The sequence below is a fragment of the Tamandua tetradactyla genome, chromosome 14 (genome assembly GCF_023851605.1).
Source record: "Tamandua tetradactyla isolate mTamTet1 chromosome 14, mTamTet1.pri, whole genome shotgun sequence".
Classification (NCBI taxonomy): Eukaryota; Metazoa; Chordata; class Mammalia; order Pilosa; family Myrmecophagidae; genus Tamandua; species Tamandua tetradactyla.
The window spans coordinates 59,063,318-59,205,738 of record NC_135340.1 but is presented as its reverse complement, the minus strand read 5'-3'; the positions used below and the strand labels follow the sequence as shown (position 1 = coordinate 59,205,738).

The window sequence follows — 142,421 nt, the reverse complement described above, 5'->3', positions numbered from 1 at the left end:
TGGATAAATATCACCAGGCTCAGTATAAAGACCTGTTTTCCAAATTTTCTAGATCACATGGACTGGGGAATGGCCTTTAGAGCAATCCTATTCAGCAGAAGTATATTGCAAGTCTAGAGTATAATTTTAAATTTTCTAGCAGCTACTTTTAAAAGTTAAAAGAAACAGGTGAAAGAATTTCAAAAATATATTTAATTCAATATGCCCCAAATATTATTAGTTTAATATGTGATCAATTTAATAATTATTCTTTTCTTTTTGGTAGTAAGTCTTCACAATCCATTGTGTATTTTGCACTTATACACATCTTAGTTTAGACAAGTCACAGTTCAAGTGCTCAATAGCCATATCTGACTTGCAGCTACTATATTGGACAACACAGGTTCAGAGTTACTTTACTTGCATCCTCCTTCTCATCCAACCTCTCACTCCCATCAGGTGCAGAGACAGTGTCAGGGACTTGAGGGGTGGGCCAGAAAAGTTCAGGGGCCTTGCTGTTGTCAAGAAGGCTCCATGAGCCCACCAGGAAAAGTAAAATTACTTTTCTTCTGAACCATCCTCATCTATTCCAGTATCCCTCTTTTCTCATGTCCTGGAATCAAGGAGAAGTGCTCTCAGACAATTTGGCTTATACTTGATTATAGCCTCTAGTCCACTTTGCCTTACAGTCAGTTGTTTTAAACTCCCCACCTAGATTACAAGTGCTTTGATGGCAGGTCCAACTTCTTGTCATCTCTCTGTCCTTCCTGCTCAGGAAAAAAAAAAGTACTGAGCTTAGCATTTATTTATCAATAGATGTTTGTTGAATGAATGAGCAAATGACTGAGACTCTTACAGGGTTGATGAATGTGCATTATGGAAGGCTTTTTTGCATCTCTGTGCAACTAGCAGGTCCATACAACTTGCCTCTTCATAATCAGTGGACCAGTCAGGGTACACTGCGGTCCCATCCTGGAAACTGAGGGAAACATTTGTCTTTCTGCTTCGGGAAATTTTCAGTGATAATTTCCTCCATTAGTTTTTCTCCTCCTTTTTCCTTCTCTTCTCCTTCTGGGACACCCACAACACATATATTCATGTGATTCATGTTGCCATTCAATTCCCTGAATCCCTGCTCATATTTTTCCATTCTTTTCCCTATATTTTCTTTTGCTTGTCAGATTTCAGATGTCCCATCCTCCAGTTCACTAATCCTATCCTCTGCCTCTTGAAATCTGATACTGTAGGTTTCCATTGTTTTTTCATCTCTTCTATTGTGCCTTTCATTCCCACAAGTTTTGTGATTTGTTTTTTCAGACTTTCGAGTTCTTATTTTTGTTCATTCCTTGCCTTCTTTATATCCTCCCTCAATTCATTGATTTGATTTTTGATGAGTTTTCTATGTCTGTTCAAACATTCTCAATTAATTGTTTCAACTCCTGTATCTCATTTGAATTGTTGGTTTGTTCATTTGACTGGGCCATTTCTTCCATTTTCCTAGTATGATTCATTATTTTTTGCTGGCATCTAGGCATTTAATTACCTTAATTAGTTTATTCTGGAGACTGTTTTCACTTTTTTTCCCCCTAGGATTTTCTTGCTGGATGACTTTGTTGTCTGTTCTTTGACATTCAGTTCAGCTTATTCTAGTCCTCTAGCTTGGGTTTTGTTTAATAGATCAGAATGTTTCAGTTCTTGTTTTTCTGTTTCTTGCCCTGCCTGTATGGTTCCTTTCCCTCACCCCTTAGGATTGTCTACTTAGGTATTATAGACCCCAGTCAGACTTTCCCAGACCAAACTGGTCTCCTGTCAGGAGGAAAGAGTCACCCACATCAGTTTTCCCTGAGGGTGAGACCCAGCAGATTAAAAGACTTTCTTGTGAAATCTCTGGACTTTGTGTTTTTACTATCCTGCCCAGTATGTGGCACTTTTCTGCCTGCAGGTCCCACCAGCATAAGGTGATGTGGTATCTTTAACTCCAGCTGATTCTCCCTGCTGGGGGCTGGTGGAGACAGAAGAGAGGTTGTAGGCTGGCTTTAATCCTTCCCTTTTCAGACCCTGAGGTCTGAATTCCTTGAGGGAGGGATTCCACCTGAGCTGGGCCCCACCCCTCTCCTGGGGAAGGCACAGGCTCCAGACAAGCTCAATTCTGCCTATGCCTGGGGCAGTGGAGCCCAAGAAGCCTTGCAGATGTACCCAGAAAGTAATCAAGCTGTAGAAACACAGCCACAAAAGAGAAAAAGAAAAATCGTTTTCAGAGCAGGACCCTGTTCCTCGGGTTTGCCAATCAAGAGCTTAAGTTGGTACGTTGCTCTGTGTATCTCCAGATCCTATGTGCCCCCTCCTTTCTTGCAGGGCCCAGACCTTTTTAGATCCAAAAACCTGCTTTTTTTTTCTTTTTTCTTTTTCTGTCAGCCCTGCCCTCTCTGTGCTGGGGCAAAAAACAGTGACCTCCGCTTTTACTCAAGTTTCAGCTGAGCTGAGGGCCTATTTTTAGTAGTCAGAATTTGTTAATTAATTCCACAATTGGCGTTTGGTTGTGCTCAGCCCCTGCTGCTGGTAAAGTCTCTTTCCTTCCCCCTCTGGGAAGCAGCCTGTGGGGGAGGTGCACCAGCTGCTGCGGCTTGGGGAATACACGGTTCTCGGGGGGGCTCGCAGCTGGTCCAACTGGTCCAGACTGGGGTACACTGTGTGTCTGATCACTGACGTGGCCCCAGGAGCTGTTCTGTACTGTTCCTGGCTATTTACCAGCTGTTCTGGAGGACGACTCTGGCTCTCCCCTGTCTTTATCCTTTGGGTTTTCCTGTCTGTGAAATCCATTCAAATAGTGGTTCTCAAATAACTCCCATATTCCTGGCACCATGCTGAGTGTTGTGGGAGCTTCAAAGAGCAATAAGAATCTTTGCACTCAAGTCACTTACACTTTGGTGGGGGTCTTTTACAGGCATAGGTAAATAATTATAATTTTAGGTTGAGTAGCTTAAATGTTATAAATGGAATAAAGAATCCTGCAGGAAAACGTGCAAGAGGGTGGAGTCACAGAAGAGTAATCTTTTGAGATGAAGCTTGAAGGAAGGACAAGATTTGGAGAATGGAGGAGGGAAAGAAATAGCTCAAAAAAATCTGACAAATGAGGAAGAAACACAATACAGAGGAGGTGTGGTGAAGAGACTAATCTGAACAAGGAAATGAAACAGACTCCCAAAACAAGAGCAGGGTGGAAGAAATCACGACAGGGCAGCAAGGGTGAAGGTAGGGGGCCACAGGGGAGACCTTGTCTAAGTCAGCAATGCCACCGAAAAGAACTTGCCAGAACGAAGCTGAAAATTCCAGGAGGAGGTGAAGTATGTTTGTGTTATATGCTCATTGAAGAAACCTGTTATCAGGAAGGGAGACTTTCCTAAAGAATGTGACACACATAGATTTAAGCAAAGCTCCAGAGTGATAGAAAAAGGATGTGAAGAGATCAGATAAGCCTGAAAGAATCTTTCGAGATACGCAAGAAATGGGCATATTCTGGGCAGTGAGTGCTGTATCATGGGATTGCGGGAGAGTCAAAAACAAGAAATCAAGCACCAGCCTGGGAAATCACCCCAGGGTGGGGAGATGGAAGAAGGAAGATGGAGACAGTGATTGGGTTGGAGTGTAAACTACAAGGCGTGATAGCATATCCAAGCCACTTAGAAAGGGATCTATGTCTGGAGGTGTGTGGGAGTTTGTGTACTCATCAAACAAGTTACACCCAAAATAGCAGGAAAATGGTCAAGACTGGCATGGGGCAGGTGTGTGAAAGGAAAGCAGAGAGAATCTGATTTAAAGAGTAGACTAATTTAATTATATTTTTAAATGCCAGGGGCACCTATTGCCCCCGAGCACTTTAACTGCAAAGAAAAGGCAGAGAAGGTCCTTTTACCTTCCACAGTACACATGCATGGGTACCTAAAGAGCATGGTTGCACTCAATGATACAAACCCAGAGCTGTAAAGGGGACCAAAGATGGCTAGTATGCATTGAGCATGTGACATGTGCTAGGCCCCACAAAGCTCTTTTACATATGTTATTTCATTTAATCCTCATAATATTACTCTCAACATTATATTACTATCTTCATTTCTCAGATGGGGAAACAGATTACATAGCTGGATTCAAATAGCAAGGCTGAGATTTGAATCCAGGTTAGCCTGACTTAGAGTCTGTACTCTCAAACACTGTGTGATGCTGACCTTGAGATTGACATCAGGGGGCAGTACAGGATCTTGGGGGAAAGAACCTCTTCGATCAGGAGACTTGGTGAGGAGGGAGAACACCCCCGGCGTGCTACAATCTGATCAGGGTTTCTACTTATTTGAAGTGAAGAGACTGGGCACTCTGGAGTGGAGGAGGTGAAGAAAGGCCTGAGGCATGGAGGGAGAAAATTACCTCATAGGATGAGTTGAGCTGTCTACCAGGCAACAGGTACTTCTATAAGGAAGTGAGGTAAAGTGTCCATGATGGAATCGGGGAGAAAAGGCCATTTGTCTGGGAAGAATGGAGAGAGTAGTGACATTCACACCAGTGAACCTTTCCTGATATTCCAGAGGAGTGCTTAGCTATAGCTCAGCCACTAAGTTATTGCTATGTGGAGGTGGTTTACGTATTGGAGAATACTCAACTAGGGGCTCTGTGCTAGTTGAGAACTGCAGCTGCTCTTCAAGTTACAGCTGAGACTTTGCTTCTGTGAGACTACCCTCTGTTTATTCATTGTCCCCTACCATATAACTACCCCTATGAACTTGATTAAAGGTAGACAACAACAGGGGGAATTTGAAACAGAGTAGGTTTTCAAGCACAGCATTAAAAAAGGAAGGAGATGTGGAAAAACAGATACTGATCTACACTTATGGGACAATCTATGTACCTGATATAGACCCCACACAGAGTGTTTTGGTCTGGGGGAAGTCAAATGAACTGCTGAGTACAAAGAGCACACACCTTGTAAGTGTGCTGATATTAGGATTTTGCTTAGGAGGTGTCAACTGAGCCTTTTCCTTTTCCACAATACTCTTGCCATGCTCCCTTCATCCAAGATTTCAATATCTCTTTCCTTGACTAATACAGCATTCTCCAAAGTAGTCAAACTGCTTCTCATCTTCTTCTCTTCCCATCTTTTCTCACTGATGCCAAATTAATACCTCTTAAATATTCCTATGTATACATTACCAATCTATAAAATCCCCCAGGAACAAAATACAAACTTGGAAACTTGGCATTTATGACACAATTTGATTCCAAACATCTCCCAGATCTGTAGCTCTCTATCTAATCCTCTTCCTCCCAAATTAGTCATCTTCTGGGAATGCCATGCTCTTTTGCATGTCTGGACTTTCCCTTCTCACTTTTGCTATCCTAATTAGATCTTCGGTACCATGCTCTCTGCTTTCTCTTCCCTCAAATTCATCCTACATATGACTACCGGTCAACCCTCTTAAACACTGATTGTGTCATTTCCTTGCCAAAAAATTAATTGTGACCATTGCCTGGAAAAAATAGGGAGAAAGAAAGAAAGAAAAAAAAAGGACTCTGTGATTTAGCCCTTGCTTACCTTTCCAGCCTTCCTTTATTCACCATAATCATACAAAGTCTAATACCCTCTATGCTCTTGCCAAGCTAGACCCTTGGTTATTCCTTGAGTCTGCCCTTGCCTTCCCATGTTCATTTCTTTGCTCATGATGTTCTTTCCCTTGAATTAAAATGACATTCAAGGCTGCAAGGCTTATTTCTAATGCCAACTTCCTTGAAACTTCCTTTGATACTCCAACCAGGTGTTATCTTCCTTCTCTTAATTTCCATAATAATACAATTATAAAAATGTGCTTTCATCAATTATAACAAACACAGCAATATAAGGTGTTAATAATAGCGTGGTATATGAAAACCTGTATTTTATATATGATAGTTCTGTAAACCCACAACTTCTCCAATTTAAGAGAAAAAAAAAGGCCTATGATCTAAGAAGGAGGCTTGTGCGGGGATTGCCTTGCCTTGTTGGCCCCAGACCTGCCTTTCTTGCAGATGATGAACTCTGGGGTCAGCCTCAGTAAACTCAGTTTTAGTTTAGCAGGAACCAAGTCCCGCATACCTGTTAAGAATTCCAAGCATACAGCACTGTCACCGTTTATAACAGCCTCATATAATGAAGCTAGGATTAAATTCTGGGCCTCAAGATAGATTGTTAAGTGAAAAAGAAATGTGGAAAAAAGAGAAAAACAAGGCACAGGACACAGTGAACAGAATTCCACTAACAGTGAAAATAAAAAGTATGCACATGAAAGCATATGAATGCATAGACCAAAAAAAAAAAAAAGTCAAGCATGTTGGCTTGTTTCTGGACCCCCTTTTCAGATCTACTGTCCTATTAAACCTGACATTGAGGCTACAACATATACAGTATGGGAGAGTTTCCAGGCACTTGCCTGGAAAATAAAGAGGATTGTGTTCCAGTCCTAGTTTGGCCACCAATTATTCACCCTCAGAAAGATCCTCTCAAGGTCCTCATTTCCTCAGTAAAAATAATAAATGTGTAAGATTCAAGGTTCTCGAAGTCCCCTTCCACTGCTATGATTCTAAGGTACCTTGAGGATTCATCTCAGATAGCATAACACTCATAAACTGTTTACATTAAATCACTTCTGATACATTTATTATTTGAAACTACCTACACATGAAGTTTGAGTAATTAGAATGTTTTGCCTCTCAAATTTAATACAGAAAAAAATCACTCTATATTTTTAAGTCAGTAATTCAGAAGTCAACTATAGCATTCCAAAATTTACAAAATTGAAATAAGGTGATAAAGATCATAAAACTTAGCATTCACAGCACTGAATCTATAAAGAATATATAATTAGTAGAATGTCAAAACCAAAAGAGCATTTAACAGAAGGAAAGAGGTAGAAAAAGAGAGTGAGAGAGATTTTTTATGAAGCATGTTTCAATAACAAGTACTCCATAAACTGTACATACAGAATTTGTGAATATAATATTACACTAGGGGAAAGTCCACATCAAATGTCAAAACACAGTGCCAAATTTATTCTGAATTTCCTAAAGATGCAGTTTGAGGAAGAAAGAGAATAATTATTTCCCTTTTCCCTATCCACCAGTCTCAAAGGGGAACTTTTTTTTTTCTTTTTTTGGCATGGTCAGGCACCAGGAATCAAACCCAGGTCTCCAGCATGGCAGACGAGAACTTTGCCTGCTGAGCCACCATGGCCCACCCAGGGGAACATTTTATATTATGCACATCTTTGATAATGTTCTATAGAAAACAAGTGCCCAGATATAAGGATAATTTAATTTAATATTTCCTCTTCAAATTGTTTTTTATAGAAGATATGTTAATTTCATTTTGAACATGGTATGCCAAATATCCTGAGCTTCCAGGAATGAAGTCATGTAGCTCCCCAAGGAATTTCTTCATGGCATCAATTGATATATAACCTACAAAATAAAATATATATATTTGAAAGTCTATCACACTATCTGTTTTTCAGTGTCTCTGATTATTAGAGTTCAGTTTCTAAAGAATATTTTTTAAAAAGGAATTAAAAGAAGAAATAATACCAGTGATAAGACATTTTTTTCTCTTTTTTATTAAGCATTACTATCATATTTAAGACAGGGAAAAGAAGTAGATCACAGGTAAACTCCCCTGTACTATGTATCATCCATGAAGCTCAATTAATATCAGGGAATGCCTCCACTCCACCCACCTTTTTACACACAGATATAAGATTAACACTTGAACCATTAGAGTGTGATATCCAGGTTGGGGATGAAACCTGAAAGTGTCTAAACCATAAAGACTAAAAAGTGTGTCTGGCATAGGGTGTAATCACATAGAACTATCTATACAATAAGCTATTAAGAGCACAAACTCATCTTCCCTAGAAGAGTAAACAACACTTTGCTGCACTGCTAACACAGAGATAACATTCTTTAATAAAATACAGAAAATCAATATTACTGTTTAGTCAACAAAGAGCATGAGGAATTTTTAAATCATTAATAACACAAAGTAAATATGAATATCAAAAGGAACACCTAGAATGGGGAGAGTTTAAGGATTTAATAACTTTAAGCAATATTAATTTGATAGCAATTGTTTACTCTTTGAATGATTATATTTTACGTGTAAAGTGTTTGTAGTTTATACTAAAAGTGAAATCTAATTTAAAATAAATACTGTATGAAAGAAATTCTGATAGCACTCAAGGATGATTGAATTTAGAACAAATCTACCATCAAGTTCAACAGGATATCTATGTATATAGTTTGTTTTTAATAATAAATTTGTAGTTAATTAATGTGAATCTAATCATATAAAATTGATTATCTTTAAAGATATTTTAATCATAATCTTAAGAGGATCTTTTTTCTTTAGAGAATCACTATATTCCATATGAGTTCATAATCTTTACTTAATGACTACGTTTCTGGATAAAATAAACTAATATAGAAAAATATTGTTTAGTTAAATGCACATATACATCGGCAGCATGATAGCTACTTAGTTGGAAAGATGCGCAATATAGTCCTCTATATGTAAAATGCTAAGTATGGACTTTGATAGCTAGAAAATATTTATGATAACATCTCCACTCAAGCAGGTTTGATTCAAAGCCCTTGTTGAAATAGCTTGCTGTTGATCTAATCTCAAAAGTTTACAGTCTTTCCCTACTTACATTACCCAGAACTTTTCAGCTTTACTTGCAAGAATGAGATAACATCCTAAAGCAGGATGGAATGGCACCAGAAACACCATATGGACTAATAAATCTGCACCTTCCTGCCTTAAAGGACAAAACTCTGAGCCTAAATGGTCAGCAAAGAGAGGAGGACCTATAAATTAACAGAATTGCCGACCAAACAAGAATAAAGCAGGCAAACATTACTTATTTTTAATGAATCCTGTAATCATTACTCAGTTTTTTTCTTTCATATTTTCTGTTTTCCTCTGGACCCTTGCTATGTATTTGTCTCCTTGTGTTATAAAAGCCCAAGTCCCCTTTCTCATTTTGAACTGGTCTTAGAAAGATTTCCTTCAGTTCCTTGTGTGTGCATTCACAATAAATCTTACCTTCTCACCAACAGACTTGTTTCTTTATTTAGTGTAGGATCATGCAGGCTCAAATATTGGAAACAGTTTGTGTTTGCTCATTTTTTACATTATCAAGAAGTTTCTAAAGATACGTGTGAGGACAGGAATAAAAAAATACCACTACATTAATAAAAATATCCCTACAAGTGAAAGAAGAGTAGGGTATGTGTAGTGTCAGAAATGGGTTAGTGTAGTGATTTTGAAATAGTTATACTTTAGGTTGAAATGGACAGGAATGCAATTTAAACTTGTGTGATATGTACAGCATTTCCTACCTGACCAAGAATTGGCCTGCCCCTCCCTGCCCCCCCGCCAATCAGCAAACCCAAGCTGGAAGTAACTCTCTGGAAGCATGTTGAGTTTTGCCTGCTATAACCTTGAACACTGCTCACCCTGAGTGCACCTTGTTTTGAGAAAAGAGCACATAACAAGATGCTTTTTACACACAAGCCCATGGCATTTTGCCACTTCTGTTTTCCAGGCATATATAACCTGTAGAGTCATAGAGGCAGACATATTCAAGTGAACTTCTTGCCATCTCACTGTCCTTTGTGAAGTAGCTGCAGCATCCTCTGTAAGTAAGTTTCCTTAATAAATGTTTTGTGCTGATCACACTGGTGGTTAATGCCTCTGTTTTGGTTTGCTACAGCCACCAGAATGTAATATACCAGAAATGGGTTGGCCTTTACAATGGGAATGTATTAGCTTACAAATTTACAGTTCTAAGACCATGAAAATGTCCAAATCAAGGCATCAGTAGGACGATACCTTCTCTGAAGAAAGGACTGCCAGCATCCAGGCTACTTCTGTCACATGGGAAAGCACATAGCCAGCACCTGCTGGTCCTTCCCTCCCGGGTTCATTGCTTTCAGTTTCTGGTTTCAGTGGCTTCCTCTCTCAGCTTCTATCTCTCAGTGTATCTGGGATTTTTTCCATGAACTTGTCTCTCAGCTTATCTGGGGATTTTTCCATGAACTTCTCTCACTTTCATCTCTTATAAAGGACTCCAGCAAAAGGATTAGGACCCTCTCTGGGGATCTCCTCAACTGAAATAACCTAATCCAAAGCTTCCACCTACAAAAGGTCTGCACTCACAGGAATGGGTTAAAAGAATACAGCCTTTTCTGGGGATACATAACAGCTTCAGACTACCACAGCCTCTTTCTTTGGAATTGCAACCAGCCCCACTGTAGGGTAGTCTGGGGCAGCCCCATCTGGGTCCTCCTCCTATTTCTTCTTTTGAGCTAGTTCCTGCTGCTGGTTCAGTGTGATGCAACAGAACTAGCTTAAACAAAAGGGGAATTTAATGGAAGAATGTTGCCACATCAACGAAACTGCAAGGAAAGCAGACTTATTGACCATCCTCAGAAGTAACAAGAACTAGCTATCATAGTTCTCTAACTGTTCTCAAGTTCTTCTCTACATGTTAGCTTCATTTTCCACTCTTGAGGCAACTTGGTTCTCTTTTCATGGTAGAAAACATGACCACTGCTGGCTCTCAGGTTTCATATCTTAGAGCTATAGTTACATGTACAAGAACGACTAGACTTATAGGTTCTATGTTTAAAAATCCAGAGAATGAGTTGTGATTAGTCCAGTTCAAATCAGGTATTTATTCCCAGAACAACAATTCCCAGAGGGGGGATGGGAAAGCTCATGCTTTACAAAAGTCTGTTCCAGATGAACTGGAGAGGAAGAACGGGGAGTTCCTAAAAAAGGCATTCCTGGCAGACAATCCCACAGATGTCTGTGGTAGCTCCGTCTCCCAGATGACCCCTAATTGAGTCCTGCCCCGGGTATTCAGACACTCGCGTGTCCCCTCCCATGTCGTACTTGTGTTGGTCTGTATGCCCAACAGTACATGGCAGAGGTGATGGCATGACACTCCTAAAATTAGGATATGAACAAAGACTATAGCTTCTGTTTTGAGCATGCTCTATTTTGGATTTCTAGATCTGGGGAAAACAAGATACTATATTATAAGCAGCTCTTATAGAGAGGCCGACTTAATGAAGAATTGGAGCCTTTTGCCAAAAAAACAGCAAGGAACCAACGCCTGCCAACAACCATATGGATGAGGTTTGAAGTGGATTTTCCAGCCCCAATTGTGTCTTGAAATGACTACAGCCTTGGCTGACCACTTGACAGTAAACTCACAAGATACTTTGAGACAGAACAACCCAGTGAAGATGTTACTGGATTCTGGACCCTGAGAAACTGTGAAATAAAAAATATTTGTTGTTTTATGCTGATAAGTTTTGGAGCATTTTGTTACAAAGCCATAGATAACTAATACAGTTATCTATTATAGGTCCCCCAACTATTTTTAAGTGATTTTATTGATATATATTTGCATACCACACAATCCATCCAAAGTGTACAATCAATGGCTTTTAGTGTATTCACAGTTATGCATTCATTATTGCAATCAATTTTAGAACATTTCATTACTCCAAAAAGAACCCCACCCCCACCCCTTACCAGTCACCCTTCAATTCCTCCATCCTTCTCTAGCCCTACATAACCACTAATCTATTTCTGTCTCTATAGGTTTATTGATATTTACATTTTATATAAATGGAAGTGTACAATAACTAGTACTTTGTGTCTGGTTTCTTTCACTTAGCATTATGGTTTTAAAAAATTAAATTATGATTATTATTTTAATTAGATAAGTTGTAGGTTTATAGAACTTTTCATTACCAGAACGCTTAAGTTTGAACATTTTTGCCTATAAGATATTTACAATTATTTATAATTGTTTTCCTATTTTTATTAGTCACACACATATCTGACAATCAGAACTTCTTCTCACGAGTGATAACCAGCAAATATCATACAGAGATTTAATTCCAGTCAAAAGCAAAAACACAAACTAAAAAAATCTTGATATTTTAAGGGATATTTGGCAATGCCTGGAGCCAATTTTGGATGTGAGAACTGGGGGTGTGCTACCGGCTTCTAGTAGACAGGCCAAAAAATGCTGTTAAACATCCCATAATGCATAGAATTGATCCCCCAACAAAGAAATATCTCGCCCAAATACAAATAGTGTCAAGACTGAGGAACCTAGGGCATAGCTCCAACTTGTATTTACTATAGCCAAAAAACTCAATTAATTGTATTATCAGAAATTTAACAGTTTTTGAGCTTAACCCAACCCATTTTGAGGAAGAGACAGTCAAGTTACAGTCACAAAAATTTGAAACTGCAACTCAAATTAGAACTCTTACTAAATATTTAATTAATAAAAGCTGATTTTTCCCAACAAGAAATTATTCCTGTCTGTACAAGCAGATGCGTGTGGTAAAAGAGAGGTACTTGTCATATCACATCACAATCAAACACAAATGAGGCTTTCTTCCAAAAATATGCTATCAAAATATTTAACGAGGAAGTGTAAGGAAAGAAAATAATATTCTTTTTGAGCAAATGAAAAATCAGAAAGTTTTACTTTCATTCTATCCATAAAATCAGCCATAGGCTAAAATCATACTTAAAAAATTCTGACCAATGATGATTTTTATAATCTTTAGGTTTTTTTATAGATACTGTTATGTCTTTTTGAACAATTTATTTCCTAGCAATAAAACACAGAACTACATTACCGCATGTCCAAATCTAAGCATATTTCTTTATTGTATGGCTGATTTAAAACTTATTGTTGATATTTTTTTAAATGTTATTAAACATGAGATACTTAGAACCTGGCACTGGAGATGTCCAAAGCAAAATCTAATATCACTAATATACCACAACCATGACTTAAGGTACCTATATTTTATTTGAATGTTTTGGCTTAGGGACCTTAGTCAAATAAAAACAAACCTGGGCATCAACCAGTCACTCCCAATCTTAGGACTTAAGTACTTCTACTTAGTTCATTATTTTTTGCAGTCCACAAATGTTCTGAGAATTTCAGGGCTGATTTTTCTATTATTATACTTGTATAGCAGTTTTCTTTGATTTCTCCATGTCTCAGCCCAAAACTACACATGAAAAGTTCTTTTTAAAGTGCTTTTACAGAGGCTATTTTTCATTACTTTTATGAACAACAAGAAAACAATAAAACAAGTGGTTTTAAGAGATAGAAGGTTTAGCAATATGAAAGAAGACATAGGAATTTGTAGACTAATTGCAAAGGGTAGTTTTGACACTGCTAAATGAAGAAACAATGCTATCTACACAAATGATTTTTAAATGAATTTTTAAAAAAAGCAATACTTTAAAAATTGCTATATTTTAAAAACAAGGTTTTAAAAAGTTATATTTCTAACATTGCTACCTTACTGGGTACTACTCAGATCGATGTACGCAAATATCTATTTTGTACAGCACTTTTCAATTGGTTCTTTTGGTTCCAACCCCTCAATGCCAGCCTCAGTTAGCTGTCTTCTCTTCGTGTAGGGCACCACGGTAGGAAACACACCTAGAGTCCATGGATACATGAATGGGCTTCTGAGCATCATGAGCCCCTTTAAATGATATGTAAAGTTTTTGAGTTTTTAAAGTATAATGTGGGGGTGGTGGTGGATGTGAGTACATGCATATTAGGGAAAGGGGCCTGTGCTTCATTAGATTCTTGAAGAAGACTGATTGGGGTTGCCCATATAATTTATATTCCAAATTGGGATACTTGAGAGTAAAAATAGATGCCAGGGCAACAGACATAAACTGGAAACATCTCAGGCAAACAGGGATGCATGTTCATCCTATTTATAGACCATTGATTTTTTCTTTCTTTTTTTTTTTTTGACCATTGTTTTTGTTTTTTTTTTTTTTTTTTGCATGGGCAGGCACCGGGAATCGAACCTGGGTCTTCTTGCCTGCTGAGCCACTGTGGCCCAACCATTGTTTTTATGCAGAAATTATGGAGCTATCTTTAGGTCAATTATGCAGATTAATTTAGTGAACATATAAATGAGTCTCCTCTGTTATCATGTGTAATAGAGGGAGCTCTACTTGTTAGGCATTTGATGTAATATATACCAACAGCTTTATTCTACACTGTATTCCCTAGTTTTTCCCTACTTGAACCTGGTAGTTTGGAGTTAAGTACTCCAGTAAAATATATTCTTAATCTTAATGTATTCTTATGGGTATGAATCTGTCATAAATAGGACCTTTCAATGAGGTTATTTTTAATTAAGGTGTGGCCAACATAATCAGGTTGGGTCTTAATCCTATTACTGGAGACTTGACAGAGAAGGCCACAAAGAGAAAGCCATAGGAGAAGCAAGAAATTGGAAGCAAAAAGAACCTGGAGGACAATGGAGAAGACATTACCACATGTGTTGCCAAGTGACAGAAAAGCCAAGGACCAGGGATCATTGGCACCTGGACGCAGAATGCCACAGTCTTTGGAAAGAAAGCATTGCCTTGCCGAAGCCTTAATTTTGGACTTCTCCCACCCTCAAAACTGAGCTGATAAATTCCCTTGTTTAAGCCAACCCACTGTATGGTATTTGTTTTAGCAACTAGGTAACTCAAACACTGAGTTTACTCTGAATTTTATTTTAAATTACCTGTTACCATGTTGTTCACTGGATAACTTTGAAGAGGTAAATACATCTGTTTTTCTACAACTGGAGTCTTCATAAAATGTTTTTCTGTGCTGTAAAATGAAACATACTGAAAGTTAACATTTATATCTTTTAAAATTATTTTTCTAATATTTTTTTAAATAAACTTGTTTTACAAATGAGAAATTATTTCACACAATATATAATTTAGTTATGTTATTAGGTAATTTAATTGCTATTTGATCAGACTTCTTTTTTTAAAGATTCTGTTTTTTTAATGAGATTCACTATTTTATTCTTTTTTATCTTAGTTTTTAAAATTTTTTATTAATTAAAAAAAATTACCAGAAACACAAACATTCCCAACACATACACTCAGCAATTCACAATATCATCACATAGTTGCATATTCATCATCATGATAATTTCCCAGAACATTAGCATCAATTCAGAAAAAGAAATAAAAAGACAACAGAAAAATATAACAAACAGAAAAAAAAATTTTACATGCCATACCCCTTACTGATCCCTTTCATTGATCACTAGCATTTCAAACTAAATCTATGTTAACACTTGTTCCCCTTATTATTCATTTTTATTCCATATGTTCCTCTCATCTGTTGACAAGGTAGATAAAAAGAGCATCAGACACAAGGTTTTCACAATCACACAGTCACATTGTGAGAGCTATATCATTATACGATCATCATCAAGAAAAATGGCTACTGGAACACAGCTCTACATTTTCAGGCAGTTCCCTCCAGCCTCTCCATTACATCTTGGATAACAAGGTGATATCTACTTAATGCATAAGAATAACCTCCAGGATAACCTCTCAACTCTGTTTGGAATCTCTCAGCCATTGACACTTTGTCTCATTTCACTCTTCCCCCCTTTTGGTCGAGAGGATTTTCTCAATCCCTTGATGCTGGGTCTCAGCTCATTCTAGAGTTTTTCTCAATCCCTTGATGCTGCATCTCAGCTCATTCTGGGATTTCTGTCCCACGCTTCCAGGAAGATCCACACCCCTGGTAGTCATGTCCCACGTAGACGGGGGAGGGTGGTGAGTCTGCTTGCTGTGTTGGCTGGAGAGAGAGGCCACATCTGAGCAACAAAAGAGGTTCTCTTGGGGGTGACTCTTAGGCTTAATTTTAAGTAGACTTGACCTATTCCCTGTGGAGTTAAGTTTCATATGAACAAACCCCAAGATTGGGGGCTCAGCCTATAGCTTTGGTTGTCCACGCTGCTTGTGAGAATATCAAGAATTCAACTTGGGGAAGTTGAGTTTTCCCCCGTTCTCACCATTCCCCGAAGGGGACTTTGCAAATACTTTTCCACTCACTGATCAAATCACTCTGGGATTCATCAGGGCATCACCTGGACAAACCAACAAAATCCCATGTCCTATACAAAGTTCCATGTACTTAAGGTGTTCAATCAACTATCCACATAAGTCATATTAGGAGATGCACTAGTCGAAGTATAGATTTGTACCGAATAAACATTTTTTTGCTTTAGTCTCACACATTAGTTTAAATTTTAAAATATTAAGTACCATCTATTTTCAGCACACTGCAGTAATGACATTCTTTTGTTCTTCCTCATGCAAAAACATTTTTTAAATTTGTACATTTAGTCACTATCATTATACACTCTAGGCATTCCTAGATTACACCATCTCAATCTTTATTGTCTATCTTTCTTTGTGATTTCATTTGTGCCCCAGCCTCCTCCCTCTATCATTCTTGTATGCAGCTTCATTCAGTGTTTTAACATAATTGCATTACAGTTAGGTAATATCGTGCTGTCCATTCCTGAGTTTTTATATTCAGTCCTGTTGCACAATCTGTATCCCTTCAGCTCCAATTACCCAATATCTTACCTTATTTCTATCTCCTGAAGGTCTCTGTTACCAAGGAAATATTCCAAGTTTATTCACTAATGTCAGTTCATATCAGTGAGATCATACAGTATTTGTCCTTTTGTTTCTGGCTAATCACACTCAGCATAATGTCCTTAAGGTCCATTCATGTTGTTACATACTCCATAAGTTTATTCTGTCTTACAGCTGCATAATATTCCACCTTATGTAAATGTCACAGTTTAGCCAACTGTCTGTTGATGGACATTTTGGCTGTTTCCATCTCTTGGTAATTGTTAATAATGCTGCTATAAACATTGGTGTGTAAATGTCCATTTGTGCCCTTGGCCTCATGTCCTTTGAGTAGAGACAGCATATAGATGGGTCCTGTTTTTTAATCCATTCTGCCAGACTATGTCTTTTGATTGGAGAGTTTAATCCATTAACATTCAGTGTTATTACTGCATGGGTAGTACTTTCTTCTACTATTTTGCCTTCTGGATTTTATATGTCATATCTAATTTTCCTTCTTTTTATCTTTACTCATAGTCTTCCTTTCTACACTCTTCTGTCTTTGTATCGGTCTCTAGTGTTCCCTTTAGTATTTCTTGCAGAGCTGGTCTCTTGGTCACAAATTCTCTCAGTGATTTTTTGTCTGAAAATGTTTTAATTCCCCCCTCATTTTTTAATTAATTTTAACTTAAAAAAATATGACAACAGAGGAACACAACTATTCTTAATATATAATCATTCCGTTCTACATATATAATCAGTAATTCTCAATATCATCACATAGTTGCATATTCATCGTCATGATCATTTCTTAGAACATTTGCACCAACAGACATCATTTTAATTGAGGGAAAATGTTAAGTGTGAACTTCTTTTGTGCTTCTAAGTAATACAAGGGCTCATACAGATAATTTTTGTTTTCTTGGCCACTTCACAAAACAAATATTTATTGAGCATATAGGGGCCTGGATCTTTTTCTTAATATCCCTGAAATTACAATAATAGCTTTCATGTATTTATTTATTTGCATGGGCAGGCACCGGAAATTGAACCCGGGTCTCTGGCATGGCAGGCAAGAACTCTGCCACTGAGCCACCGTAGCTCACCCTATTTATTTATTTTTATTAGAGAAGTTGTGGATTTACAAAAAATCATGCATTAACAACAGGGTTACCCTTTATCACCCTATTATTAACACTTTGCATTTGTGTGGTACATTTGTTGCAATTGATGATAGAACATTTTTACAATTGCATTATTAACTATAATCCAAGATTTAACTTGGGATTCATTGTATTGTGCAGTCCAGGGATTTTTAAAAAATTTTAGTACCATTTATACAACCCAAAATTTCCCTTTTAATTTAACCACATTCAAATATATAATTCAAAGCTATGTTCACACTCTCATGCAATAATTTAAAATACTATTTAATTAGTATATATATGTGTGTGTGTGTGTGTGAGTGTACCAAGAGGAGAAATAGTATAATCTATTTTAAATGATCATAGTCTTTTTTGTTATTCAGTGCTCAAACAATTGGAACTCTATTAACTGGTACTGCCATATCTTACCATAGCAAATAATAAATAATGTCTGGAAAAAAACATGAGGCATAATAAGATTCTGAAGTCACTCTGAATTATTAAAAATAGAATAATGCTGAAATTGGTTGTGTAATTTTTTTTTTTTTTTTTTACATGGGCAGGCACCAGGAAGCAAATCCGGGTCCTCTGGCATGGCAGGCAAGCGTTCTTGCCTGCTGAGCCACCGTGACCTGCCCTTGGTTGTGTAATTTAATTGTCATAATTTTTAAGAAGACAAGCAGTTTTCAACTAGAATATCCTATTTTATGACTGTGCAAAGTAACAATTCTACTATATTTAGGCTACATATAACAATAGATAATTGATAGTATATTATAACACAATTGCATGAAAATAAAAACTTCAAAATAAAAAATTGAATTCTTCATGAAATTTATTTTTTTCTCTAAAAGTCTAAAATCATGCTGAATGATAGCAAAGGATTTATTACCAATTTCTAAAAATTAAATTTCATTTAAACTCTTCCAAGAGAAACTACCGCTCATTTAGGGTAAGATCCTACAAGTAAAGCAACATAGTATCCCCATGGATATCAGGGACTAAACAAGGAAAGCTATCATCATGTCATCATCATCATCATCATTATTATTATTATTTTTCATGGTTTTAAGGGTTCTGGCCAAGCAATGAGAGATGAAAAAAAGGGAGGCAATATACATGGAAAAGGAAGAAGCAATATTTTCAATATTTAAAAATGATATGATTAAAACATACAATAAAAAAGGAAGATGGTTAAATAAACAATAAGATAAAATATGATACACACTCATGACAAATCATAATATCAAATAGAGGTTTTCAACCTGGGGACCTGACCATAAAATACTACATGGAAAATCAAGAGCAGCATTATATGTAGTTTCACCCCAACTCTTTTATATGTGCATATTTGTGTAAAACTGGAGAAAAATGTACTAATGTTGACAATGATTAACTCTGAGTGGTGGGTTTCTTGTAATGTTAACTCCATCTTTTTCCTGTATTTTCCATTTTGAAAAATCACATGTATTTATGATAATAAAGTAATTTAAAACAAGAAAAAAATTACGCAATTTTCAGAAGATTTTGGGAATTTACTGGGAAGGGAAAAGAGCATAATGATTATGATTGTGAATGGCAGATCAGCTAGACTTGGGTTAAAGTTCAGCGCCACTACTCAAATAATACTGGGCAAATTCTTTAACTCTCTGGACCTGCTTCCTCAATTGTGAAATGAGGATAATATCTATCAAATAGGGTTTGAGAATCAAATGAAGTACTGGATGTGAAGTACTTAGCCCACAAGTGTCTGATATTTAGCAAGTGTTCAATAACTAGTTCACTACTTAGTAAGTGTTCAATATCACCAGCGCTATCACGTAAAAGTATGCCAACAGAATAAATTCTCGGTTCGGTCCATTTATTTTATCCATGTATGCACTGCACCCTCTGGTGGCTACACAACGAAAAGGTTTTAGGTAGACACCTACCTAAAGGGTCTATTGATACCCTTTGTCCATTTTTGTAAGTGATTGGATTGTAGGTATGTTTACCAGATTTGTAAGACCACTTTTTATATTAAAGAACTTAGATTTTGTTAACCATTTCCAGGTTTATATTTTCTTTTCACCTGATTTACGATTTTTGTGGATTTTTTTTTTGCCACGTACAAGTTTTAAGTATTTCTGGTAGTCACATTTATCCAACTTTTTCTTTATGGTGTCTGTTTTTCAGGGCAACCATTTTTTAAAATATTTTTATTGAGCTATCTTCATGCACCATACAGTCCATCCAAAGTCGTGTGTTCACATGGTTGTGTGTTCATCACTATGATCATTTTTAGAACATATGCATCACTCTAGAAAAAGAAATAAAAAGAAAAAACCCATACATCCCATATCCCTTACCCCTCCCTCTCAATGGCCAGTAGTACTGCAATATACCCAATTTTTCTTACCCCCCCAATTATTTATTTATTTTGTCCTTATTTTTTTACTCATCTGTCCATATCCTAGATAAAGGGAGTGTCAGCCACAAGATTTTCACAATCACACAGTCACATTATAAAAGCTATTTAGTTATACAATCATCTTTAAGAATCAAGGCTACTGGAATACAGTTCAACAGGTTCAGATGCTTCCCTCTAGCCACTCCAATACACTGTAAACTAAAAAGGGATATCTATACAATGCATAGGGATAACCTCCAGGATAACATCTTGACTCTGTTTGAAATCTCTTAACCACTGAAACTTTATTTTGTCTCCTTTCTCTCTTCTCCCTTTTGATCAAGAAGGCTTTCTCAGCTCCATGATGCTGGGTCCTGGCTCATTCCCAGTCATGTCCCATGTTACCAAGCTGACTTACAGCCCTGGGAGTCATGTCCCACACAGGGGAGAGGGCAGTGAGTTCACCTGCCAAGTCAGGGCAACCATTTCCTAAATAATTTACATCTCTGATATCTTTTCTAGCTAAGTGAGTCACTGGAAGTTACTTTTTATTTTCTACACAACAATCTTCTCTCATAAAGTCACTTAGAATAACTATTCTTCTATTAATCTCTTAAGACTATATTCATGATCTTCTTCTATACTCTCCCTACTAGTTTATTATAACAAAAAAAACAAACAATTAAGTTTAAAGGAATGCTATACATGGGGATCCCAAAGAACTAGACTGGATTTTCAAACGTTATCAAGTGGTATCTATAAGTCACAAAACCATGGCTTCTTAAACTTATAATAACTAAATATACAATTTTGTGCTAAATAAGATAACAATATACATCAAATTATAACAAACCATGTGGTATATACCAAAGATATAAATAAAACCCCAAAATTTTTATATTGAAGAAAGACAACTATTTGATTATTTTTATTTCAGCAGCTCAATACCTTGGTCCACACTTTTGAATAGCTAATGTTCCCTATGAACATTTGAAAATCACTGAACTAGGAAATATGGAATTAGGACTAGATAATAAATAAGCCTGCAATGAGAGGCCTCTCATAGATTAGCCCTAACACATAGCAAGTTCATGCTTGTTTTCTTTTTAATGAAAGCAACTACATTATAAACGATTTGGAAAAAAGTGGGAAATGACTCATAACTTTCAATTCTAATAAAATTACAACTAATACTTCATATATTTCATTCCTATTCAATATATATATATATATATTTAAAGTTATGTAACTATAATCATAATAAACCTAAAATTCTTGTTTTCTTTCTCCAAGGATAGTAAGCACACTAGTTAAATGCTTGGGCTCTGGAATTTGACTGACTTCAAATCTTGCTTCTTTTTACTAAAACGTTTACATATAAATTTTTATATGACTTTGGGCAAATTACTTAACCTTTCTAATCCTAGACCTCATTTTTTTCTGTAAAATGAGGATGGTGATAATGACAACAATATCAATTACATAGGAAGATTGAAAAGTAAATGAGATAAATCTATGTAATGCATTTGGCACAATGCCTGGCACATAGCATTCAAATTCTTAGTTATTTTTGTTCTTATCCATTTAACATAAGCAATTTTAATGGCTGAACAATATTTCATCCAGATGTTGTACTATAATCTATTTAGCTGTTTTTACTCATTCATTATTATAAATAATCATTGTAAGGAATACTAATTAGCATCTTTCTTTAGCTTTTTCTTATTTTAAAGATATATCCTTGAGATAGATTTCCAGAAGTTAAATTGAGTAAAAAACACAAAGCTTTTATAGTTTTTATTCTTTTCAAATAGTTGTACCATTTAAAAAATTCAGAGTTCTATGTTCCTCTGATAACTTTGTGTTATCAACCTGCAATCCAATCAAACCTTTAAAATACCTAATAAAAAATGTGAATGGTTAACACCAATGAATTTTTTTTGGCAGTACAGATCCATTGGGATCTTAAATAAATTAACGGTTCTTTTCTTCTTCCATTTAACTTCATACCCTTGTAAATTAAATAACAAATAGTATGAGAATAAAAGCAGCAGCAACATGAATTGGGATGTGTTCTGTATTAGACTCTTGTGGTTGTAAAAGACAGACCTACTCAAGTTAACAGAAGAAACTAATTCAGTGTTTAAGAAAGAATATACATGGACTGGTCTAAGACACAAGGTCTCTCTCTCCTTTTTGATCATGGGTTGCCTGACTTCTGCTTCTCTTTACACATATTTTCCATTCTCTTTTATCAACAAGCTTCCTTTGTTTCCTACATTTTTTCCCTCTTAACTTTAGTTTACATGCAGATTTGATTAACTCTGTCTCTACTCCCAACAGTAACTGAAAATTCTTTTCATGTTTCTTTGTATAACTCTTGAAAGAATTAGTTCAACTCGTCTATTCAAGGCAGATCATCCAAGCTACAGCTCGTGAGACAGCTGACTGGGCAGGTTGCTACTGCTCTGTTACTTCCCTCGGTCCAATGCAGGGCTACTAGGGCAGGGCTGGAAACATATGACCCAAAACACTGCTTGCTGAGTGAAGGATCTATGGATGAGACAATGACTTACAAGAAGGGTTTAAGGATGCATTTCATACGAAGGATTACTTATTCTTTAAAATTATAACTTCAAACTCAATATATTCAAAATTGAATTCACCATCTCCCCATCCCCGCCCCCAGCACATCTGTGTTCTCTACCTCAGTTAGTAATAATACCATTATCTATCTGCTTTTCTAAAGCAGAAAAGAAAGGAGTTATCCTAGACTTTTCTTTTTCTTTCTCTCTGCCTAACCCCCACTAACCAAATGTTATCAATTAAATCTCCTAATCAGTTCTAAAATTCAACTTGTTTTCCCAAATCCCATCAACTCTTTTTCAACTAAATAATCTCAACCAGCACTTCTAGTCTCTACTCCCTCAGGCATTCCCTTAAAATGGCCATGAGAGTTAACTTTATGAAACACAAAGTGTGAATGAACATGCTTGGCTTTCTATCCTATCATATTACATCTTAGAAAAATTGAACTTTTTATTGTTCTAAGAACATTCTTTCACTACTCTATGCTTTTTCTGTCCATGTTTTCTAGTTTGCCTGTAATAGCCACCCCACTCTATATGTGTCTGCCTGGCAAATATCTATGAATTTTTAGACCCCAGCTCAGGCATTATATGCTTTGATACGTTTCCTAATCCCCCAGAAAATGACTATTTAATATCAGTAATCTCTTTACGAAAATCAGGTGGTCCACACAAAAATGCTAACAAGGAGCTTATTACTATTATTATAAATAGAAAAATTATGTTATACATTAATCTCAATCCCTCAACCAATTTCCTAAAATGCAATGAAAACACAGTGAAACACCTGTATATAAGTAACAAACTGTCATGTTACAATGTAAAATGTTGAAAGCATGTCTTTCTGATCACCAAACAGCAGATACAGTTGTTAAAATAGTTGGGTGCACTAGTGCTGTGATTCCTCTCTTAGTACTAGCAATATCCAAAATGCACATTCCCTAAATCGATATTCAGCATGTTTTTCAAAACCTCTGCATATGATTCTGATGTTATGTCACCTGTATTAGGAAGGTAACTCCACTTCTTATCACACAACATTTTGTTCAAATAGTGTATTGAGTTTTTGAACATTGGCCAAAAAGCGTTGTTGTTGTTACACCTTTTTATCAAGTTTGGACATTAAAAACCGGGAGTTCTGTTAGGAAAGTATTAACCAGGGAGACATTCAGACTTTTCCCGTTTCTTCTGTATTTTATACAAATATTCTATTCTGCTACAATGCACATTTTTTTTTGCAATACATATTTACTCATATACAATTGGCAAATGATGTCAGTATAGTATGGACATTATAATCCATATATGATTTTTGCTAGCATAATACTGTGAACAATAGGTATTAGCAGCTAAACTAAAGTATATTAACATGTCTGAATGGAGCAAGCTGTTGTGGAAGAATAGTCTGTATGTGATGCCCGATCACCCAGGTTCTTAACTTGCTTTAGCGTGGCCTCCTGCTGTGTCTTGGAATTACTTATCGTCTGGTTTTCACCACTTAGTGCATTTTGCTTTAGATCTCCATAACTCAATTACCTCAAACTTTCCTTACCCTCTTTCCACCTAGCTACCTCTCACTTTTGCTGTCGTGTATTCTATTTATTGATAATTTTAACATCTTTTAAAATTTTTGTTAGTATTTTTTACAAGAATTGTTATTGCTTTTGTTAATGTTCAGTTTGCAAAGGTGTTTAAGGACTGTAAGGTCTGCCTCTATTTTCCCCATGAGCCCTTTTACTTTTAGGGTTGTTCTAGTTGGTAAGCTGCCAGAATGCAATATAGCATAAACAGAATGGCTTTTAAAAAAAGGGGAATTTATTTGGTTACAAGTTCACAGTCCTAAGGCTGTGAAAATATCCAAATTAAAAGGCAAGGTTATAGAAATGTCCAATTTAAGGCATCCAGGGAAAGATGCCTTGGTTCAAGAAGGCCGATGAAGTTCAAGGTTTCTCTTTCAACTGGAAAGGCACATGGTGAACTGGCAGCATCTGCTAGCTTTCTCTTCAGGCTTCTTGCTTCATGAAGCTCCCCCAGGGGCATTTTTTTCCTACATCTCCAAAGGTCTCTGGTTGCATGGGCTCTCGTGGCTCTAAAACTTTTTCCAGAATGGTTCTCTCTTAAAGGGCTCCAGTAAGCAACTCCACCTTGAATGGATGGAGATGCATCTCCATGGAAACCATCTAATCAATGCATGAATTTTTTTCTGTTTTCTTTTTATTTCTTTTTCTGAATTGATGCAAATGTTCTAAGAAATCATCATGATGATGAATATACAACTATGTGATAATATTGTGAATTACTGATTATATATAATCAGAATGGAATGATCAGGGAGCAAGATGGCAGCTTAGCAAGGTGTGGGATTTAGTTCGTCCTCCAGAGCAGCTGGTAAATAGCCAGGAACAGTACAGAACAACTGCTGGGGCCATGTCAGTGACCAGACACACAGCGTACTGCAGTCTGGACCAGCTGGACTGGCTGAGAGCCCCCCCAGAACCTTGGGTTCCCCAAGCCACGGCAACCAGCACCCCTCCCCCACAGGCTGCTTGCCAGAGGGGAAAGGAAAGGGACTTTACTGGTAGCAGGGGCTGAGCACAACAAAACTCATTGTGGAATTAATTAACAAATTCTGACTACTAAAAATAGGCCCCCAGCTCAGCTGAACCTTGAGCAAAAGCAAAGGTCTCTGATTTTTGCCCCGGCGCAGAGGGGGCAGGGCTGACAGAAAAAGAAAAAAAAACAAAAAACAAAAAACAGGTGTTTTGGAGCTGAAAAGATCTGGGCCCTGCAGGAAAGGAGGGAGCACATAGGACCTGGAGATACACAGAGCAACGTACCAACTTAAGCTCTTGATTGGTAAACCCGAGGAACAGGGTCCTGCTCTGAAAAGGATTTTTCTTTTTCTCTTTCGTGGCTGTGTTTCTACAGCTTGATTACTTTCTGGGTACAGCTGCAAGCCTTCTTGGGCTCCACTGCCCCAGGCATAGGCAGAATTGAGCTTGTCTGGAGCCTGTGCCTTCCCCAGGAGAGGGGTGGGGCCCAGCTCAGGTGGAATCCCTCCCTCAAGGAATTCAGACCACAGGGTCTGAAAAGGGAAGGATTAAAGCCAGCCTACAACCTCTCTTCTGTCTCCACCAGCCCCCAGCAGGGAGAATCAGCTGGAGTTAAAGATACCACATCACCTTATGTTGGTGGGACTTGCAGGCAGAAAAGTGCCACATACTGGGCAGGATAGTAAAAACACAAAGTCCAGAGATTTCACAAGAAAGTCTTTTAATCTGCTGGGTCTCACCCTCAGGGAAAACTGATGTGGGTGACTCTTTCCTCCTGACAGGAGACCAGTTTGGTCTGGGAAAATCTGACCGGGGTCTATAATACCTAAGTAGACCCTCCTAAGGGGTGAGGGAAAGGAACCATACAGGCAGGGCAAGAAACAGAAAAACAGGACTGAAAAATTCTGATCTATTAAACAAAACCCAAGCTAGAGGACTAGGATAAGCTGAATTGAATGTCAAAGAACAGAGAGACAACATAGTCATTCAGCAAGAAAATCCTAGGGAAAAAAAAAGTGAAAACAATCTCTAAAATAAATTAATTAAGGTAATTAAATGCCTAGACGCCAGTAAAAAAATAACGAATCATACTAGGAAAATTGAAGAAATGGCCCAGCCAAAGGAACAAACCAACAATTCAAATGAGATACAGGAGTTGAAACAATTAATTCAGAATGTTTGAACAGACATGGAAAAGCTCATCAAAAATCAAAGCAATGAATTGAGGGAGGATATAAAGAAGGCAAGGAATGAACAAAAAGAAGAAATCAAAAGTCTGAAAAAACAAATCACAGAACTTATAGGAATGCAAGGCACAGTAGAAGAGATGAAGAAAACAATGGAAACCTACAATGTCAGATTTCAAGAGGAAGAAGATTGGATTAGTTAGCTGAAGGATGGGACATCTGAAATCCGACAAGTAAAAGTAAATATAGGGAAAAGAATGGAAAAATATGAGCAGGGATTCAGGGAATTGAATGACAACATGAAGTGCATGAATATACATGTTGTGGGTGTCTGTGCTGGTTTGAAAGGAAGTGTGCCCCCTAAGAAAAGCCATGTTTTAATAGAAGTCCCATTTCATAAGGTAGAATAATCCCTATTCAATACTGTAGATTTGAAACTGTAATGAGATCATCTCCCTGGTTGATGTGACTTAGTTAAGAATGGTTGTTAAACTGGATTAGGGATGACATGTCTCCACCCATTTGAGTGGGTCTTGATTAGTTTCTGAAGTCCTATAAAAGAGGAAACATTTTGGAGAATTAGAGATTCAGAGAGAGCAACACTACAAAGCAGAGAGTCCACCAGCCAGCGACCTTTGGAGATGAAGAAGGAAGATGCCTCCCAGGGAGCTTCATGAAACAGGAAGCCAGGAGAGAAAGCTAGCAGATGATGCCATGTTCGCCATGTGCCCTTTCAGCTGAGAGAGAAGCCCTGACTGTGTTTGTCATGTGCCTTCTCACTTGAGAGAGAAACCCTGAACTTCATCGGCCTTCTTGAACCAAGGTATCTTTCCCTAGATGCCTTTGATTGGACATTTCTTTAGACTTGTTTTAATCAGGACATTTTCTCGGCCTTAGAACTGTAAATTAGCAACTCATTAAATTCCCCTTTTTAAAGCCATTCCGTTTCTGGTATATTGCATTCCAGCAGCTAGCAAACTAGAACAGTGTCCCAGAAGAAGAACAGAAGGGGAAAGGAGAAGGAAAACTAATGGAGGAAATTATCACTGAAATTTCCCAACTCATGAAAGACTTAAAATTACAGATCCAAGAAGTGCAGCGTATCCCAAATAGAACAGATCCAAATAGACGTACTGCAACAAACTTACTAATCAGAATGTCAGATGTCAAAGAGAAACAGAGAATCTTGAAAGCAGCAAGAAGAAAACAATTCATCACATACAAGGGAAGCCCAATAAGGATATGCATAGATTTCTCGGCAGAAACCATGGAGGCGAGAAGACAGTGGGATAATATATTTAAGGTAATAAAAGAGAAAAACTGCAAAGCAAGAATTCTATATCCAGAAAAACTGTCCTTCAAAAATGAGGGGGAAATTAAAACATTTGCAGACAAAAAATCAATGAGAGAATTTGTGACCAAGAGACCACTGTTTAAGAAATTTTTACTAAAGGAAGCATTAGAGATAGATAAGAAAAGACAGGAGAGAGAGGTGTGAGGAACAGTATATTAATGAAGACTATCAGTAAAGGTAAAAAGAAGGAAAATTAGATATGACATATAAAATCCCAAAGTCAAAATGGTAGAAGAAAGCACTGCCCATACAGTAGTAACACTAAATGTTAATGGATTAAACTCATTAATCAAAAGACATAGATTGGCAGAATGGATTGAAAAACAGGACCCATCTATATGCTGTCTACAGGAAATGTATCTTAGACCCAAGGATAAACATAGGTTGAAAGTGAAAGGTTGTGAAAAGATATTTCATGCAAATAATCAGAAAAGAGCAGGAGTAGCTATACTACTATCCAACAAATTAGACTTCAAATGTGAAACAGTTAAAAGAGACAAAGAAGGACACTATGTATTAATAAAAGGAACAATTCAACAGGAAGGCATAACAATCATAAATATTTATGCATCAAGCCAGAATGCTCCAAAATACATGAGGCAAACACTGAAAAGAGAAATACACACATCTACCATAATAGTTGGAGACTTCAATTCCCCACTCTCATCAATGGACAGAACATCTAAACAGAGGATCAATGAAGAAACAGAGAATTTGAATAATACAATAAATGAGCTAGACTTAACAGACATATATAGAACATTACACCCCACAGCAGCAGGATACACATTTTTTCTCAAGTGCTCATGGATCATTCTCAAGGATAGACCATATGCTGGGTCACAAAGCAAGTCTCAACAAATTTAAAAAGATTGAAATCATACAAAACACTTTCTCAGATCATAAAGGAATGAAGCTGGAAATCAGTAACAGGCAGAGTGCCAGAAAATTCAAATATATGGAGGCTCAATTCAAAATCTTAAACAACCGGTGAGTCAAGGAAGAAATTACAAGAGAAATCAGTAAATTTCTTGAGGCAAATGAAATGAAAATGCAACATATCCAAATTTATGGAATGCAGCAAAGGCAGTGCTAAGAGGGAAATTTATTGCCCCAAAATACCTATATCAAAAAAGAAGAAAGAGCAAAAATCGAGGAATTTACTCTCCTCTTGAAGAATTAGAGAAAGAACAGCAAATTAACCCCAAAGCAAGGAAAATGAAAGAAATAATGAAGATCAGAGCAGAAATAAATGAAATTGAGAACATGAAAGCAATCAAGAAAATCAACAAAACCGGAAGTTGGTTCTATGAGAAAATCAGTAAGATTGATGGACCCTTAGCAAGATTGACAAAAAGAAGAATAAATAATATCAGAAATGGAAGAGGAGACATAACCACTGACCCCACAGAAATAAAGGAAGTAATGAGAGGATACTATGAACACCTTATGCTAATAAGCTAGACAACATAGACGAAATGGACAACTTCCTAGAAAGGCATGAACAACCAACTTTGACTCAAAAAGAAATAGACAACCTCAACAAACCAATCACAAGTAAAGAAATTCAATGTCATTAAAAAGCTCCCAAAAAAGAAAAGTCCAGGACCAGATGGCTTTACATGTGAATTCTGCCAAACAAAAAAAAATTGAAGAGGGAAAGCTACCTAATTCATTCTACGAAGCCAACATCACCCTCATACCAAAGCCAAAGATATTACAAGAAAAGAAAACTATAGACCAATCTCTAATGAATATAGATACAAAAATCCTCAACAACATTCTTGCAAATTGAATCCAGCAGCACATTAAAAAAATTACACACGGCTTCTGGGTCAAGATGGCGGCTTAACAACATGCGCATTTTAGTTTGTCCTCCAGAACAACTACTAAATAACCAGAAACAGTACAGAACAGCTCCTGGGACCACGTCAGTGACCAGATACACAGCGTACCCCAGTCTGGACCAGCTGGACCGGCTGTGAGCACCCCCCAGAACTGTGAGTTCCCAAAGCTGCAGCAGCCAGCACCCCTATCCCACAGGCAACTTCCCAGAGGGGAAAGGAAAGGACTTCACCAGCAGCAGGGACTGGGCACAATCAAACGCCAATTGTGGAACTAATTAACAAATTCTGACTACTAAAAATAGGCCCCCAACTTAGGTGAACCTGATCAAGGCAGAGGTTGCTCATTTTTGCCCTGGCGCCAAGGGGGCAGAGCTGACAGAAAAAGGGGGGGGGGGAGAAGGAAACAGAGGTTTTTGTGGCTGTGTATCTACAAAGGCTTGACTGCCTCAGGATACAGTGGCAGGACTTTTCAGGCTGCAACTGCCCCAGGCATAGGCAGAAGTGAGCTTTCTTTGGGGCTTATCTGGAGCCTGTGCCTTCCCCAGGGGTGGGGTGAAGCCTCACCCAGGTGGAATCCCTCCATCAAGGAATTCAGACACCAGGGCTTGGTAATTTGAAGCCATTAAAACCAGCCTACAACCTCTCCTCTGTCTCCACCATGCCCCCAGCAGGGAGAGTCTGCCAAAGATAAAGGTACCACATCATCTTATGCTGGTGGGACCTGCAGTCAGACAAGCGCCACATACTGGGCAGGATAAGAAAAACAGAGTCCAGAGACTTCACAGGAAAGTCTTTCAACCTGCTGGGTTTCACCCTCAGGGAAAACCAACGCAGGTAACTCTCTCCTCCTGATAGTAGGCCAGTTTGGTATGGGAAAATCTGGCTGGGGTATATAATATCTAAGTAGACCCTCCTAAGTGTGTGTGGGGGGAAAGGCACCACACAAGCAGGGCAAGAAACAAGAAAACAAGAACTGAAAAATTCTCCTCTGTTAAACAAAACTTAAGCTAAAGGTCCAGATAAAGCTGAACGGAATGTCAAAGAACAGATAGACAACAAATTCATCCAGCAAGAAAACCCTAGATAAAAGAAGTGAAAGCAATCTCCAGAATAAACTAATTAAGGTAATTAAATGCCTAGACGCCAGCAAAAAATAACAAATCACACTAGGAAAATTGAAGATATGGCCCAGTCAAAGGAACAAACCAACAATTCAAATGACATACAGGAGCTAAAACAATTAATTCAGAATGTACGAACAGACATGGAAAACCTCATCAAAAACCAAATCAATGAATTGAGGGAGGATATAAAGAAGGCAAGGAAAGAACAAAAAAAAGAAACTGAAAGTCTGAAAAAACAAATCACAGAGCTTTTGGGAATGAAAGACACAGAAGAAGAGATGAAAAAAACAATGGAAACCTACAATGGTAGATTTTGAGAGACAGAACATAGGATTTCAAAACTGGAGGATGGAACATCTGAAATCCGACAAGAAACAGAAACTATAGGAAAAACAATGGGAAAATATGAGCAGGGACTCAGGGAATTGAAAGACAATATGAAGTGCATGAATATACGTGTTGTGGGTGTCCCAGAAGGAGAAGAGAAGGGGAAAGGAGGAGAAAAACTAATGGAGAAAATTATCACTGAAAATTTCCCAACTCTTACGAAAGACTTAAAATTACAGATCCAAGAAGTGCAGTATACCCCAAAAAGAATAGATCCAAATAGACATACTCCAAGACATTTAATAATCAGAATGTCAGAGGTCAAAAAGAAAGAGAGGATCGTGAAAGCAGTAAGAGAAAAGCAATCCATCACATACAAGGGAAGCCCAATAAGACTATGCACAGATCTCTCAGCAGAAACCATGGAGGCGAGAAGACAGTGGGATAATATATTTAAATTATTAAGAGAGAAAAACTGCCAACCAAGAATTCTATATCCAGCAAAATCGTCCTTCAAAAATGAGGGAGAAATTAAAATATTTTCAGACAAAAAAAATCACTGAGAGAATCTGTGACCAAGAGACCAGCTCTGCAAGAAATACTAAAGGGAACACTAGAGACAGATATGAAGACAGAAGAGAGAGGTGTGGAGAAGAGTGTAGAAAGGAAGACTATGAGTAAAGGTAAAAAGAAGGAAAATTAGATATGACATATAAAATCCAGAAGGCAAAATAGTAGAAGAAAGTACTACCCATGCAGTAATAACACTGAATGTTAATGGATTAAACTCTCCAATCAAGACATAGTCTGGCAGAATGGATTAAAAAACAGGACCCATCTATATGCTGTCTCTACTCAAAGGACACGAGGCCAAGGGCACAAAGGGACATTTACACACCAATGTTTATAGCAGCATTATTAACAATTACCATGAGATGGAAACAGCCAAAATGTCCATCAACAGACAGTTGGCTAAACTGTGACATTTACATAAGGTGGAATATTATGCAGCTGTAAGACAGAATAAAGTTATGGAGTATGTAACAACATGAATGGACCTTAAGGACATTATGCTGAGTGTGATTAGCCAGAAACAAAAGGACAAATACTGTATGGTATCACCATATATGAGATATGAACTGACATTAGTGAATAAACTTGGAAAATTTCCTTGGTAACAGAGACCATCAGGAGATAGAAATCGAGTAAGATATTGGGTAATTGGAGCTGAAGGGATACAGATTGTGCAACGGGACTGAGTATAAAAACTAAGAAATGGACAGCACAATATTACCTAACTGTAATACAATTATGTTAAAACACTGAATGATGCTGCATACAAGAATGATAGAGGGAGGAGGGCTGGGGCATAAAGGAAATCACAAAGAAAGATAGACGATAAAGATTGAGATGGTATAATCTAGGAATGCCTAGAGTGTATAATGATAGTGACTAAATGTACAAATTTAAAAAATGTTTTTGCATGAGGAAGAACAAAAGAATGTCATTACTGCAGTGTGCTGAAAATAGATGGTACTTAATATTTTAAAATTTAAACTAATGTGTGAGACTAAAGCAAAAAATGTTTATTCGGTACAAATCTATACTTTGACTAGTGCATCTCCTAATATAACTTATGTAGATAGTTGATTGAACACCTTAAGTACACTGAACTTTGTATAGGACATGAGATTTTGTTGGTTTGTCCAGGTGATCCCCTGATGAATCCCAGAGTGATCTGATCAGTGAGTGGGAAAGTATTTGCAAAGTCCCCTTCGGGGAATGGTGAGAACAGGGGAAAACTCAACTTCCCCAAGTTGAATTCTTGATATTCTCACAAGCAGCGTGGACAACCAAAGCTATAGGCTGAGCCCCCAGTCTTGGGGTTTGTTCATATGAAACTTAACCCCACAGGGGATAGATCAAGCCTACTTAAAATTAAGCCTAAGAGTCACCCTCAAGAGAACCTCTTTTGTTGCTCAGATGTGGCCTCTCTCTCCAGCCAACACAGCAAGCAGACTCACCACCCTCCCCCTGTCTATGTGGGACATGACTACCAGGGATGTGGATCTTTCTGGCAGCATGGGACAGAAATCCCAGAATGAGCTGAGATTCAGCATCAAGGGATTGAGAAAAACTCTAGAATGAGCTGAGACCCAGCATCAAGGGATTGAGAAAATCCTCTCCACCAAAAGGGGGGAAGAGTGAAATGAGACAAAGTGTCAATGGCTGAGAGATTCCAAACAGAGTTGAGAGGTTATCCTGGAGGTTATTCTTATGCATTGAGTAGATATCACCTTGTTATCCAAGATGTAATGGAGAGGCTGGAGGGAACTGCCTGAAAATGTAGAGCTGTGTTCTAGTAACCATGTTTCTTGATGATGATTGTATAATGATAAAGCTCTCACAATGTGGCTGTGTGATTGTGAAAACCTTGTGTCTGATGCTCCTTTTATCTACCTTATGAACAGATGAGAGGAACATATGGAATAAAAATAAATAATAAATAATAGGAGGATCAAATGTTAAAATAGATTTAGTTTAAAATGCTAGTGATCAATGAAAGGGATCAGTAAAGGGTATGGCCTGTAAAAATTTTTTTTTCTCTTTGTTATATTTTTCTGTTGTCTTTTTATTTCTTTTTCTGAATTGATGCTAATGTTCTGGGAAATGATCATGATGATGAATATGCAACTATGTGATGATATTGTGAATTGCTGAATGTATGTGTTGGGAATGTTTGTGTTTCTTATAATTTTTTAATTAAAAACAAACAAACAAACAAACAAACAAAATTATACACCGTGATCAAGTATGATTCATCCCAGGTATGCAAGGATGGACAATATAAGAAAATCAATTAATGTAATACACCATACCAACAAATCAAAACAGAAAAATCACATGACCATCTCGATTGATGCAGAAAGGGCATTTGACAAAATTCAACATCCTTTCTTGTTGAAAACACTTCAAAGGATAGGAATAGAAGGGAACTTCTTCAACATAATAAAGGGAATATATGAAAAACCCACAGCTAACATCATCCTCAATGGGGAAAAACTGATAACTTTCCCCCTAAGATCAGGAACAAGACAAGGATGTCCACTACCACCATTGTTATTAAACACCGTGTTGGAGGTTCTAGCCAGAGCAATTAGACAAGAAAAAGAATTACAAGGCATCAATATTGAAAAGGAAGAAGTAAAACTCTCACTGTTTGCAGATGATATGATACTATATGTCGAAAACCCTGAAGAAATCAACAGCAAAACTACTAGAGCTAATAAATGAGTAAAGCAAAGTGGCAGGTTACAAGATCAACACTCAAAAATCTGTAGTGTTTCTATACACTAGTAATGAACAATCCGAGGGGGGAGTCAAGAAAAAAATTCCATTTACAATTGCAACCAAAAGAATAAAATATTTAGGAATAAATTTAACTAAAGTGACAAAAGACCTTTACAAAGCAAACTACAAGAAATTGTCAAAAGGAATCACCAAAGACCTAAATAAATGGCAGGGCATACTGTGTTCATTGATTAGAAGACTAAATATAATTAAGATGTCAATTCTACCTAAATTGATTTACACATTCAATGCAATACCAATTGAAAACTTACTTTTCAGAAATAGAAAAACCATTAACCAAATTTATCTGGAGGGGCAGAGTGCCCCGAATAGCTAAAAATATCCTGAGAAAGAAAACTGAAGTTGGAGACCTCATGCTACCTGACTTTAAGGCATATTATGAAGGTACAGTGGCTTAACAGCATGGTACTGGCATAAAGATAGATATACTGACTAATGGAATCTAATGGAGTGTTCAGATATAGACCCTCTCATCTATGGACAATTGATCTTTGATAAGGCAGTTAAGCCAACCCACCTGAGAACAGTCTCGATATATGGTGCCTAGAGAATGGGATATCCACATGCAAAAGAATGAAAAAGTATCCATATCTCACACCCTACACAAAAATTAACTCCAAATGGATCAAAGACCTAAATATTATATCTAAAACCATAAAACTTCTAGAAGAAAAAGCAGTGAAATATTTTATCAATCTTATAATAGGAGGTGGTTTCCTAGACCTTACACCCAAAGCATGAGCTTTGAAGAAATAAATAAATAAATGGGAACTCCCCCAAATTAAACACTTTCGTGCATCAAAGATCTTTGTCAAGAAAGTAAAAAGACAACCTACCCAATGGGAGACAATATGTGTAAATGATGTATCAGATAAAGGTTTAGTATCCAGCATATATACAGAGATTATTCAACTCAACAACAAAAGACAGACAACCCAATTACAAAATGGGCAAAAGACATGAACAGACACTTCTCAGAAGAAGAAATACAAATGGCCAAAAGGCACATGAAAAGATACTCAATTTCCCTGGCTATTAGGGAAATGCAAATCAAAACCACAATGAGATATTATTTCACACCCACCAGAATGGCCATTATCAATAAAACAGAAAACGACAAGTGATGGAGAGTATGTGGAGAAAGAGGCACACTTATCCACTTTTGCTGGGAATGTCAAATGGTACAACCTCTGTGGAAGGCAGTATGGCTGTTCCTCAGGAAGCTAAGAATAGAATTGCCATATGATCCAGCAATACTATTACTAGGTATCTACTCAGAAGATGTTCTAGTTTGCTAGCTGCCGGAATGCAACACACCAGAGATGGATTGGTTTTTAATAAGAGGGGATTTATTTTGTTAGTTCTTCAGAGGAAAGGCAGCTAACTTTCCACTGAGGTTCTTTCTTACAGGGAAGGCACAGGATGGTCTCTGCTGGCCTTCTCTCTAGGCCCCTGGGTTCCAACAACTTTCCCTGGGTGACTTCTTTCTGCATCTCCAAAGGGCTGTGCTGTGAGTGCTGAGATGAGGAATGCTGAGCTGCTAGGCTGTGCTACCTTGAGCTCTCTTATTTAAGCACCAGCCAATTAAGTCTAACATCATTCATTGCAGCAGGCCCGCCTCCTAGCTGACTGCAGATGTAATTAACAACAGATGAGGTTCACGTACCATTGGCTCAAGTCCACAGCAACAGAACTAGGTGCCTTCACCTGGCCAAGTTGACAACTTAATCTAACTACCACAGAGGACATGAGGGCAAGAACACAAATAGACATTTGCACACCAGTGTTTATAGCACCATTATTTACAATTGCCAAGAGATGGAAACAGCCAAAATATCCATCAACAGACGAGTGGCTAAACAAGCTGTGGTATATACATATGATGGAATATTATGCAACTGTAAGACAGAATAAAGTTATAAAGTATATAAAAACATGGATGGAACTTGAGGACATTATGCTGAGTGAGATTAGCCAGAAACAAAAGGACAAATACTGTATGGTCTCACTGATATGAACTAACATTAATGAATGAATTTGGAGAATTTCACTTAAGAACAGAGGTCATCAGAAGATAGAAACAGGGTAGATTTGGGGTAATTGGAGCTGAAGGGATACAGATTATGCAACAGGACTAATTGCAAAAATTCAGAAATGGGTAGCACAATACTACCTAACTGTAATACAATAATGTTAGAACACTGAATGAAGCTGAATGTGAGAATAATAGAGGGAGGAGGCATGGGGGCACAAGTGAAATCAGAAGGAAAGGAAATCTCATCAAATAAAGATTGAGATGGTATAATCTAGGAATGCCTAGAGTATATAATGATAGTGACTAAATGTGTAAATTTTAAAATGTTTCTGCATGAGGAAGAACAAAGGAATGTAAATAATGTAGGGTGTTGAAAACAGATGGTAATTAATATTTTAAAACTTTAACATATGTGTGAGACAAGCAAAAAATGTTTATTTGGTACGAAATTTATATTTTGACTAGTGTATTTCCCAATATAACTTACGTGGACAGCTTATTCAAACACCATAGCACTTAGAATCTTGCATAGGGCATGAGATTTTGTAGGTTTGTCCAGAGTGATGCCCAGATAAATCCCAGAGTGATTTGAACAGTGAATAGGGAAGTATTTGCAAAGTTCCCTAGGGGGAATGATGAGAAAGGGGGAAAATTCAACTTCCCCAAGTGAAGAATTCTTGATATTCTCACAGGCAGTGGGGACAGCCAAAGCAATAGGCCAAGCCTCCAATCTTGGGGTTTGTTCATATGAAACTTAACCCCACAAAGAATAGGCTAAGCCTACTTAAAATTAGGGCTAGGAGTCACCCCCAAGAGAACCTCTTCTGTTGCTCAGATGTGGCCTCTCTTTCTTAGCCAACACAGCAAGTAAACTCACTGCCCTCCCCCTCTCTATGTGGGACATGACTCCCAGAGGTGTGGACCTTCCTGGCAACGTGGGACAGAAATCCAAGAATGAGCTGGAACTCAGCATCAAGGGATTGAGAAAATCTTCTCGACCAAATGGGGGAAGAGTGAAATGAGAGAAAATACAGTGTCAATGGCTGAGAGATTCCAAACAGAGTCTGAGGTTATCCTGGAGGTTATTCTTACACATCAAGTAGATATCACCTGTTTAGTTAAGATGTAATGGAGAGGCTGGAGGGAACTGCCTGAAAATGTAGAGCTGTGTTCCAGTAGCCATGTTTCTTGAAGATAATTGCATGATGATATGGCTGTCCCAGTGTGACTGTGTGGTCGTGAGAGCCTTGGATCTGATGTTCCTTTTGCCTACCTTATTGACAGACAAGTAAAACATATGGAGTAAAAATAAATAAATAATGGGGGAATAAATGGTAAAATAAATTTAGTAGATTGAAAAGCTGGTGATTGGTGAAGGGGAGGGGTAAGGGGTATGGCATGTATGAATTTTTTTGTTTTCTTTTTTATTGATTTTTCTGAATTGATGCAGATGTTCTAAGAAATGATCATGATGATGAATATACAACTATGTGATGATAGTGTGAGTTATTGATTATATAACAAGAATGGAATGATCATATGATAAGAATGTTTGTGTTTATATGTGGTTATGTATCATAAATAAAAAATAAATTAATTAAAACAAAACAAAACAAAAGAATGGAATGATCATATGGTAAGAATGTTTGTATTTGTATGTTAGTATGCTTAATAAATAAAATAAAATAGGGCGGGCCGCGGTGGCTCAGCGGGCAAGAGTGCTTGCCTGCCATGCCGGAGGACCCCGGTTCGATTCCCGGCCCCAGCCCATGTAAAAAAAAAAAAAAACAAACAAACAAACAAAATATAATAAAACAAGAAAATGTTTCCCTTTCTTCCTCCCTTCCTTCCTTCCATCCTTCCTTCCTTCTCTGTCTTTAAAAAAAAAAAAAATAAAAAAAAAAAATAAAAATAAAATAAAATAAATGAAAAATAAATAATAAAAACTAAAAGACAATGGAAAAAAAAGTTACCACCCACATTTGGGTGGGTCACCTCTCCATGGATAATCAAAAAGCTCCAAACCAGAAATGCTGAATGAGGATTAAAGGAAATGGCTTTTCTGGGGTAAACCAACAGTTTTAAATTGACACAAGGGTGCAATCCTACAGAATACAAGATTTTTCAGGAACTCATATTGTACTACATCAGAACATCTCTTTTTCTATTCTTTGATTTATCACACTACATATGTTTACTTGTCTGTTTCCCCAATAGACTGTGAGTTCCTTGAAAGAACTTTCACGCCTTATTCCTCTTAACACTAGTGCTTAGCACAATGCTAGGAACATCGTCAATGCTCAAAAATCATTTTAAGTGAACTGAATATCAAGGAAGTATAGGAATTCAATACCTTTTGGATAATTCTTTCTTGTGTTCTGTTGCTAGTTCAGTACTTTTCTTAAGGGTCTTTATTTCATTTCGTGTTGCTTCATCATGCTGTGGATAACAAAAGAAATCAGCACACCCATGATCAATTAATAGTATTTAAAAAAAGAGCAAAAAACAAATTGCAATATATATATATATCAAAAATCATAAATATATTTATACACTTAGATCCATTTGATCTACCTTGGTGGAAAAAATTTACAAAATATTACACACACACATATAAATACTATGCATTTTTAGAGGTAAATAAATAAAGACCAGACTTTTAAAAATACAAGTGGTAGTTGTGTTGCATAAATACAACATTGACTGATTTTACACTTTTTCAACTGTTGAAAATTTCACTAATTTAGTCATGTTACTTTTCTAGCCCTAAAAAAATAAGGAAATAAAAAAAGAGGTTAGTAATTAAACTTTCTTAAATATCCTTGACTTATGGACTCCCAGGTTTCCTGTGAGCTATGAATTAAAAATACGAAATAAGTTGAACAAATTATGTTTCCCCTTCAAAATCAAAGTGAAGGATTTAGCTATGTAGTTATGAAAGAGTTAAACATTTATTAAGCTCTTCCAAAAGATTTTGTAAAAGCAACTCAGATACTATACTTACTTAACAGGCTATTAAGAAATTAATATATTTAGGTCACGAATCTACTACAAACAATAATAAAAGTTCCCCAAATCACATTCCAAATTTATACTTGTCATTGTCATTAGATGAAGTACCTTCTACAATATGTTCTATGGTTGCATTATTATAATTGTCTAATTTTCATTATCAGTCAATATTCAAAGGCCTGGCAAAATCCTTCATGTTGTAATCACATAATTTCTAGACTCAGTAGTAGTCAATAAAAGCACATTCTATTAATTTTCTAGTAGAATGAACACTAGACTTCTTTGAGAAAATTTGGTTATATTCTGCTAGTATCTGATTATGTGAACTAAGGTTGTTTAACTCCTCTTTACTTCAGTTTTCTCATTTATAAAATAGAATTACTCAGTTAATGACCTTTAAGGTACTTTTTAGCTTTAAAGTTCTGTTATACTCAATAATGATTGTTAAGTAATAATCACTGCCTCACCACCCATGTCCCTGGAAACACTGTAATAAGTCAAGGATTAAATATTTGGTCCTTAGTACAAATACACTATTGTCTCCTGGCCAAAGATACTAAAAGAACTATACTATTATTTTCAAATGATGACCCTTTGGAAGAAAAAAACGAATTAATAAGAACACAAAAAGTTTAAGTTAATTGCTTGGCAATGGGCATATAAAAATTTTCAATATCATCTAATATATCGTCCTAATTTTAAATTTCCCAATTGTCCTCAAAATGTCTTTGCTAGCTTACTCATGAAAAGCAAACAAAATAGTCAGAATCCAATCAAGGCTTATAAATGACATTTAGTTGTTATGTCTTTTAATCTAGAATAGTTCCCCTGTCTGTCCGTTTCTTCAAGACGTAAACTGTTTTGGAGAGTCCAAGCCAATTAAATTATTTATTTTGTTATTATGTCCCACATTCTAGATTTGTCTGACTGTCTCCTCATAATTAGATTTGGTTAAATTGTTTTCAGCAAGAAATACTACACAGTTAATATTGTACACTTTTTATTGCATCAAACCAGGCTGAACATAATAAGAAGTTTTTTCAGTATTCATGATGATAAATTTGATCAGTTGGGTACAGTAGTGTCGGCCAGATCTCTCCATTGTAAAACTACATTGTTTACCTTTGTAATTACTAAGTAATATGTGGAGTGATAATAATCTGAACTATTATACCGGGGTTGAGAATATTCTATCACCCTTTCTACATTTATTAGCTGTTAATCTTCTGTAAAGGAAAGTTTTCCTTATCCTAGCTTTTCCTTCCTTGTTTTCTTTCTGTCTTGCTTCCTTCTGTGCTCACCTCGCAGTCCCTTTTTTCCCTTTCTTTCTGCTCTTGGAGTATCACTATAGACTCATGGATTCTGTATTACTTAATGTATTAACTTTAATGTATATTGAGAATGCATTTTTGATCGTTCAAATGATGCCAAATTTGTCTATTGCATAGTAAGTCAAAAGCATGAGTAAATTTGAAGCTGGATGCAAAAGATATACAACAGTTTTCAGCACTGTACACATTTATTGAGGAGTATTATTCAGAACATTTGACAAACTGCACAGCACAAGAATTAATAAGTCAGAATCTACACTGGCAGTAAAGAACTGGTAAATATTTACTTATTACTCCCTTAATATTACAGACAGAAACAAATTTTCAAAATTTTTATGAGAATAATTTTATGTTTTTAAAAAACCTTAATTTTACTAATGTTACTACCATAAAAAAATGTGAAAATAGATACTGTTCAATAAAAGTATGCCTTTAAATTCCCTAATGTGGCTCATTGATACTACATCTCACAAGTCAACATTTTAAGGACTGCTTTGTTTTCAAAATTTTTGATAATGCTAATTCTAATAAACTACATTAATTTACTCTTACCTTTTCTGTGAGAAAATGTTGGTCTTGTTCCCAAATAAAATTACCAATTTTTCTTCGTATTTCTGTGGCAAGAAAAACAAATCCAATACTATTTTCTTAAGTAACTTCATAGAATTTTCTGAATTTTGCTTGATGGCTAAAATTTCTAGACCAATATATTTCTACTTGTATAAAAATCATCTAAGATATTTGTTTAAAATGCAGATTCGTATTGAACTATATCATTGAGGAGGAGCTCAGGAATTCTATTTCTTGTGTATGTGTGTATGCATGGGCAGGCACCGGGAATTGAACCCAGGTCTCCAGCATGGCAGGCCAGAACTCTGCCTGCTGAGCACCATGGCCTACCCAGGAATTCTCATTTTTAAAAAACTCCCCTAGAAAATTCTAATGCACTATGAGAATCATAGGCCTACTAGAATATAAATCTTCATCAGATGTCAGTGTCTTTAAGTTAAGCATAAATAACGAAGACAATTGTTCAGCTAAAATAAAAAGTATAAAATTCTTGAATCTGTAGAGCAGAGGTCCTCAATAATTAATTTAGTTCTTTAAAAGATGGTAAATGGGCAACATGTCAATAGGTGGTAGTATAGGAATTCTATAATACCCAGCATGTCAAATGACTATGTCATCACCTTATCTTAATGATCTCAAAAATTTTCATATAGCCCACAGAAGGGCAAAAAGGGTAACATTGCTCTAGTTCTGTGTTGTCCAATATGGTAGCCACTAGCTACATGTGCATATTGAACACTTGAAATGTGGCTAGACTAGATCAAAATGTGCTATATATATATAAACATTGGATTTTTATATCTTTGTGTAAAAAAAAAGAATGTATAACATTGCAATAATTTTTATATTGATTATTTATGGAAGTGATATAAATTGGTTTAAATAAAATATATCGTTAAAATTGATTTAAACTATTTCTTTTCATGTTTTTTAATGTATGTTTTTTTTTCCCACATGGGCAGCACTGGGAATAGAACCCAGATCTCCAGCATGGCAGGCAAGAATTCTGCCACTGAGCCACAATGGCCTGGTTTTTATGCTTTTTAATACAGCTACTAGAATTTAAAATTACCTGTGGCTCACATTTTTATTAGACATGGTTGTTCCAGAGAGATTTTTTAAATGTACACTTTTCAGTTTTAAAAGGAATATATTTTCATTTAAATTAAATTTTTTAAATTTTTATTTTATTTTTTTAATACTAAAAAACACCAAACAAACACAAACATTTCTATTTTGATCATTCCGTTCTACATATATAATCAGTAATTCACAATATCATCACATAGTTGCATATTCATCATCATGATCATTTATTGGAACATTTGCATCTATTCAGAAAAAGAAAAAAAACGAAAACAGATGAAAAAAATTATACATACCATACCCCTTACCCTTCCCTTTCACTGATCACTAGCATTTCAAACTAAATTTATTTTAACATTTATTCCCCCTATTATTTTTTTATTCCATATGTTCTACTCGTCTGTTGACAAGGTAGATAAAAGGAGCATCAGACACAAGGTTTTCACAATCACACAGTCACATTGTGAGAGCTATATCATTATACAACCATCATCAAGAAACATGGCTACTGGAACACAGCTCTACATTTTCAGGCAGTTCCCTCCAGCCTCTCCATTACATCTTGAATAACAAGGTGATATCTACTTAATGGGTAAGAAAAACCTCCAGGATAACCTCTCGGCTCTGTTTGGAATCTCTCAGCCATTGACACTTTGTCCCATTTCACTCTTCCCCCTTTTGGTCCAGAAGGTTTTCTCAATCCTTCTAAAAAAAGCTAACATAGGACAGAAAAGGAGTAATAATTCAAATTAGATTAAATAATGATTCTAAATATAACCTTTCTTTTTTTTTTTTGGTGATTCTGGTGAGCTCCAAACTAAACAAACTTTTTAAGGCAGTGACTCTGCTGTATCTAATGCTTGGCACAAATATTTATTGAATAAATTAATTTTCCCATTCAGTTATTAATGTATTTGCATAACCATTTAGAACAGTTTTATAAGTAGGTCTTGCCAGGGCATTAAGTATGGAAGGAAACCAGTCTTTGGGGTAACTAATATCTCCTCTATAGAAATCTTTTAAAAGTATAGAAAAACTTCTCTGTTCATGGGAATTTACACCCAGCTTTAGTCTGTCTTTCTGAAGATGGACATGCATTTATTGGGTAGCCAATATACACATCAAGAATTAGGTAATTATACAACTGAAAATGGAAAAGTTAAAGTTAGGCCATAAAAGATAGGTAGGATTTGGACAAAGAGCAAGATAAGAAAGTGTGTTCCAAGTAGGGGAAATTAAAGAACGAATCTCAGAAGTTTCCTTACTGACTTATCCTCACTACTTCACAGGGTTGCTAAAATAATTAATGTGAAAATACTTTCCAAACAATAAAGAACAATATAAATATATGAGCTTGTTAGCACAAAAACTTTTTAAATATTAGAATTAAAGAATTTCAGAAAAATAATGAAAAGTTTCAAAACTGGCAAAAACCACATTCATTGAATGCTCACTATGCAGATACCGTAATACGTCATCTCATTTAATCGTCAAAATAATTCAGAAGAGGTTAAATAACTAGTGAAAGGTCAAGAAACTAGTAAGTAATTGCATCTTAGCCTGTAAAATCTGCACTTGTCTTATTTACAATGGAATCTGCAACCCTTGGATTGAAACCTGGCATACCACAGAAGTTCAAAATATGTCTGAATGAACAATAAACAAAAGCCAGGCTAGAAACCCATACCAATCTGACCCAAAGTCCATGCTTTTTCCACTTATATTAAATGATAAAAAACTTTAAAATCTGTGATTGAGAACACAGATCAATAAAGTTAGGGGACATATAGATGGATTTGGTTGCCTAACAGGGATTGGATGAACAATCTTTGCTAACCTTTTTGCAGGCAGGCAGGAGGAAGAACAAAATGACCTAAAGCCACCGAGTTTTTTATTTCAGCATTAGCTACTGCAGAGAGATAGTAGGCATGAAAAACTGTAGCATTGTCTTCTATGTAATCATGGCTCTGAAATATTCTAAGAGAAAGAAAAGGAAATCTTTTAGTTTATGAAACAATGTATTTAACCTTTCAATTCACCTTAAGAAAGAAAGAATAAAGTAGGAGAGAATTACATTAAAGGACACTTTTTTTTTTAATTTTAGCATTTGTTCCCCTGTTATTTTTCTTTATTCCATATGTTCTACTCGTTTGTTGACAAGGTAGATAAAAGGAGCATCAGACACAAGTTTTCACAATCACACAGTCACATTGTGAAAGCTATATCATTTTTCAATCATCCTTAAAGGACACTTTTATGCTGATCCTTTCTTCTGGCAAAGAAGCAAAAATACACAGCTAGAGATATTTATTATTTTTTTGGTCTAAGCCTAGACCAATCTCAGCTTTAGAGATTTGAGTGATCACATGAATTTAGAAACTTGACCTAAAATGGCAATGTTTTCTGAACATCGAAAATAGAGTGAGTGTCAGCAGCATTCGCATCTCATCCATAGCCACTGCTATAAAGAGGGATCAGTTAATTCTCGCGTAGGGAGGGGGCAATGCAGTCAGGAACGCCTTCACATCGAAGGCAACATTTTTCCTAGGCCTTGAAGAAAGGGTGGAGATAAAAGAAGGGCATTGCAAGAAAAATGAAAGGCATGCATGAAGGCACAATAATGACAAAGTGCTGGCCTTGGAAAACAACTGATAATAATTAGGAAATGCAAATTATTCTATAATGTAGTATCATTTCTTGCCTTTCAGAATGGCAAAAATTAAAGACTCAAATGACCAGGTACTGGCAAATCGTCCAAGGAAACAGAGACTCATACTTTACTACGAAGAGTGTAAATGGATGTCAATCTGATGTTGAACAATGTGGTAGCATCTATTAAAATTTAAAATGCAAATACCATAAAACCCAGCAATATAAATACCAAGACTTTTTTCCAGCACTTTTGTAAAAAGGAAAAACTGGAACTCTAAATGTCCATAAATAGAAAAGGACAAAAAAATGTTGTATTCCTGCAATGTAACTGCAGTTAAAAAAGGAAGGAACCAGATCAACCTGCATCACCACCCATACCACTTGAAAACATTGAGTAAAAAGGCAAATTGCAAAACTGTATGTTCAGTATCATTCATTTTGTTCATTAAAAAAATCTCACAAAACACTATTTGTTCTTCAAGAATACCTGTATGTGTATAATAAAAAGTATTTGGAAAAAAAATGAACCAAGTCAAAACAACAGTGCTTGTGGAAAGGGAAGGAATGGGTTCGGGATTGAAAAGAGATTTTGTTAGGTTTGGTTAGGTTTTTTTTGTCTTAAAAAGACATGAAAAGAATTAGGTAAACTGTTAACTAACTATCCTGGATGAATACACAAGTGTTCATTATCTGCTCTTTTCTATTTTAATTATTTCTTTTTAAAAAGTTTTCCAAATCTTAAAAGAAAATAGGAAAGGTAAAAGTAGCCAGTAATCTGGCAGTTCAGCTTTACCTGATTATGGAAACTATGAGTAGAAAAACTGGGAAATAAACAAGTTTAGGCATTAGCCAAAATAAGAACCTTGGTTCTAAATCATCTCTAAGTAAGGAGATTTAGAAGTGGGTTGGCCAGGACTCTGATCAGACCTATAAACAACAATGTGAAGGAAAATCTGGGTGTGTGTGTGGGGGGGGGGGAGATTTGAGACAGAGCAGCCACTTAAGCAGTTACTTTAATAGTCCAGGCAAGAGGTAATTAGGATGTGTACCAAAATACCGGCAGTTCAAAATCACAAGTTCCCACCTCACACACTCACTAGAATGGCTATTAATTTTTTTTAATTTTTATTTATTAATTTAAAAAATTAACAACAAACAAAATCATTAACATATTAAATTTTTTTTTAAGTGGAAAATATGTGCTTAAAGAGGATGCAAAGAAATGGGAAACCTAGTGCATTGTTGGTGGGAATGTTAAATAGTGCGGCTGTTGTGGAAAACAGTTGGGAAGTTCCTCAAAAAGTTAAACATAGAACTACCATATGACCCAGCAATCTCACTTCTAGGTATATACCCAAAAGAACGGAGGGCAGGATTCAAATATTTGAAGACCAGTGTCCACGGGAACATTATTTAGGATAACCCAGAGGTGGAAGCAACCCAAAGGTCCATCAACAGCTGGATGAAGAAATGCGGTATATACATACAATGAACTGTTATTCAGCCATAAAAAGGAGTGGTGTTTTGATACATGCAACAGCATGGATGAACCTTGAAAATATCATGTTGAGTGAAATAAGTCACACACAATGGGGCAGATACTGTATTACACTTTTATGAAATAACTAGAATATGCAAATTCATACATAGTAATGTACAGGTTACCAGGAATGGGGGTTGGGGCAGTTTATGCATAACGGGTGCAGAGTTTCTGTTTAGGGTGCTGGGAAAATTCATATAATGGCTAATGGTGAGATAGCATAACATTGTGAAGGTAACTAATCCTACTGAATTATATGCTTTGGAGAGATTACGATGGGAAATTTTATGTTATGCACGTTTCCACAATTTATAAAAAAAGAAAGATTAAAGAGACACTGACAGTTATATATAATACATGTTCCTGGACTGTATCTAATAATAGAGGAGAAAATGCCCAAAAGGACATTACTGGGACACCTGAAAAAATTGGAATATAGACTGTAAGCTATATATCAATGTTAAATTTCTTGAACTTTGGTAACTGTACTTAAGGTGGTTACATAAGTAAATATCCTTGTTCTTAAATATACATAGAAGTATTAAGTGGTCGAAGAGCATAATGTATACAAATACTCTCAAATGCTTAGAAAACAGATTAACAGATCAATGAATGGGTGGGTGGGTAGATGGATAGCTAGGTAGATTAATACAGAAAATGGGGTAAAATGTTTACAGAAGGTGATCTGGGTATCTGGGTGTTGTTGGGGTATGCTGGAGTTCCTTTTGTGGGGTATTTTTTAATGCAACTGCCCTGTAAGTTTGAAATTATTTGAAAATAAAACATTAAAAAACAAAGAGTGACAGTGAGAATTAATAATAATTACAGCGTTACCATCCATGAAATTTAGCCACTAATGCTTAATGGGGTAAGGAGACGTTAATCAAAAGAAACTAAGTTTTAGATTTGAGAACACAGGTTCTGGTGCAGGTCAAGGGGCTACTAGGGAGATTTGGTTTAAACGTACTGAGTATGAGGGGCGTTCAAGATGCCATGTGGAGTTGTGGGAACTGGACCCACACGCCTGGAATTCAGGACCCGAGAACCAGGAGGTCGAGTCACTGAGCGGAAGGAGAGGACAAAGGTGGGGGTTTTGTTGCTGTTCCCCCACCCCCCCCCATCTAAGAGTGAAAAATTGCTTGTTTCCGGTCTCTTCCTAGCATCGTTTTTTATGAATGGCCTGCCACTTCCATCCCTAACTCTTGGTTCATCAGAACACCAGGGGCACTGCCAGGTGACTTTGGGATACCTCAGCGTGTCCGGGTGTGAAGCATCACAGCTGAAAAGGAAGTCGGCAGCCCTCGGGTCACTGATCGTCCCCCCTTCGGCCACTGCGGAGGCAAGAGCATAAGTTGCCTGGCGGGCACTCTAGGACCAAGGCACCAGAGAGAGCCAGGATGCTCCCCTCACCACCTCAAACCCATCCCTTAAGCCCAGCTTCCTACTCCACAGCTGCCTCAGCTCCTGGCTGACGCTGCCGCAGAACCAACCCCGCCGCCCTTGGAACATGGCGCCGCCTCACACCGAGGGAGGAAGTGGGGATTAGGGCGGGAAGGAAAGACCAGAGCCGAGCTCGCTGATTGGTTCTAGGTCCGGTGTCGAGCTTGCTGATTGGTTCTTAACAGCAGCGGGAGGGAAACTCCTCGTTCCTATCCATTGAGTTGATAGCTCTGGGGAGTGTTGGGTACCAGCTTTCCCCTGACACGGAGGTGGGTTACAGCTTGTGAATTCTTTATTTTTATTTTTTGCATGGGCAAGCACCTGGAATTGAACCCAGGTCTCCAGCATGGCAGGTGAGAACTCTGCCTGTTGAGCCACCGTGGCCCACCCTGCTTGTGAATTTTTAACACTAACTTTAACAGATTGTGCCATGTTGTACAGGTGTGAGCATGGTTTTGTAGCATTGACTGTTATTTTGAAGCAAATCCATATATTTTTTTCCTTAAAGGTTAAGGACGTTTTAGAAAACATAACTAAGATACCATTTCACACGTAAAAGAATAACAATTGACCTTTAGTGTAGTTAAATATCACCAGTGTTTGAACTTCCAATTTTCTCAGAGTTATCACAAATGTTTTTCTTTTAATTTCCCACCCCGCCCCCCTCAGCAATTTAGATGTTATATTTTCTTGTACTGGACTCATTTAATCTAAATTTTAAAGTTATTGATACAAAGTTGTCTATAAAATCTTTTATTCTACTTTTTAATCTCTATAGGCTCTGTAGTGATGGTTCCTTTTTCATTTCTGATATTGCTTTATTTGTGCCTTGTCTGTTTATCTTAGTCTCACAGAAGGTTTACAGTTTTATTAATGTTTTCAACAGTCTTCTGCATTTCTTGATGCTCTCTCGTATATTTCTTTCTATATCATTAATATTTGATCTTTATCATTTCCTTCTACTTTCCAGGGTTTTCACATTTCTTTTTTTTTCTCACTTCTTGAAGATGATTTTTCAGACGTTCTTTTCTTTTCTGGCATGGGCAGGCTCCAGGAATCGAACCCAGGTCTCCAGCATGGCAAGTGAGAATTCTAGACTTTTTTTTTTCTATGTTCATATAAAGCTATAAATTTCCCTCTAATTGGTGTGCTATAAGTTTTTGAGATGTTATTTTATGTTATCATTCAATTAAAATATTCTCAGATTTCTAATATGAGTTTTTTGACCTGTGGATTATTTGAAATGTTTTTAATTTCCAAATACATGTGATTTTCTTGTTGTCTTTTAGAACTGATTTCTGGTTTAAATGCATCAAAGTCAAAGAACAGAGTCTGTGTAATTAAAATCCTTTGAATTGATTGAAATTTTCTTTATGATGCAAATATATGGTCAGTGTTTTGTGGCGGTTTAGAAAGAATGATCTGCAGCTGCTGACATGTTGTGAGGTGTGGGTACAGTGTTCTGTATATGTCCATTGGGTCAAGTTGGTGAATTGTATTGTCTGATTCTTTTATCAGCTACTGAGAGAGGAGTGCTAAAATCTACTTTATTTATGGATTTATCAATTTCTTCTTGTAGGCTGTTAATTTTTGTCTTACATATTTTGAAACTATGTTGTTAGGTACATGCAAATGGATAATTTGTTCTAGCTTGCTAGCTGCTGGAATGCAACACAGCAGAGACGGATTGGCTTTTAATAAAAGGGGATTTATTTTGTTGGTTCTTCAGAGGAAAGGCAGCTAACTTTCCATTGAGGTTCTTTCTTACATGGAAGGTACAGGATGGTCTCTGCTGGTCTTCCCTCCAGGCCCCTGGGTTCCAACAACCTTCCCTGGGGTGACTTCTTTCTGCATCTCCAAAGGCCTGGGCTGAGCTGCAAGTGCTGAGATGAGGAATGCTGAGCTGCTAGGCTGTGCTACATTGCGCTCTCTCATTTAAGCACTAGCCAATTAAGTCAAATGTCACTCATTGCAGCAGACACGCCTCCTAGCTGACTGCAGATGTAATTGGCAACAGATGAGGTTCACGTACAGTTGGCTTATGTCCGTAGCAACAAGATTATGCATGCTCACCTGGCCTAGTTGACAACTGAATCTAACTAACACATAATTGTTAGACTTTCTAGATTATCAGTTAGCACTTAAATATGAAAAGCAAAATTTTAAAATGTATAGAAAAGAATGTAGGAGAAAGCCTTTCTGACCTGCATGTAGGCAAGGATATTGTAACTACAAATATTAATCATGAAAGATAAATTTGAATTAAAGTGACAAACTTCTGTTCATCAAAGGCACTATAATTAGTGTGAAAATACAAGTCACAAAATGGGGGAAGATAACTGCAACACACGAAAAACAAAAGATTGTCCAGAATATATCAGTAATCCTATGTGCCAATAAGAAAGAGATAACCCAATAGAAAACTGGACAAACAACTGAATGGGCATTTCATAGAAGAGGAAGTTCAAATGACCAATAAATTTATGAAAAGATGTTCAGCCACTGTGTAATCAGGGAAATGAAAACTAAAACCACGAAATTCCATTACATACCCACCTTATTGTAAAAATTGAATTGGCAAAGACAGTTTGTAATGGGAGTAACTTCCACTGCTAGCGGAAGTGTAAATCAACATAATCACTTTTACAACAATTCAACCTTTTTTAGTAAGGTTAAAGATGTACATTCTCAGTGATCCAAAATTTATGAGGTATGTACCTACAGAAACTCTTGCCCCCATGCACCATCAGTGGACATATGTAGGAATGTTTATGACAACATTTTTCCTCATTTTTCAAAGAACAACTGGAAACAATCTATCAACAGTAGATTGGAAATTTAAAATGTGTTTCAAAACATAATTTTGAACTTTAAAAAAAGTTGAGATATACAACATGATTCCATTCATTTAAAAGTTCAAAATAGAAAAAATAAAGTATATTTAAGGGAAACATACGTATGTAGTACAGAAAAAAACTAAACAGTACATTTATTGGAGAAACATAAACGTACATATGAATTATTTTTTTAGAGAAAACAGCAAGAATGCAATATGTAAGTGGTGATTTTCAGGACTAGAAGAGGCACACACCCAAGGTCTTCAAATATTTTGTTACTGTTATATATTCAAAGCTAGGTGGTCAATAAATGAATTTTTTTATATTATTGTCTAAACTGTACACACACTACATACAGTTTTCTGTATCTTGCAATTTAACCTTTTTTAACTAATGAGGAAAATATGTTGATTTAAGAATATTTTATTTAAATTAATTACACATACACTTGACCTTGGATAACCCATCTTTAGTAATCTGAAAAATTAATTTACTCAGAGCATCTCTTTCCCTGGAAATATCAGTAATGCAGTTTTACTGTCTTTTTCTTCTGTATCTCAGCTAGGTTTTATAACTGTATAGAATGCAATCACACTGCCAATGTCTTTCTAAAAGTTCATTTTGTTCAAGAAAAGTGCCAGGCATTCTCCTTTTAAGGTTCTCACCTCAGTGAATCCTAACGCATTGACCTGGGCCTCTTTTGCTCTTCATACAAGGATGTTTTTGTTGCTCTCAGCCTCATCGCCTCTTTCCTGAGATACAGCACTATATAAGATAGCCCCACTCCTGATTCTCAGTGAATACCATTAAGGATCTATTTCTAGCAGAAAAGTCCCATATTAATATTTTATAATTCATACCTCTTCCTTTAAGTAATCTGAATTCTAAGTAGAGGGATGTTCACATTATTCAGTACAGAATAACCAGTTATCTCTGATAACTGTTGGAAAATAAATTTGTGTCATGTGAATGCAGATGCTGGACTGCTGAAGGGTTTTTTCAGGAAAAGTATTAAGGTAGACATTTATAGTTAGTGGAAAATGTATGTGTAATCTTGTGAACTATCATTGTCCCCCAAGTGATCTAAATAAAACATCATTTTTTCTTTTCTAAATAACAGTTTTGTTGAAGTATCATTTACTTTCTGTTAAACTCACCATCTTAAGTGTACATTCAGTGATTTCTAGCATATTTATACAATTATGCAACCATCACCACAAAGAATATTCATTTAAAAAAGTGTATGTTCTAATTGAGAGTAGGATTTATAGTCATTCTTATTCATTTTGCACTATCCCCACATAAGCATAGAATTCTTCCTTCCTATTCTGGTGAATAGTGATCTCCCTTTTTCTGAAATCTGTAGCACTTGTTAATCTTTCCCCAAGACAGACTTTAGATACTGTTCTAGTTTGCTAGCTGCTGGAATGCAATATACCAGAAACGGAACGGCTTTTAACAAGGGGAATTTAATAAGTTGCTGGTTTACAGTTCTAAGGCCGAGAAAATGTCCCAATTAAAACAAGTCTATAGAAATGTCCAATTTAAGGCATCTGGAGAAAGATACCTTGGTTCAAGAAGGCCAATGAAGTTCAGGGTTTCTCTCTTAAGTGAGAAGGCACATGGCGAACAGGCTCAGGGTTCCTCTCTCACCTGGAAGGGCACATGGCGAATATGGCATCATCTGCTGGCTTTCTTTTCTGGCTTCTGGTTTCATGAAGCTCGCCGGGAGGCGTTTTCCTTCTTCATCTCCAAACGTCGCTGGTTTGTGGACTATGTATGCTTCGTAGTGCTGCAGCATTCTCTGCTCTCTCTGAGTCTCTCTCTCCAAAATGTTTTCTCTTTTATAGGACTCCAATAAACCCATCAAGACCCACCCAAATGTGTGGAGACATGTCGTCCCTTAATCCAGTTTAACAACCATTCTTGACTAAATCACACCTCATTACAGTTTCAAACATACAGCATTGAATAGGGATTATTCTACCTTTATGAAATGGGATTTATATTAAAACATAGCTTTTCTTAGGGGGCGTATACTTCCTTTCAAACCAGCACAGATACCAATTCTCTAGAATTCTGTGTATAACATAAGAGGTACTAAATAGGCCCTATTCTGTCTCCCAAACCCTTTGTCATACTACTTGAAATTCTTTACCACTGAGCCTAAAACCTCCACCATTAGAAATATTTCCTTATTGAATATGGACTGTATGTTTGTTAATAGTATTGTATCAGTTCAATTTTTTTGAATTTAAGAATTTAATACCATAATTATGTAAGATAAGATCCTGCTTCTTAGGAGATATTTGCTGATATCTTTAGGAATAAGTGACCATCATGCCTGGAATTTACTCTGACATGGTTCAACAAAATAATATTAATAATTGTACATACACATTCATATGGGGTGGGTTTGGGGGAGAGAGAGCAAGCAAATATGACAAAATGTTATAGTTGGTCAATCTAGGTGGAGTATATGTGGGAGTTCATTATACAAATGTTCATCTTTTCTGTAAAATTGAAATTTTTGCAAAACCAAAAGATAGAAATGAAAATATCTACTGTTAGTTCAATGGTTCTCAGGCCTACTTGCACATTAGAATCACCTGAGAGCTTTTAGAGACTATAAATACCTGTGTCCCACCAGAAAAAGATTCTGATTTAATTGGTCTTGGGTAGGGTGAAGACATCTGAATTTTTTAAACCCCCCCCCCAGATGAAACATATGTCCAGCCAGGTTTAAGAACTATTGCACCATAAGAATAAATATTTCACCTATCTCTTCTAAGACATTAGAGTGAATAACTTTTTAGTCAGATTACTTTCTTCGCTATTGGTATGCCTTTTTTTTCTTTTAATGTTTTTTTTATATCCTTCAAAACACCTAGCATGATTCCAGGCACAAAACAGGTCCTCACTAAACTCTGATTGAAATAAATTCATTAAGAAACAAAAATAATATCTTAAATGTAATCATAATCATGCCAAGGCTGTTTACCCAAATCAGCAGCTAAAATGTATGCAGATAGTGTATGTCAAAGCTACATGCATATTATCTGTAGTATATGTGTTCTTTTTCCCATTATGACATATGGGATTAGGGGCTTTTGCCCCGACAAAGAACTCTGCTCATTGTGGATTTTGAGGTCCAATGCGGCAGATCCTGTATACCCCCCAAACCCATCAGATTTAGAAAATGAAGCCCAGTTAGACAGGGACTTCCAAGGAAAGGAAGTAGGGACAGGTGGTCAAGGGTACTGCTAGGATCAAGGATGCTAAGAGCTTTAGATGTAAGAAGAAGGAACAACGCTGAAGTATGATGTATTGGAGAATACAAGATGAAAAATGCTGAGATTTAAATTGTAGGGAGGAATGATTTAAAAAGACATAGCCAAAAGTGGATAGGAATACTTACATATATTTGAATACAGAAGGAAAAGTGTTCTTATTGATAGCTAAAGCAAGAAAAAGAGACTGGGAAAGGAAGAAAGTCAGAGATTTGCTGACAAAAAAGAATCTTGAGAGAATTCAAGGCAAAATTATAACTAGCTCAGACAATCTCCTATTTTTTTACATATAAATCCTGAGAGAAGTTTTTTTTTAATTATAGTATCAAATTCTAGGGGAAAAAAATGAGGTACAAAACTTATATGAAGCAGATAGATGGGAAAAGTACAGTTATGCAAATTCAATTACCAAGAATCATAATGTGGAGACTAACTAGAGCATGATAGAATTTGGGCGCATATTTGAAAAGAGTTCCAAGCATCACAAATTCAAATTACATTTGCTTCAGAAATCATGGCATGATGATCATTTCATGAGAGTTGCTCCTATGTCATTGAAGACTCCAGAGAATTCGAATGACATCTTTAAAGACACTAGTAATGTTCAATTAGAACACTGAGAATTGAATTCAATTTGTGAATCCCTTTTCATTATTCCAGAGTTCCTGTAAATTGGGAAGAGAAACCAGTGACACCGGTAAACTATTTCAATACCTTCTTTAATAATGCTCTGAATGAATACAATAGTATGACCAATTACTGTGGGTGTAAGATGTTCAGTGGTTCTTTATTCTCTCCATCATCATTCAGGCAGGGACAGAAGTAGGGATAAAGTTTCTCAATGAAAATGCTACTGAAGGTGTAAATGTGGGTCATGGTTTTAGCATTGTAGAAGGACACCTGCCCTCCTTCATAATCCAAGTATATGCCCACCTTGTTGAGGTTGCTAGTTAGTTTCAGACTGCAAGAAGGCAAATCCAGTGCCTTTAGGTCAGTTTGATTTCTTAGTCTTAAGAGCCAGAATCCTTGCTCGGGAGTTAGAGGACAGCTGCCTTTCCGGATTATCGATTCTCTGACGACTCCAACTGTCCATTTTGTCTTTTTTGCTACTTCGACTTCCCAGTACCACTTTCCAGATGTGAAGCCTTTGGATCCCAACACAGCCACACTTGAGTCAAATCGCTCTGGATCGTCAGGCATTACCTGCTTAATGTCACCATGCCATACGCTGGTTCGGTTTTTGGAGAGCACCAGATTTGGGTGAGCTGTTTTAGGGTCCAGAGTTAATGGAGATAGGCCTAGGAAAAAAAAATAAGAGAAAGCAGGGCATGGGAGAAAAATAGTGTCTGCAAATTCCCAAAGCCACCGGTTCTCTATCCCTCCACCCCCATCCCATACACATATACTCTTAGTCAAGCAGGCAATTACTTATATATTTTGTATTGTTTAGGGTATACATATATTGCCATATTCTAGACATTTCGATAATTGTGGTGGAAATAAGGCTTTATTCTGAAGCAATTTATGCTTTACTAAAGAAAACAATACAAATAGTGTAAATTTGTACTAATAAATAAAAGACAATGCAATTGGCAAAGAGTAAAGGTTAGATAAGGTTGTCTTAGGAAAGCTTTCTAAGGAAAATAAGGACTTCAGTTATGATATATCATAACATAAACGAGATGTATTAAGTTGCTTTGGGCAAAAAGAGGCAAAAGGGAATGGTTTAAAAACAGTAGCTTATGTGGGAAGGAAGAAAAGGGGTTGGCTGTTAGAGACAGGTGAGACTGAGCTAACTGGTAGAGAGTTTAGAGAACAATAGAGTTTATATATGGGTCAAAATAAACTCTTTTCCCATGCACGTCCCAAACAAACAAAGAAACCAACAAAAAACAAACAAAAACTTCAACAAATGATGCTGCAATAACGGGATACTCACATGGAAAAAAGAATGAAATATGACCCTATCATACAGCATACAATAAAAAGATAATAGGACTTTTAAGAGTGGATAGAAAGATCAAAGATGATGGTGGAGTTATGCAGAGAAGGTAGGATTTAACAAATGAATATTATTGTTGAATCATTAAATTGACGTCTCTTTTAGTCTCCAGAATCTTAGAGCAGCTAGAAGTTAAAACCTAAAATTGTGGAATTGCAACCCATACCAAACTCTGAAATCTGTTCTATAACTAATTGTTGTGCTGTGCTTTGAAGTTTATTGCTTTTTTTGTACATATGTTATCTTTCACAAAAAAGAAAAAAAAAGTCAATTGTAATGATTAAAAAAAATATTTATTCCTTCTAGTCTCCTACTTTCTGGAGCAGCTAGAAGAAAAAATCTGAGATGATGGTATGATAGCCCATGACAAACTCTGGGATCTGTCCTGAACTAATTGTTGAAGAGTGCTTTGAAAACTGTTGCTTTTTTTATTTACTTGCTTTGTATATATGTTATTTCATACAATTAAAAAAGTTAAAAAAGAAGAAGAAGAAGAAGAAGTATTGGCAAAGTCCCCTTGGAGGACTAGGGAGATAGGAGGAAATATTCAACTTCCCCATTTGGAGAATTTCTGATATTCTCACAAGCAGTGGAGACAACCAAATCAATAGGCTGAGCTCTCAATCTTGGCGTTTGCCCTTACGAAACTTATTCCTGCAAAGGATAGACTAAGCCTACTAAAAATTAGGCCTAAGATCCCTCTCTATGTGGGACATGAGTCCCTAGAGCGTAAACCTCCCTGGCAACGTGGGACAGAAATCTGAGATGAGCTGGGACTCGGTATTAAGGAATTGAGAAAATCTTCTTAACCAAAAGGGGGAAGAGAGAAATGAGACAAAACAAAGTGTCAGTGGCTGAGAAATTCCAAACAGAGTTGAGAGGTTATCCTGGATATTATTCTTATGCATTATATAGATATCCCTTTTTAGTTTATGGTGTATTGGAGTGACTGGAGGAGATTACCTGAAACGTAGAGCCATGTTCCAGTAATCATGTTTCTTGAAGATGATTGTATAATAACACGGCTTTTACAGTGTGACTGTGTAATTGTGAAAACCTTAGGTCTGATGCTCCTTTTATCTAGGGTATGGGCAGATGAGTAAAAAGTATAGATAAAAAATAAACAAATAGTAGGGGAAACAAAGGTTATAATAAATTGAGTAGATTGAAATACTAGTGGTCAGTGAGAGGGAGAGGTAAGAGATATGTTATGTATGAGTTTTTTCTTTTTTATTTCTTTTGCTGGAGTGATGCAGATGTTCAAAAAAATGATCATGGTGATGAATGATAACTATGTGATGATATTGTGAGTCATTGATTGTACACCATGTATAGAGTGTTTGTATGTCAAAAATGTATGCTTGTTTGTTAAGGTTTGACAAATAAAAATTTTTTTTAAAAAGATATTGGGACTTTTGAGATCTGCAGGGATTTAGATCAGTGCTACTCAGAGTATGGTCCACGATCTGTGTGGTACTAGCTTGGAACAAGTTAAGTACAGAAATTGAGAGTCAGTTTTCAGAAACTTTTATAGTAACTGTTGTATAGTAGACTTTTATGACAGAGTAATTTTATATCAGTTGAATCCGATAATTAAAATTTTGGACTTGCGTTATGTAACTTAAGTTGTTTTTGTTTAACTGTTTCAAATAATGAATTTTTATAGTATTCTACATCATGGCCAAAACTGAACTCATCAACCTTCTCCAAAATCTGTATCTCCTGTATTTCCATCTTCAATATCTCTTTTCTTTATCCTTACCACCCAATTACCATCCTATACATTTCAGTCTCTAGAATTATACATCGGGAATCAGTTCTTTACTTTCCATTCATATTGACACCGCTTTTATTTGTTCCCTAATAGTTAGTTTTTCACCTAAATGGCTACCACACACACTCTAAGATGGTATTCTAGCCTCTCTTTCTTGGGACCATAAACTATGTATTTTATTTCTTTATCCTCAAGTCCAACTTAGTGTTCAGCACACTGTAGGACCTCTGTAAGACTGTGTTGAGCTTTTTCTAAATTCTGATACTGAGCTATTTGTATGTAATCTGGTGGTTCCCTGAAACTTCATGTATTTGTGTAAACACCTGAGGCTCAGAGTTAGAGCACTGAAGCTGTGAAAGTCAGCATTACCCCATTCAGCAACTGTTTTAAAAAGCTGAAAAAGTGATCAGACTTCGTCTAGAAATATGAATGAAGCTGATCTTGATAGGACTAAGGTAAATCAAAATACTGATATGGCCCATATTTTCAAACCTCAACCTTTGTGCGAGACCAAAGGGAGAGGTGTTTATTTGGTACAAAATTTATATTTTGGGTAGTATTTATCTAATTTAACTGGTGTAATCAGTTTATTTGAACACCATAATTACATGCAATCTTGAATAGGGTGTGAGATCTTGTTGGTTTGTACAGGTTAGTGTGATACCCTGATATAACCCAGAGTAATTTGGGTAGAGAATAAAAAAGCATTTGCAAAGTCCCCTTGGGGGACTACTGAGAAAGAAGGAAATATTAAATTTTCCCATCTGGGGAGTTCCTGATATTCTCACAAGCAGTGGATACAACCAATTCAGTAGGCTGTGCCCTCAATCTTGGGGCGTGCCCCTATGAAGCTCATTCCTGCAAAGGAGAAGCTAAGTCTACTGATAATTATGCCTAAAGTCACCCCCAGAGAGCATCTTTTGTTGCTCAGATGTGGCCTCTCTCTCTAAGCCAACTCAGCAGGTGAAGTCACTGCTCTCCCTTCTATGTGGAACATGACTCCCAGGGGTGTAAATCTCCCTGGCAATGTGGGACATGACTCCCAGGGATGAGCCAGGACCTGGCATCATGAAATTGAAAAAGCCTTCTTGATCAAAAGGGGGAAGAGAGAAATGAGACAAAATAAAATCTCAGTGGCTGAGAGAATTCAAACAGAGTCGAGAGGTTATCCTGGAGGTTATTCTTATGCATTATATAGATATCCATTTTTACTTTATAGTGTATTGGAGTGGCTAGAGGGAAGGACCTAAAATTGTTGAACTATGTTCCAGTAGCCTTGATTCTTAAAGAAGACTGTATTACTACATAACTTTTACAATGTGACTGTGTGACTTTGAAAACCTTGTGTGTGATGCTTTTTAAATTTTTTTTGTTTTTTTGCATGGGCAGTCACCAGGAATCAAACCTGGGTCTCTGGCATGGCAGGTGAGAATTCTACCCCTGAGCTACCATCACACTTCCCCTGATGCTCTTTTTATCCAGGGTATAGACTTATGAGTAAAAAGTAATAATAATGATTAAAAAGAAGTAAACAAGAGGGGGCAATAAAGGGTAAAAATTGGGTAGTCTGAAATACTGTGGGTCAATGAGAGGGAGGGGTAAGGGGTATGGGATGTATGAGGTCTTTTTTTTCCTTTTTATTTCTTTATCTGGAGTGATGCAAGATGCAAATGTTCTAAAAATGATTGTGGTGAAGAATACACAACTATGTGATGATATTGTGAGCCACTGATTGTATAATATGGCTGGACTGTACATGTGTGGATATTTCTCAATAAAAATAATTTTTAAAAAAGAGTGTGTGGACAAATGAAATCAGAAGAAAAAATAGACAATAAAGACTGAGATGGTATAATCTAGGAATTCCTAGACTGTACAATGATAGTGACTAAATGTACAAATTAGAAAGTGTTTTTACATGAGGGAGAACAAAGGAATGTCAGTATTGCAGGTTGTTGAAAATAGATGGTAATTAATATTTTAAAACTTTAATTTATGTGTAAGACTAAAGCAAAAATGTTTATTTGTTACAAAATCTATAATTTGACTAGCGCATTTCCTAATATAACTTATGTGGACAGTTTACTTGAACACCATAAGTACATGGAACCTTGAGTAGAGCATGAGAGTTTGTAGGTTTGTCCAGAGTGATGCTCTGTTAAATCCCAGAGTGATTTGAACAGTGAATAGAAAAGTATTTGCAGAGTCCCCTTGAGGGACTGGCAAGAAAGGGGGAAATTGTGTGATTGTGAAAACCTTGTGTCTGATGCTCCTTTTATCCAGGGAATGGACAGATGAGTAAAAAAATATGGATAAAAATAAATAAATAATGGGGGGATAAGGGGTAAAAAATTTGGGTAGATTGAAATACTAGTGTGAATGAGAGGAGGAGTAAGGAAAATTCAACTTCCCCATGTGGAGAATTCCTGATACTCTCACAAGCAGTGGAGACAACCAAAGCAATAGGCGGAGCCCTCAATCTTGGGGTTTGTTCATATGAAACTTATCCCCACAAAGGATAGGTCAAGCCTACTTAAAATTTAGGCCTAAGAGTCATCCCCAAGAGAGCCTCTTTTGTTGCTCAGATGTGGCCTCACTCTGTCAGCCAACACGACAAGCAAACTCACTGCCCTCACCCTCTCTGCGTGGGACATGACTCCCAGGGGTGTGGACCTTCCTGGCAACGTGGGACAGAAATCCTAGAATGAGTTGGGACTCAGCATCAAGGGATTGAGAAAACCTTCTTGACCAAAAGGGGGAAGAGTGAAATGAGACAAAGTGTCAATGGCTGAGAGATTCCAAACAGAGTCAAGAGGTTATCCTGGAGGTTATTCTTACGCATTAAGTAGATATCACCTTGTTATCCAAGATGTAATGGAGAGGTTGGAGGGAACTGCCTGAAAATGTAGAGCTGTGTTCCAGTAGCCATGTTTCTTGAAGATGATTGTATAATGATAGAGCTTTCGCAGTGTGACTGTGTGATTGTGAAAACCTTGTGTCTGATGCTCCTTTTATCCAGGGAATGGACAGATGAGTAAAAAAATATGGATAAAAATAAATAAATAATGGGGGGATAAGGGGTAAAAAATTTGGGTAGATTGAAATACTAGTGTCAATGAGAGGAGGAGTAAGGAGTATGGGATGTATGAGTTCTTTTCTTTTTTCTAGAGTGATGTAAATGTTCTAAAAATGATCATGGTGATGAATACACAACTGTGTGATGATATTGTGGGCCACTGATTGCACACCATGTATGGATTGTATGTGTGTGAAGATTTGTCAATAAAAATATTTTTTAAAAAACCAATGCTTAGGGTCAGCTCTAACAAAAATATTTACAAGATCTGTATATAAAAAGCATTGCTGAAAGAATTTACTCACATAATGGAGAAATACAGCATGGTCACGGATCAGAAGACTCAATACTGTTAAGATGTCAGTTCTCTCCAAATTGACCAATGGAGTCAATGCACTCTCAATCAAAATCCCATCAGGTATTATGTCAGAAATTGGCAAACTGACCCTAAAATTTATATGGAAATGCAAGGGACCTAGAATAGCCTAAATAATTTTGAAAAAGTGAAAAAATGTGATGAATCACATTACCAGATTCCAGAACTTATTATAAGGGTACAGTAATGAAACAGTATGATATTGGTATGAGTACTCATATAGATCAATGGAATAAAGAACTGTCCATAAATAGACTCACAGTTGACTTTTGACAAAGATGCCAAGGAATTTCAGTGGCAAAATAATAAAAAGAAAACAAATGATGCTGGAACAATTGAACATCCATATGGAAAAAAATAACCCTTGATCCTTGCCTCAAACCATATTAAAATAAATACAAATCAATCATAGACCTAAATAAGAATTAAAATGGCATAAAATATAGGAAAAATATTCTTAACCTTGGGTTAGGGAAAGATTTCCTGGGACACAAAAAGAATGAACTATAAACAAGAACAAAATGATAATGATAAATTGTACTTTATCAAAATAAAACGTTTTGCTCTTTGAAAGACCTGTTAAGAAAATGAAAAGTCCCGCTTCAGACCGAGAAAAAATGTTTTTAAAACATATATTTGATAAATGATTATGTCCTTTCCAACTCAAAAACAACAATAATAATAAATTTAAAAGATGGGCAAAAGATCAAAGGATGTTTAACCCAAAATATACAAACAGTAACTAAGTACATGAAAAGATGTTCAATATCATTAGTCATTAAAGAAACTCAAAATCATGAGACACTACTATAATAGTTGAACTTAAAAGATGACAGATATAGGGGGAACAAATGTTAAAATAGATTTAGTTTGAAATCCTAGTGATCAATGAAAGGGATCAGTAAGGGGTATGGCCTGTAAAAATTTTTTTTTTCTGTTTGTTATATTTTTCAATTGTCTTTTTATTTCTTTTTCTGAATTGATGCTAATGTTCTGGGAAATGATCATGATGATGAATATGCAACTATGTGATGATATCGTGAATTTCTGAGTGTATGTGCTGGGAATGTTTGTTTCTTGTAATTTTTTTTAATTAATAAAAAAATTTTTAAAAATGACAGATTTTGGCAGGGATGTAGAGCAACTGGGACTCCCACCCTTTGTAGGGAGGAATGCAAAGTGGTACTGCCACTTTGGTTAAAAAAACAACTGGTAGTTTCTGAGAAAGTTAAATATAAATGTGGTACACAACCCAGCAACCCCATGACCAGATATTTACCTAAAAGAAATTGAAACACAAAGAACTATAAACAATGTTCAGGCAACTTTATCCATAATAGCCAAAAACTGTAAACAACCTAACTGTCCATCAACTGCTGATTGAATAAACAAACTAATGAATCCATAAAATGAATTATTACTCAGTAATAAAAACAAATGACCATTGATACATGCAACAATATGAGTGACTCTCAAGACATATTATATAAAGTGAAAAGAGCCAGACACAAAAGATTACATAATGTATGATTCCATTTATACGAAATGTTAGAAAAAGCATACCCAAAATGAAATAAAGCAGATCAGTAGTTGTTATGGGCTAGAGGAAAGAGAAAGGTATTGACTTAAAAGTGGTAGGAAGGAATTTGGAGGAGATTATAGAAAAGTTCTTTATCTTGATTATGGAGATGTTACATAAGTATAGACATTTGTCATAAGTCATCAAATTGTACACTTAAAATTGGTGAATTTTACTATATGTTACTTACACCTCAATGAAGCTGATTTTTTTCAATGTCAATTACTTGGAAAAATTAACAGGGATATATTTGAGGTTTTCATTAAATCAGTAACTACAAACAATAATAATATTGAGTGTACATGAATTCTGTATAGAATTTTATTTAGGACTTTAGATAATAGTCTTGAAATGCCATTTGTATTCGTATTCTTTCATCCTGTTCATCCCTGGGGTATCTGCAAGGACACAATAACTTAGTGTTCTTATTAATTATCCTTCTTAACATTATTGGTTTTCTTCTGAAGCACTAAAGATATCTAAATAATCTCCGAAATGTTATATTCTGTGTGCAGATTTGGATCTGTTGTGGACCGCAGAAAAGTCATGCCCTTTAATTCTCATTCAATATTGCTAGGTGGGAGCTTTTTGTTTGTTCCCATGAAGGTGTGACCCACCCAATTGTGGGTGGTAACTTTTGATTAGATGGCTCCATGGAGATGTGTCTCCAGCCATTCGAGGTGGGGTTGCTTACTGGACCCCTTTAAGAGGGAACCATTTTGGAAAGAGCCACAGAGCCAGGAGACCTTTGGAGATGAAGAAGGAAAACGCCCCTGGGAGAGCTTCATGAAACAAGAAGCCTGGAGAGAAAGATAGCAGATGTCGCCAAGTTTGCCATGTGCCTTTCCAGTTGGGAGAAAAAACCCTGAACATCATCGTCGTTCTTGAACCAAGGTATCTTTCCCTGATGCTTTGCATTGGACAGTCTTATAGCCTTGGTTTAATTTGGACATTTTCATGGGCTTAGAACTGTAAACAGTAACTTAATACTCCCCTTTTTAAAAGCCATTCCATTTCCAGGTGGGCCATTGTGGCTCAGCAAGCAGAGTTCTTGCCTGCCATGCCAGAGACCTAGGTTTGATTCCCAGTGCCTGTCCATATTAAAAAAAAAAAAAAAGCCATTCTGTTTCTGGTATATTGCATTCCGGCAGCTTGCAAACTAGAACATTCTGTGTTGTAGAATACCAAGCACAGAAAGACTTTAAAGGCCCTATATACACACAAATAATTTTCCCAGAAAACTCCTTCTTCAGGGCAGAGAAGTCTCAGGGATTTATATTAGGTCTGTAGAAGAGGTCCCACAAAAGAAACACAGATCAGAAGCCCCAGGAACCAAGAGCTACTAACACTGATACCTGGAGTAAGGGTGGACTGCATTTCCTTCCATATTATGTACTGGATGGGACCTTTGAACTGGCCTGGGTTCGGCTTTCTGGAGATAAGCTCTCTGGGTGTCAGAACCTTCATTCCTTGCTCCAAGCTGCAGGGGACATAAACATAAATCATTTTTTCTTAGACATACTCTAGTGACTGAAGGAAGAGTATTAAGAATACCATAGGGAAACACCTACCTATCCAGGAGAGTTGTGATGTCCTAAAAAAGGAAAGGAGAAATAGAGAAGTCAGATGCCTGTTCATCAACTCCAGAAATTTCTTTAGTGATATTGACAACCACCACAATTAGATCATCAATACTGGGCCTCTGCACAGATGGACTCTATCCCATCTCCACCAAATCCTCTCATCCTCCATATGCCTTTTCTGAATGGGGATACCTTGCATCACAATCTAATCTAGGATAAATTGTTCTGATTTTTAAGAGTTCCCTTTTACAGGAACCAAGAGAGAAGCTAATAGAAAAATAATTAAGATTAAACAATTTTCACTTATACTTCAAAATAACCTCAAAAGAAAAACACTCCTAAGGCCACTTTTCCTTACTCTGGCTGATTAAGAACTTTTTGTTTCATGTAGCAACAATTGACATACTGTTTCTCAAACAGGTCAATTTATGATTGCTGAGAGCCAGTTGAAGATACAATTTTGGCCACAACATTCTTAATTTGGGGAAGTAAAGCTTCAAATCTCTTTATGGAAAAATATTAATATAATATTATATATGATTACTGTGAATTTTATTATCTCCTTTTCAGGGAGGATGAAAGTAAAGATTTGTACTGAGCGTAAGACTCAAGGAGTTTCCTGTTTTCTCCCAGGGAATCTTAACACCAGAAGACCAGTTCCCCTGCCCCCAGCTTTAGAGTTGTAGTGAAAAGCCACTTCTACATTCTTTCTAACACTGTTCCCCATTTTAATATACTCATAATAATTTTGGTACTGGGTCTCACTTTGAGAAAGTCGAAGGCATTCTGCTGTTCCAACCGGGCCTGGATGCTCACCAACATCTCCTTGGCTAGGAGACACTGCTCCTGAAGTTGGTTCAGATTCAGCTCCATCTCCTCATTCAAGGCCTTCCCCTCTTCCCGGAGATCATTTAAAACTTCCTTTTCTTTGCTGTGCAGGAACTGATGCAGCTTTAGGAACTCCAGAGAGATGTGTTGCTGCAGATGTAGCTTGTTTTCCTGGAAACCTCCATGATCATCACCATAGTAATTACTGAGACTAGCTGGGGATGGGGGCCCACACCACCAAAATTCAATATCATAACAGGAAGATGCATACAAACGACTGGTAAGTATCAACCATTAACTATACTAAAAGAAGCCCTTTGGGGGACTTCACCCTATCTCCCAGTTCAGTAGGTTCCTATTGCACTAATGAGGTGGTAACCAATGCCATATTAAATAAGGTAAGATTAATCATACATTCTACAATAAGTGATAATACCTTCCTAATCAGAAGTACAAATATCTACCCAAATAGGGCTGTTAGTTTGGGGCCATAAGGAGGCTTAAAGAACTGTCCTGATCTAGAAATCAGAAATAATAGGATGCCACTTCTGTTGTCAGGATGATATAGAAGAAGCAGGAGACGAGCACTGTTGGAAGCACTGAAATAGATAACTGTTACCTTTGCAGCTCTCTTCTTGGATGATTCAATATCCTAATGTGTGAGCTATCTAACATCCTAGCTTCTCAGTTCCTATTCCTTATCTCTAATGATTTCTACCTTTATCCATGCATTCCCAGTCACACCTTGTATTTGATCATCCCTAGCAACTATATAATCTCAAAAACAATGTATTATGCACCAAGCCCACTTGCTCAGATATTCCAGTTGCAACTATTATTGGATTCCTTTGAACCCTCCTATTCATTTCTGTTCACTAGTTTCTTCTGTCTTCACACCCCTTCTTATCCATCTTGGATTCATGATCCACCATCAAAATTACCCTCTTAACATCTAGGTTGTTATATAAGGCTCCATGCACTAGAATAACTTTCCAGAAACCTACAACCTCCAGATGGGTCCCTGGACCAGATAAGTCCTGAAATGCAGAGGGGCCAGCCTCACCAGGATATCAACTAGTTCCATTTGCCTATCCCATATTATTGACAACATGAGAAAGTTGGAATGGGCATAGCCCAAATACCCCTAAAGAGTGAGAGAAAGAGCAATGGTGATGGTGGAGTTATGTAGAGAAGGTAGGATTTAACAAATGAGTATAATTGTTGAATCATTGCATTGATATTTCTTTTGGTCTCCAGTATCTTAGAGTAGCTAGAAGTAAAAGCCTAAAATTGTTAACCCATACCAAAAACTCTGAAATCTGTTCTACAACTAATTGTTATGATGTGCTTTGAAATTTATTGCTTTTTTGTATATATGTTATTTTTCACAAAAAAAAAGAGAAAAAAAATTACCCTTAGGATAGTTTTAACTCCCTCTCTCTAGTCCCTCTTCTCTATTTTCCTTCCTACCTTTCTCACCACTGCTTCTCAGTTTTATTTGTTGGTTTCACATTTTCTTCTACCTAAGCTCTAAATATTAGAATTACTTGATGTTCTTACCTGGGTTATTTCCCCTTCTTATGCTCTTTCTAGGCAATATCCTCCACTCCCACAGCTTTAAATACCATCTGTATACTATCTTCTTATCACCAGCCTAAACCAAGTTCTGACCTCCATATTCCCATATCCGACTACCTATTTGATATCTCCACTCACCCCTCACATCTAACCAATCAATCACCACCACTCCGGGGAAATTTATCTCCAAAATATATGTTGAAGCTGTTTATTTCTCTCCATATCCTCTGCCTCTCAAGTCCAAGCCACTTCATCATTCCCTAGGATCACTGCAGTACCCTCCTAACCATTGACCTTGTCATTACCTCTCTCCAATTCATTCTTTCCATAGCCACCTGAGTTATATTTTCAAAATCAGATGACATCATGTTCTGTTTAAAACCCTTTAATGATCTCATCATCACAGGATAAAATTCAAAATTCTTAATATTTTCTACAAGGGACTATGTGACTGGGCCTTTCCAATTTCATCTTGCTCACCATATCCAGCTTTATTGGCCTTTTCCCTCTTTAACGTAGCAACTATTTTACTGTCTCAGGGGTTTTGCATATGCTGTTTCTTTTTCTCAAACATTCTTGTTCAGCCCACCTCCTTCCTGTTCCCCTCACTCAGCTCACTTGGTTAAGTAGCTTATCCTTCAGTTCTGAATTTTTTTTGTATAATTATTATGTATTATTTTATAATTTTAAGAAACAAAAAAGTAGAGCAACACATGCAAAAGAATAAAGTTGTTCCCCTACCTCTCAACCATACAAAAATAACCCAAAATGGATCATAAACCTACATGCAAGAGCTAAAACTATAACACTCTTAAAAAAGTGGCCTTAGATTTGACAATGATTTCTTATCATACAAGTGAGAGAAACAGAAACTAGATAAATTGCATGTCATTAAAATTAAAACTTTCATGCTTCAAAGGAAACCATGAAGAAAGTGAGAAAACAACCCACATAATGATTAGGGACTTGTACAAGAATACATAAAATCGCTTACAACGTAAGTATAAAAAGACAAATACCACAATGAAAATAGGCAAAGGATCTGAATAGACAGTACTCCACAGAAAATATACAAATGACTAATAAGCACATGAAATGATGCTCAGCATTGTTAATCATTAGAGAAATAATATAGGTTGGCTATAATTTTTTTAAAACCAGACAATAACAATTTTTGGTGAAGATGTGGACAGATTAGGACTCTGTCATTAAGGTGACTTCTTAAGAGATCATTTTTACTGCTGTTTTAGATTAGGTTCTCCATGTAAATGTTATAGCACCTAATATTTATCACAGTTGTTATTTTATTATCTGTAGGATTATTTAATTGACATCTGCCTCCTACCCCCAGAACCTAGTATACCTTTAGTCTGACTCACTCAATGAATATTTGTTGAGTGAATGAATGTTGCACGTTGATTGTAATAGCTGAACTAGGAACTCTTACAACAGGAACAAGATTCTTTGGAGACTTCACTACTTCCATGTATTGTTCTTTCCCTGGCTCTACATATTTCTTCTTCCATGCCAAATGCCAGAGAGGTCTCTTCTTCATAGAGTAATTAAGAAATGGAACTCCTAACTTAGCCCCTCAACCTAGAGACTGATGGTAGTGGTTTGCTAAATGCCTAACCATTAATGTTGTCCTTGAGCTCCCGCTGAAGTTGCCACATAGGGAATAGCTTTATTTAATTTGGAGGCAGCTAAGATCAAATCAGATGGGAAAAGACAGCAACCTGAGATCTCAGTCCAGAGGTAACCTGGTTTTAAACCCAAAGGAAGGAAAGGTATTTCTTTGGACACAGCAATATTTAGTATATTTTTCTGGTAATTCCTGATATTGCCATTGATAAAGGGAAAAGCCAGACAGATCACAATCTCACAACAATCACCATTGAACCATCCAAACACATTTCCATAATATGCTTATCTATGGAAAAAGTCAATCTACTCTCTCTGTATAGATCAATTATTGGAAGCCAATTCCTCCTCCTTATTCCTTTTCAACCTGGATGCCATTTAAAGAAGTTGATAATATATATGTATAGCCACCTTTACCCACATAGTTGAAGTTACAAGAAGGTATATTCCGTTTCTATCTCATGACCTCTCTACCCTGCTCCTCACCTTGTAGGCAGCAATAGCATCCTTCTGCATGTTCCTTAGGGACTGAAGCTCCTTCAGGGTTGCTTCCAGTTGACCCTGATGGATACTTAGCTCCTCCTAGGAATAACAAAACAGAATCCTAGAAATACCAAAACAGAATTAACCCTCAACTTACTTGGGAGATGAAGGGCCATAAGAAAAATCCATTCAGGACCCAAACACCCAGTGTACCAGAATGGAAAAAAGCAGCAATCTTGCTGCGAGAGTCTTTCTCTCTCCCAAAATCATAGTTCCCATCACTTTAAAAAAATTTGAAGAAAATTACAAGCAGTAGAAAAACTTAGTTTTGCTAGCTACAGGGGTTTAGAAAAGGTAATGGCGCTATATGCATTTTCCACTCCAATTACCGTGTTCTCGCCATCTATACTTATGCTCACATTGTTCTCCTCACTTACAATACTTACTTCACCCTTTTCCCATCCAAATCCAAATGATTTCCCAGTTCAAATCCTACCCCTTTCTTTCCATGACCTTCCCCTGATTACTTCAGCTCCCTAATCTTCCCTAAATTCCTAAACACTTACTGGTTATTGATGTGGCAAAATTCAACTCTCAGTAGAATATCCTATATTGCTTCTGTTGTTTTTCTTTTTTTCATTTTAATGCAACTAAATTTTGAGACTTTTAGAACAAGTGCAATATCTTGTACAACCATATTCTCCACAGTTAGTAAAGCACACTTATGGAAGTAGTTAGGTAAATATTTGATTATTTGAGGGGGTAGGCAAGAGCTTCTCTCCTGTCCCTTCATATAAGCAGCAACTCTAGAGAAAGAACTTTATAAGATATGTTGTGTTTTCTGAGTACTCTGAGCTTCCTAACTATCATTTGAATAAAATAAATTTGAACTCAGAGGAAGCCCTAAATAAAAGTTACTTTTCCAGCCTTTCTCAAAGAATTGCTGAACCCAGGGCTCACTCACCGTGAAGAAATGGACAGCCTCTGAGATCTGCAAGAACTCCTTCGACTGCCCCACAGACAACCGAGCATCCTTGCATTGAAAGCAGATAAGTTTCCCATCCAGCTTACTGAACAGTTTCAGGTTCTCACCATGCTCGGGGCACTGTGGATGGCCCTTGAGTAGGGGTAGTTTCTTAATCTTCTCTACCAGCTTCTCCAATACAAGGTTGAATGTACAATTGCTATATTGACATAGCATCTGGCACTCAGGACAGAACGTTTCCTTTGCTTGCTGGGTCCAAAAGTTTTGGATACAGGCCTGGCAGAAGTTGTGGCCACAGCTTAGCATCAGAGGATCATGGAACCAATCATGACATAGTGAACAGTGCAGCTCCTTAGTGATATCTTGTATCTGCAGTTTAGAGGGTAACTGGGTGATTGGAGCATTTACTTCAACATAGTTTCCTGGATCGATGTTGGAGGTGTTGGAAGATACCTTAGGAAAAGAACAGCTAAAATGAGTTCCCTTTCTCACTGCCCATTTGGGCATCCAGAATGGTGGGCTTCATTCCAAAAGGACCTGAAAATTGGCACAGCCAGAGAAAAGCACCATAATCTCTCCTTTGAAAGTGATCCAATAAACTCAGTGCTTTGTAACTTCATAATTTATTTCAATTCCCAACACTTTTTAACTTTAGTAGAGAAGTAAGGCAGAAGAATAAAGAGTATTTAATCAAGGGAGTTAATTTTGTTGTACATTCTCTCCTCTACCCACTTCCCCCTGTATCAGTTGAAAGTTTTACACATTATAGAAATAGTATATAAATAGGAAAATGCAAAATCACAAGTGTACAGGCTCAATAACTTTTCTCAAAATAAATACATCTGGGCAACCATCACTGGGATCAAGAAACTGAACATTATCAGTGTTTTGGTTTGTTTATGCTGATGGAATGCAATCTACCAGACATGGAACAGTTTTTAAAAGGGAATTTATTATGGTACAAGTTTAAAGTTCTAAGGCCAGAAAAATGTCCAGACTAAAGCAGCCATGACTTAATTGGCTATTTAGACTTCCCTTTCCTATGAAGTGCCCTTTCAAGTCATACAATTTATTGTTAAGTTGTCTGTCTTATTTTTTTTTTTTACTACTCATTCAGAGGAGTTCTTATATTCTGGATTTGTGTCCTTTGTCATATATATGTATTGCAAATATCTATTTCCACTCTTTGTGTTGCATTTTCGCTTTCTTAATGATATCTTTTTTTTTGGCATGGGCAGGCACTGGAAATCGAACCTGGGTCTCCAGCATGGCAGGCAAGAACTCTGCCTGCTGAGCCACCATGGCCCAGTGATATCTTTTAATGACCAAAAATTTAAAATTATTTTTTTAAACTTTCTCTTTTAAAATATACCATAAATGCAGAAAGCAGCATAGAAGAAATACATAGCTTTTTGAATTATTAATAGATGAGCATCGATGAAAGGAGATAACTTTGCCAGCTATTTCAAAAACCCTCCACATATCCACTACCATCTATATGCCTTTCCCCTTCTCCTGTAATGACCACTGTAGTGATTAAAAGCTGTCTATATCCCAGAAAAAACATGTTTTTAAATTTAATCCATACCTATGGGTGTGAACCCATTTTAAGTATGACATTTTGATTAGGGTACATCAGTTAAGGACCCTGGTCCGGTCCAGCCAGGATGGTTCTTGATTCTATTACTGGAGTCCTTTATAAGTGGAATGAAATTCAGACAGAGAGAGAGAAAGCCACAGGAAGCAAGAAGCTGAATATCAATGGGAGAGAAGGGAAAGACCAGGAGATGCTAACATATGCCTTGACCTGACAAGCTAAGAATCAAAGTTTGCCAGCAGCTAGCCCCAAAATGCCACAGTCTTCAGGAAGAAAGCATTGGCATAGGGTTGTGGGAAGATGGTGGAAAAGGAAGCTCCAGGATTCAGTCCTTCCACCGGAACAACTACTAAATAGGCAGGAATTGTCAGAAACAACTATTTTGAAACTCCAGAGTCCAGCAGAACACATGAACAGCATTCAGGGAAAGGCAGTAGGAAGATGCTGGCAATTTATGGTAAAGAACAGTGAACTGCCCTTTCCACACTGTGGTTACCAGTGCCTGTCCCCCACTCTCACAGCAGGCTGCCATGGGGTCTAGCCTCTGGTTAGCTTGCTGGTGACAGAAAGGACATAAAATTCTCTTCCCAAAGACAAGAAGTGGGCACAGCCAAATGCTGATCATGACTTTTGATTAGTGACTTCAGATTGCTGGCCTCCTGGTTCTGCCAGTGGCCACAGTTTCAGTACACCCCAAAGATGGAGGCGGAGGAGACTAAAATGTTATGCTTCCCCAGGGCTGCTTGGGAAAGTTAGTTGAAGGGCTGCATTTGCTGGGAGGATCAAGAAAGTTTACCTTTGGAGAGCCATGGGAGAAGCTCCTGGTGGCCTACCTGATCCCCTCTCCAGGGCACTTTGGAGCCACTCTGTACCCCTGTTCTGGGACTCTGGTCTTGTTTTGTCTGGGAAAGACTAATTGGAAAAGTCCTCTCAGGCATGCCCCTCCTTCCAGAATTTGCCCTCCAGCTTGAGGCAATAAAAGCAATGTGAGGAACTATACAGGAAGACAGCTGGGGCAAAGCCTTGCCAGCAGTGAACACCTGGGAGAAGGAGAACTATCTTCTGAAAACCAGAGGGGGCATTTAGACTCTTGTAGACAGAAGAACTCCAAAACAATTAACAAGCACAAGCCCAGGACAAAACAGAGGCTCCGAAAAGATAGGGAGGAGCCTGCACTTTGCATTCGCCATGGGCAGACCTTCCTGATAGGAGGGCTGAATCTCAAGAAAATCTCTGTCTTATCACCAGCTGGTTACAAAATCAAGAAACAGACATCTCAGAGAATAAATCCCAAAATTAGCATTTTAAGATATTAAAATGTAGTGTTCAAAAAAAGATTTAAAAATAAAAGTAGTGTTCAACAAAAGAGTACAAGAAAAGCAAAGAAATGGAAAATGATGCCCCATTCGGAAGAGGATAAAAATCCAGAAAATACCAATGAAGAATACCAGTATATGGGTATAGTGAACGAAGTCTTTAAAAAAAAAAAAGAAAAGACCTGAGTGTTTCCTAGACCAGATAAGAACTGAAACCCAGAGGAGCCACTCTCTCCAAGAACATCACCCAGTTCCATCCCCATCCCATATTGGTGACACCCCTTTTCAACATGAAAAACGTTGATATTTGGGTACAACCCCAAATATCCCTGTAAATTGGGAAAAAGATCCAAGGAGAAGGAGGAGTTATAAAAGAGAAGTTAGGATTTAACAAATAAGTATGACTCCTGAATCATTATATTGATATTTCTTTTTAATTTCCAGTGTCTTGGGGCAGCTAAAAGAAAAAACCTGAAATTGTGGAGCTGTAACCCACACTCAACTTTAAAATCTGCTCTATAACTACGTGTGAAAATGTACTTTGAAATTTATTGCTTTTTTTGTTATATTTCACAATAAAAAAATGATTTTTAAAAACCTTAAGAAATGCTCAAGGAGCAGCTAGAAGTAAAAACCTAAAATTGTGGAACTGTAATCCATACCAAGTTGAAATCTTTTCTACAACTGATTGTTACGATGTGCTTTGAAATTTATTGCTTTTTTGTATATATGATATTTTTCACGCAAAAAAGTTGATTGTGATGATTAAATAAATATATATATATATATATATATGTATTTTCCTTCTAGCCTCCAGTGTTCTGGAGCAGCTAGAAGGAAAAATCTGAGATGATGGAATGGTAGCTGACGACAAAGTCTGGGGTCTATTGAAGGGTGCTTTGAAATTATTGATTTTTTCTTTCTTTGCTTTGTATATGTGTTATATTATGTAAGAATAAAATTAAGTTTAGCTTTCACACAAGATAGCTCAGGATGAAACTGAACTAACTAAAAAAGAGCTGAAAAATGGCTCAGTCTGGTCTTGCAGGCAGGTAAAGGAGAGGGCTCTGACACAAGCCTAGAATTGATGCCAAATACTTATATAGGTAAAAATAAGTTTGAATAAGTAACAGCCAGGGTCACTGAAATGTAATGCGCAGTCAAAAGCGGGAACCTTGGGTGGGAAATTTGAATTAGCTCCACTATCCAGATAGGCTGTAAGCTTTTGAGTATCCAATCAGCAGAGAAACAGGGGAGGGACCTGCATGCTGGGCTTAGGGTACAAAATCTGTGGCAGTCTATTGCTGGGCATGCTAGCCACCACATTTTGGTTGAGTGCCTGTTCTTGCAAGATCATGAATAAATTATTTTCTTCTCTACAATCGGGTGAGCGTTTATTCTCTTTCAGGTATGGCTTTCTTTCGAACATATTCTATAGTAAAAAAAGTTATATAAAAAAAAGCAGGGGGCAGTATAACGGTGACTCAGTGGCAGAATTGTAGCCTGCCATACCAGAGTCACAGATTCGATTCTCAGAGCCTGCGCATGACAAAACAAAACAAAACAAAAAGCAGGGGGCCACGGTGGCTCAGCGGGCAGAGGTCTCGCCTGCCATGCCAGAGACCCAGGTTCCCGGTGACTGCCCTTGCAAAACAACAACCACAACAAAAAGTAGGGTACAAAACAATTTGTAAAATGCTCAGGGAGATGAAGGAAAATACAGAGAAAAAATTTCAGGAAACAATGCATGAGCACTATGAGAATCTTAGTAAAGAGATCAAAATTGTAAAAAGGAACCGAACAGAACTGCTAGAGTTGAAGACCATAATAACTGAAATGGAAAATTCCAAGGATGGTTTCAAAAGCAGATTAGAGCTGGTAGAAGAATCAGATTATTGAAATTATCTGAAAGAATCAGGCAATTGAAATAAATCAGGCTGAATAGCAGAAAGAAAAAAAAATTATAAAATGCAAAAATAGCCTAAGTCACCTCTGGGACATGATCAAGCATACAAAATATGCATTGTGGGAGTTCCAAAAGGAGAAGAAAGAGAAAAGGGGGGGCAGAAGGAATATTCAAGCAAATCCAAGAAGCCCAGAGAACACAACACTGGATAAACAGGAAGAAAAATACACCCATCAATATACTGATCACACTCCTGAATGCAGAGGACAAGGAGAGTGATTGGAAAGCTGCAACATGAAACACTGTATTATGTAGAGGGGGGTCTCAATTAGATTCGGTGCCGATTTTTCATCAGAAGCCACAGAGGCAAGAAGGCAATGGGTTAAAATGCTTTAGAGTGCTGAAATAAAACAACTGTCAACCAAGAATTTTATATCCAATGAAACTTTCTTTCAAAAATAAGGAAGACTCGCAAGCAATGGGGACAACCAAATCAATAGGCTGAGCCCTCAGTCTTGGAGTTTCTTCACTTAAAATTTATCCCCACAAAGGATAGACTAAACCTACTTAAAATTAGGCCTAAGAGTCACCCCCACAGAACCTCTTTTGTTGCTCAGATGTGGCCTCTTCTCTCTCAGCAAACACGACAAGCAAACTCACCGTCCTTCCCCTCTCTACGTGGAACATGACTCCCAGGGGTGTAAACCTCCCTGACAATGTGGGATGGAAATCCTCGAATGAGCTGGGACTCATCATTAAGGGACTGAGAAAACCTTCTTGACTGAAAGGGGAAAGAGAGAAATGAGACAAAATAAAATGTCAGTGGCTGAGAGATTTCAGAGTCGAGGGGTTATCCTCGATGTTATTCTTATGCATTATGTAGATATCCCCCTTTTAGTTTCAAATATATTAAGCTTGAAAGAAGGGCCTGAAACTATAGAGCTGTGTTCCAGCAGCCACGTTTCTTGAAGATGAATGTATAATGATATAGCTTTTATAATGTGACTGTGTGATTATTTACAATGTGACTGTGTTGGATGCTCCTTTTATCTATGGTATGGACAGATGAATAAAACATATGGATTAAAAATAAATAAATAATAGGGGAACAAACGTTAAAATAAAAAATAGATATATATTGGGTAGATGGGAATACCAGAGGTCAGTGAGAGGGAGACGTAAAGGGCATGGCATGTATGAATTTTTTCTTTTTTCTTTTTATTTCTTTTTCTGGAGTGATGCAAATGTTCTAGAAAATGATCATGGTGATGAATATACAACTATGTGATGATATTGTGAGCCATTGATTGTACACCACGTATGGAATGTTTGTGTGTTAAGAATGTATGTGCTTGTATGTTGTTTTATCAATAAAATTTTTTTTTAAAATAAGGAAGAAATAAAGACATTCCCAGATAGACAAAAACTGAGGAAGTCATCACTGCTAGTGAGGCAGGCTAGAATAGGGAGAGAGGGGAGAGGAAAAAAAAAATGTGACAGAGCAAACCCAGAGGCTTTTTGAGTTGGACAGCACTAAATACTGGAAAAGGGCTGGACTCCAACAAAAGGGGGCATGTAGAGCCTGGAGATACATAGAGCCATGTACCCACTTAAGCTCTTGATTTGAGAACCCCGAGGAGTGAGGTCCAGCCCGGAAAAGGCTTTTGTGCATTTTTTTCCCACTCCTTAACAACTCATTAAATAGAACTGGAACCACTCTCAGGCTCCAGCACTACCCCAGGCAAGAGGGCAGTTAAACTTGTCTTAGAGACAAAGTAATTAGTGAGGTGAAAGGAGTTTATTCCCTAAAGGGTATATCTTCTCCAGGAAGAAGGGGGTGGGGCTCCGCTCAAGTGAAATCCCATCTTCAAGGAATTCAGGCCCCAGGGACTGGAAAACTGAAGCAGTTAAAGCCACACTGCACAACCTTACATCTGTCTCAACCACGCCCCTGGCAGAGAGTCTGCTGAAATTAAAGGCACCGCATCACTTAAAGCTGATGGGAAGCCACAGGCAGACAAGCGCCACATGCTGGACAGGACAGGAAAAGCACAGAATCGGGAGGCTTCACAGGAATGTCTGACAACCTGCTGGGTCTCATCCTCAGGGAAAACTGACGCTAGTCACTCTTTCCATCTGAGCCTTATCTCCTGAGACATGCGCCTGTCTGGTCTGGGAAAATCTGACTGGAGTCTATAGTATCTGAGAAGACCTGCCTCAAAAAAATAAAAAAACAGAAAAACAAGATCTAAAGATAATAACTTTTACAATGTGACTATATGTTTGTGAAAACCTTGTGTCTGATGCTCCTTTTTACAGGATATGGACAGATGAGTAATAATAATAGAGATACAAGGAGTAAAATAAATTGGGTAGATGGAAGTACTAGTGGTCAATGAGAGGGGGGGCAAGGGTATGGTATGTATGGGTTTTTTCTTTTTATTTCTTTTTCTGGAGTGACACAAAAGCTCTAAAAATGATCATGGTGATGAATACATAAATATGTGACGGTATTGTGAGCCATTGATTGTATACCATGTATGAAATGTATGTGTGTGAAAATATCTCATAAAAATATTTTTAAAAAAGGAAGAAGAAATAGAGATCTCAACAAACCAATTACTAGTAAAGAGAGTGAATAACTTATCAGAAACCTGCCAAAAAAAGGAAAAGCCAAGGACCAAATGGCTTTAGAGGGGAATTTTTTTTTTGACAGTATTACATTTTTTTAAAATTGTAAATATAACATATATACAAAAAAGCAATAAATTTCCAAATACACTTTAACAAGTACTTATAGAACAGATTTTAAAGTTTGGTATGAGGTACAATTCCATGATTTTTTTGTTTTTTCTTCTAGCTGTTCCAAGACACTGGAAACCAACAGAAATATCAATGTGATGATTCAGCAGTCATACTCACTTGTTAAATCTTATCTTCCCTGTTTTACTCCTCCTTCTCCTTAAATAACACATATACATAAAAGCAATACATTTCAAAGTACATCACAATAATTCATTATACAACAGATTTCAGAGTTTGGTATGGGTTACAACCCCACAATTTTAGGTTCTTATTTCTAGCTGCTCTAAGGTGCTGGATGCTAAAAGAAATATCAGTATAACAACTCAACACTCATACTCATTTGTTAAACCCAACTTCTCTGTATAACTCCACCATCACCTTTGATATTTCTCACACTCTTTAGGGGTATTTGGGCTATGGCCATTCTAACTTTTTTATGTTGGAAGGGGCTGTCGATAATATGGGATGGGGGATGGCACTAGTTGATGTTCTGGAAAGGCTGGTCCCTCTGCATTTCAGGACTTATCTGGTCCAGGGGCCCATCTGGAGGTTGTAGGTTTTGAAAAGTTACCCTAGTGCTTGGAAACTTTGTAAAATCATTATACAGTGTTCTAGGTATTCTTTAGGATTGACAAAATGGTTTTGGTTGGGGTTTGGCAAGTTATGATAGGTAGCAATGTCTAACTGAAGCTTGCATAAGAGTGACCTCCAGTGTAGCCTCTCAACTCTATTCGAACCCTCCCAGCCACTGACTTTTTTTTTTTTTGCATGGGCAGGCTCCAGGATTCAAACCCGGCATCCATTGCTCTCAGTACACACCATGACCTGTCCCACTTATCCTAATGCTCCCTTAGATGCTAAGACTGACAAGCTGCGATCCAGGGAAATAAAAATAGGAACTGAAATAAGGCACCTTAAAGGAGGAGGATAATTCGTAAGATGAAGATAAGTATGTTTGTTTGTTGGGGGGGGAGTATAATAGATGGACATCTGATCTTTGACTAAGGGGTGTTTAGGAGGAAACTTCTAGGAGGGAGGAGTGTCTGAAACAGAACTTGAAAGATCAGGTCTAATGCAGACAAAAGTGAAAAACATTATTATGAGGGAAAAAAAGAAATACTAAATGTATATATGCTATATTTCTAAATTATTTCCCTCTGAAAATTGAAAACTGTAGAACAAATATAGACAAAAAATTCTTTCAGAGGCAGAATTCCCAAAGGTTGGTCCAGGTGTTCGTCTCCTGCTCTTAGAGGGAAACGCATGTTCAGAGGTGTATGATCTTTCTCTAATGTTCAAATCAGTGGCAGAAATCGAGAGAAGTCAAAGAATCCTAACCCTAAGGCCAAAGCTGTCTCCATCTGCTGTGTCTTCCCTTCCGAATGTGAATATCTAGAACTGCGTTTCTTTTCATTCCTAGTCTCCTATTCCTAACCCCCCATTCCCAGTTAGAAGTTTGTATTTGCCTCTATTGATAGATTTAGAGTCACCCATACTCGATCTGTTTTAGCCAGGGGGACGTGGCTAAAAATCCGTTACCTCATAATCAAATCGCATTCTCATCAATGACCGCTTTGTTGCTGTCACCCCATACCTAGATTCTGACCTCTTTCTCTTCAAATGCTTTGACTTGTGTTTCTAGGCCTTTAATAAAATTTTTTTCTTTACTTTTTTTATGTTAAATTTGCCATTTTTAAGATTAAACAATTCAGATTAATTGTATTTTCTGTGCTGTGCTACCATCACCACCATTCGTTACCAAAACTTATTCATCATCCAAAACAGAAACCCTGTACCCATTAGGCAGTAACTTCCCATTCCTTCTTCTCCTAGTCCCTGATTACCTCTTACCTGCTTTATGTTGCAATGAGTTTGTTTATTCTACATACTTCATATTAGTGAAATCATACAATATTTGTTTTTTTGTGTATCTGGCTTATTTCATTTAGTGTTTGTCATTTAATGTTTTCAAGGTTCATTCACGGTGTGGCATGTATCAGAACTTCATTCCTTTTTATGAAGTAATAATGTTCCAAGTATAACCGAGAAGTTAGGATTTAAGGGATGATTATGATTGTTGAATTATTATATTCATATTCCTTTTTACTTACTGGTATATTGGAGTAGACAGAGGGAAATACTTGAAATCTTTGAACTGTAGTCTAACCTTGATCTTGATAACGAGCATGTAGCCTTTATTTTGTGCTCTTGTGATTGTAAAATTCTTGTAACTGACCCTCAGTTGTACCCATTTTATCTGGTTTTTCAACTTTGGAGTCTTGTGATCACTAAAGACAGCCCTAATATTTATTAATAAAGGGGCTTGGGTCAGCCAGAGTTAACCCACCACAGGTCCAAAATTACCTTGATAACCAAAACTGGATCTAACCAACATGGGCCTGCCTGACATACGTAGTAGCATAGACTTGAACCTATAAGGGACTTATACCTCATTATAATACTAAAAATCATGCCCATCATCATATTAAGAACACCATTTTCTTACATGCATTCTATGACTAAGCATATAATCAATTTGTGCATGCTCAATAATTAGATCCTCTCTATTACATCATGTAGGGTCATTGTGCCCATTATCCTAAAATCTGCCCATCTTTTGATACTATAAAACTATCAGAATTCCTGCAGTTCGGAGAGATAGATTTTTAGGCTGATAGGCCATCTGATCTCCTACTTCACACCTAGCAATAAACTCTTCCTCTCTTTGAAACCCGGGTCTTAGGAATTAGTGATTGAGCACATCAGGCAGAAAATCCACCACCTTCGTTCAGTAGAAACTTGCGTCTCTAGACCTTTGCTTCGTAATTTCCCACACAGCCCATGTTCCTTATCCATATGTCTGACCCCAAAACTGAGTCTTGCTCTCTGGACCTAATACAGCTATTTTCTCTCTGAATATTGCCTCTTTACCTTTCTCTCTTGTCTCTTTTTTCTGAAACTCCTATCAGACAACTATCAAAGCTTCTCATTGTGGTCTCCAATTCTTTTCATTTCTTTCATATTTCTAACTGCATAGCTCTGTGTGCTTTGTCCTGGACATTTTCTCCCATTTTTGTGTTATAGAAGCTACTTTGTTGTGTGTGTGTGTGTGTGTGTGTGTGTGTCTGTGTGTGTGTTTTCTTTAGACATCTTTTGAATGAAGTGAATTATTCCTGAATTAGCTATTTGAAAGAGGTTTGTATGAGGTTGGAGGCAGGACCATGTTTGAGGTTTTCTTGATTAAACGGTGTATGCATGATTCCTATAGCCCTTATTTTCCCCCAGGTTCAGCCATGCAGTGATGTGTACAATGTGGTCTGTCTCCCCCACTCTACTTTGTGCTTCCCCCAAATGTGGTTTAATTTTCCTTGTTCAACTTCACCTTCCCTGTATCTTGAATCTGTGATAAATAGGTATAGGGAAGCTCCTTCTGGCTGTTTGCCTCTCCTTGTTGTTCTAAACAAGGCCTTTTTGGTTTTTACCCTCAGGATGGGGCACTTTTTTTTTTTTTTTGATGCTTATGCCCCTCTAGCTTTGTCTAAAGTCTGCAGCTCTGTGCATCCTCTCTCACACTATTTGACTTTCACTATATTTGGCAATCCTTCCTATTGTATTGTAGTCCAGATTTATAGATGTCTCCAATTTCATTGAAAATAGGGGTTCTTTTGGTCTAATTTTTTTTTTCATTTTTAAAAAATAAAATTTATTAGAGCATAATGTTGTCTGAATTTCCCACCTTTGTCAAAAGTCAAAGCTTCCAATGTAGTCTATAACTCCTTAATCAAAGTCAACAACTTATGGACAGCTTCAGCATCTATAGTCACTTTTTCACTAATCAGGCAAACTTCCCGAAATAATCGCAGTGACTGAATCATCTTCTCAAATTCTCTTGCTTTTCTATGTCCCTTCTGAATAACTTCCTCTGGAAGGTTCGCAAGCCTTGCAGCATTAAAGCCATAGCTTTTAGGGCAAGCTCCCTTAATGAACTTATAGAGGAAGGTAATAGTCTCCTGGCTGGGGTCTTCGCTTTCATTTTCTACCATGCATGCCATGTGTCCTAGGCGCATGGCGACATTTTGAGAATAATCTTCTACTAATGAATGGTAGTGAGTAGAAAACAATGTACGACACCTTATATTCTCAGCAAGTTCTTTAACAACTGCGTTTGCTATTGCTGTCCCATCAAATGTTGCAGTACCTCTTCCTAATTCATCCACAAGCACCAGAGAATGTGCTGTTGCATGCCTAAGTATGCTGGCAGTTTCACTCAACTCAACAAAAAATGTACTTTCACCTGACATTATTCTATCTGAGGCACCAAGTCTAGTAAACACTCTATCAATAGGTGTGAGCCTACATACTTCAGCAGGTACATAACAACCCATTTGGGCCATTACAGCTAATAAGCCAGCCTGTCTCATGAGTGTAGATTTACCCCCCATATTTGGTCCAGTAACAAGTACACAATAGGCTTTGCCATTTTCCTCCTCTTCTTCACAGCCTATTAGAATGTCATTCGGAATAAAGTCATCTCCAAAAAAAGTCTTGGTAATGCAGGGATGGCGAGATCCTTTAAGCTCCAAGAAGGGGGATGTCTCTTCTCCGGGCAACAGAATTACTGGACGACACATAGGACCATCACCCCCTTTACTATAGTTAGCCAGGCACAACAAGACATCCAACACTGCAATACACTCCACAGCAGACTGCCAGTCCCTGTAATTTTTATCAAAGTTATAGAACAGTCGCCGCATGCAGTCCTTCAGTGACACATCTCTCCTTTCTTCAGCATTTATCAGATTAGCCAACTTCTTCTCAATAGTTTTGGTCCAGTATCGTTTACAGCCTTTCTTGGTAGATTTCAACTCATATTCTTCTGGCAGATTATGGGTGGTAAAACTCTCTGAAATTTCCAGCTGGTAACGGTTCTGACCAATCCCCCAGTAGACTATGGTCCTGCAGCCAATTCGATTGCGCTGCTTCTCTAAGTACTCTAGGAGGCTTTGTTCATTTTCTCTAATGTCAGCAAGAGCCTGGTCATAGTCAGAGTCAAATCCTGCTTTGGGAGTGATCAGTCCAGTCTTTCGAGCCTTTTCATGGTCAAAGGCTGTGTCCCATCGGTTCAAGAGTCAAATCGGGAAAATGGCCTTCAGGATTTTTTGTCTGAAGAGTAATCACCTGTTTAAGGATTTTAGACTTAAAGTCATCAACAACCTCTTCCATAATCCCTATAATTTTACATACTACTTTGAATCCTTCCAGAGCAGAAAGAAAATCAATGATCTTTTTTTTGCTATACGTAGTTTCTTCATACATTATAGCCCTGCTATCTGGGTGGTTCTGGCTCTTCAGGGGAGACCCCACATTATGAATTTTGCTGAGTAGCCTCTCAAGGTTAGGAAGCTTTTAAAAGGTCAACAACTTCAGAGATTTTGTCAGGTACAATCATGAGGTCCTCTATGGCATCTAGGCAATCATTTATAGGGTAAGGGCTACAGAGTGGGGCACAAAGCCATTGCTTTAGAAGCCGCTTACCAAAGGGAGTATGGCAAGCATCAATCCTCTCTAGAAGGGTCCCTTCAGTAGAACCATTTGTCCCATTCAGAAAAATCTCCAAGTTGTTTAATGTCACTGCATCTAGCACCCTTCGTTGATTGGCTTTAGCAAAAATAGCACCAGGCCTTGTAGCACCGACCATGTCAGAATCCAAGGGAATATATTCTACAAAATTCGCCATTGATAAAAGCTCCTGATCAATAAGGCATTTTTTGAGATAGAAGACACAACCACCTAGAGCAGAGAGCGCCAATTCACTGTTCTCTCCTGGTGTCAACCCAATGGAATCAGCCTCTGAGATCATACCTTTAAGCACCTGGGGTAACATCACCCCATTGTCCTCATTTAGCTTTTCGGTAAAATATCCCTCTTCGAGTAGAGTTCTCAAAGTTTTGGCTGCATCCCAAAACTGAGAGCCTGGTATCAGGCCTTCGTGAAGGGAAGAGGACAATGAACCCTTCAGAATTATCTTAGTTTCTGTTGAAAGATTACCTTTCTCAAATAAGACTTGTACCGGAGGATAGTGTGCCACCAGAGTTCTAAACCTAGAGCAATGGCGATCATCTGAAAACTGACCTATGTAAAACTTTCCCAGGGAGGCATCAACAAAGCACACACCATACACGCGAGTGTGGCCAGAAGAACCTTCCTCTTTTTCTTTGAGGCTAAGAAGATATTTACTGTAGTTCTCAGGATCACCTTCCAGCACACTGTAGGTCTGTGTACCCTTGGTAATAACCCTACAGATCTCCCTCCTCACCACTCTATCATGCTTAGATACATGTGCCATTCTTCGGCATCGTGCCTCCATCATTTCTGGGGTTTCAGTCTGTTCCACTCGTGCTACTTTATAGCCCTTCTGCATTAGGGAATCTGAATATCGGCCAAATGCAATTTCAGGGAAACCAGAATGGGCCCAGTTGCCTTTCATGAATACCAGACCTAGTTCATTAACTCCAATGAGAGCATCCATGTGGTACAGCTCATAAAACTTTCCTACTTTATAAAAGATGACAAGATCAAAGTTCTGAGACTTAATCTGCCACCACTTCCTCATCCCAGGTGTACAGGAATTAAGAAAATCTTCAGGGACATAGAGAGTGGATGCATCAAAATCAGGGTGATCAGGCCGCCTCCTGCGCTCATCTCTTCTCTTTTCCTCCTTAAGCCACTCTAAAGTTTCATGATACCAGACAGTAGGCCGACTACTGTCATCACCTCCTCCACTACTGTGGGCTTGGGGTTCAGAATTTTTGAGGAGCCGAGAAAGCACTCAAAGTACTCTTGGTTTCTGATGAAATGCCAGTTGCTCATTTGGAGGCTGAGGGCATTTCCTTCCTTGAACTTTTCCTTTTAAGGGAGCCATTTCCAGTCACCGTTCTCTTCCGCTTTGGAGGTACTTTGACTGGGCTCTCCAGGACTTCACTATCACTATCCCCCACTCCACTACTTATTTCATTGCTGCTTCCTTCCTCCTTAACATCTGGCTTGAATTCCACATCAGAGCCACCATTGTCACTCTCAGAGTCTGATATGACCCTTCGTTTTTTTATTTGGCCGCTACTACGCCTAGATCCTTGCATCTTAGGCAACACTTCCTCTTCACTCTCAATTTCATTATCTTCTTCACTCTTATCTGATGCATAGGTTGCACCTACCACAATCTCCCCCTCCTTTTCTGGTTCTGAGGGCTCATCACACACTGCTAATTCAAGCCTCTTAATCTTGTCTTTACTCAAGGCTTCATCTGCACGTTGCATTGCTCTGAGTATTTCTGACTTTGCACTATAAAAATGACCTCCCTTCTGGGCTTCCTTCGATTTGGAACCTGTATATGGTTTTAACAGCCTTTTGCTAACCCAACCCCTTGTTGGGCTGTCATCGAAAAACTGTACATGAACACGAACTGATTTTCCTTTTTCACGAATGAATGTTCCATCAAAGGGATGATTATACACCAGGCAAGGCCACCAAGGGTAACCCTCCATCTTGGCCCAAACCAGATCACCTGGTGAGAAGTCACAAAAACTGGCGGAGACTGCAGGCACTGCCGGCTTTCGAAGCCCTCCATTGAGGTTCTTCGCTTCAGGCGGCGACGTGGAGCCCGCCAAGGGCCCAGGCCTAGCGTCACTCCAGGCCGCATCCCCACTGGGGGAAGGAGAGGCCCCGGTGATAGCGGTGCTGCCTTTGCTTGAGGCCGTCACCGGTGCCTTGTTGGCGTTATTCAGTTCAGGAGACTTGGAGAAGAAGCTGTACAGGGTGCTCTGTCGCCGCATAGCGACGGTCGGCAAATCCTTTTGGTCTAATTTTTATTTTCTTTGTAGTTTTTCAGGGGGGCTGGGAGGACTGGGGGTGGTTCATGGTCCGGGAATCGAATTCCTTATAGTTTTGAGTAAAAGAAGGATCAGTTTCTAAGAGAAGTAAAAAAATGACTTTTTCATTACATCATTTAAACACCAAAGCTTAAATTATTTTTTCCACTTTATCCAACACTTCTGTATATTTAGAAAAATGCGTGTGAGTGTGTGTGTGTATGCATGAAGGGGGTGGAGGTATTTCAATATGTCCTTAAATACCATCTTGACCAGATAGTCACATGGGAAGACACATGGCTGGGGCATCTTCTGATCCTTCTTTCCTAGATTTCATTGCTTTCAGCTTCTGGCTTCAATGGCTTCCTCTCTCAGCCCCTCTGAGGCTCTTTCTCTATGAGCTTCTCTTAATTTCATCTCTTAGCACCTCTGAGGCTTTTCTCTTCAAACTTTCTTCAGGCTTTTTCTGTCTTTCGTGCTCTGATAAAGGACTCCGATAAAAGGATTAAGACACCTTGAATGGGCTTGGTCACAGCTTAATTGAAATAAACTAACCAAAAGTTCCCCACTCACAACAGGTCTGCACCCACAGGAATGGATTAAAAGAACAAGACCTAGATAATCCCTGAAACCCAGAATTACAGTCTCCCCAAGAGCATCAACCAGTTGCATCCTCCTACCCCATAATATCGACACCCCTTTTCAACATGAAGAGGTTAAAATGACCATTGCCCAAATGTCCCTGTGGGAGGAAGATCAAAGATGAAGAAGGAGTTGTATCAGAGAGGTTAGGACTTAAGAACTGACTACTAACTCATTATATAGATGTTTCTTCTTAGTCTCCAGCGACTCAGAGCAGCTAGAAGGAAACACCTGAAATGTTTCCTTTCAGGTGGGAACTGTAACCCATACCATACTTTGAAATTTGTTTAAAATACTTGTTAAAATGTACCTTGAAATGTATTGCTTTTTTTTGTATATATGTTATGAATTTTATATTTCATAATAAAAAATGTTAAAAAAAAAAAAGAATGTGGCCTTTTCTGGGATACCTAACAGCTCCAAACCACCACAAAAGGCTCTCTTGAAAACTTCAAAAACAGATGCATTCTAAATAAGATAAAACTTGTGAGCAAAAACTGAATCACCAACTGAAAGTGATTCAGGAGACGGGTTTCCTACCAGAGCTGATGTTTCTTTTTTTTTTTTTTTTGTGGGGGTGTGCATAGAGCTGGTCTTAAATCCTGGTAAATGAGGTATATTTTGGAAGTGGATGCCATTTAGAAATTGTGTTAATGTGCTTTATACACATTATATATATTTAAATTAGATTAGTGGTTGCCAGGGATTGGGGTGAGGGGAGAACAGCGAGTGACTACTGATGAGTATGCGTTTTCTTTTTGGGATGATGAAAATATTTTGGAATTAGAGATGATAGTTGCATAAATTTGTGAATATGCTAAAAACCACTGAATTGTGCATTTTAAAAAATGAATTTTATGGTGTTAAGAAAATACGTATTTAATGTTATTTGATTGTTTGTTATTTGTTAATCAATCTTGCCAGTTGAGATTTTGACAGTTACTCTGACTTTCAAGAATACAGCCACGTGGTTGAAAAGGGATTATTTTAAATCATTTTAGCTAACATTTTCTGAGCACTCACTGTGCAAAATGCTTGACACACATTATTTCATTTAATCTTTGTAACAACCTACTAAGATAGGTATTATTACCCCCAGTTTTAAGGAAACTGAAACTTCGAGAATTTAAGTAACTTGCCAAAGTCACACAGTTATTAAGTGTTGGAGCCTGGATTTGAACTGTTTACCTGACCCCAAAGCCCATTCCCCTAATTATTGGGTAGCAGAGAGCCAATCAATATGTTTTGTGGAATTAAATTTATTAAATGGATCACATTTGTGAGACAAAATAGCTAGAACAAGTTCTTACTGTTCTAGTGAGAGATGGTAGAACTGAAGACCAAAGGAGATTCTGAAATTTCTCTACCTTGAAATCTTTTAAGAAATAACACCAACTGCCAACCCTTTTTAGGGGAAGTCTAACCTTCAGGCAAAGGAAGGAGAAACCCAGTCCAGCAGAAAGTTCCAATCAGGAATTGACATTTACCTTTATAGAACCCTTGGTCTGTGGAATTATTTCTTAAGAAAGCACATCCTCTTTCTTCTACTCACTGTGCACATGCTTAGAGTACAGAGGAAAGACAAGGGGTAGAGCAGTGAAATCCTTGGAAACTTGCAGGAGAAATGCTTATTCCCAGACATTTCTTTTTTCTTCCTGAGAAGCTTTGAGTGTGAATTTTTTTTTTTTTTTTTTTTTTTTTTTTTTGCGTGGGCAGGCACTGGGAATCAAACCTGGATCTCTGGCTTGGCAGGTGGGAATTCTGCCACTGAGCCACCATCACACTGCCCCAGATTGACAATTTTTGAAATTATGGACAATAAAATATTTAAGAGGACATCACTTGTTGTATTTCAACCTGTATTACTCTCCAGAGTAATTTTTTAAAACTGCTGGGCAGATTTTCTGAAAAATTAACATTGACAGCAGAAAAAAGCCAAATCATCTGTAGAGGTCAAGGCATATGGCACAACCAGCTCAAACACGAGAGCACGACAGACTCATGCTTCCAGTGTCCTGCCATTTTCACATAAGAAGGAAAAATTCAGAACTTGTTGACGTCTCATACTTCTCAGAGTTGCAAAGATCTTTTAAGTTATTTAATTCACTCCTTTCCAGTCTCTGTTTGAACATTTGAAGTAATGGGAAGCTCACTGTCACACAGTGTTTTTACTCGTAAGGAAAAATGTCTATATTTTAGACATTAATGAATAAAAGTGTAGTAGCTAGAGGCAATAGCATTTATTTTTCCTGTAGAAATTATAAACAAAAATTATAAAAAGGTATTTGCTTCAGGTGGGCCACGGTGGCTCAGCAGGCAGAGTTCTCGTCTGCCATGCTGGAGACCCGGGTTCGATTCCCGGTGCCTGCCCATGTTAAAAAAAAAAAAAAAAAAAGCTATTTGCTTCACCTGCTAAAGACATAGAAAAGTAAGAGCAAATCAAAAGTTCCTGTGGTAGAGGAAAATAAGAACTTGATCTAATGATTAATATACAATAATTAAATTAAACTTTGCAAAAACTTGAAATAATAATAACTCAGAAAATAAGGATGCATATGTCCAAATTTCTTGTCAGTGAATTTTGGTGGGGTTTTTTTCCAGATTTATTGTGGTAAATATTTTCTTCTTCTGTCTGATGAAAAGAAAATGCTAAATTCAGAATAATTCAATTTCCTTTATCTCTGAAAATATCTTAAAAGAATTCAATTTAGAATGTCTTAACTCCTGTGAGAATCAACTCTGCTTTAAATACAAAATATTAAACATGACTTTATAAGGAGAAAGATGTTATACATCATTTTTTACATTATATTTTAATCTAAAAGTAATAGCTTAGTAAAGGAATTAAGTTTTTATAGCACTTAGTTTAATTTTTCTCAAAATTTTATGGTAGCTTTTGTTACTTTCCTACCAGTCTTCCTAATCTAATTTCTCAGTTATTCCTAGGCCTGGAGAGAGTACAGTATAGAAGCCGGCACAAATTGAGCATTTCCCTGAATTCCCTTTCAGGCTCCAAAATCCATACCCCCTTCTGTGATCCAGTTTTCCACTCTATTCCCGGAAAATTTGCTGAGTTAGGAAAAGTTTACTCACCTCCATGAAGCTCAGTGATCAGGCCACAAGGGGGCAGAGTAGGCACTTAGTTCAGAGCTCAGCAGGCTCAGGGTGGTTCAGACCCTGGGTCCAGGGTCCCTGTTAGTTTCCTAGGAATGGACTCAGAGCATGGCAGAAGGCGGGGGAAAGTTCAGGAGCTGGGGAGAAGGGACAAAGTCAGAAGGAAACCTGGCAGATTCCGTGACAGTTTGTCAGTTGCTTTGATCATCACTTGCTTAAGAGAAAGATAAACCCTGACTGGCCTACCTGCCTACCCTTTTTTTGCAGTGGGAGAATTCAACTCATTTAGATTTGGGGTAGTAATCTGGTATTAAGGTTCACAGATGTCCATCTTTGGAGTAGGCTGCTCTATGAAAGAAGAAATCAGCAACATCATCATAAGCCTATAAACCTTGCATGAGAGGTAACTACCTCACCCTCACAATCCTATCACAGCATTGAGACACCAACTGAGTGGCTTTAATGGAGGGTTACTTCACCACCCAGGGCTCACATGCCATTGAGACAGCCTCTGACTCTCTCTCTGAGAAAGTAACAAAGGCCTGGAAAACTCTAGGCCATAAAGTAACAGGACAAGAAAAGGGTCATTTCGCACAGTTTTCTTCAGCAGTTTTAGCTCACAGAGACAGGTACGTAGATTTAAGCTCTTGAGTCATCAAGGAAGAGCTATTATGGAGCCAAAGAGCTTTTATTACAGAAATTCCCTTAAATCAATGTTTTCTTAAATGTCTAGCTTCTGCCTAGTTGTCCAGCCTTAACTCTCACAACTTCTCTCTCAGTGTTGGGTTTACCTAAAAATGCCCTGCTTCTGTGTCTTTGCACATTGTACCTTCTACTTCAATTATTATTTCTTCAGCAAGCTTTACTCCCTCCCCCATCCCCTAAATAAATGTTTTGCTCCCTCTGTACCTGAGTTTTTCAACCTCAGCCCTATTAACATTTGAGGCCAGATGATTTGCTATGGCGGGCTGGCCTATGCATTCTGGGATTTTTTTTAAAACTTTTTTTATTGTATAATATAACATATATACTAAGCAAAGAAAGAAAAAAGCAATGGTTTTCAACACACTGTTCAGCAAGTAGTGTCAGGACAGATCACACAATTTTTCATGGGCTACCATACCATCATCTCAGATTTTTCCTTCTAGCTCCTTCAGAACATTTGAGGTTAGAAGGAATATACATATTTTATCTGTTTAGCTGTTTTTTCTTTTGTGAGAAATAATATATATTCAAAAAAGCAATAAATTTCAAGGTACAGCACAACAATTAGTTGTAGACCAGATTTCAGATTTTGGATGTGTTATAATTCCACAATTTTAGGTTTTTACTCCTAGCTGCTCTATGATACTGGAGACTAAAAGAAATATCAATATAATGATTCAATAACGATACTCTTTTGTTCAACCCTACCTTCTTTGTGTAACTCTACCATCACTTTGGATCTTTCTCCCATTCTTTAGGGGTATTTGGGCTATGCCCATTCTACCATTTTCATGTTGGAAGGGGCTGTCGATAATAAAGCTTCATGGTCTGGGTGGACTGAATTTTGAGATTTGAAGTAAAAAAAAAAGTCACAGAGTCCCCGAGTTGCTCCCTGAGTGCGGGCCCCAACAGTCAATCATCTCAGGAATCCCAGCATGTTTGAGCCGTGGGAAATATTGGCATTATCATCCTAGCACTTCACCGAAAACATTTGCAATGAGTTCCAGGCAAGTGTTCTTCATCTTCAACAAAAACAATTATCTCAGAGACTCTCTCAAAACCTTTGCATTGCAAAAGTTGAAGCATGATAATCTGCTGGAAAGTCGAGCTTTTAACACACAGGTGAGAATTTGGAAGTGGCTTGGCCTTCCTATGCTGTCATTTTCCACTCAGAGCTATGGCCACTGTCACCATCTCTGTGTCCATTGCTGCTGCCTTGGGAACCCCAGGATGCTGCTCCCTTTGCAATATATACCTAAAGGAAGTTATTTATTTATTCATTTATTTTGGCATGCATAGGCTCAGGGACTCAAACCCCGGCATTTCAGTCGAGAATTCTACCAGGGAGCTATCCTTGCACCACTCCCATTCTGGGATGTTTGCACTCCTGACATCTACCTCCTAGATAGATGCTAGCAGCACCCCAGTTGTGACAATGAAAAATGTCTTGAGACATTGCCAGATGTCTTTTGGGGTGCAAAATCATCCTCCAGTTGAGAGCATCTGCTCTACACATTTCTAAAGCACCCTAGATATTTGTACATGCCTGTACTGTTGGTCTTCAGAGAATGCTTTTTTTAATTGTTTGCTTGCATTTCTGTCCCTCCACTGAATTGTGAACAACCTCAAGGTAGTGCTGTCTTGCTCACTTGACAGCACGTGGCATTTGTTAAATCAAATTTCTTGTCAAATAAATGGCTATAAAATGCTAGGGATCATCTAGAAACTATGTCCCTAAGTCAAAAAATTAATTCCATCTTATCTTTAATATTTTTGCTGTTGGCTAAAATGTTTTACATCGAGTATACGTGATTATACTAAATCCTGGAATCTGTATGTTCTTTGAGTTCCTAGCCCATGGACAAGAATATTCCCACCAGAGCACTGAGTAACCTTGGCTAAAACGTTTAATTCCTTTGGGTATCAGTTCCTCTATCTGTAAAATGGGAATTTCTAAGACCCCTTTCACCTCTAGAAGCTCTGATTCCAAATCCTATATAGCAAGAGGACCTAAGCTTCGCAAAGTGGCATTTCAAGTTTTTCTTTCTTTATTTAACAACAAAGTGGTATGGGGCGGAGGGGTTGTAAACAGTGATGTCTAAGAGACTAAACATACCACGCTTTACCATGTAATTAGTAAAAATAAGACCAAAGTCATAAACCAAAGTTACTGTTTTTTTCCTAAACCTCAATTGTGTCATAGGGATGATAATTTTAGGTTTGTTGTGATAATTAAATGAGATAATGTAGGTAAAATGCTTAACAGTACCTGGCACATAGCACCCATTAACCAGTACTAGCTATTATTATTGTTATTGTTACTACAACTAACATTAATATGGCAAATGGTTTACAAAACTTGTGAGGCTAACATAGTCTAAAGCTAGATCAGGCACCAAGTGGATATGTTTGGTTGTCTATCTCCCCCGATCCCATTTCCACTCTGAACAAATGAACTTCCCAGTTTTCCTAATAGCTACCTGAAAACTAAATCTGAACTACCACATCTGCCCCTCTGAACTCTATCATTGTTGCCTCAGACCAACAGCTACCTTCCAACATACACAGTGCTGCTGGGTGGGCTATAACTAAACTTTTAGACTTCAAGGGCAGCAGAGCATCAGCCCAGCACCAAAGTTTTGAGACCAAGCCTACTTTATTTCTTCTCATACACATCATTTAATTCCATTTTAGAGGAAAACCAGCACCAGAGTCTTTCCTTTCTAATTCCACTGCCACATTTTTTTCCAGCTTTTAAACTGTCTTCTGTTGCAACAGGGATCATGCTGAATCTTTAAGAATCCTTCTCCGGCAACTCCCCTCAAGAGTCTTTAAAGGCTCCTTGCGCCTTTAGAAAATATCCAAACCCCATAACATAGCACCCTCAAGTACTCATAATATGGCCTTGATTTTCTTTTTTGAGTATGAGTTCTCACTTCTTCACACAACCATGTACAATAGTCATACCAACTTACTCATAGTAACGTGCCCTGTGGCAGCTCCCTTCAGCTTTTGTTCTTATATTCTATAAGGTCCTTGCTCTTGCCTAGATCTGTACCTTGACTGCCTACGATGTGTGAAGTGCCTCGTACTGTGTTTTGAACATAACAGGTGTCATTATTAATATTTTCTTGCTCAGATTCATAACAGAGACAATGTAAGGCATGCCTCCACTGAAACAAGCCCTTGATACCCCCTAGTGCTTATACTCCAAATTCCTGTCATATTTACCTCCCAGGGGAGCTGAGCTAGATGATGAAGTAACAAAAGTCAGTGTCCCCAAACTAATCTATGGTGATAGTATTTAGAACAGTGATTGCCTATGGGGGATGGGATTGACGGAAGAGGGCACAGGGAACTTTCTAGGGCAAGATATGTTCTCTATCTTGATTGGGATGTTAGTCACATCAATGTATATATTTGCTAAAACTCATCTAATTATACATTTAAGATCATTGTATGTGAATTCAACCTCAATTTTTTAAAAAGTAAGAATCCTCTTTGTCTTTTTCTTTTAAAACAAAGATCAAGAACACAAATTTCTACAGGAGCTTGGCAGGTAAGGGAAACGTGAAGTGGCTGGGTAAAATACGATAGGGAGTATTGAAGACTGAGGCAAACTGGAGAGCGTATGCTCTTTATCATGACCCCAAGGAATAATGCATGCAAAAGCAGAACCCAAAGAATTTAATAGGTACTTTACGTATTTCAATCATTAGCCAAATTTGTGACACACTATGCTTTGCCACAGAGCAATTTACAGTCTCCAAAGTAGGATGCACAAAACGATCTATTGAAATGTGGGATGAAAATATTGAGAACACTTTTCTAAATTTTAATTTTAATTTTCATGTTAGTTTTCTTACTTATTTTACTTTAGAACAGAAGAAGAGACCAACAGTAGGGTGTATACCACATTTATCTTATATATCCTGTGCCAAGTTAAGTAATTGGGGCCTAGGATATGGGCAACGTTCCAAAGAAGACGAGTAGACAGACAAGCAGGAATGGACACTTCACCATTGGCAGAACTGAATCTCTAAGGGGGGAAATCAACACTGCTACAACCATAGATAATCAAGAAAAGAACAAGCTTTTATTGACATCTCAATCTCAGGAAAAGAGAGCAGGGATCGCTCCCCTTCCAGTTCTAAAGTTCAGACTGAGTTGTGAGTGCTTTGTGACTCTGCAGAGGAAGTGGGGGCTAGTGGGGGGTCTTCCCAAAGCTCTGACCCACTCAGCTACTGAAGCAGCTGGGATGATGATGAGGTAATCTTTTTGTTCACAGAGAAGTATGCTGACCTGCTGCTTAACTGACCAGAGTGGCAAGCACACCTGTAAAGCCAGGGTGAGGGCAGCCCCTCTCTGGCTTGGCAAGTTGCAGAAAAGTACAGAACAATGACTCTAGAAATTTTGTGCCTGGGTATCTCCCGAGGTGGGCAAAGTCCCAGGAGAATTCCTACCCATATACCACCCCCTTCACCCTCGTAGTTAGAGAAGTAGTCAGAAAGGATTGACTTCCTTCCACTCCTACAGAATCAGAAAATCCAGAGAAACCCAGAGGCAGCAACCTGCCTAATCCATTAATTAGAGTATAGTTTCCATTAATCTAGCCAAGACACATTATAGTGGTTGCTTAATCAAGAATGAAATGTATATCTCTCTTGATTAAGAGTTCAAACTTGTATGGTAGCTCTGATCTGCAAAGTTGTCAGTCTCTTAGTTTCCTTCCGTCTACTTGCTCTATCATGTCTAGGGTCTTGTCCTCATTTACATAATCTAAAATGGCTACATGCAGCCAGCTAAAATTTTATTGCTATGAGAAATAAAGGGTAAACTGCTTTGAGGGGTAACTACCAGTCTCTGGTGTACTAAGACAAATGAAGTATGGCCCTGCAGCATGAAACCAAAGAAAATAAAAAGTAGCATCTCATAATACATGGGAATCAAAGGACATTTTTCTTTATTCCAGATGAAAATTTTTAAAGTTAGACTTTTTGAGCTCAGCGCATTGAAGGTCAAGACCCTATAATTCCTGCACAAAGACATGGAAAAATACCCAGCAGGGTATCTGTATATAGCAACACTGTTTGCATCATATATAGATGCAGAAGTGCTGGTGGCTGATTTTTACCAAATAAATTGGGCAAGTTTTAGTATATTTAAGGGAAATGTAGAGACACTTACTATAGAAGATGTGGTCACATTCTGTAGAATAGATGCATCAACTACTCTGTTCAATCTCCAAGTATCCATCCGTGCAAATTCGACATTGGATATAATCAAAGAGCAGGCGACATAAAATTCCTTCTTCCAGGAAATTGTGGTGGGCACTATTAGTCACATACGCATCTCTGTTCCTCATCAGCCATTCCATCACTGCTTACCACCCTGCTGCCAGTATGGCTTTGGAGTGGCCTTGTGGCTCTACAGATTCACGAGTGAGGTCGATCACTTCCTCTCCATCACTTCCCCTGAATTCTATCAGTTCTGCTTCCAAGACCATCTCAGGAGTTGTGCTTCCTTCCCCATCTTGCTTATGGGCTTGTCTGGAATTTACCATGCTACCACAGCATATTCTTGTAATCATTATGCTTTTTGGATCCAGCCTTCAGAGAAATAAGCGATCTGTGCCAAAGTTTAGAAACGAATGTTAAAGTTCTTAATGTCTCACCGATATGGGTTAGTTACTCTAAAAATTTTAAGTCCAGATTTTCCACTATCTTTGAACTCTGATTCTGATTCCTGTTCTATCTCCACCCCCACAACTGTTGTGATCCTACAAGAGTGGATCTTCTGGGGAGCCACTGATGAGACAACTCAATCTGAACTTTTCTCTGAAAAAGTAAGAGAAAAATTAAACTTTAGAAATATCTAAAATAAAATTGATAGTAGTATAGCAAAGTTGATATTTGTAATAACTTTTTACTTGATATTTTGAGAATGCACACAGTTTTGATAGTTAATCAAATGGTATTTAAGATACTGTTTAATATTTGGAATTCAAGAAACTCCGATATCTGTATTTATAGATTTTTTTTCATTCTTTGCTTTAATTTTAAATTGGTTTATGAAACGTATTGTACAAACAGGCTTTGCAATGATTACTTAGGTTTTCTTTAATATGCCTATGGATAAGCTAACTTAGACATCCATTTTAGGTGGTTAAGATTTCCATAAGTTGCCTGCCCAAGCAAAAAAAAAAAAGGAAGATTTCCATATGTTAATTGTAAAAATATTTGTATCTTCATATTTTCCTGACAGCAGGAAAATGCTTAGTAACATAAGTCATTACTATAGCAATGCAGATATTTAAAAGAACTTTCTACTTGATATTTTGAGAACATTCACAGTTTTGACAGCTGATCAAATGGTATCTAAGTTAGTGTTTAATACTTAGAATTTAAGAACTTTGCTATCTGAATATATAGATTTTTTTCCTTGTTGCCTTAATTTTAAATTGGTTTATGAAACTTACTATGCAAACACAGGCTTTACAATGATTATATGGCTACTTTATTTAAATATGTCTATGGTTAAGCTAAGATATCCATTGTTGGTGGTGCTAAGTGTATTGTTTGTCTTCTTAAATTAAAAAAAAACTAACAAAAAAGATTGATAGTAATATATATATAAAATATATAGTGTTTTATATATATATATGAAATGCATGCACAAAAATTTCTGATACTGGTACATTATAATAAAGTTATACCACTGTTATATACTATGGCTCTTGAAGCTGAGTGCCACTCCCCACTCCATTTTCTGATGGTACTGGGGAGAATGAGGAGGCCAAGGGGCACTTACCTCAAGAGAAACACCATTAAGTACCGAGGAAGGGTTGCTACTTCATCCAAGAGTCAGTATGAGGATTTTGAGGAAGTGCTTATTTTTTTTTATGAAAAGATATTTTATTACTATTTTACTATACAACATATTAGTAAGTACACCAGATTACATTTTCTCATATGGCAAATGAGCCAGAAGATAACATTTCTCTTTGATTCCTAATGAGAACCTGAAAATCATCTCTTTTGTGGGATTTGGGTTCCTTCTACATAGGTGATACTGTCCATGAGGATATCATCGGTGCTTGGTGGTAAAGAATATTTTGCTAAGTTGTTCTATCATGAGTCCTTGCTCAATATGTTCATCTTTTCTTCTACTCTGGTTCATGTGTTTCTTCGTTATTATGCACAGGATCTGACTGAAGGATAGGTTTTGGGTGCTCATATGGAATATCCACAGAAGAGTGATAGTATACCTTCGTCCTGCCATTGGATGTCAAAGCAAGGTCTGCTTTGCAATTATGATCATCTGGAAGAGAAGAGTACATAGATTTAGGAAAAATACAATATAAAGCTCTATTTTGGACTAGAAACAAATGTTTCAAGATAGTTCTGCTTGATATCACACATTTTATTGCTGCTACAACCAGGGTGAATCAAAATACTTTGGTTTGCTAAAGCTGCCAGAATGCAATATATCCGAATGGGTTGGCTTTTTCAATGGAGATTTATTAATTATTTATTACAAATGTATAGTTCTAAGGCCATGAAAATGTCCAAATAAAAACTTCATGGAGAAGATACCTCCTCTGAGGAAGGGCTGCTGACATCCGGGGTTCCTCTGTCATGTGGAAAAGCAAAAACAACGTTTGCTGGTCCATCTCTCCTGGGTTCTGGTTTCAAATGGCTCTCTCCAAAATGTCTCTGGGCATTTCTCTATCTATACTCTCATAAAAGCCTCCAGTACAGGATTAAGAGCCACCTTGAATGGGCTGGGTCACATCTCAGTTGAACCAAAAGGTCCCATCCACAATAGTTCTGCCTTTACAGAGACAGATTAAGAGAACGTGACCTTTTGCTGGGCTACATAATAGCTCCAGACCAGCACAGGTGATATAAAAAAAGATGTTTAAACAGAAATTGTCTTTAAAATCTGCTTTTAGGCATACCTATTTTAATGCTCACTATTCTGCTAACAGGTGGCATGGAGAGACACAAATCTATGTCTTTTGACTACAAACCTTCATAGATTATCACTGTGAACTGGCCATCTTGTCCCCAGTGCTTATTTTTTTATAAATGTAAAATTGGAGAGACCAACAAAGGTGTTTGTACATTTGAATTTCTAATAGCAAATAAGGAATGGACCATTTAGTCCATGCAGAGTTTTCATGTTGCCTAGCATTCTCTTTCTAATAAAGGCAACAATGGTGTTTTGAAAGTTTTATCCTAGATTCTGTTCTAGGAAGAGGTGGACATTTTCAAAGCCTTAGAGCTGTAAATTTGCAACTTAATAAGTTCCCCTTTTAAAAAGATGTTCCATTTCTGATATAATGCTTTCCAGCAGCTTTCAAACTAGAGAAAATTTTGGTACTGGAGAAGTGGGGTGCTGTTGTGGTTTGCAAATACCAAATATGTTGTAACGACTTTTTAAATGGATAAGGGGAAGATTTTGGAAGAATTGTAAGGAGCTTAATAGAGAAGGCCTGCAGTGCTTTGAAGATACTGTTGGTAGAAATGTGTACTCTAAAGATAACTCTGATAAGGCCTTAGGCAGAAATGAGGCATGTGTTATTGCAAACTGGAAGGAAGGTGACCCTTGTTTTAAAATGGCAAAGAATCTAGCAAAATTCACCACTGGTTTTAGATGGAAGGCAGAATTTAAAAGCCATGAACTTGGCTATTTAGCTGAAGAGATTTCCAAATTAAATGTGGAGAGTGCAGCCTGGTTTCTCCTTGCAGCTTATAGTGAAATGCAACAGGAAAGAGATAAGCTGAGAACTGAACTTTTGTGTATAAAAAAACAAAATTGATGGTCTGGAAAATTCTGAGCTTCCAGAAAGGGAGACTCCAGAGAATAGTGCCCCATGTGAAGATTTAACCAAATGTGGAACCAGTTAGCTATTTCAGAAAAGGCTAGGATTGGAGATGGAGTTACCCAGTAAGAATCTGTGGAAAGTCCTTTTGTCTGATGGGCACGATCCCAACCTATTGAATAGGAAACCAACAAGAATGTTGTGGGATCTGAATAAATGGAACCACTACCAGTCTGGATTAAAAGGAATAGAAAAGGGACAAATTGAAGGAAAAATAACTTCAGAGGCAGAACTATGGAAGCTAAGGTCTGAAGTCAAGAAACCAAGGGCCAGGAAAACAGATCCACCCAAGCACTTGGAGAGGGTGAGTTTTCCTGGAAGCAGAGGGTGGGCCTTCCAACTCACTGAAGTGGAAGAGTTGTGCTGCCTCAGGCCTTGGACAGGGTAGAGCACATTCCTTGGGGATTGGGAAAGCCTGACTGCCACCCCATTGTTTCGGAGGGGTTGAGCATGTGCCCCGGAGATGGCAGAGAGCTCAGGTGCTGCCCTGATGCTTGGAGAAGGTGGAGCTGAGAAAAAGATGGTCTCCCCAATGTCCCCCAAGGTTACATTTGGACAGAGCCTGGTGGCTACATAGGCCCTTGGAAAGGATGGGAATGCCACTTTCCAAAGCCCTGAGGATAAATGACTCTCAGACTTTGAAATCTAATGGCATTTGTCCTACAGATTTCCAGAACTGTTTGAGTCTTATGACCCCTGTGTTCTTTCCAATTTCTCCCTATGGAAATGGGAATATGTATCCTATGACTGTCCTTCCTTTGTATATTGGCAGCAGATAACTTGTTCTGAGTTTTGCAGGTCCAGAGCCAAAGGAGAATTTGCCTTAGAACACGCCTGTAGCTGACTTTGATGAGATTTGGTACCGTTTCTGATTTTGTATTGTATTTGTATTGTTACTGAAATGGTTTAAGTCTTTCTGATATTATTATGGAATGAATGTATTTTGCATTTGGAAAGAACATGTCTTTTGGGGGTCCAAAGGGTGGAATGTGTCAGTAATCTGTTGTGTATCCCAGAAAAGCCAAGTTATTTAATCCTAATTCAATATTTCTGGTTGGGAGCTTTTTGATTGTTTCCATGGAGATGTGACCCACCCAACTGTGGGTGGTAACTTTTGATGAGATGGTTTCCATGGAGATGTGTCTCTACCCATTCAGGGTGGGATTGCTTACTGGAGTCCTTTAAGAGGGAACCATTTTGGAAAAAGCTTTAGAGCCACCAGAACTGACAGAGCCAACAGAACAGAGGGAGTCCCAAGGAAGCCGTTGAAAATCCTGGAGAAAAAGATAGCAGATGTCACCATGTGCCTTTCCAGCTGAGAGGGAAACCCTGAACATCATTGGCCTTTCTTGAGTGAAGGTAACCTCTTGTTTGTGCCTTAATTTGGACAATTTCACAGCCTTAGAACTATAAACTTGCAACTTAGTAAATTCCCCTTTTTAGAAGTTGTTCCATTTCTGGTATAGTGCATTTTGCAGCTTTCAAACTGGAACAAAGTTCATTCACCTAGCTGTATGTCTCAAAAATTCATTCCTTCTTGTGGCCGCTCAGTAGTCTGTTTTATGTATACACCTCAGTTCCCCCTTCCATTCCTCAGTCATCATACCATTACGCCACCTCCATCCATTGTGAATTGTGAATACTGCCATCATAAACACCAATGTGCAAATGTTTATTCATGTCCCCACACTCAGTTCCTCCAGGTATATACTGAGCAAAAGGGTTGCAGGATCATGTGGCAATCCCACCCCAGCCTCTTGTGGAACCAATACATTATCTTCCAAAGTGCTGCGCCTTTAAGTTTCCCTACCAACAGTGAATAGGTACATCTCTTCCTCATTTTCTCTAACACTTGTTTATCTGTGTTCATTTTTTTTTTTTTTTTTTTGCATGGGCAGGCACTGGGAAATGAACCTGGGTTTCCAGCATGGCAGGCGAGAATTCTGCCTGCTGAGCCACCATGGCCCGCCCAGTGTTCATTTTTAAACAGTCTTATTCACACATCATACAATCCAACCCTAGTAAATAGACAATGCATTATCTTTTCTTTCTTTCTTTCTTTTTTTTTTTTGCATGGGCAGTCTCCGGGAATCGAACCCAGGTCTCTGGCATGGCAGGCGAGAATTCTGTCACTGAGCCACCATTGCACTGTCTGACATTGCATTAGCTTTTAAGTAAATAAAACATTTACGTAATTATTATTTAAAAAGCACACACAAAATTGTAAGGAATTGTGGGAATCCTAGCACATTGGTAGATATAAGGTAGGCATTTCAAAGATGTCATCTGTCCCCCACCTTGGTTTTTGTAGTCAATTGGATCACTCTGATGGCTGGCTTTTATGACTTTCCCCATTTCAATAAGCTTTCACCTTTTAAAATTTGAAAGTAGCAAAGTTTATTCTGTCTTGGTGTTTTAGTTTACTAATGTTGCTAGAATGTAATATACCAGAAATGGGTTGGCTTTTATAAAGGGGACTTAATAAGTTACAAGTTTACAGCTCTAAGGCCATAAAAATGTCCAAACTAAGAAAGCCGGATAGTGTTTGGAACACTTCTGTCAGCTGAGAAGGCACATGGCTGGCATCTGCTGGTTCTTTGGCTTCTGGTTTCAAAAGTTCCCACATGGGCATTTTCTTTCTACATCTCCAAACATCTCTGTCTGTGTTGGCTCTGAGCTTTTTCCAAAATTGTCCCCTCTTAAAGGACTCCAATAAGTGGATTAAGACCCACCATAAATGAGTAGGCTTCCATGGAAACCACCTAATCAAAAGGTCCAACCCACACTTGGGTAGACCATATCTTCATAAAAACAACTTTTAATAAAAAAGATCTCACCTAACAGCAGATCTACTTTCACAAGATTGGATTAGGATAAAAAAAACATGGCTTTTGTGGGGTACATAAAGTTTCAAACCAGCACACTTGGAAACTTCCAGTCAGGAAGCCAACAGATTTACAACTAAGGGAACCAGGCCACCAACAGTCACATACTCTATAGAAGTGTCTCCAAGAGAAAACCATGTGCCTTTGAGGATATTACATGGAAAGATGAAGCTGGTAGATTTATTTTGAAACTTCTGGAATACAAGAACCATCAAGAGCAGCTAAAAAGGGAAATCCTGGGCATGCCTCCATGCCTTGTCCATGGGCTGGTTTCTGGAATCAGATCTGGCTTTGAATCAAACTAGCTCTGATTCCCTTTTTTATCCTGATGTTACTTATACTTAGTCTCTCTGGAGTTGAGTTTCTTCATCTGAAGGCATTCTAATCTTCCTTCTAGAATGCTACTAATGAGAATTAAATGAGACAAAACATGTAAAACCCCTAGCCATGGTGAGATTTCACTTAAAGGAAACTATTTTTATTATTACCACAGGGGAGATGAAATGTGAACAGATGAGTTAATGGATTGAGAAGGCACTTTATAAACTGTAAGCTGCCCCTCTACTTCACATATATACAAAAATTAATTCAAAATGGACCAAAGACCTAATGTTAAGAGCTAAAACTATAAAACACAGACCTAAATCTTCATGACCTTGCAGTAGACAATGGTTTTTTAGATATGACACCAAAAGCAAAAATGACAAAAGAAAAAACAGATGAATTGAACTCCCTCAAAGTTAAAAACTTTTGTGTCTCAAGTAGGTGAAAAAATAACCCTCACAATAAGAGAAAATATTTGAAAATCATGTATCTGATAAAGGATTTGTATCCAGAATATAAAAGAATTCTTATAATTCAATAATAAAAAGACAAATAACCCAATTAAAAATAGGGAAAGGATCTGAATAGACATTTCTCCAAAGAAGATAACACAAATGGCCAATAAGCACCTAAAAACATGCTCAATGTCATAAGCCATTAGAGAAATGCAAGTCAAAAATATAATGAGATTCACACCCACTAGAGTGTTTCTCCTGAAAAAGATAAGTGTTGACAAGGATGTAGAGAAATTGGAATCCTCATACACAGCTGGTAAGAATATAAAATGAAGTGGCCACTTTCAGCTGGCATTTACTCAAAAGATCAAATATAGAGTCACCATATGACTCAGAAACTCTTCTTCTATGTCGATACCTAGAAGAAATAAAAAATATATTTCCATACAAAAACTTGTCCATAAATGATGACAGCAGCATTAGTCAGAGTAGCCAAAAGTGGAAACAATCTAAATGTCCATTAACTGATGAATAGATAAGTTGTGATATAGCCAAACAATGGAGCAGTAGTCAACAATAAAAAGTATAGAAGCACTGATAACTTGCTATAACATGGATGACTTTGGAAAACATCATGTTAAATGAAAAAATCCAGTCACAGAGGACCACATATTGTATGATTTCATTTATATGAAATGTCCAGAATAGACAAATCTACAGAGACAGAAAGTAGATTAGTGGTTGCCAAGGGTTGAGTGTGGAAGACATGTGAAGTGACTGCTAATGATATGGGGTGTCTTTGGGAGGCTATGAAGATGCTCTAAAATTGATTTGAGGTGATGGATGCACGACTGTGTAAATGTTCTAAAACCCATTGAATTGTACACTTTAAATGGGGGGGATTGTACGGTATTTGAATTTCATCTCAATAAATCTTTTACCAAAACAAATATGTAAGCTGCCAAAGAAATTTCACACAAAACAGTATAACATGGTCTGGGGTTAGACGCAATCCGTTGCGCCTCATCTGGAAGTGCTGAGAGAGAGAGGAAATTGGGTTGGAGCTCAAAGGAAGGCGCAGTGTTCGGCCTTCCCCGCAGACGCACCGACCTCCTTACCAATCGGTGCTTCTTTCTGACCCCACGTACACCTGCCTCGCGCAGGATGGCAGCTTTCAACTATTTACCTTTCGTGGCCGCCTGCCCCTCTCCTTCCTCCCGCTGTGCCCAGAGATTCCCTGGACCAGCCCCGAGGGCCCTTGAAAGCACTGCACTTCCGACCGCTCCCAGCCAGCCCGCAGCTCAGCGATCTAGACGTTCCGGCCTGCCCGGCTCACTCCGGCGCCCGGAGCTGTGCGGCTTGGAAGAGAGCAGAAAGCGATCGCTGGCGGCGCGCCCCCATCCTGGCCGTCTGCGGCTTCCCCGCCCGGGATGGGTCTTTGAGAGTCGGGCCGGCCTGCGGGGTTACGTAGTGATGGGGAGGACAACCCGGGGACGCTGAGCCAGGGAGAGCCGGCGGATCGATAAGGAGAAGCTGAGGGACGGGGCACTCACGATGGACGCGCCCACGCTGGCGGCGGCGACTCGCTGGAAGAGCCCAGGCCACCAAGCGAGGGTCGCGGCACTAACTCCCACCAATTTTTGGCGAAAAAGTGCTGGGTTTGTCCATCTTCCAACCGCCACCGTCCGCCCCCACCACCACCTCCACTGCCCCGCTTTAAACCCAATTTTATGGTTTCCCCAACTGCCCAATCAAAACCCGAGCCCAGGGTGGCTCGTCACTGGTCTCTGGGCCAAAAGGCCTATTCAAGGTTAGAAATGGGGACTTCCCCATCTTTAGTTTCGTCTGTCTCTAAACCTCGTGCTTTCCGAGAAAAGGGAAGGGCAGGGCTTATTTATTTTCCTGGAGTTAAATCAGCAACTCCCTACTCACTAGACCAGTTGTTTTCAAGGAGGCAGTAGCTTCCCTAGGGGCATTTTTTGTTTTGGGTTCAATAATAGGACTGCTAGGAGTATTTAGGGGCTGAGAACGAGGGGTCCCAAGACTTGGGAATCTCTCCCCTACACACACATACACACTGGGCGTATGAAAAATCTGCTTTTTATCTGGATTTACAATCACCTGCAAAAAGTGTTTTGCTTCTCAGTTAGTTCAATTTATTCCTTGAACATTTATTTATTGACCATCCTCAGTGTGCCAGACCCATATACATTGAATTATCCAGAAATGCAACTCCCAAGCAAGTAAACAAAGATGTGTTTTGTTTTCTTTTGTTTGCTTGGGGAATTTTAAGTAGATATTTTCACTGTTTCAGAGAATTACACCAAAGCCAGCAATACCATATCTGAATCTGAGTCATTGGTACAGCGTACTTCTCAGTCTTCAGTTGTTGCCACTGATTCACAGAGATCCTGGCACCTCTTTATATCAGCCAATACAGCCAGGTAAGAGCATTCATATACTGAAATACTTGACTTTCATAATCAGATAAGTAAAAGAGGTACCTTGTAACAAAAAGAGGTGATGTTGGATCTAATTGGGTTTGAAACTTCTAATGTAGAATCCTGTGATTGTGCCTGCTTCAGTCTACCAAGCCTGCCTGAGCCTGAGTCCGAGTCCTGAGTTTCTGTCCTGTAGCAGACATAGTCCCAGTATACAAGTGCCTTGTTTACTGTGCCACCACAGTAAAGAAGAGTAGTAAAGAACTCTTCATTTTGCAGGTAAGGAAATTGAGGCCAGGAAAGATTAAGAGAGATGAAGGAGGATGAACAGTGACTGAGGCAAGACTAGAAGTTACTGAGACTGCAATTAGGCTTTGTGAATTCCCTGAGCAAGAAGACCATTCCCAGAAATCCTGACCATGCCTACAGGGCTCTTCTTCCAGACACAGCCTTGGGGAAGTATCCAGACTGAGTGAGGACCATCTTGTTTTCTAAAGCCCTATAGAGAGAGGAATTCCTCCACAGTGTTTTTTGGGGAGTGGTGGTGGTGGTGGTGCCCGGTCTGGGAATCAAACCCGGGTCTCCGCATGGAGGGCGAGCATTCTACCACCCAACCACCCATGCACCCTCCACAGTGTGTTATTTCACCAGCTCAGCACCAAAATGTTTTTCCTTGTATCTCCCTGCTGGGGGTTTTAGGTTAATTTTCCTTGTTCTACTGAGCTGTGAAAATTAAGAAACATTGAAAGTGAAAGCAAATACCTAGAGGTTTACAGTTTACAGAGCCCTTCTCATAACTGTCTCCTTCTCAGAACAACCCTGGTAGAGCAGACACTTCTTATTTATTGAATAAATAAGGGGATAATGAATATACTTCATGATATAGGAATAATTATACCATTTTATGGATATGGTGACAAAAGGTCAAGACAGTAATTTGACTTTTCCAAATGCTTTTGACAAATTAGGATTCAAACTCAGGTCTGAGTCCAGCGGCATTCACACTTTAATACTCGTCCCTTAGAAACTGAGAACTGTTAGCAGGAGTTTGGGAATGTGTGGGCTGTGGGCCCAGCAGAGGAAGTTAACAGGAAACTGAGCAGCAGGCTGGTGCCCTCCCCAGAACCGAACTCTGCATGCCGGTCCCCAGCGTTTGCCTATTTTACTGCAATAGCTAGCACCTGTCATCACACTGAAGTGGAGTGGAAGTGGCCTGGAGTTTTACGTTTCATCTCACCACTGGAAAGCTTATAACCAGAAACAGGCTGATCTGGAGTAGCAAAGCCCTACTCCTTTCCTTCATGACGGGACAAATTGAGGTGTGTCCTTTGTTCTAGAAGAATTTCCCAGTTGGGAGCAGGCTGAGTGTGTGACTTATGAAATCACACCTTCGCTTGGCTTCTTCCCATTCCTTGTCTTGCTTTCCCCCCTCCCTTAATAGTTTTTCCTGGTGTGTGTGTTGGGGGCCCTTTCTTAATAAGTCACTTGCACCCAAATCCTTGGCTCAGAGCCTGCTTCTGCAAGAACCCAACCAGAGACATTCACTGACTCTTGAGATGATAAACATGGCATGCACACCTGCAAACAGCAAAGGAAACCCAGAAAACCACTTCATATAACGCTATGCTATTGTGTGACAGCAAGAGTCATCCCTGCTTTTGCTGAGTGCAAACAGTAAAATGAGGAAATGCTTATGGGGGAGGGAAAATAGAGATCCCGCACCTTGCTGAGTTTCAGTCGGTCTTGGTTTTATTTGGGGCCAGGTATTTCACCCAAGAGATAGAAATATATCCTCAGTTTCTTCTTTTTGTTTTTCCTTTGAGTTGTTTCATCCAATAAATTTTATTCATTTTTAATGACTTAGTTTTATTCAAAGATTATTGCCTTTCTAGTTCTTTGAATTATTTTTTTAATATTATTTATTAAATTTTATTTATTAAAAATTTATTTATTAAATTTAATATTATTTTATTAAATTATTTAATAAAATAATTATTTTATTAAATTATTTTTTTAAATAATTCAAGCTTACAGGACAGTTGAAAAAATTATACAAAACCCAAATAGAAATTCTAGCATACCCCCATCCACATGCCCAGAGCCACCAACTTTTAACATTTTGCCACATATGCCATTTCATCCTATCTGCCTATCTATTATATGTCTTCTAAACACTTAAGAGCAAGTTGGGTACATCATGTTCCTTGAATACTTAGTACTTCCATGTGTATTTCCGACCAGCAAGGCTATTCACTTATGTAAGCACCTTAAGTACAGTTATTAAGTTCAAGAAATTTAATATTGTAATAAAGTTTGCAGTCTATAGTGCAATTTTTCAGTATGTCCGAAAAGTGTCTTTTGAGACTTTTCCCCTCCATTCTTGAGGAATTCACCTTGTCCAGGATCATGTATCGCATTTGCCATTGTCTCTTTAGTTGCTCTTGTCAATTTTTTTAACTTCCTCCACTGTCTTCTGCCAACTTTGACCCCCTGCCCCTAGGCAAACATTGTTAAGGGTCTGTTGTGTATACTTTTGGATCTTTTCCCATGAGTACATTTGGTTGAAGAGGTTGAGATTTTTTAAGAAACCAGTAAGCAGACTAATAAAACATTTGAAAATAGATCAGAGGTGGCTGTTTACAACTTAAGAGGGCCTGAGATAGGTAAATGCTGATGCTCTGAAAGCTGAGGGTGGGAGTAAGGTGGGAGTGATGGGTGAGCAGGGTCTGAGCACCATCCTTAAGGAATATTATACAACACAAGCCACTAAAGCCACTGAATCACAGACATGGTCTTATCTCTTAATTTTTTTCCCTTGGGTCAACAGAGCAGTTCCAGGTCAAAACTACTGAAGTCTAACTTACATTTTTAAATTTCTTAGGGTCTCTCCTCCAGATGTGTTTTCCTCCCTTTACCTCTATGAACATCAGAGATATTCCCACCTTCCAGCATTTTCTCACTGCCACTTGCTTCTGGTCAGTGTATGTGGTCCTCTCAGACTGTCCCTGCAGTTTTAAAACCTCCATCAAATTATATGCTGACTTTCTCTGATACCTTAGATCTTTCTAAATTGTCTAAAAGGGGAATATAAGGAAATGCAAATTGACCTATTTAATAAAGATTAAATTTTAAAAACAACTATAACATAAAATACCAAGTGGTATGTACACACTAAGCACCGCCTATGAGAAGTTGCATCTAGAGGAGATTGCAGGGGTTTGTGATATTTTTCTCTTTATTTTCCTTATTTGATAATGATAGTGGTAGTGATGGCTTTAGGACAATTCTTCATAAGATATCTTTTCTTTTTTTTTTTTTTGCCGCTCTCTATATATAATCAGTAATTCACAATGTCATCACATAGTAGATACCTTTTCTAAAAGACAGTTTGTTTGTATCAGTTAGCCAAATAATTCTTCAATGATCAGTTCTCCACAGGCTGTCAGGCAGCACCCTTCATCCCTTTCAGCTGCATGGTCTGGGATGAAACCAGTCTGCTGGCCTGGGAAAGACTTCTAGATTCTACCCTCCTTCCATTTCCCCAGGCCCGATAGTGGTGGTTGGCTTAGGTGGCCCATTGCCCATGTTTAGAAAGGCAGGATATAGGCCTCACGGAGTGCTGTGGTCAGCAGCAGGAGGGAAACACCACTGCTTAAGATCCAAGCCTGCTCCATCTCTCCACCTCCTCTCCTCTTCCACTTCCCACCCGTGGTAGTTAGATTCAGTTGTCAGGTTGGCCAGGTGAAGGCACCTAGTTCTGTTGCTGCAGACATGAGCATGGGACGTGAACCTCATCTGTTGCTGATTACATCTGCAGTCAGCTAGGAGGCGTGCCTGCTGCAATGAATGATGTTTGATTTAATTGGGTGGTGCTTAAATGAGAGAGTGCAACATAGCACAGCCCAAGCAGCTCAGCATACTTCATCTCAGCATTCGCAGCTCAGCCCAGGCCTTTGGAGATGCAGAAAGGAATCAACCCAGGGAAAGTTATTGGAACCTAGAGGCCCGGAGAGAAGGCCAGCAGAGATCATCCTGTGCCTTCCCACGTAAAAAAGAACCTCAGATGAAAGTTAGCTGCCTTTCCTCTGAAGAACTAATGAAATAAATCCCCTTTAATTAAAAGCCAATCTGTCTCTGATGTGTTGCATTCCGGCAGCTAGCAAACTAGAACAGATTTTGGTACTGGAGAGTGGGGTGCTGCTGTAGTTTGCAAATACCAGATATGTTGGAACGGTTTTTTGGATGGTTAAGGGGAAGATTTTGGAGGAGCTGTGAAGAGAATGATGGAGAACTCCTGGAGCGCTTGAAGAGGCTGTTGGTGAAAACGGAACCACTGCCAATCTGGACAAAGGGGGACACAAAGGGACAAATTGCAGTTTGCAGAGTGAGAATCATGGAAGCTCGGGTCTGAAGCCAAGAAATCTCAGCCAGGAGAGTGGACCCACCCATATACATGAAGAGGGTGAGTTTTCCCTGAGGGCAGAGGATAAATCTCCCATCTCATTGCAGTGGAAGAGTTGTGCCACCTCAGGCCTTGGAAAAGGTACAGCACGCTCCTTGGGGACTGGAGAGAGCCTGGCTGCCATCACATGGAGGGGTTGAACATGTGCCCCGGAAATGGCACAGAGCCCAGGGGTGGCCCCAGTGCCTGGAGAGAGTGGAGTCGAGAAAAAGGTTGATTTGGAAAGAGGCGGGCCACTGCATAGGCCCTCGGAAAGGCTGGGACTGCCACTTTCCAAAGCCGAAGGATGAATGACTTTCAGACTTTGAAATCCAGTGGTGTTTGCCCTGCAGGTTTTACATCTGTATTCCTTCCAATTTCTCCCTAGGGAAAACCTGTATCCTGTGAATATCCTCCTTTGCATATTGGCACCAGACAACTTGTTTCTGGTCCACAGCCAGAAGAGAATTTTTTTGCACCTTAATATTGTTTAAGGTTATGCATGTATTTGCTAAGTTGACAAGGGATGGACATGTGGTAGTTAGTCAGTTGTCAGGTTGGCCAGGTGAAGGCACCTAGTTCTGTTGTTGTGGACATAAGCCAATGGTACGTGAACCTCATCTGTTGCTGATTACATCTGCAGTCAGCTAGGAGGCGTGCCTGCTGTAATGAATGATGTTTGACTTAATTGACTGGTGCTTAAATGAGAGAGCACAACGCAGCACAGCCCAAGCAGCTCAGCATACCTCATCTCAGCACTCGCAGCTCAGCCCAGGTCTTTGGCGATGCAGAAAGGAATCACTCCAGGGAAAGTTGTTGGAACCCAGAGGCCTGGAGAGAAGGCCAGCAGAGATCACCCTGTGCCTTCCCACGTAATATAGAACCTCAGATGAAAGGTAGCTGCCTTTCCTCTGAAGAACTGATGAAATAAATCCCCTCTTATTGAAAGCCAATCCATCTCTGGTGTGTTGCATTCTGGCAGCTAGCAAACTAGAACATACCCAACCCCAAAATCCCTCACCCCACAGACACACAAACATAAGGCTTCAGAAAAAAAATTACCAACTGACCATTCAGAAAAATGGCTTTTAGCAAATTGACTTTCCACAGTAGGGTTAGCTTCCTCTTCCTTATTTACACCCTTGCATGCCTTAGGTAATCACAACAATCCAGGGCAGAGCTTCCCAGAACTGCTTTGTGGATGGTACAAATATATAATCAAGTGCTTATAAATGTTCTGAATTTAAAAAGATTTATATATATTTTCTAGAAAGTGCTTTTTTTTTCAGTTTAGCAGTATAGATGGGTATTCTTGTTAATAGATATAAGATCTAGTTATTACTGGCATTGAGACGTTTCTGTTTAATTTGTATTGTACAGTTATATTTACTGAGTTTAATTCAAGCTCTGATATTCCTCCTCTTCAACTGATCTCGTCTGAAATGGGCGACTAATACATGCTTCAAAGGAGCGTAACATTGAAGCCATCACCCAGCAGAGCAGAACTATCTAGAGACCAAAAAAAAAAAAAGATATATATATATATATATATATATATATATATATATATAGAGAGAGAGAGAGAGAGAGAGAGAGAGAGAGAGAGAGAACTAGTACTTGGGCTTTATACCCAGAGATTGGAATGTAATTAGTCTGCATTGGAGCATGGAAAACTGTCTTCTTAAATAAGTTCCACAGGTGATCTAATGTACAGGCAGGATGAAAAGCTACTAATCTAGATAAATCCATCCCAATCTGCTCAGCCCTCATCCCTATTAGTCTTCCCTTAAGATACCCTTACTTTACTGTTTGGAATTACCCAAGCCTGCCATGCCTCTGTGCTTCCCATATTTTGTGCACCCACCTTTCCCAGCCTAAAAGCCCCAGGTTCCACTGGCCAACCAGAGAGTCATTACTCAACAAGTCTCAATTTAAGCAAATTGCTTCTCTACTGCCTCTCAATTTTTATGTTGTTCCCTGAGCTCATTTTTCCTATCGCTCTAGTTCTGTGAGTATTCCTATGCTATACTCTCATCTGGATATTTCCCAGTTATTTGATTACATCTTCACCTCCATTAAAGTGTGCAACTTGAGTTCAGGGTTATATTTCATTCATCTTACCAGTACCTACCACTAAGTAACTCAAATTCTTGGTCAAATAAACAAATATGCGAAGTTGGTCGTCATATATATAATATACCTTGAAATTTAAAAATTGAGTATTTTTCACTCAAAGTATATCTAGATTGCTAAAATATTAAGTTCTCCAGAGATTTTTCCTCCTTTTGGAGTCTGCACACTACTCATCTCTTGACCAAGGGAAAAGAACTCTGGCTAAAAGACAAAAACCTGATCTCATAGCAAACAGCTGTGATACCGTGGCTGAGTCACTTATCTTCTTTGGGCATCAGGTGCCCCATCTGCACAATGCAGATCACTGAGGCCCCTGTGAGCCAAACCCTATATATGAGGGATTCACACTCTTCTCCAAGTGACACTTGAAGACCATTTCCTTGTTTGAAAACAAAGGGGTAAGAGGCGGTATAATATTTAAGAAGCTGAACACATAAAACCATCAGTTTTAATGAGTGAAACAAAAAATCATCCCCAATCTACATTAACATATAAAATGTAAAAATGAATTTTATATGACAGAATATCTCATCCGCTATATCAGTCTTCTGAAACATCAGATAATTATGTTTTTAAAAAGTTCTCAAAATTGCCAATCAGACAGGCAAAATAGAGATTAATCTGAATATGGATAAATGTCTTATAGTTTTGTGTGTAAAAATGATTGAAGAGTTTAAATTTGATTGTGAGGTTGTCACTGAACCTGAGCTTCTCTTCTATCACTGCCTGCTCAGCAACCCAAACCCAGGAACAGTGCTCCCAAAGTAGAAGCCTAAAGAAAACTGATGCCCATCTTAACATCACTATAACCTTCTGAATTGCATGAAATGTAAAAGCAAATAAGTATTTTAGAAAGAAAAAGAGACAGAATTTGGGTTAATTGCAATCTGAATGAGACGTCTTCCAATCCTGAAAAATAAAAGAAAAAAATATATTAGCAAGTACATTTAACTTATTTGGATTACAGATTTAAACACCAAATTTGCCTAACTTGACTTCTGCTGTGTAAATCATCATTTGTAAAAGAAATAGCTGCAGACAATTCCCAGACCCACAAAGATCATATCCCATTGATGCTCCCACAACTTTAGAGGAAACAATGCTGGTTTTAGAGTTCAGATCCCGGTTCTATCATTTAGTAACTGTGACTCTCCCAATCCGATTTCCACTCTAGCCAAATGAGCTTCCACTTTTCTAATAGGCTATCTCCATTTTGAGAGATAAACCACATGCTTTTTGGTTTTTCTTCGAGTTCATCCAACCTCTCTGATGCTTTCTATGCTGGTTTGAAATTGTTATGGACCCCAGAAAAGCCATGTCTTGTGGGGGCAGATCTATTGTCTGGGGTGGAAACTTTGACTGGATTCTTTCAAGGAGATGTGACACACCCAACTTTGAGTGTGACCTTTTGATTAGATGGAGATGGGACTCCAGCCATTCAAGATGGGTCTTGACTAGTTTACTGGAGTCCTTTAAAAGGGGAAACATTTTGGAGAGACACCAGAGCCAACATAGACACAGACATTTGGAGATGCTTGGAGTGCCAACAGAGAGAGCAGATGCCTAGACACAGACATTTGGAGATACAGAGTCCAGCAGATGTCGTTAGGTGCCTTCCCATGAAATGCTAAGCAAGCCAGAACCCAGAGTTGTTTCCCAAGGAGCTAAGTGAAAGCCCACAAATGCTCAGAGAGGAAACTACTGGCATCAGAAGCTGGAAGCAATGGAACAGGGAACAAGAATCAGCAAGTGCCAGCCATGTGCTTCCCATGTGACAGACATGGCCTTTCTTGTTAAGGTATCTTTCTCTGGGTGCCTTAGTTTAGACATTTTTATGGCCTTAGAACTGTAAACTTGTAACTTAATAAATTCCCTTTTAAAAGTTGTTCCATTTCTGGTGTATTGCGTTCCAGCAGCATTAACAAACCAAAACACTCTCCCATATCAATTTCCATCCTAGAATTCATGGGAGATTTGAATGAGTTTTCAGCGTCAGGGTACCCTGCAGAACAGAATTCATTGAAAAGCTGGATTTCCTAACACTGGACTACAGTTGAAGATGCAGAGAAGTCCAAGTCCCTCTCTCTTTCAGGTTTCTAGAGCTCCTTGTAAACGGACCTATTACATTATCCATTACATTGAGTTACAGCAATCTCTTTCCATTTCTTGCCCTCTTTGGACTGGAAGCCTCTTGAAGGGTGGAGAGCTAGTTACCTATGTTTCCCCTTCTCCCCACCAATCTGCTCAGCCTTGGTTCCTACCAGTCTTACCCCAGGTACCCTTACTGCACTGTTTGGAATCACCTAAACTTGTCATGCCTCTGCATGTCCCATATTTTGCCTAGAAGGAGAACACAATACCCACACGCTGAAGCTGAACAAGATTGAAAAGAATGGGACATTTGAAGATCCATGTCACTCCTCTCTCCTGGCTGAAGAATCATGCAACTGCTAGCATAGGAAGAGAGCAGTTCATCTTCTAAAGGCCCTCGTCTCAGCAGAGATGCCCAATGGAGAAACAGCAGATCAAACCCTTGCAGATGGTGTTGGGTAACTAGCTGACTGTATCCTCACCACACACACCAGCAGCTCCTCTGTGCTCCTTTTAGAGAAGGGAATGTGCCCTATAGGATTCTTTTCTGCCCGCTGTAATGCTACCCTAATGTCCCCATACAGTGAGAGTTATGTCAGAGCTGTCTGTAAATAGTACCCAGGATAGCAAAACAAACAAACAAAAAACCATTTTTTCAAGGCCAGAAACCTACCTCCATAATGCTGGTTAGTTGTCTCGTTCTATGAAAAAGAAAATGGAGAAAGAAAAAGGAAATCTCGGTAAGATTTACTTTGAAAATACTATGTATTAGTAAATACCTAGCATGGTAATAAATAAGATTGGCAGGATAGTCTGTGGTTCCTAACCATGAATACCTTGTTTAAAACTACTCTGTAGGACCCAATCCTGCCTACTGGCCTCATTCAGATCCCAACTGAACCAAAGAATACTGGAGGACTCCAGGATTGTGTAGGGTGCTAGAATAGCAGGGCTTAAAGATAAGACCTAAGCTTCCCTGAGCCTCTTATTCCTAAGTACCCATAAGGCTGCTGGGAAAGCCTGAGGGAATGTAGGTAAGAGATGCTGGGATCAGGTTTGTGCATTTGTGCAAATGCTGCTGATGCTCACAGTTCTTGCTGCAAGGATACTAGTATTTCAGGGACTGCGAGTAGCAGATGCCACTAACAGGACACTGGGTTCACATGTTATTGGTGGCTAACTGGAGCTTTTACAATATTCCCTGACAATCCCAAAGTGTAAATTTGTTTATACCAAAGCAGCTTTGTGCCATAGCTATACTCAGATACAATTGTTGGCAGAACAATTAAGGAAAGAACTTGAAAACTTACCCCACTTAACCGTCTTAGGTTCAGGGAGAGTAACATGTGTCACCCGGCAGGCATATGTATCTTCATTATTGGGGGTGAATTCAGTGTGGACCAGGAGATAGAAAGACCAGTCCTTGCTAAAGGACAGGTCTGACCGCTCCACTTTTTCTATCTTCTTTCCATTTTTCAACAGCTCAATGTCAATCTGAGGTGGATGAAATCCAGACACATAGCAATTCAGGAAGTTTGGCTTTCCATTCTCTGCTGGGTGACGTGAGTAAACTTGAATGTTCGGGACAACTGAGGAACATCAGAGAAAGACAAATGAAAATCACCACAGTATTTCACTTGGGGCTAACTTGGTCTAAAACCAGATCAGGTACCAATGTTTAAGATCATCCATCTCTCTTAATCCTATTTCCGCTCTAGCCAAATGAGTCCATCTTTCCAAAAATGTACCTCCATTTTGTGAGATAAGCCACATGCCCCCTTTTTTGTATGCTATATGCCTGGGGTCACATTTCATTCTTTTCCATGTGACTATCCTGTTATAGCAGCACCATTTGTTGAATTTTTGTTTGTCTGTTTTTTCTTTCTTTGTTTGCTTGTTTATTTCTTTGGGGGAAGTATATGGGCCAGGAATCGAACCTGAATCTCCTGCATGGCAGGCAAGAATTCTACCACTGAACTACCCTTGTACCCCACAGCCTTTTTTTTCCTTTTAACTTTTATTTTATTGTATAGTATAACATATATACAAAGCAAAGAAATAAAAAAGCAATAGTTTTCAAAGCACTCTTCAACAAGTGGTAGAAGGATAGATCCCAGGGTCTGTCATGGGCTACCATTCAATCCTCTCATATTTTTCATTCTAGCTGCTCCAGAATATAGGAGGTTAGAGGGCTTAAATACTTTTTGATTATCACAATCAACTTTTTTCCCTTCTTTTTTGTGAACAATAACATATATACAAAAATAGCTATAAATTTCAAAGCGCAGCACCACAATTAGTTGTAGAACATATTTCAGACTTTGACACGGGTTACGATTTCAAAATTTTAGGCTTTTACTTCTAGTTGCTCTAAAATACTGTAGACTAAAAGAGATATCAATGTAATGATTCAGCATTCATATTCATTTAAGTCCTATCTTCTATGTATAATTCCACCATCACCTTTGATCTTTCCATACCTCTCTTTGGGGTTGTTTGGGCTATGGCAATTCTAAATTTTTTTATATTGGAAGCGTCTGTCACTAATATGGGGTAGGGAGATGGATTATCTGATGTTCTGGAGAGGCTGGGCTAGGTTTCAGGAAGTATCTGGACCAGGGACCCATCTATCTGGAGGTTGTAGTTTCTGAAAAGTTACTCTATTGCCTGGAACCCTTGTGGAATCTTATATATTGCCCTAGGTGTTCTTTAGGATTGGCTAGAATGGTACTGGTTGGGGGTTGGTAGGTTATGATAGGTAGCAAGGTTGAGTAAGAGCAACCTCCAGAGTAGCCTCTCGACACTATTTGAACTCTCTCAGCCACTGAGAGAGTTCTTTTCCCCCTTTTTGTCAGGATGGAATTGTTGATCCCATGGTGTCATGTCTGAATTCATCCCTGGGCGTCATCTCCCATGTCGCCAGGGAGACTTTCACCCCTGTATGTTATATCCCACATGGGGGGGAGGGCAATGATTTCACTTGCAGAACTGATCATAGAGAGACTGAGGCCACATCTGAGACACAAAAGAGGTCCTCCAGAAGTAACTCTTAGGCATGCCTATAGGTAGTTTAAGCTTCTCCACTACCTACATAAGTTTCACAAGACTAAGCCTCATGATCGAGGGCATGGCCTATTGATTTGGGTATACCTAAAGTTTGACACAGTATCAGGGGATTCCTGGATAGTAAGGTTTAATAGTTCCATATTCTTTCTCTCCTCCTTCAGCGGACTTTGCCAATACTTTTTGATTATCTGCTTAATATACTCTAGGATGTTTCCAGGCATTACAAAAATCTATACAGGATTAAAGGACCTCTTTCTTATTCAGTGCTTCCTGTGTTTGAATTGTTCAAATGAGCTATACAGGTAGGTTGAATTAGATTATGCACTACAGAAAATTTCAGTTCAAGGACAAATAAACCTTTCTTCCATTAGTCTCAAAGAGTATGTGTGGTTCTAACATATAGAAACTGTCTTCCCTATGTTATGTCCTTACCCCTATGTTCTGAATTACTTTAACACCAACCTGTTCAGCTTGTACTTATCTCTAAATATCAGGTTATATATATAAAACAGCCTCTCAAAATCCAGAAATAATAATCAGCACTCCGGACTTAATGTGTTTGCTCTAAAAGCTTACAATCTAGGCCCCTGTTTTCTCATAAGCATTTTCTAAAGGTGACCATACCATTGTTGTTTTTTGTTTCTGGCTTATTTTGTCTCACCAAATGTCCCACATGTTCATTCACATCGTTGCATGCCTCATGACTTTGTTCCTTTTTGTAGCAGCACAACCTTCGTTCATAAGTACACACCATCGTTCGCCAATCTACTTCTCTGTCAGTGCATCCTTCAGCCACCTGCATTCATCGGGCATCATGTAGAGGGCCCAAAGTCCACAGTCCATCAACATTCTCTATTTTAGATAATTTCATTGTCCCCAAGAGACAGAAAAACCAATAAACACACCCTCACCAAACAAGAATTCTAAACCTCCTCTTAACTCTTATCCCTCCCCCCATTATTTACCTCTGCTGTTCCTGTGGTGGTGCTGATGGTTTCCTTTTGAACATAGCTCATAGCATGCAATAGCAGTTTTCCCCTGTACCCTGGGCTTAAACATTTCTTATACCAGAATCATATCTTTGAAGTAATTCTTGTGCGAACTCACTCATATTTCTAGTGTGAGTCAGTGGAACACGTAGGTCTATGCAACCCCTTTCAATCTTGTTCATCTTCAATATAGTAATATTACTTCTAGACCCATTAGAGAATCACCTTCACTCCTATCTATTCCCTTACATTGGAGTTCAACCTCATTAGCTAACAGTTCACCCATCTCTAGCTTCTATGCATCTCTAAATCCCCTGTATTCTGTATTATAAGCCTCTGATTATACCTTTATGCTGGCCATAAAAGTGGAATCATACAGTATCTGTCCTTTTGTATCTGGCTAACTGCACTGAGCATTATGTCCTCATCTTTCTTGTCACATGCTTCAAGACATCATTTTGTGTTACTGCCGCATAATATTCCATTGTATGTATTTACCACATTTTGTCGATCCGCTCGTCTGTTGTTGGGCATTTGGTTTCCATCTTTTGGTGATTGTGAATAATGCTGCTATGAATATTGGTGTGCAAATGTCTATTTGTGTCATTGCTTTTAGCTCTTCTGGGTATATACCAAGTAATGCTATTGCTGGGTCATAGGGCAACTTGATATTTAGTTTCCTAAGGAATCGCCAAACAGTCTTCCATAGTGGCTGCACCATTATACATTCCTATCAGCACTGCATAAGTGTCCCATTTCTCCACATCCTCTCCAACATTTATAGTTTCCTATTTGTTTAATAGCAGCCATTCTTATAGGTAAGGTGGTATTTTATAGTAGTCTTGATATGCATTTCCCTTATAGCCAATGAAAATTAATATCTTTTCATGTATTTTTGAGCCATCTTTATTTGCTCTTCAGAAAAATGCCTATTCATATTTTTAGCCCATTTTATAATTGGATTGCTTGTTCTTTTGTTGTTGAGTTGTATGATTTCTTTGTATATACAGGAAATCAAACCTTTGTCTGATATGTGATTTCCAACTATTTTCTCCCATTGAATTGGCTGCCTCTTCACCTTTTTGACAAAGTCTTTTGAGGTGCAGAAGCATTTGATTTTGAAGAGTTCCCTTTATTTATTATCTATTTTTTCTCTTGTTGCTTGTACTTTGGGTGTAAAGTTTAGGAAGCTATCTCCTAAACTAGGTCTTGAAGATGTTTCCCTACATTTTGTTCTAGAAGCTTTATGGTGCTAGTTCTTATATTTAGGTGTCTGAGCCACTTTGAGTTAATTTTTGTGTAGAGTGTAAGATAGGGGTCCTCTTTCATTCTCTTGGCTATTGATATCCAGTTCTTCCATGCCCAATTATTGAAACGACTATTTTGTCCCAGTTCAGAGGATTTGGGGGCCTTGTCAAAAATCAGTTGACCACAGATTTGGTGGTCTATTTCTGCACTCTCAATTCAATTCCATTGGTCAATGCTTCTGTCTTTGTGCCAGTACCATGCTGTTTTGACCACTGTGGCTTTATAATAGGTTTTAAAGTTAGAGAATGTTAATCTTCCCATTTCGTTCTTTTTTTTTAGGATGCTTTTAGCTATTCAGGGTCTCTTTCCCTTCCAGATGAATTTGATAGTTAGCTTTTCCAAATCTTCAAAGTAATTTGTTGGAATTTTGATTGGTACTGTGTTCCCACATGCCTTTTTAATTTTTATCTAGGAGATCTCCAGCATTCTGGAAGATGGTGGAGATTATGCCAAAATTTTAAAAACCTTTCTCTGGAGTCTCTCAAGAATCTTTGATGGCTTCTCAGCACCCACAGAATTCCTTAACAAATCACCCAAGTCTCTACATGATTTGCCCCCAACCTACTATTGCTCTGCAAGCAGCATAAGTGGTTGTTATTGTTACTTCCTTGTTCCCCCGGTTCTAAACAGAGTCAACCCAATGTATGTTCCTGCCAAACACAACCTCTTTATCCCTTCATAGACTTTATATGCCAACCCTTCTCTGAGTTCATACCTTAAGAAGTTGAGCTAAAAAAAAAAACAAAACAAAACAAAGAAAACTCAGATGCTGATAGAAGCTAGAAAAAAGTTGGGCTAGGTAAAATATAATAGGGAGGGGCAAGGACTGTGGCAAACAGTAGAGCACACACTCTCCATTTTTAGAGTGGAGTTAACACATATGAGAGTGGTATTTGCGTTTTCAGTCAGCCCCTTCCAGTGATTCCTACAGCTAGCCAGATGGAGAGTACATTGCCTAATACCATGGAACAGTGGTTTCCAAAATGGGATGTGTGACTAGACCATCCAAGTGGATGTGGGAAGAAAATGTTATAAACCCTATTTCTATATTTTTCATCCAAAATGAAGATGTGTTACTGCTACTAAATATACAGATTTACTGTAATGTATGTATATATTTTACTTTTAAATGCACATAGCTTCAAAGTCCATTAAAGGGCAGCAACCTCTCCGTGTCTGGGAGGTGGTGGGGAGAAGGAATACCAATGATTGGACTGTGGGTCCCAGTGAAGCTAATTTTTTTCATAATTAGCTAATTTTTTTTCATAAAGTTGACAGTGAAGACAAACCAGGAAGCTCTTTGCCTTTGAGCTTGCAATAAGAACATAATAAATGCCCCAGGAGTCAGAGCACAGGTTCATCCTGCCCAGGATTCTCTTAGAAGGGGACAGGCAGCATTTGGGGAGGACACCATGATAATCTCTTCTAAGGAGGGCATATGTATCATGGGTTTGGGTGTGGACTCAGCCTTTTAGGGGCTCTGTGAATTTGAGAGTTATTTAAGCTTTCAAAGCTTAAGTGAAAAATTAATTTATGCTTTCAATAAAACAAAACAAAACCCACATACAGGACAGAAGAGAAAATAGAACCCCAGAGACAATCACCATTACCAGTTTCTTGCATATTTTCCAGAAGTGATCTGTGCATGGCATGCATTACTTTAGAAATTTTTTAAATTTAGATTTAAAAAAATTTTTTATTGTTATGTTACCAACTGTCACCAGCAGATATAAATAGTGGTGATGAAGTATACATTATGCTTTATTTTGTAAATAAATTATATTTAAATTAAACAGCTTCACATAGGGTTGTTGTGAAGGGGTAAAAATGAGAGGACCCAGCACATTGCTGAGTACTTAGAAAGTGCAACAATAGCCTGAACAGCCTTGGTAACGATCTTGGTCGGCGGTTTTACAACCTTCCTGACTTTGATAAACTATAACTTTCTCAAAACCGAAAGTAGATGTGTCAGTTCAACTTGGAAAGAACCAGGCAAGGAGCCAAACTGGAAGCCCTGTGCGAAGAAAAAGCCTGTTCCTAACACCCTCACACGGAAAATTGAAGAGGCCAGTGTCTGAAAAGTGTACAAATCTCAGCCCAAGGGGGAGCGCAGGCGGGTGGCCCTGCAAAATGTCCATTTATCCCTTGTATGTTAAGTTACTTAGTTTCCTCATCTGTGAAATGGGGTGATAATCAAAGTCTGTACACATCCTAGGCTCATTTTCAGCACAAACGCACAAAGCACATAATGTCCCTGGCACACAACGCGCTCTCAGTGACAGGTAGCTGCTGTTACTGTTAAGAGATGCATGAAATAGGAATTAATCATGTAAACAAGCTTTGTTCCTCTGAAAAGCCTATTAACAAAGGTCGCGTGTTATTTCCTCGCCACGGTTTGGGCCCGTAGAAGTCGGGTTCTGCCGAAGGGGAAGATCCAGAGGAAGCCCCTCAGCCCCTCCAGAGTTGCTGTGAACCAGCTCGCAGGCGCGGCGCCTTGCTGAACTCCAAGCCCTTGTCTTAGCGGATCACAGTTCCCAGTTTCGCGCTTTTGGGGTGGGCCTACGCACCCTGTCCAGCTGCGTCCGGGAAGCAAAACACCCCGCATAACAGCATTAGAGAAACTCTTCCTGCCCCGGGCGCTCTGGAGCCTACCAATACTCTGATATTATGCCTTGACTCACCCAGCCCATCCCGGGCAGGCTCCAGTCCCGCACCCACAGCGGGGAAGGGAGCAAGAAGCGTCCACCCGAGGCGCACACACCCTGCCCTCTCTCCTCCGAGCTCTAGCCTCGAGCAGGTCCTCGGGCCGGGAGGAGAGTTTGCAGGGAAGGTACAGAGTCCGGGGGGGGTCCGAAGGGGAGGCGGCAGAGAAAAAGCTAGTTGACGAGAACAAGCGAAGAGGGGAAGCGAGAGGAAACACTCACGTTGGATGGCGTGCAGATCAGGCAAAGAGAGAAGCGCCAGCACGGCCAAGGCCACCAAGGCAGACATCGCGACCGAAGCAGCTCCTGGCGCCGAATGAGGCCGGATCACCGCGCGACCTCTTATATGGAAGCATCACGCAGCCAATCAGGAGCAGACCCGCGGAGACCGTCACCGGTCTCCTAGCGCGCCGCTCTAGGTCAGGTTAGAGAGGGGACTTTCCCGTTTTCAGTTTCATTTTCTTATAAAGTCTCGTGACAGTGAAGGAGTGGTTTGGACTGGGTGGCTTCGCAGTCTGTAAATCTGGGCCCTCCGATTTGGGGTTCCCCCCCCAGCTTGGAGCGCGGGCCGGATCCTAGGATTTAAGTCTGGAAGCGCTTTGGTCCCGCGCTTCAACTTTGCCAATGGGCCCAGAGATGCTAAGCGACTTGCTTACCGTGGTCCAGCCAGTTAGGGACCTAGAACTGACATTTTCTTTCGAGGAAACTGAAGCCCTGAAAAATTACCAGCGATGAACAGTGCCGAACAGAACTAGAACGTCAGTTTTATAGATACAGGAGGAAGCACAGCAGGGTTTCCAGAGTCTTCCCAGAAACTTTGAGACCACCCGAGGATGGCTCAGAGAGCCATTCAGAGCTTCTTGTTTCCTGAATCCCCTCAGGGAAAAGTTTCTTTTTGGAAAGCTTTGGCCAGGAAGTACTTCCCTGAACCTTCCAGCTATTTAGGTAATTTTCTTTTCTCTATTGATCTGTGGGTGTAAGGAGCTCTGGTAGTAAAAGGAGTAGTTGTTTGCTTAAAGCTTGTTTACTGAGCCCTTCAGGTCCATCATTCTCATTATCACAGGAGAATGGTGCCTGAGGTACAGTAGATACTCCCTAAACTGAGTGAGTGCATGATTGAAGGAATGCACGAATAAATTCTGGGAGGTAAGAATTACTCCAATTAGTTTTATGGATAGGGAAAACGAGGCCTTGGAGACCAGGATTCCAACTCTGGCCTGATTCGACTGACATTCATGCTTCCTAGACACTTGGAAGACAAAGGGCTCCACAACTTTAGTGGGCATTTGCTTTGCATCTGCTGTGGGCCGGGTAGAGAAAGTAAAGATGGATGATAAAGACTCAGTTTCACTGAGAAACCCTGCACTCCAGAGATACCGATAAACGCAGCTGAGTCCTTCACGGTTGTTCTCTGAGTGGAGCACTGAAAAGAGAAAATGGATCTCGATAATGGAAAAGGGCAGAGATCGTGGAAATCACCAGAGTTTACAGTTGAAGGGTGTGGTTGTGCTTCTCCTCAAGCATGACAAATACCTTTTCGGTTTCTCTTACATATTTCTAGACTTTTTAATGATCCTTATTGTGGAGGCTACATCTTAACTAGAGAATATCAGTGTTCTCTATGTACCCAAAGAAATGAGGTAATGCTTCAGAGTGCCTTCCACTATGCCTAGCACATAATAAATATTCTATAATTATTAATATTATTTACCTACTTTTTCTACTCACCCTTTCTACAACACTCTCATAAGGACAATTATTATGCATAAGGTTGTGAGTTAAGAACTCCCAGCATTCCCCTCACCCTTCATGCTTTAAAAAACATTGCAAAAACAAAAGGGGGTAAAGAAATAGAGTTTCAATGGCTAAGAGATTTCAAATTGAGTCGAGAGGTCATTCTGGAGGTCACTCTTAGGCAAGTTTCAGCCAGATATTGCAAACCACAGTATGACAAACCCCAACCAACAGTGTTTCTGGAAACCATGAAAGATATCCTGTGCTCTATAAAATTTTACTTATTAAGTTTGTTTTTTAGAGACTTGAAACCTCCAGATTGTTTCAATGCCAGGGAAGCTCTGAAACCAGAGATACTGGGCTCTCCTGGTTTCATAATTTCTTCCCTTTGCCCCTTAATAACAATGCCCCTTTTCGGCCTTGAAGCAGTTAGGGAGTCATTGCCGAGATATCCCTCAAGATTGAGAGATACTTATCAAATGAGAGGGAGGAATTATAACCAAGAAATCAGGATTTAAGGTATATTTGATTACTGAATCATTATATAGATATTCCTTTATGCTTTCTGGTATATTGGAGTCTCTAAATTGTAATCCAGCTGCCTCAATCTCTGATGATGGTTGTATAGCCCTTATCTTCTGCCCTTGTGATTGTAAAAAACCTTGTGACTAAACTTTATTTGTACAAATACAATTTGTATTGTATGTAATTGTACAAATACAATTGTATTGTATTTGTCTTTCAACTTTAGAGTCTTCTAATTGCTAAAGACAGCCCCTAATGTTTATTAATGAGGGGTTTTGGGTCAGCCCAGAACTAACCCACCCCAAATCTAAAGTTATCTAGATAACCAAGACTGAATCTAACCAAAGTGGGCCTGCCTGACATGTGTGATAGCTTAGACTTTAACCTACAAGTCACCTATACCACTCATTCCACCATTTTCTTACATATGTTCTGTGACTAAGCCTGTAATCAATCTGCGCATGCCCAGTAATCAGATCACCTCTAATCACATCGTTTGGGGCCGCTGTACTCATTATCCTAAACCTTGCCCATCTTTTCTCTAATATACTACCCAGATTACTGCAATTCAGGGAGACAGATTTTGGGCCACTAGGCTATCCGCCCTGTTACTATGTGCGGAGTAATAAACTCTTTCTCTCTTTGAAAAAAAAAAAACACAAAACTAATTTAAGACTCTTCAAGTAGTTTTAAAGTATCTTGTCTGTTTTCTTTTCTTTTTTTTTTTTTAAATTTATTTATTAATTAAAAAAAATTAACAAACCAAATAAAACACCAACATATATAATCAGTAATTCACAATATCATCACTTAGTTGCATATTCATCATTTCTTAGAACAATTGCATCAATTCAGAAAAAGAAATAAAACGAAAACAGAAATAAAATTATACATACCATACCCCTTACCCCTCACTTTCATTGATCACTAGCATTTCAAACTAAATTTATTTTAACATTTGTTCCCCCTATTATTTATTTTTTATTTTTTTAATTAATTTTTTTATTAATCAAAAAAAAGAAAAGAAATTAACACAACATTTAGAAATCATTCCATTCTACACATGCACTCAGTAATTCTTAGTATCATCACATAGATGTATGATCATCATTTCTTAGTACATTTGCATCGATTTAGGAAAAGAACTAGCAAAACAGCAGAAAAAGATATAGAACGTTAATATAGAGAAGAGAATTAAAATAATAATACTAATAAAAAATATATATATATAAAAAGGAAAAAGAAAAAACAAAAACAAAAGATACAAACAAACAAACAAAAAACCATATTTCAGGTGCAGCTTCATTCAGTGTTCCAACATAGTTACATTACACTTAGGTATTATTGTGCTGTCCATTTTTGAGTTTTTGTATCTAGTCCTGTTGCACAGTCTGTATCCCTTCAGCTCCAATTACCCATTATCTTACCCTGTTTCTAACTCCTGCTGGTCTCTGTTACCAATGATATATTCCAAGCTGATTCTTGAATGTCGGTTCACATCAGTGGGACCATACAGTATTTGTCCTTTAGTTTTTGGCTAGACTCACTCAGCATAATGTTCTCTAGGTCCACCCATGTTATTACATGCTTCATAAGTTTATCCTGTCTTAAAGCTGCATAATATTCCATCGTAGGTATACGCCACAGTTTGTTTAGCCACTCGTCTGTTGATGGACATTTTGGCTGTTTCCATCTCTTTGCAATTGTAGATAATGCTGCTATAAACACTGGTGTGCAAATGTCCGTCTGTGTCTTTGCCCTTAAGTCCTTTGAGTAGATACCTAGCAGTGGTATTGCTGGGTCGTAATCCATTCTGCCAGTCTATGTCTTTTGATTGGGAAATTCAGTCCATTACCTTTTAGTGTTATTACTGTTTGGATAATATTTTCCTCTACCATTTTGGCTTTTGTATTATATATATCATATCTGATTTTCCTTCTTTCTACACTTTACTCCATACCTCTCTCTTCTGTCTTTTCATATCTGATTCTAATGCTCCCTTTAGTATTTCTTGCAGAGCTGGTCTCTTGGTCACAAATTCTCTCAGTGACTTTTTGTCTATAAATGTTTTAATTTCTCCTTCATTTTTGAAGGACAATTTTGCTGGATATAGAAGTCTTGGTTGGCAGTTTTTCTCTTTTAGTAATTTAAATGTATCATCCCACTGTCTTCTAGCTTCCATGGTTTCTGCTGAGAAATCTCCACATAGTCTTATTGGGTTTCCCTTGTATGTGACAGATTGTTTTTCTCTTGCTGCTTTCAAGATCCTCTCTTTCTCTTTGACCTCTGACATTCTAACTAGTAAGTGTCTTGGAGAACGCCTATTTGGGTCTATTCTCTTTGGGGTGCGCTGCACTTCTTGGATCTGTAAATTTAGGTCTTTCATAAGAGTTGGGAAATTTTCAGTGATAATTTCTTCCATTAGTTTTTCTCCTCCTTTTCCCTTCTCTTCTCCTTCTGGGACACCCACAACACATATATTTGTGTGCTTCATATTGTCATTCAGTTCCCTGATCCCCTGCTCAAGTTTTTCCATTCTTTTCCCTATAGTTTCTGTTTCTTTTTGGAATTCAGATGTTCCATCCTCCAGTTCACTAATTGTAGCTTCTGTCTCTTTAGATCTACCATTGTAGGTATCCATTGTTTTTTCCATTTTTTCTTCTTTGTCCTTCACTCCCATAAGTTCTGTGATTTGTTTTTTCAGATTTTCTATTTCTTCTTTTTGTTCAGCCCATGTCTTCTTCATGTCCTCCCTCAATTTATTGATTTGGTTTTTGAAGAGTTTTTCCATTTCTGTTCGTATATTCAGCATTAGTTGTCTCAGCTCCTGTATCTCATTTGAACTATTGGTTTGTTCCTTTGACTGGGCCATATCTTCAATTTTCCGAGCATCATCCATTATTTTCTGCTGGTGTCTGGGCATTTGATCAGATTTCCCTGGGACCCGGCTGGTTGAAAGGTTTTTCTGTGAGATCTCTGGGCTCTGTTTTTCTTTTCCTGCCCAATAGGTGGCGCTCGTGGCGCTCGTCTGTCTGTAGGGCCCACCAGTAAAAGATGCTGTGGCTCCTTTAACTTGCCAATCCGAATCTCGCAGTCGACCCGGGAAACCGCACGTGGGGGGGGGGGTCGCCGGCCGCCGCGGCGTGGGGGAGTGCTGGTCCAAATTGCCCAGCTGGCCCGAGACGCCAAGCGTGGTGGGAGGGCCCCACTCTCCAACGTTCCCAGTCAGACCTGGGAGCCACGTGCGTGGAGGGGACCCCAGTCGCCAGCCGCCCCGGCCGGGAAAACGCGCGCCCCTCGGGTATCTCACCGCAGCGGATTCTCCCTGCCCGTTCAGCCGTTCCAGAATGGGGTACGCTGTCTTTTTGGTCTCTGTCGTGGCTCCGGGAGCTGTTTTGTATTGTTTCTGTTTCTTTAGTTGCTTTTCTGGAGGAGGAACTAAGACCCGCGGGTCTTACTAAGCCGCCATCTTCTCCAGAAGTCCCTTCTTGTCTGTTTTCTTAAATAAAATACTAATAATAAAGACTCTTCAAGCCCTCTGCAAGGGAAATCATCGTCCTCCCCCCTATGTGGGACATGGTATCCAGGGGTGAATGTCTCCCTGGTGGTTTGGGAAATGACTCCCAGGGATGAGTCTGGCCCTTGGAACCATGTCATCCTGGTCAAAAGGGGGAAAAAAAGTGTAACAGATAAGTTGTCAGTGGCTGAGAGAGTTCAAATAGAGTCAAGAGGCTACTCTGGAGGTTGTTTTTATGCAAATTTAAGTTAGACATTGCTACCTATCATAACTTGCCACACCCCAGCCAAAACCATTCCAGCCAAGCTTAAAGAACACCTAGGGCAATATATAAGATTTCACAAGGGTTTCATGTACTAGGAGAACTTTCCAGAAACCTACAACCTCCAGATGGATCTCTGGACCAAATAAGCCTGAAACCTAGAGGGGCCAGACTTTCTAGGACATCAACTAGTTATATCTCCCTACCCCACATTATTGACAGCCCTTCCAACATGAAAAAGTTAGAATGGTCATAGCCCAAATACCCCTAAAGAGTGGGAGAAAGATCAAAGGTAATGGTGGAGTTATACAGAGAAGGTAGGGTTTAACACACAAGCGTGATTGTTAAATGGTTATATTGATATTTCTTTTAGTCTCCAGTATCTTAGAACAACTAGGAGTAAACACTTAAAATTGTGGAGTTATAACTCTGAAATCTGTTCTACAACTAATACTTGTGCTGTGCTTTGAAATTTATTGCTTTTTTGTATATATGTTATTTTTCACAAAAAAGAAAAAGAGTGGTGATTTAAAAATATATATTCCTTCTAGCCTCCAGTGTTCTGGAGGAGCTAGAAGGAAAAATCTGAGATGATGGTATGGTAGCCCTTGACAAACTCTGGGTTCTGTCCTGTAACTACTTGTTAAAGAGTGCTTTGACTGCAGAAATGAAGGAGGTAATGAAAGGATATGATGAACAACTTTATGCTAATAAACTAGATAATGTAGATGAAATGGACAACTTCTTAGAAAGTCATGAACAACCAATATTGACTTGAGAATAAATAGACAACCTGAACAAACCAATCACAGGTAAAGAAATTGAATTAGTCAGTAAGAGTTTCCAAAAAAGAAAAGTCCAGGACCAGATGGCTTCACATGTGAATTCTACCAAACATTCAAAAAAGAATTAGTGCCAATCTTGCTCAAACTCTTCAAAAAAAAATTGAAGAGGAATGAAGGCTACCTAACTCATTCAACAAAGCTATTATCACTCTCATACCAAAGCCAGCCAAAGACATTACAAGAAAAGAAAACTACAGACCAATCTGTCTAATGAATGTAGATGCAATAATCCTCAACAACATTCTTGCAAATCAAATCCAGCACCACATTAAAAGAATTATACACTATGACCAAGTAGGATTCATCCCAGGTATGGACGGAAGGTTCAACATAAGAAAACCGATAAATATAATACATCATATCAACAAATCAAAACAGAAAAAACGCATGATCATCTCAATTGATGCAGAAAATGTATTTGACATAATTCAACATCCTTTCTTGTTGAAAACACTTCAAAGGATAGGAATAAAAGGGAACTTTATCAACATAATAAAGGGAATATATGAAAAACCCACAGCTAACATCATCCTCAATGGGGAAAAACTGAAAACTTTCCCCCTAAGATCAGGAACAAGACAAGAATGTCCACTATCACCATTGTTATTCAACATTGTGTAGGAAGTTCTAGCCAGAGCAATTAGACAAGAAAAAGAAATACAAGGCATCAAAATTGGAAAGAAAGAGATAAAACTCTGACTGTTTTCAGATGATATGATACTATATGTTGAAAAGCCCGAAAAATCCACAGCAAAACCACTAGAGCTAATAAATGAGTAGAGCAAAGTGGCAGATTACAAGATCAACACTCAAAAATCTGTAGTGTTTCTATGCACTAGTAATGAATAATCTGAGCGGGAAATCAAGAAAAAAATTCGATTTACAATTGCAACAAAAAGAATAAAATATTTAGAAATGAATTTAACTAAGGATACAAAAGACCTATACAAAGAAAACTATAAGAATTTGCCAAAAGAAATCATAGAAGACCTAAATAAATGTAAGGGCATACTGTGTTCATGGATTGGAAGACTAAATATAGTTAAGATGTCAATTCTACCTACATTGATTTATAGATTCAATGCAATACCAATTGAAATCCAAAAACTTACTTTTCAGAAATAGAAAAACCAATAACCAAATTTATCTGGAGGGTCACTGTGCCCCGAATAGCTAAAAATATCCTGAGAAAGAAAAATGAAGTCAGAGGTTTCACACTAGCTGACTTTAAGGTATATTATGAAGCTACAGTGGTCAAAACAGCATGGTACTGGCATAAAGATAGATATACTGACCAATGGAATCTAATAGAGTGTTCAGACATAGACCTTCTCATCTATGGACAATTGATCTTTGATAAGGCAGTCAAGCCAACTCACCTGGTACAGAACAGTCTCTTCAATAAATGGTACCTAGAGAACTGGATATCCCCATGCAAAAGAATGAAAGAGGATCCATATCTCACACCCTATACAAAAATTAACTCCAAATGGATCAAAGACCTAAACATTAAATCTAAGACCTAAAACTTCTAGAAGAAAATGTAGGGAAATATAAGTCTTACAATAGATGGTGGTTTCCTAGATCTTACACCGAAAGCATGAGCATTGAAGAAATAAATAAATAAGTGGGAACTCCTCAAAATTAAACACTTTTGCACATCAAAGAACTTTGTCAAGAAAGTAAAAAGAGGGTGGGCCACAGTGGCTCAGCGGCAAGAATGCTTGCCTGCCATGCCAGAGGACCCGGGTTTGATTCCTGGTGCCTGCCCATGTAAAAAGAAAAAAAAAAGAAGAAGAAAGTAAAAAGACAGCCTACACAATGGGAGACAATATTTGGAAATGATATATCAGATAAGGGTCTAGTATCCAGAATTTATAAAGAGATTATTCAACTCAACAACAAAAAGACAAACAATCCAATTATAAAATGGGCAAAAGACATGAACAGACACTTCTCAGAAGAGGAAATGCAAATGGCCAAAAGGCACATGAAAAAGATACTCAACTTCCCTGGCTATTAGAGAAATGCAAATCAAAACCACAATGAGCTATCTCATGCCCACCAGAATGGCCATTACCAATAAAACAGAAAGCAACAAGTGCTGGAGAGGATGTGGAGAAAAAGACACACTTATCCACTGTTGGTGGAAATGTCAAATGATACAACTGCTGTGGAAGGTAGTTTGGCTGTTCCTCAGGAAGCTAAGTATAGAAATGCCATATGATCCAGCAATACTATTGCAGGTATCTACTCAGAGAACATGAGGGCAAGGACACAAATGGGCATTTGTACACCAATGTTTATAGCAGCATTATTTACCATTGCCAAGAGATGGAAACAGCCAAAATGTCCATCAATAGACGAGTGGCTAAACACTGTGGTAGATACATATGATGGAATATTATGCAGCTGTAAGACAGAATAAAGTTATGAAGTATGTAACAACATGGATGGACCTTGAGGACATTATGCTGAGTGAGATTAGCCAGAAACAAAAGGACAAATACTGTATGGTCTCACTGACATGAATTAACATTAATGAATGAACTTGGAGAATTTCATTTAAGAACAGAGGTCATCAGGAGATAGAAATAGGGTAGATTTTGGGTAATTGGAGCTGAAGGGATGCAGATTGTGCAACAGGACTGATTATAAAAATTCAGAAATGGATAACACAATACTATCTACCATAATACAATAACACGAGCACACTGAATGAAGCTGAATGTGAGAATGATAGAGGGAGGAGGGCTGGGGGCACAAATGAAATCAGAAGGAAAGATATATGATAAAGACTGAGATGGTATAATCTAGAAATTCCTAGAGTGTACAATGATAGTGACTAAATGTACAAATTAAAAAATGTTTTTGCATGAGGAAGAACAAAGAAATGTCAATATTGCAGGTTGTTGAAAATAGATGGTAATTCATATTTTAAAACTCTAACTTATGTGTGAGACTAAAACAAAAAATGTTTATTTGGTTCAAAATTTATATTTTGACTAGTACATTTCCTAATATAACTGATTAGATAGTTTAATTGAACACCATAAGTACATGGAACCTTGAGTAAGGCATGAGATTTTGTAGGTTTGTCCAGAGTGATGCCCCAATAAATCCCAGAATGATCTGAACAGTGAATTAAAAAAAATAGTTGCAAAGTTCCCTTGAGGGAATGGTGAGAAAGGGGGAAAATTCAACTTCCCCATGTGGAGAATTCCTGATATTCTCACAAGCAATGGGAACAACCAAAGCAATATGCTGAGCCCTCAATCTTGAAAACTTATCCCTGCAAAAGATAGGCTAAACCTCCTTAAAATTAGGCCTCAGAGTCCCCCAGAGAACCTCTTTTGTTGTTCAGACGTGCCTATCTCTCTAAGCCAACATGACAAGCAAACTCACTGCCCTCCTCCTCTCTATGTGGGACATACTCCCAGGGGTGTAAACCTTCCTGGCAATGTGGGACAGAAATCCTAGAATGAGCTGGGACTCAGCATCAAGGGACAGAGAAAACCTTCTTGACCAAAAAGTGGAAGAGAGAAATGAGACAAAATAAAGTGTCAATGGCTGAGAGATTTCAAACAGAGTTGAGAGGTTATCCTGGAGGTTATTTTGACACATTATATAGATATCACCTTTTTAACTAAGGTATATTGGAGAGGCTGGAGGAAACTGCCTGAAAATGTAGAGCTGTGTTCCAGTAGCCATGTCTCTTGAAGATGATTGTATAATGATATAGCTTTTGCAATGTGACTGTGTGATTATGAAAACCTTGTGTCTGGTGCTCCTTTTATCTACGGTGTGGACAGAGAGTAAAACATATGGATTAAAAATAAATAAATAAATAATAGGGGGAACAAATGTTAAAATAAATTTAGTTGATTGAAATGCTGGTGATTAATGAAAGGGAGTGGTAAGGTGTATAGAAAAAAATAGGGGGAACAAAGGCTAAAATATATTAGGTAGATGGAAATACTAGCAGTCAGTGAGAGGGAGGGATAAGGGATATGGCTTGTATGAGTTTTTTTCCTTTTCCTTTTTCTTTTTTTCTGAATTGATACAAATGCTCCAAGAAATTATCATGGTGGTGAATATACAACTATGTGATGATAAAAAAAAAAAAAAAAGAGTGCTTTGAAAACTATTGCTTTTTTCTTTCTTTACTTTGTATGTATGTTATATTATACAATAAAAAAGTAAAAACAAAATATTGAATTCTAAGAGAAGAAGAAAAAAAAAGATTCTTCAGGCCTGAAATCTTAGTGTTAAATTGTGTTCTAGTGTCCTGGGAGTCTAGGAAGAAATGTGGCTATTTTTTGCCTTTAAGTTCCTTGTATACTACCTCATAGAAAAATACTATATTTAAAATTCATTAAATGCTGGAGACCCGGTGCCTGCCCATGCAAAAAAAAAAAAAAAAGTAGAATTCCTTAAAGATTGTCTTTGACCTATTCACTTAGAAAGTCAATTTTAAAAACAATGAAAGACACAGTAAAGGGAGAGAAAGTCTATTTTTTAGTTTTAGTTTAGTTTTTTTTTTTTGAGAATGCTTGCATTTTTCTATTTATGACATCTTTTAAATAGTGGGAGTGAAAATTAGATATAAGACTATTTTTAAAAAAAACAAAAGTACCATTGCCTGGGAGGGCAAATTTCTGGTAATCTACCCACATGGCAATTTAATAGAACTATCTCCCAGTAGTGGGATTAACAGATGACTTTTTTTGAGCAGTTGGGCGTTATATGACATTCCTAAAAATTTTTTTTGCGATGAACATTTATTGAAAATAGTAAATGTTGGTGAGAATGTTGGAAGAACTAGAACTGTTACACATTCCTGGTGGGGACCTGAAAGGGTACCACTTGTTAAATCAGTTTGACAGTGTTTTAACGAGTTAAACATATACCTACCCTGAGATCTAACTATTCCACTTCTAGGAATTGACCCAAGAGAAAGTGAGAGCATATGTCACAAATGTTCATAGCAGCTTTATTTGTAATAGCCAAAAACTGGAAACAATCCAAATGCCCATCAACGGATGAATGGACAAACAAATTGTGGTATTACCACATAAAGAAACACTATCATCAATAAAAAAGAATGAACTACTGATACGCACAACATGGTTGAACTAATTATGTTGAATGAAAAAACCCGCTTAAAAAAAGAGTTTATGAAAAACTCTTGAAAACACTAACTAATCATTAGTTACAGAAAACAAATGAATGGTTTCAGGAGGCATTAGGAGCATCAGGAAACTTTGGAGGTGATGGATATGTTCATTATCCTGAGTTGGTGTTGTCTCACAGGTGTATAGGAGTATATGTTAGGACTTATTAATTGTACACTTTCAGTATAGTTTATTGAAAGCCAATGATACCTCAATATAGCTCTTAAAAAAGCAAACCCTAAGAGCACAAATACTTAGATTATTATTAGGCAAAAGAAGAATGAAATACTTGAACAGAAAGAAAAAGAGTTTTTTAAGTGGGGAGAAATTAAGGAATCAATTAAAGCTCCAGGAGTCTAGATGCACCTGAGCGGAACTCAGTCCACAGTTTTCTGAGATGGGTTCATCCAAACAGCCAGAAAAGCCAGGCCCACTAGAGAGGAGAGGAGCTGACGTTGATGTGACATTTGTGTCAAGGCCCTGTTAAATGTTACATCATCTAGTCTCTTTCTAGTCAAACAGTGGTCCATGTCTCACCAGCATCAACAATACCTAGGAGCTCTCAGAAATGTAGATCCTTGGGCCCTGTCTAAGACCTACTAAACCAGAATCTGCATTTTAACAAAATCCTGGGTGATTCATATATATGTATATATTAAAGTCTGAAAAGCTCTGAGCCAAATTACACAAAAACCTAGAAGGCAAGGCATTTTCATTTACACAGAAGGAGACAGATTCTGAGAGGTAAGATATTTGCCCAAGTTCACACTGAGCTAGGATTCAAATACGTGTCCATCTTATTCCAAAGACCTCATTCTTTCCACTAGAAAATCATTTGGGGGCACTTTCTAAGAAGGAGTTGGTGGAAGGAGCAATTGGGCATCTTGGAGACCAGGGTTTCTTGGAGACCAGGACAACAATTATAAGAATATCGAGAGGTAGGTCCAGCTCGGCTCTGTACACTCTGCCGCCTTCCTGCCTTTGCAATGACCAGCTGGTCACCATGGCAAACATGGCCAACACGAAGCTCTGTGACATTCTGGGCATCCTGCCCAGTGCCAGCAAGAATGAGCTCAAGAAGGAATACAGAAAGATAGCGATGAAATATCATCCTGATAAGAATCCAAATGCTGGGGTCAAATTCAAAGAAATAAGTTTGCATATGAAATACTTTCTACTCCTTAGAAGTGGGAGTTATATGACAGAAATGGAGAGCAAGATATTTGAGAAGGTAGCAGCGGAGGTGGCTACACGGATAATATTTTCTCTCATGTTTTTGGCAGGAGATTGTTTGGCTTCCATGGACAATCAGAGTAGAAGTTGAAATGACAGAAGAAGAGGAGAAGACATGATGCATCCATTCAAAGTATCTTTAGAACATCTATGTAATGACAAGACAATGAAACTACAACTTAGCAAGAATATAATGTAATCTGTAGTGCATGCAGTGACCAAGATGGAAAGTTTGGAGCTCTTCAGAAGTGTAGTGTTAGTCAGGGTCGAGGGGTATGTATCATGATCAGACACTGGGTCCAGGCATAGTGCAGCAGATGCAGTCTGTGTGCTCTATTTATAATGGAGAAGGAGAGGTAATTAATCAAAAGGTTCATGGTAAAAAATGTGAGAGGAAAGTGATTAAAGAAGTTAAGAACCTCTTGCTTCTCACCCTCTTTTCTTGTGAGAGTGCCTGCATGGTCTCTCGCATGCATTCTCGATAAATTTTCTACCGCTTTCTCCATACTGTGCTGTGCCCTTGAATTCTTCCTCACAGCATGGCTAAGAACCTAGAACTAAATCTGGCAACATATTTTGGTGAGTCATTCAGGGGACACTTCTTCTCTCTGACTGTTTGGACTGGTAAGTCATGGCTATTGACCACGAGGCTTGGCTGTATGCTTCAGCTTTTTCTCCTCACTCCTCATCTGATTGCTATCCTCTCCTATATCCTCATGCAACTCCATGTCTCTAGGAATCCAGGGGCTCTTATTTGGCTCCCCCAGAACATACACTTGGTCTAGTCTAAGCCTCTGGCTCCCTCCTTGGAGGTGGTGGGAGCTTGGCTCCATATCATGCAGATCTAAGGAGGCTCAGAGCAGTGGGTAATATTGTCCCTTGTGACCTGACTGGAGGCTTCTCCCCATGTCAAGCAGGAGTCCAGTAGGAGCCATATCAAGTCCTCACGTCTCTCTCTCTCTCTCTCTCTCGCGCGCGCTCTCTCTCTCTCTCTCTCTCTCTCCTTGGCTCTCTCAAACTTCCTCACACTCTCCCCTTTCCTCCTTTCTGTGGACCTAGACCCTGCCTCCTGCTAAATCCTCTTTTCACCTCTTCATCAGTTGTTCTCTCCCCTGTCTCCATGAGAATCTCCCTTTTTCTCCTTTTTCTGGCTTTCAATGCCTTCTGAGACATTCCGTCTTTTGTAACACAGGATTCTGGGCTAAGGATTCAGGGACCAAACAAGGTGTTGTCTTTGACATTTTAGGGCATCACCTCTGGTTTAGGCCAATGGGAATTGGGTACTTTCCAATGGGAGTGTCTCCCCTTCAGGCCTTGATCATTTAGTCTATTGAGATTCATTGTGGCCAAATATAAAGCTTCCCTTCTAGAATATGCTCACTTTTTTAGCTCTCAAGAAATAGAAAACTAGAGGATAAAGGTATTCTCAGAACATTGTCCTAGATTTCTCTAAAATGGGGCGGGTCTCCCACCTCGGGAACATATGTCTAGAAATCTCCCAAGGAAGAGCATCCAGGGATGTCAGGTGACTCAACCCAAGGATGCCAAGGGACTTTACTCCCCATGTGCCCAAGAGATTGAACTGGCAGAGAGGAAGGACTCCTTGAGAGCACTGCCCTGGTATTCTTCTGGGCAAGGCCTGGGAACTACCCTCCCCCCCCCCCAGAAGTGTAGGTCTAGACATCTCTCAGGAAAGATGTTCTGGGGCTGCCTGGCAACTCTACTCCCTGTGTTCTCTGGGCGGCCAGAGGGGGAGATCCCCAGGTCTGATGCACATTTGGATGTTACTCAGTCACACTGGAGCAAGTGAGTCTCTTCTATTTCCTTTTCCAGAAAAAATGGGAAATGCCATCAATCAATATAAGCTAAAAGATGAGGAAGGATGGCCATTCAATGGGACTGTCAAGTACAGTACCATCCTCCTGTTTGTAAAAGACAGTGAAAGTAAACAGAAATTCCTATGCCCAGGTATTTATGGCTCACTAGTAAACCAAGGACTTGCCACTCAATATCCATTAGAGGAGAAGATCTTTTCTTTTCTTTTTTTTTTCAAATCTTAAAAGGTTTATTGAGAGAGAAAGCAACAGAGTGAGAGCAAGAGGAGAACAGGCAGGTGGGAGTCAGCAAAACCTGCCAGCAAAAGAAAAGAAAAATGGCCCCAGCTCTCTTTCTGACAGCTTGTGGTTTTCAAGGAAAAAATGCACCAAGAGAGGTAGGGGGTGAGGTGCGGCTACAGGCATTGCTAGGAGACATCAGGCTGGTGCAGATCATGACTTTATGCTCACAGTTATCTGGTCTGGCCTCTGGCAGGTGGGGCATTGGCACGTCCATGCTCTTCTATCTTGCCATCACATCAGGTCCTATCAGACGAGCAGGACAGTTGGACCCTTGAAACAGATATCCTGTTCTGTGTTGCTCGCACCAATAGAAGGAAACGAGATTGGGTGAAACAAAGTAGAATTTTCTTCTTTGGCCAAAGAATGGAAAAGTGTGGACTCGTGTCCTAAAGCTGTAGTCAGACGATGCATGTGCAGGTGGCTGATGCAAGCAGGCATGCTAGAACAATGTTTTGCATTTATCTCATGTTCAAAAATTGGAGGATTTACTATTAATATTAGCTAAGGTAAAGTCGGGGCCTTAGTGTGCATGCTCTGGAAAGGGGTCTTCCCCTGCAGTGAGAAGATCTTAATGATCCCCTTTTAAAACTTGTTTGCTAAAAGGCAGGAGTAAATGTACCACCAAGCCAGTTCATTGTAATAAGCTAAGGGAGATCGCTTGGAAAAAGAGGAAAACTTAGCTATCTTCCAATGGAAGTCAGTGGAGGCCCTAAAGTAGTATACTAATGTAAGCCTGGGTTCCCTAGAAGGTCAGATTTTGCTAGGCACCTATTTCATCAGCCTGTCTTCCCCTTACATTCGGAGAAAGCTGCAAAAACTCTCCATGGGCCCACAAACTCCCGCTAATGAACTGTTAAGCTGTCTTAACAATCAGGACAAGGCTGAAGAGGAAGAAAAGGCAGAGAGGTTAGTAAAAGACCGGAGGACGGCATCAGCTTATTGTTGTCACTATTTTTTTTTTTTTGTATGCTGTATGGCAGGGCCATATTTCATTATTTTTCCATGTGAGTATCCCATTATTGCAGCACTATTTGTTGAGTTTTGTTTGTTCTGCTTGTTTGTTTTTTGGGGAAGTGCATGGACCAGGAATCGAACCTGGGTCTTCCACATGGCAGGTAAGAAGTCTACCACTGAACTACCCTTTCACCCCCTGCAGTCACTATTAAAAGCACCCTGTTCTCTTGAAGGTGCCTAAATTACAGCTCCAAGCCTCAAGGACCTTATTTTAACTGCGGGTCAGAGGGTCACTGGCAGAGAGAATGCCAGAAATCTCGAGACAACCTTTGATGTTAGGACCCACCATGGCCTTGCCCCAGGTACCACCAGCGTGAGTATTGGGCCCAGGGACTATGCCGTCCACTGAGGGGGGTGGTGGGAGCCAGATGGCTCCCAGAGTCCTGTTCACAGCAAGTAAAAATAACTGCAAGTGCCCAAGGCTGCATGTGACCCTGCTGACTTCACATCTGACCATCAACGTAGAGAAGCCTCACTTGACATAGCAGATAAAATGACCTGGTTTTTTTTTTTTTTTTTTTTTTTTGACATGGGCAGGCACCGGGAATCAAACCCGGGTCTCCAGCATGGCAGGCGAGAAGTCTGCCTGCTGAGCCCCCGTGGTCTGCCCCAAATTATTGCTTTTTTAAATAAATATTAGTGCTACTCTGTCCTGAACTGCTGCTCTGGGCCTACCTCCACTCAGCCTTGCCTAGTTATGGGAGTTGATGGTAAAGCCAAAACTATAACCTTCACTACTCCTTTTCTTTGTAAGCCTGAAGACATCGCAGTATTCTAGCAGTTCCTCATTGTCCCTGCTTCTAAGGAGAGTATCTTCTACACCTCCTGGGGACTGCTCTAAAACCAGTAAACTGAGCCAGTATTTACCCCCTTGTTTGCCTTGAGCCCCTTCCTAGGTTGAAGCCTGTTGGCAGCCCAAGGGAGATCCTTAAATAAATAAACCCGTCTGTATGGGATAAAGGCATTCAGGAGAACCTGCTGAGTAGCCCCTGTATGCATTTAGATTTTCAGTCCTAGGCTGACCTATTTGCCTTTTTTTTTTTTTTTTGGCGTGGGCAGGATCCAGAAACTGATCCCGGATCTCTGGCATGGCAAGCGAGAACTCTGCCACTGAGCCACCATTGCCCCCGCTGACGTATTTGCTTTTGAATGGCAGGGACTTAAAAAAAAAAAAAGATTCCCATCCTGCTCACTTAGACAGTATGTTTATGTTGGACCTTATCATCCGTTATTTCAAAAGAGAATTCTTCCCACTCTTAAAGGAAAGCTATCACAGAAGATTTGTCCTTTCACCTTGTCTGTTCTTCTGTTAAGCTCTTTGTCATAAATTTAGCCTAAAAACTTGACAGTGTTCCCAGTGTCCATGTTATATTCTAATACTGATCTGTCTGATATTAAACAACCAAATTCACTTGTCATTTGTTAGTCTATTACACTACTTTATATGTGGTCAGCTATAAGTCAAAACTTCATCTTCAACAAAAAAGGACTTTAAAAGAGCAACAAAGCAAGTATGTAAATTATGTTCTACCTGCTAATTAACATAACCCTAGTAAATTTATAAAAGTAAAACAGGACAAAACTTCTGCTATAGTTTGTCAAATATATTTATTTCTAAAAGTAGCTTCATGAACCAAAAAACAAAGCAAAATATGTGATAGCGAAACTAGGGTGAAGCCAAAGCCTGCCCCCAGGGACTTTAGCTCAAAAATGCAAGATTAATTGCCCTCACCTGAGTTCTAGAACTCAGAAAAGGGAAAAGGCTATGCCTTCCTAGTCCTGCATGCTCACACAGCAGTGTAGAAAGAGTGAGGCTTTCTCCAAATTAAACACCACCAAGAGATACTCCATGAAGCTAATAATCAAATGCCATGCTCTTACCGACCTGGCCATCAAAAATGACTGACATCTCTCAAAGTAATAACCAGGCCAACATGGCAGCCAAACCCTCAGCATGATCAATTGAGCCCCTTCTAAGCCTCATTCCTGCACCCCTTAACTTGCCACATGCACCCACTTATTCTCCACGTGAGCAGGAATGAGCTGCCCAGTTAGAATTCACTCTTCGACCTGGAGAATGGTCGTTCCCTTCCCTCTTCCCAAATTTCTCTTGGCTAATTCCTCTCCTAGGCCCCCTCACTTCTCTCCTCCTCCCATAACTCTTGCTATTGATAAGTCCTTTTCATTCTTATACTTCTCTCCATGTTTATTTCTTCCAGACTAGAAGCTTTTCACACCAAACCAATGTGATGCAAGGATTGTCAGCTATTCCAATTGCTCTTTCAGATCCTCCCTGCCCCGCCCCTTTCAACTTAAATGAGAGCCAAAAAGTTCTATGCCCCATCAGGTAGAGCCTGCACCCCCTGAGTAGCAGGAAGCAGCTACAAAAGACAGACCTTCATCCCTCAGCACCACTCAAGATTAGGGGCGAGAACTCTCTGAGGGGGAAATTGAGGCAGGCTAGAATAGGGAGAGGGGGAGAGAAGATACCATGAAGGAGCCCTTGACAAGGATGGTTAATCAAGGTTAGGAGGGCCTGTCCTGGATGGATAACCAATCTGGGGCTACTCAGGCCACAGTGGCTCAGCAGTCAGACTTCTTACCTGCCATGCCGGAGACCTGGGTTTGATTTCCAGTGCCTGCCCATGTAAAACACCTAGCAGCAGCCAGCGTACCCAGATGTACTATCTATCTACTAGCAGGAACTGCCCTGGAGAGAAGGGAGGGTAGGAGAACAAGGAAGAGGAGGAAGTAAGTAAAGCTAATCTATAAAAGCAAATTGTCCCACATTGCCAGGGCCTCTTGCTTCTCACCCCTCTTTTCTTGCAAGGGTGCCTGCATGTTCTCTCACATGCATTCTAAATAAATTTTTCTATTTGCTTAAAAAAGAAAAAAAAAAAAAAGAAGTCAAGATTCTTGAAGTCCATGCAGACAAAGGCATGAAACATGGACAGAGAGAATGAAGTTCACTGGGGAAGCTGGCCAGGCCCCAGGCATGGAGCCAGAAGACATTGTTCTTTTGCTACAAGAGAAAGAACATGAGGTGTTCCAGAGAGATGGAAATGATTTGCACATGACGTATGTTTTGGTAGCTAAAGCTGCTGGAATGCAATATTCCAGAAATGGATTGGCTTTTCCAATGGGGATTTATTAGTTCACAAATTTACAGATCGAAGGCCACAAAAATGTCCCAATTAAGACATCAACAGGCCAATACCTTCTCTGAAGAAAGGCCAGTGGCATCTGGGGCTTCTGTGTCACATGGGAAGGCACATGACCACCATCTACCAGTCCCTCTCTCCCAAGTTTAGCTTCTGGTTTCAATGGCTTTCTCCAAAATGTCTCTGAGCTTCTGTCTTTTATTCTCTCACAAAGGACTTCAGTAACGGATTAGACCCACCATAAACTGTGTGAGTCACATCTCCATGGAAATAACCTAAGCAAAAATTCCCACTCAAAATAGGTCTGTACCCACAGGGATGGATTAAAAGAATATGGGCTTCAATCGAAACACAGGGAGCCCAGAATAAGAATGAGGGCCTTTAATCCTGTACAGTTTAATGTAATGCCTGGATACCTCCTAGAATATATTATGCAGATAATCAAAAAGTATTGGCAAAGTCCCTTGATGGATGGGAGAGAAAATATGGAACTATTATACTTTACAACGGGGGAAACCCCTGATATTGTGTGAAGCATTAGGGACACCCGAATCAATAGGCCAAGCCCTTGATCATGAGGCTTGCTCTTGTGAAGCTTATGTATGTAGCAGAGAAGTTTAGCCTATCTATAGGATGCCTAAGAGTTACTTCTGGAGGATCTCTTTTGTTACTCAGATATGGCCTCATTCTCTCTAAGTTCAACTCTGCAGGTGAAATCATTGCACTCCCCCCTAAATGGGACACAACATCCAGGGGTGAAAGTCTCCCTGGCAACGTAGGAGATGACTCCCAGGGATGAGTCTGGCCCTGGCACCGGGGCATCAATAATGCCATCCTGACAAAAACGGGGAAAAGAAGTTGTGTTAGTTAGATTCAGTTGTCAACTTGGCCAGGTGAGCATACTTAGTCTTGTTACTGTGGACATAAACCAATGGTATGTGAACCTCATCTGTTGCTAATTACATCTACAATCGGCTAGGAGGCATGTCTGCTGCAATGACTGTCGTTTGACTTAATTGGCTGGTGCTTAAATGAGAGATCTCAACGTAGCAGAGCTAAGCAGCTCCT

The 142,421-nt window shown here is 38.5% G+C and overlaps 3 protein-coding genes, 1 long non-coding RNA gene and 1 pseudogene across 22 annotated transcripts; 1 reads left to right on the top strand and 4 right to left on the bottom strand.

Annotated features, from left to right (window-relative positions):
• Positions 1 to 6,933: 6,933 nt before the first annotated feature.
• Positions 6,934 to 48,172, bottom strand: TERB2 (telomere repeat binding bouquet formation protein 2). Its single transcript, XM_077126635.1, has 7 exons — positions 48,070 to 48,172; positions 47,874 to 47,955; positions 44,270 to 44,409; positions 41,329 to 41,390; positions 38,787 to 38,872; positions 14,644 to 14,732; positions 6,934 to 7,458 (listed from the first exon to the last, which is right to left on the bottom strand). Exons 1-7 carry the CDS (start codon positions 48,131 to 48,133, stop codon positions 7,316 to 7,318), a joined length of 666 nt encoding a protein of 221 aa, XP_076982750.1. The 5' UTR covers positions 48,134 to 48,172; the 3' UTR covers positions 6,934 to 7,315.
• A 6,719-nt stretch (positions 48,173 to 54,891) lies between these two features.
• On the bottom strand, positions 54,892 to 95,831 carry TRIM69 (tripartite motif containing 69). Of its 18 annotated transcripts, XM_077127720.1 has the most exons (8): positions 95,237 to 95,831; positions 89,324 to 89,481; positions 70,076 to 70,633; positions 69,115 to 69,232; positions 65,347 to 65,624; positions 64,570 to 64,592; positions 64,354 to 64,478; positions 54,892 to 55,489 (listed from the first exon to the last, which is right to left on the bottom strand). In XM_077127720.1, exons 3-8 carry the CDS (start codon positions 70,601 to 70,603, stop codon positions 54,948 to 54,950), a joined length of 1,614 nt encoding a protein of 537 aa, XP_076983835.1. In that variant the 5' UTR covers positions 70,604 to 70,633; positions 89,324 to 89,481; positions 95,237 to 95,831; the 3' UTR covers positions 54,892 to 54,947. The 18 variants fall into 18 exon arrangements, with proteins under 18 accessions (XP_076983835.1, XP_076983838.1, XP_076983841.1 ...); XM_077127723.1 differs by lacking the exon at positions 95,237 to 95,831 and having other exon boundaries at positions 65,398 to 65,624; positions 89,324 to 89,573; XM_077127726.1 differs by lacking the exon at positions 95,237 to 95,831 and having other exon boundaries at positions 69,115 to 69,210; positions 70,204 to 70,633; positions 89,324 to 89,567.
• LOC143656035 (DNA mismatch repair protein Msh6 pseudogene) lies at positions 81,375 to 85,552 on the bottom strand (annotated as a pseudogene).
• LOC143656044 (uncharacterized) lies at positions 94,749 to 135,475 on the top strand. 2 transcript variants are annotated; one of them, XR_013162372.1, is made up of 3 exons: positions 94,749 to 95,894; positions 104,915 to 105,044; positions 105,321 to 106,870. It is a non-coding gene; the product is annotated as an uncharacterized LOC143656044 (long non-coding RNA). The 2 variants fall into 2 exon arrangements; XR_013162371.1 differs by lacking the exon at positions 105,321 to 106,870 and adding an exon at positions 135,112 to 135,475 and having other exon boundaries at positions 94,750 to 95,894.
• B2M (beta-2-microglobulin) lies at positions 112,050 to 122,125 on the bottom strand. The gene is made up of 4 exons (XM_077127745.1): positions 121,994 to 122,125; positions 115,017 to 115,295; positions 114,380 to 114,407; positions 112,050 to 112,524 (listed from the first exon to the last, which is right to left on the bottom strand). The coding sequence occupies exons 1-3, from the start codon at positions 122,058 to 122,060 to the stop codon at positions 114,394 to 114,396; spliced, it is 360 nt and encodes a 119-aa protein (XP_076983860.1). The 5' UTR covers positions 122,061 to 122,125; the 3' UTR covers positions 112,050 to 112,524; positions 114,380 to 114,393.
• Positions 135,476 to 142,421: the final 6,946 nt, after the last annotated feature.

Bases quoted from the DNA above. Each gene is read 5' to 3' on its own strand.
- TERB2 (XM_077126635.1), bottom strand. From the start codon at position 48,133: ATGTTCCAAGGGCGGCGGGGTTGGTTCTGCGGCAGCGTCAGCCAGGAG. The intron at 47,956-48,069 runs GTAGGAAGCTGG...TTGCCTCCGCAG, and splicing joins GGAGCTGAGGCAGCTGTGGA to TGGCCGAAGGGGGGACGATC. The intron at 44,410-47,873 runs GTATCCCAAAGT...TCTTTCTCTTAG, and splicing joins TCACACCCGGACACGCTGAG to AATATTTCAGAGCCATGATT.
- TRIM69 (XM_077127720.1), bottom strand. From the start codon at position 70,603: ATGCCCAAATGGGCAGTGAGAAAGGGAACTCATTTTAGCTGTTCTTTT. The intron at 64,593-65,346 runs GTGAGACCCAGT...TTCCTTTTTTAG, and splicing joins ATGCCTTCGACTTTCTCAAA to GACATCACAACTCTCCTGGA. The intron at 64,479-64,569 runs GTAGGTGTTTCC...TGTCCCCTGCAG, and splicing joins ATCACAACTCTCCTGGATAG to CTTGGAGCAAGGAATGAAGG.
- B2M (XM_077127745.1), bottom strand. From the start codon at position 122,060: ATGTCTGCCTTGGTGGCCTTGGCCGTGCTGGCGCTTCTCTCTTTGCCT. The intron at 115,296-121,993 runs GTGAGTGTTTCC...GATGTTCCTCAG, and splicing joins TGATCTGCACGCCATCCAAC to TTGTCCCGAACATTCAAGTT.